This window comes from Tyto alba, unplaced genomic scaffold, assembly GCF_018691265.1.
Source record: "Tyto alba isolate M040663 unplaced genomic scaffold, T.alba_DEE_v4.0 Super-Scaffold_9, whole genome shotgun sequence".
NCBI classification, from domain to species: domain Eukaryota; kingdom Metazoa; phylum Chordata; class Aves; order Strigiformes; family Tytonidae; genus Tyto; species Tyto alba.
The window spans coordinates 24,675,760-24,819,938 of record NW_024881330.1 but is presented as its reverse complement, the minus strand read 5'-3'; the positions used below and the strand labels follow the sequence as shown (position 1 = coordinate 24,819,938).

The 144,179-nt window shown below is 40.6% G+C and overlaps 2 protein-coding genes across 2 annotated transcripts; both read left to right on the top strand.

Annotated features, from left to right (window-relative positions):
• The first annotated feature begins 22,570 nt into the window (after positions 1-22,570).
• MTDH (metadherin) lies at positions 22,571-62,448 on the top strand. The gene is made up of 13 exons (XM_042786042.1): positions 22,571-23,345; positions 29,372-29,476; positions 33,773-33,854; positions 34,256-34,435; positions 35,893-35,961; positions 38,487-38,738; positions 40,842-40,928; positions 42,910-43,008; positions 45,308-45,432; positions 45,992-46,111; positions 48,469-48,588; positions 57,747-57,903; positions 59,549-62,448. Exons 1-13 carry the CDS (start codon positions 22,941-22,943, stop codon positions 59,617-59,619), a joined length of 1,872 nt encoding a protein of 623 aa, XP_042641976.1. The 5' UTR covers positions 22,571-22,940; the 3' UTR covers positions 59,620-62,448.
• A 19,058-nt stretch (positions 62,449-81,506) lies between these two features.
• On the top strand, positions 81,507-143,972 carry LAPTM4B (lysosomal protein transmembrane 4 beta). Its single transcript, XM_042786108.1, has 7 exons — positions 81,507-81,711; positions 98,211-98,322; positions 105,354-105,427; positions 106,036-106,158; positions 114,877-114,975; positions 123,197-123,292; positions 141,913-143,972. The coding sequence occupies exons 1-7, from the start codon at positions 81,616-81,618 to the stop codon at positions 141,985-141,987; spliced, it is 675 nt and encodes a 224-aa protein (XP_042642042.1). The 5' UTR covers positions 81,507-81,615; the 3' UTR covers positions 141,988-143,972.
• The last annotated feature ends 207 nt before the right edge of the window (positions 143,973-144,179 follow it).

The window sequence follows — 144,179 nt, the reverse complement described above, 5'->3', positions numbered from 1 at the left end:
CTATGACCACTATCACAGATCACATCTATTTAGCTGCACAACACCATAGCATTTTCAAAACAAATGGAGCACATGTGCCCTATTCTGAAGCTCTTACATTTTAGGGCTATGATCCTGCAAAAGTTTGCACTTTTCACAGATCATGGGGACCTCTTGCAATACCCAGTGCTAAGTATGTGTGTGTAACATCTCAAAGGACTAGGGCATCTTAAACACAGACCACTCTTACTGTATTTAAGATTATGGGATCCTGTGGAATGTCTTCCATGTGGAAAGCTATGAAAAGTGTAAGTGCTTGCAGATCAAATAAGTGAATTTAGAAACAAGATGAAAGATAAAAAAGTTAGCGATTACAAAATGAAATACAAAGTGGAGTTGCTTTAGACTGTAATGTGGTTTGTGCTAGTCTTGCTGGTGTTGGCTTCTCTTTGTTTACATTATGAATGCTGTGTACCAGAACACACTTCCTCCCCACTACTTATATCCCAGGTTTAACTGGTGGTGGATTCAATGTTAATCACTGAAGTATTTAAGAAGGTTTTACAGTTTACAGTATTAAAGTTTTTCTTGCACTAATGCAATTAATATTATCATCAGATTAGAGTTTACATAAAAACAAATACCTTGATTTTATTACTTTGTTCTCAACAACATAAGAAGAAGCTGAAGTATTGAGATCGAGAAAGTGAAAAGTAGAGAGGGACAAGAAGATGATGACACAGGAGTTGTATCGGAAGGATTTTGGAAACAAATGAGAGAATGAGTATAATCAGTAGGTCAAGAAAGTGAAGCAGTAATAGTATGGATGTATGGATTTGTGGCCATCTGGGCAATTTAATACAGGAATGCTGGATACCAAGTGCAGTTCTGTGTATTCCCTCAGTAATGTAAACAGAGCTGTGGGCACCAAGAGCACAGCATCTGTCTCCAAAGGTGCTGGCAAGCTGCTGTCAGAGACCATGAGAGGGCACCAGATCCAGCACCAGCTCCAGAGACCTGGGACTTTAGAAAGTGCCTCTAGACACGGGTGGCTCAGAAGTGGAGAGGACTCTGGGGCTCCAAGTGGCTCCGTATTCATCATAAAAAGTCCAAGTTGGGGAGCAGCAAATGTGGTTGCAGCAGATTTTGTGTTTATTCAGGTTTCTTCATGTTGTGATTCTTCATGCACAAATTGTCTTATCTCTCCTCAGCTCACTTCAGGGATCCTGTACTTTCTGTCATGGATTTCTTGAAGATGCCTGTTTCCATAATGATTATTGTTTGAAGCCATAATTACTAGTGTTTCAGCCACAAAAGATAGCCGTAACTTCAAGTATTAGCCACTACAACCACCCTATCAGCTACAGCTACTCACATGTCTTTCTCACCTAGAAGGAGAGTTCAAATGCCAGTTTTAGTTGACTCTGGTCCCATGACAAAGACAGACATTATGAGCAAGGGATTCTTAAATCAGATCCACATACAGCAGATGGAAGAGAATGCAGCTTGTTTCCATTTTTGTCAAGATGTGTTTCATCAGAGATAAAAGCTGTGTTGTCTATATGGTACGCACTGAGAGGAAGCATTCATGCTGTGCAGTTTGAGGGGAAGGCTGAGGAGTTAAGATCCCTGTGTACAGGACAAATGGGCTCCCCTGGAGGGTGACATACCTTGCTGTATCTTCTCCACAGGCTCAGTATCTGTGCAGCACATCTGGCCAGCTGATGCCAAACAGGGCAAGAACACCCTGCACTCATACCTCCCAAATAGCTGGAGCTGTGTTTTTCATTCCTTCTCTTGCACTGGCACTGGCACTGCGCTGACACTCTCCGCAGCACCATAACGAACCAGGCTAGGTAGTTAAAGCAACACCCAGCTGTTTCCGTTTTCCAGTGCTGGTTTTCTGCTAAACTGGCTTCCTGGTCCCATTCCCTCTGAGAGGGCAAGGGACATCCCACTGCAGTGGTGCTGAGCCTCTGCATCCCATGGGGTGACCCCAGGTCACCAGGCTACACAGAAACCTGCAGCAGTCTGGGACCCTGCTTCTCCAGCCTCTCACTCTGCATACAGACCAGGGCACCCATCAGCACGTCTCAAGGGCAGGAGGACTAGCTCAAACCTAGAGAAAACTAGACAAAACTGTAAGGTGATTGAGGGTAGCTCATTTTCAGCAGCAATTTCTCCTACACTGGAAGCCCTGGGGTGCCCTCAGTCCACACCAGAAACCCTCAGTGTACGGAGTCACAGATCTTTTGGGTACTGTACAGTTGCTGAGCCCTTCTTCAGGTTTTGTCAGTTCTTGCTTCTAGTCTTTCTTCCTCCTCTATTTGTGCTTTTCAGGCAGCAAAGGGAAGCATTTCAGTTTCCAAGATGCAGAGGGATAAGGAAATAGGAAGAGGCCCTAGTTCTCTCCCAGATATTCTGGCAGAGTCAGGAAAGACTTCCCAGCAGCAGTGCCAGGATTTTCTGGTATGACAGAAATGTGGAGCTTTGATGGGTCACGTGAAGATGAAAGCCACCGTTATGAAGGTTTGGGACAATAAAAAAAAATGGACATTTGGGCTCACTACACAAGTATTTTCACACTATGATAAGCTGAGTTGTACCATAACCTGAGTAATGCTGCTGTTGTGCTTGTGACACAGGATACTTCTGAAGGATCTCTCTCTTCACTGCACAGGGTGCTGAGATGACTCTTTGTTATAAGGTTTTGTAGAGAGAAAGTGTGATGGCAGCAACAGCTCACCAAGGGTAAACGTTTTGGGTCCAGACACTTAAGAAGTCTTGAGTCATGTATACACAGCTATAGAAACTTATGAATCTGGTTGTAGCAGGCCCTGAAGAAACACAGCTAGCTGCTGCCCCTGCCCTAAGAGACTTACAACCCAATTTGGGAGAAGACCAAATGGAAAGGGAGAAATTAAAAATATCAAATAATAAGAGCAAATATTTATATAGCAACTACAAGCAGCTAAAGTCTTTAAGATTCAAACAAGATTAAACATTAAGAAGAAATACTTTATAAAGGTATGGACAGTCTGGGAAAGATTTCTTGGAGAGAAATAATGTTTCATGCAGTTCCATGATTCTGCAGAGTTGTATCAATCCCAGCTGTCCCCCAGATTTCGTATCTGACATACTCCTTCGAAGAGTGTGTAAAAGAGAATAGTAGTTTCTTACAAATCAAGTCAGAAGAGATAAAGGGGCATGTTTAAGGGGCACACAGCAAAGAGGCAGCCACAGCAGAGTGGATGGCTGAAGGAAGAGCAGTGTTACAAGAAACTCAGTTATGAAGTGCTTTCACAGAAAATTTACATGCAGTGAAACTCAACAAGTTTTACAAATCTGTTTTCATGCTCTGCATTTATATGTAGGGCTGATTTAAGCATTTATTTCAATTATAGCAGTTGTAGTACAAATTAATTTGCATAGTTTGGTTCCAACTGTTCTGCTTTTTCACTTATAAAAAAACCCCACCATAATGAATGAGAAGTATCCATATTCTTTAACTAACCTTCTGTACTGTGAACTCCAAGTGTTTCACAGTTATACTCACAGCCCTAATAATTAAGGAAAAGCTGTTATCCTCAATACTGTGAGAAAGCAAGTTACTGGTAGACAGACCTTTAAAGTTTTGAGGTACCTATCTCCCATGGGAGCTCCCAATGAAAGGGAATGTGGGTGTCTGATGATCAAAGTGCTTTGCAGAGTGGCTGAGAAAATTAAGCCTGACTCTTTGCACCCTCAGGTATTTTAACAAGAGTGGCATTCTTCCTATGAGCACTCAGCTGGATTCAAATTGCATCATCCATATTATGTGTTGAGTCAAAAGAGGATTCAGATTTTCCTTTCTCGATCCTTCCTTGCTTCTGTGTACACCCAACCTGGAAAATATTGTATATTAAGTTCAAGCAGTGTGAGGATATAGGAACTTTGTGCTTTGGAGACCCCATGCCTAAATAAACTGCCCAGGACACGACCAAATTCCAACTTAATTTTATATATCAGATAGTATAAACAACTTTATGTAAAGTAACGCTTATTATAATCACAGAGTGAAACTGCCAGCAGTAATAAACCAGATTTAAACCTCAATAGTTCTTCTTATTGCTATTTTCCTGATATATTCCATCATGTTGTGGTCTGTATAGATGCATAGAAGTGTAATGATACGTGTGCTACATACACCACCATTTATGTCACATCTAGCTTATATGTTTTGATTCAAGAAGAAAGAAAAAATACATCTCCTAAGGTTGATATTCTAAGGGGAGGATTGTTGTTTCACTTGATGCATAGAGACATTTCTGTTTCAGCCTCCCGGCACCTATAGCAATGAACAGGGAAGAAGGAAAGGTAAGCAGAAGTGTTTAGTCAGTCAGCCTTTATCTTTTTTCTCATTTTTGTCTTTCTCTCCTTTCAGATACATGAAAGGGAAAGAGCACACAATGGTTAGCTCTTAAAAAAACAGAGGAAAACCCAAGCAAATCTGATCCTTATCAGGGCAATGACACAGCAGCACAGTATGTTTAGAAGAATGAATGATAACATTTTGCAAATAAGTATACATGCTCCTGAGACACCTATTTATGACCAGGCATAACTCGCTTCCTATTCTTGATAAAAACTATCATACAAGAAACTGTATCATCAAGAAGACCTACAGTTCATCCACTGCCTCTTAGGTCCCCCATCTGACTGCACAGATAATTTAGAAATACTAAATTCTAAATTCTAAATACTAAATTCTTCTTATTCATATTTGAACTCTAACAGTCCAATGTTACATACTGATGTAGGTGCTACTAAACACTTCATGTTGTATTTCACACTGGCATGAAAGCTAGGCTTTGCAAAGTGTTACATTTTCTCCTGGACGTGCTTTTCCCTGTTAGTTACAAAGCAGGAGACAACAAGACTTACTAGTGGACAATTTCAATATTTAACCTTCGGCATACACCTCATATGAAATTCCCTTAATTCAGAAACAAATTCTGAAACTCTTATTCATATTAAACTGCCTTCAACAATAAATAGTGGCTGTGTCACTCAAGTTTATGCTGGATACCCACTGGAAAAATGGTTTTACAATCTCTTTGTGATACCTCCTGTTGTATGGAATGGCTTCAACATTAAGTGTGAGTAAAACTCCTACCCACGTAGTAATAGTATCAATAGAAATAACAATAACATTAATAATAGTATCAATAAGGAGTCATCTGGCATTATCTAGTTTTGCCAAGAGACTTGTTATCATAATGAATTAAAGACCTGTTTATTTCCAGGGGTTCATGAAGCATTTAAATTTATATTCACAGAACCATATTAAGCAGATATGTAGTATTTCCTGATAAGAGAGAAGATGCTGTTGGGAATGATCCTTGTTCTGGCACAACCTGATCATTCTCTAAAGAGTGTTTCACTGAAGAAAAGATCAGAAAAAGGACTGAAGAAAATATAAAATAAAATACTGGAAAGAAATGGCCTCCTGGAGTACCATATAATCAAAATAACCCAGACACATAGAAAAAAAAAGAAACCCAATTCCCAAGAAAAAAAAAAAAAAAAAAAAACTACAAAACTCATTAGTTTCCTTTGCATACCAATTTTAGGGTGGCAAGGAGGAACAGTTTTGGTCTTCTCAGCTGAACGGCTAATGAATAAAAGCCTAGATGCTATATCATCTCACACGAGGGAGCTTGGGAGCTTTGACTCAGAGAGTGTGTAAGAAAAATTAGTATGTAAAGGAAACTTGATATAATTCATATAGAAGATGGTCTTTCATACTGCAGCTCAGATCTGGAAAATAATTCAGGGTCTGCAAGAGAGGTCACTGAATTGTGACTGTTTGCAAATATCAAGCTATTTCCTGCTATTTCTTTTGCCTTGTCTTTCACCAGTTGGAACATTTTTCTTAAGCAGTAGACAAATAATAATAGAATGAAGCACACAGCAGCGAAATTAGACCTCTCCATCAGCTAGTGTATTTTATGCTTCTTACACATGAGGTGAACTTTACTTTAACTTCCCTGACTCTGTGGACTTATATGGAGGATACAGGGAATTAATGCAACAGTAGGATGAATGGCATTAAAAATAGAGCCTATTTCAAGATTTACTGTGAAGTATATCAGGGCTTTAAATCCTCAATACATTGGCCAGACTTGTATGAGTTGATTCTGTTACAAAACAACCAACTGACTCCAAGTCTAAAAGAATTCTGACTCATTAATTCACGTTATTGGTGGCAATTTATGTGGTTCAGTAACAGGAAATATTAGTAATCAAACACCATAAACAGATGCCCAATTGAGAACAGTTTCCCTTATTAACAGCTAGATCACATATCATTACCTCACTTAAATATTTTTTCCAAAAATACTTTAGTAAAGAAAGCATAACAAAAGAGAAGCATACATCCAGGAATCCTGTACTAACTAAATACATAAGAAATAAGGCAAACTATAATTATGCTATCCAAGATGCTTTTGAAAAACGTGTATCCTGATGATCAATTATTCAGGTTTTAGCTCCTGCTTTCATTGATGTTCCAAGTCCCACAGTGGCCCTACTGCTCTGAATGACAGGGTTACATTGGATAAGCAATATCTGCCATCTGCTGGAAGAATATTTTTGAGCACTGATGAAGCTGGCATTATATGGTTAGGTGGCCAAATACAGGGAAGCTGAACTAATAGCATTCTAGAAATTGAGAAATCGAAACTTAGTCTGCAATATATAAATACCTTTACATGCTGTTTACCAGTGGAGAAATGAGACATGGAAGAGAAATGACTTACAGAGTGACCTAATGGAAAAGGACTACAGACTTGATCTAAATCCTAATCCACTTTTCTGTATGGTGTCCCACACTGCTCCCATTTTAGCTCGTAAACCCCACTAAGGACATTTCTGTAGTCATAGCTTTTTGACAGAACAATCTTCCTCTATCCACTCTGCAATTATTTGTCAGAAACAAACATAGAATACAGCAATACTGCACATTCAGACAGAAAAGGATCTTGGTCCTCTCTTATTATTTTACATGAGGAGTAAAGCTTTTAAGTTAACCTCAATGATAAAACATTTTAAAAAGGGAATCAAACCTAGTGTTCCTCTGATGGTATTATTGCTACAGATGGCTACTGTTACACACATATACATTGCATACAGATAAACTTTCACATTAAATATCTTTGTGATTTTGACAGAACACCATTATTTGGCTGTGCTTCATAATGCTTTTGAAAGTATTCCATTAGGCTTCAAATTCATATTTCCATGATGTGAATTAATGGAGTGAAGAGTGAAATGTTATAATCATCTCTGAGAGAAAAGAAATTGCATGCTGCCTTTGCTACTCTTTGGTGAGCAGTAGTACACCACCTGATTTGGTTAATACATTGGTGTGTTGTGGTTGAACTGGTAGCATTATTTTGACAATAATCCACCACTTCTAAACCCACAGCCCTGTTATCTGCTGCATATAATTTTGCCACACGTGAATTTCTCAGTCTGGAATTTTCCATGCTGGATATTTTCCTCTGTTCAATTTTCTAGAAAACTTCAGTCAAAAGCTTTCAGCCGTTTCTGAAAACATAGCTAAGAAAAACAAAACAAAACAAAACAAAACAAAACAAACAAACAAACAAACAAACAAACAAAACCACCAACATTGTTTTGACCATGTTAAAAAATTGTGGCAGGCTTTTCATTAAATAGCTTTAGTATATTCACCCTTTGGTACACAGTCTTTGCGAGCTGGGTGGCCCATTTATCAAAGATGAACTTCTTGCTATCCATCCTCATGAAATTTTACCAAAGTTTGGCCATGTTATAGACCCTGGAGCCTATGCAAAATGGATGTTTTCAGTAGAAACTCCAGTTTTGAGTTAAACTCTCCCAGAGTCCATCCACCCAAGCAGGCTCCAACCTCAGGCTGTGCATGACTTTCCCCACATTTCTGGCTCCAAGCTGTTGTCGTTGTTGGATGAAGTCTGAGCTTGTGATCTGAGAGCAAGGATGCACTCTCAACAGTCACAACACAAGGTCTTGGTGATCCAGAATAGAGAAAAGGGAAGCTGGTAAGGACAGGGATGCTGTGTTAAGTGGTGTGGGAGGGGTGGGATGAGGTGGAAGCTGCAGCATGAAAGAAGAAAGCTGGAATGGGCTGCCAAAGTGCTGAGAGTAGTGGGATGGGAATAATCGAGAGGAGAGAATAGGCTGGGGTGGGTATCTTAGGATCCAGTTTGAGATGGGATAGAGATGAAGTTCTTGACAAGTCTGATAGTGAACAAATAGGTTGGTAGGAAGGAGGTATGAAAGGGAGATGGGTTTAATTAGTGATTGGATATGGTAGAAATGGTGGGAGATATCTAGGAAAAGACAGTAGAACAAGAAGCTGAGATCAGATGACAAATATAAAGGAGGAGACTAGAAATCATTGTGAATGGGGAAGCTGAGGAAGAAAGACTACATGATGAGTTAGGAGAGAAGAATCAGTATGGGTAAGGCAAGCATAGAAACGTGAGCTGAGGAAATGCCAAGTGGCCAGTCAAGGAGATAGGGTGGGAGTAGAGCTGGGATTTAGTTGAATCAGAGATTAGTACTGGTTTGAGAAGTCTGTCAGACTGAGTATTCCCAACCATCATTTATTTCAAGACTTCTTGAGCAATACGGGATATATGTCTCAGTGTGTCCAAGGCATGAGCCAGAAGATGTCATTACACACTCTTTTCCTCCCATTTCATTCACTGATCTGTTCTGATGCTGCATTTACTACTGTTGTAGTAAAGGAAACCGTGTTGTTCGCTGGCCAAGATGTGCTGTGAACAGAGGTGACTGAGGTCTTTCCTCTCAGTAAACATACCACCTATCAAAGACAATGTTTTTACTTAGTTTTATCACTTCTCTCAGAAATGTTGTGCATACGTGTGTATGTAGGCATTTCTCTTAGGTTACCTTTTATTCACAGAGTGGGAGGGAGGTATGAAGGAGAAGACATAGTAATGTATCAACCTATTGTAGAGGTGCCTCCCTCATTCTTACATGCTGCTTTAAAAATGAACCTTAGGTATTTACACGTTTCTTCTGGTAGGAAGAGAACTGAAAAGCATAAGCTTGTGTTCACAGAGTCAGCATATCAAGAACCACAGGCTGGAGAGGCCAAGATGCGTGGGCAGAGCTGTGGGCAGCTGGCAGTAAGTACCAACAGTTGCCTGGAAGTTGCTGCATTTCTTGCACTGGGTCATGTGAAGATCCCACTGTGTCCCTGGCCATACAATAATTTTGTTGAGAAACCTAAGCTCAAGAATTCTCATCAGTTTACTTATAATTTTTGAAGACCACACTGGTCTCAGGGGTACACTACTGATAGACAGCTAGTGATCCATTATTTTTGGATTTTCATAATCATGGTTAGAATAAAAGTTATTTTGTGACTTCAGCAATAAACAACATGCTGTTTTCTCATGTGACTGGGAAGCAGGAGAAGGCAGTAACACAGAGACAAGCAGAAGCTTTGCCCCTATCCACTGAAGACTATAGTGAAAATGCCCATTTCCATGAGAGCAAGAGGCAATATAAAATACATGTGAAACTAGAAGAAACTTAGTCAAGTGTATAACATTACGGATGAGTGGATTTAGATCGGGTACTGACTCACTGCTCCCTGAAAAACTGCATTTAAAATCTCTAACATCCTGTAAAACTGTGTGTTTTGCTAACTAGCAAAAAAAAAAAAAAAAAAAGGAGAAAGGATTCAAATATTTAAAATACTTCATGTGTATCTGGAGTAAAATTTTAAGACCATCTTACTAAGGCTTCCACAACTGATCTTTAGTCTCTTTAGTCTAAATTTAGAACAAATATGAAAGAACAACCCGTGTTATTCAGTGACAGACAAGGAAGGCTTTTAAACTAAGTGGGTGATGTGTGTACTTAAAGGCTTCCATTGCTCTCTGGTGGCAAAGGTTCCCAGGCACCAAACCTTTCCTGAGTGGTCAAAACCAGAGTTTTTTCAAGGTTCTCTAAATTCTAAGCTATTTTCTTTCATCTTTCTCAGCCCACCCCTGCTTGTTCCTGTCTTGGGTTCATGTGAGTGCCAAGAGAGTGCGGTGTTGCTGTGCTATTGCTGCCTAGTGCCCAGAAAAAAGCTGCGCTGCGCAACAGCAGCTCTGTCTTATGTGCTGCAGCTAATTAGTGTCAGGAGGAAAAAAAATCAGAAAGAAAAAAAATGACATCTTGAAAATATTCTTTTCTTTTTTTTAGGATCAAAAAATTATTTCACGCTCCTGGGCTGATGTCAGGAAGACAGAATCTAAAGCATGTAAATACACTTCAAATGTGGGGTGATGTATTTTTATTCCCCATGCACAAAACTTCTCCCTCCCCCTCTTAGCTGGCAACACTGAGGCAGAGCTAAAAAAAAGTCTTTTGAGACTCACTTGGAACTTTCTGCTGCCTCTCTGTAGCCCAGTTTCTGGATGTTTGAGCTTCAATTCACAGGCACATGCCAATACAAAGCCCCATATTGAGCTCAGTGGGATCATTTTGTGACACTTTTCTTCCTGACATGATTTCATGGTTTTGGCAAGTTTTACACCTCTCCATTAAGAAGCATATCAACTCCTTGGTCGCTGGGTAGTTCATCTTTGTTTTAAACTCTTCCCACTTCTTATTATAAGGCCAAATTTCCAAAGCTGCAGAAGTGCTAAAGTTGGGAGAGGCACAAAAGTGGCAAGGGCATGGCAAACATTTCTGGAAGAGGGCACTGAGTATCTGTGTAGAGGACCAACTGCATGTGCACAGCATTCAAGCTTTCTGCAGGCTGTGCCTGTGACTGAGAGTACCATGACCAAGGATTATATGTTCAATAAATACTTTTGAACCAGGTAGAAGGGACAGGAGATATGTACCATGATTCATCATTTAAAAAGTTAGTTCTCAGGGGCATGAACTGTATTTATTCTGTTTGTACACCAAATATCTCAGTGGGTTCTTCAAGGGAACTCACTCCACTATAAAAATAATAAGCAGGTAAAGAACTTGGACGATCCAAGGATCACTTAAGCAGTTAAATTATAACCCACTTTTTGTTACTTTTTTAATTCTGCACCTGCAAGGAGTGTTCAGCAACACCTAATGTTCAAAATGTGCAAGTCTAACATGAATTCTATCTAAAGACAAGATGAACCAAAGAGACTGCATGCTTTCAACACTGTCAGAATTGTTAATACTGAGTAAAAGCACAAGCATGACCAACTCCTCAGAAAGCAGAAAGTATTGTGAAGTCCTGCTGTTCGTCTGGGGGGCTTCTGGCCGAGAGGACTAATGCAAGGAAGGGATGGACAACTACGCTTCTCCAACACTTTGATCTTGGCATTTTTCTCCAGATGCTGCTCACCAGTTTTTTCTACTTGACACCACAGTGCAAAGCTTTCTAGGTGATCTGCATTATTTTTCAGCGCTGGATAAAGCTGTTGACAGTCCTACAGCAGACAAAATTCATTAAATGGGTTGAAGTTTGGTAATCCTGTTTTCTAAAGCTATACTGCAGCATCTTAACAACCACATCCAGTGGTCCTAGTCAGTGACTTCTTGTTAAAATGTCACATAACTGATTAGGAATCCTGATAATGCAAGGTAAGAAGCCATTTTTAGTGTAATAATGCAGTTTTCACTTTTCCCTTGCACCCTACTATATTGCAAGCAGTTGCTACCATGGCTGATTAAGGGAGCACAGGGGACCAGATGAAAGGTTTCTTTTTAAGTCATCCAGACAATTTCCTGACACTGTAAGTCTCTGACTACCCTTCACTCTCCTGATCTGCCCTTCTCCAACACCACAGCATTTTCTCCTCTTTCCTGATAATTAAACTACTCTAGTTCTCCCCTTCTTTAGGAGAAGACAGTTCCAAAAGCTGATTTGATTTGTGCTGTAATTTTTTAGAGGCTTGGATACTTATCAGCCTAGACAGACAATTTAACCAGGCTGGAAATGTGCCAGGTGCTCCCTAGCAGCCAAGACAGATACAAGATCTCTAGGGAAGAGCCAAAAATGGAGCGCACTAAGTCAAGTTCTTGTTATATAGGGATGTGTTGTTCTTCTCTAACGCATGTAACAGATGGAGCCTCTTTCATACTTTTCCCAGCCAGACTGATCCATTCAAGTGTTTGAGTCCTTACAGCAGTAGCTAAAAGCAATGTTGCAGACGTGCCCCAAGGCACATTATGAAGGGGACACCAGTGTACCTGACTCCAAAAAAAGATGATAATGATGAATCAAAAAACGTATTTTCTTACCCTGAATAGTTCGCACTGTAACACAGACAGGATAAAAGCAAGATGTAACATACACATGGAATAGCTGAAGTAAAGACTAGCAAACTTTTAAAATATATTTTAGTTCTTGTTTCTTGTTCAGTTATGTTATATATTATAGTGGCGTATGTTTAATGATTAAAAAAAAATCAGAAAATTAGTTACAGGGACTATGGAATTAGGAGAGGGTAGGAGTGCAGGCATAACTCTGGAGTGAAAACCATGGCAGGATACAGGGCAACAGGAATGGCTAGGAGAAAGGTAAGTTGGAGGACAAATAGATGAGGTTGCAGAAATGGCAGTACAAGAAACAGGGCTCAAAGAAGAGTAAAACACCTAACATCCATTCTGGAGCACAAAGTATGTCATTTGTGTCCTGTTGAATAAATAAACCATCTGTTGGCCTTTTTAAAAACCTCTTCTCTTTGCTACTGTTTGAATGCTACTGCAAGAAATGCCGTATTTCATGAGGAAAATAAGGAGGTAATTGGTGACAGCCAACATGGCTTCACTAAGGACAAATTGTGCCTGACAAATTTGGTGGCCTTCTATGACAGGTTACAGAGGTGGTGGATAAGGCAAGAGCAACTGACATCATCTACCTGGACTTGTGCAAAGCATTTGACACTGTCCCGCATGACATCCTTGTCCCTAAACTGGAGACACATGGATTTGACAGATGGACCACTCAGTGGATAAGAAATTGGCTGGATGGGCACACTCAAAGAGTTGTAGCCAATGGCTCAATGCCCAAGTGGAGACCAGTGACAGGCGGTGTTCCTCAGGGGTCGGTATTGGGGCCAGTGCTGTTTAACATCTTTGTTGGTGACATGGACAGTGGGATCAAGAGCACACTCAGCAAGTTTGCCAGTGACACCAAGCTGTGAGGTGAGGTCGACACCCTGGAGGGCAGGGATGCCATCCAGAGGGACCTTGACAGGCTTGAGGGGTGGGCCCGTGCAAACCTCATGAAGTTCGACAAGGCCAAGTGCAAGGTCCTGCACGTGGATCTGGGCAATCCCATTCACAAATCCATGTTGGGCGATGACTGAATTGCAAGCAGCCCTGCAGAGAAGGACTCGGGGGTCTTGGTGGATGAAAAACTATGAGCCATCAATGTGCGCTCACAGCCCATAAAGCCAATCATGTCCTGGGCTGCATCAAGGCAAGTGTGGCCAGCAGGTCAAGGGAGCTGATTCTCTCCCTCTACTCCACTCTTGTGAGACCCCACCTGGAGTGCTGTGTTCAGCTCTGGGGCCTCCAGCATAAGAAGTACACGGACCTACTCAAGTGGGTCCTGAGGAGGCCATGAAGATGCTCGGGGGGCTGGAGCACCTCCCCTATGAGGACAGGCTGAGAGAGTTGGGGGTGTTCAGCCTGGAGAAGAGAAGGCTCTGAGAGACCTTATAGCAGCCTTCCAGTACTTAAAGAGGGCTACAAGAAAGATGGGGAGGGACTCTTTATCAGGGGGTGCAGTGATAGGAAGAGGGGTAACAGGTTTAAACTGAAAGAGGGCAGATTTTTATTAGATATTAGGAAAAAAATTGTCACTGTGAGGTTGGTGGGACAGTGGAACAGGTTGCCCAGAGCAGCTGTGGCTGCCCCCTCCCTGGAAGGGTTCAAGGCCAGGCTGGACGGGGCTTTGAGCAACCTGGGCTGGGGGAAGGTGTCCCTGCCCGTGGCAGGGGGTTGGAACAAGATGATCTTTAAGGTCCCTTCCAACCCAAACCATTCTATGATTCTATGAGTCTATGATTTATCCCAGAGAACTTGGGGAAAAATGTTCACGATAAACAGAAATACTTTAAAAGATTATCCAGACATCAGCATTAGGAATCACATGTAACCATAGGAGGCACTTTGGCATCTGCATAATTGTATCACCTTGAATTTTAGTAGGAGTCCATTCTCTTGTAAAGATTTTTAAGTATCTGTTATTTCTTCCCTAATGCACATGGACTGCTGGTATCCTGAGAATATTTTCTTATTATTGTTCGGTATAATTCCCCAAAGAATATCCCACACTTCATAAGAGGATTTGAGAGTATGATTTTAATCCAGGAAATAGAATGTCTATTTTAGACACAGTAAAAATGGAGCAGCAATTGTTGAACAGTCTCCATAAACGACACGTAATAAACCTAAGTATCAGAAAAGTTAGTTCCTAGGTTAGAGGACTGTTTTTTGGTTGGTTGGTTGTTTTTTGTACTTCAAAGGGACTTTACAAACAAAATGGAAAAAAGAAGACAAGGGGTCGTGCAGAATTTTCTTAAAGTCAAAGGCTATAGGACAGTAAGACATGCTGATAGCACAGAAACAGCACAGCTGCAGGTAGAAACCTGGGATGCTGCTCAGAAATTCTGTGTGCACTCTGCAATGTTTACATCCTATTGGTTCATGATCATGAACATGCTTTGAAAAATATGTGGAATTAAACACCCGTGACTTTTTAGGTCTTCAATTTTTTTATTGAAATACTTAGGCCTGTTCACCTTTTGGAAGCTATTAAATACTTCTTAAAGTTCAACATACAAAAGAATCAATTAGTAATCAATATGGTAAAATGGAATTAAAGGGAAGTGTTCATGAATTTGAGTCAAACTGCTGACTAGTGGTTTTAGCTAGAAGACAGGGTGGAAAATCCATATAAGTTGAAACGGTTCAATGTCTGCAATAAAATATTTCTGTTCAGAAATGCCAAAAGCTTTAAAATACAAATTTTTGTTTCAAAGGAACATTTCCTCATTTTAAAAATAGCCTAAGTTAAAACAAGAAGAAGACTAAGCAAAAGATATAATTCTAAATGAAACAGGAAAAAAAGGCATGTTTCACATTTTGATTGGCCAAAACTGGTTTTGCCTTTTCAGAAATAAATTTTTGCCATTGTCCCCATTGTTCTGATTTAGCTTTTAGCCCAAAATATCTGTTTCCTTCCAAAATTTTTATTTACATACCAATTTTCAGGCTTTACAATGTACTTCCTGAGTGTAAAATTCACTGTTTTCTTAGTATTTGTTTGATACTTAGGCTGAAGCATATGACATAGAAGGAGAGTTGGTTTTGGTTAGTCTGGAGAAGGCTAAGAGGAAATTAATTGCTATCTTCAGCTAACTAAAGAACAGTTAAAGAGCAAACAGGGCCAAACTCTTCTTAGATGTGCACAACAAAAAGACAAGAGGCAATGACTGCAATCCACATCACAGGAAATTCCAGGTGGATATAAAGATAATATTTTTCACAACAGGAGGGTAGCCAAGCACTGAAACTTGAAACTAGGGAACCTGAAAAATCTCCATTCTTTAAACTTTCAAAACCTGACTGGACAAGGCTGAGCACCCTGATCAAACTTCAAAGTTAGCCCTGCTTCATGCAGGGGATGGGAATACATGGGTCACTCCAACATAATTTACTCTCTAATTCTAAATGTGAATGTTTTGCATAGTGGTGCTCTGGTTTAGATGAAAACCATACACAGAATGAGTAAGTAACAACTACATGATTACCAAATAACATTGGTCTGGCAGCTAGTGCACAAGACTTCATATAAATCTAGGTGGTCTTTCATGCTCTTTAGACTTTCAGGTTAAGCTTGGCTAATGTCTAGGAGGAAATTTTCAAAAGCGAACCCTTCTTTTCAGTACCTGTTAGATGTTTTAGATAGGTCTACTTATGTAAGTAAAATGGGAGAAATAGTAAATCTGAATCATTTATTCTGAGCATTCACAGTCCTTAATCATTACTTTGCACCCTGGGCTTGTTTTGGACCACTCCAGCTAACTTTCCAACCAAAATTCAGGCAGTGTGCTTACAGTTTACTGTAAGTACTGTTGACAAGGTTTGGCTTTGTCTGACCTACACAGTCTTAATGTGTTGAAACATTTTCACATATCCTTATGGCTCACAGCAAAGCATACACCCCTCAATTTCATTCTATAAAAAGCTCACTCTGGGAAGCTACAACACAGCCTTCACCTAAAAAAACAAAACAAAACAAAACAAACAAACAAACAAACAAAAAATAATAAAAAAAAATAGCAGTTATCTCTTAGGTTCATAGGAACTTCACATGATACCCAAATGAAACCCAGAGGCACAACCTATTTGGTATGGACACAGCCCACCAGCTGTAGGAGAGTCCGAAGCCGCATGGCTGTATGGATATGAGCCCGAGTGTATCACTCCAGGGCCAGGAACTGAAAAAATCCCTGGGATTATTTTATTGAGTACTATAGTCATACATACTCTAGACAGTGTGATCTTTCAGAGAGTCAGGTTTCAATGAGTTTTAAATGAGGCTGAGGTTTTTACTCTGTATAGGAATAATTTCAGTCTGAAGTAGATTTTAAAATCAGGAACATTTTTTTCCTCTTCAATTTTCTAAAAAGTCTAATTGGTATGTAAATTCTCACATTAAGAATAACTAAGAATGCCAAATCAAATACCCCAAAGTTAGGAAATGCCATCTCCAGCACTGACAGTGCAGACTGAATGCACATATGTTCTATGTATTATTCATAGTTTCATAACTGACTGGTTGGGATTTTTTTCCTCCTCCCATGGGACTATACAGCTTTCTATCTACTAAAAAAGAGACCGAAAACCCATGTTATCCTAGATCAGGCAATGGTTTGAGTTTTCTGGGTTTCCAAGAGTACAGCTGCCTAGAGCAGGTCCTCTGTGTGGTAGACCTCACAGCCAAGGGTGCTCAGGCTTCACAGCATCCTGCTATATGAGCTATAAGGAAAACAGGAGTAGACTTGGCTTCCTGTGGGAGCCCCAGGTGTGCTGTGTTAAAAGCTCACTGAAACAGAGACGTTTCCATCCGTTACTGTCATTTCCCTGTAGTCTTCTGATAACATTTGGTATTTTGGAATAGTCCCACCTACCTTCAGGTCAGAATGACAGAAACCAGTCCAAGTCTATAACAAAATTATTTAGAGTAGAACATATAGGAACAGCTAAAAGAGCTTGAGTACATCTACACTGATGTCCCTGTTGCTTCTGTCACTAGCTAGCTCAGGTACTGACAGCACAGGAGAGTCAGCAACAGAGACTGTAGTGTAAAAGGCTAAATGCATAAATGAGCCTGCACACTTGGATTCTGCAATTGTATTGTTAATAAATGAACCACATGGTTTCAAGTTAACATGGTGCCATCTGTATGGAGAATAACCACCTCTTGATTAAAATGCTGTATTAGGAAAATTATCTTGCCTATAAAATAAAGCTCTGAAAACTCTCCAAAGATAAACATTAGAAGATATATTGCAGGAGTTATTTAATGTACACATGAAAAAGTACAGAAAACAATTTTGCATTACCAGTGATATGAGCTAATAGGCTTATAATTTGGTGTTTGCTTTCCATTAATTCAAAGGGGTTTTTCTCAGCTTGGTAGCAAGTTTTTGCATATTTATTTTTCTCAGTGCTTAGGGCTGATAGAAATTTGAATGTGAACAGTCTGCCAAAATGTTCTTCACCTCCCAAGACACTCATGAGCTCTATCAGTTGTAACGACAATTTAGCTTTGATGACTAAACACTATTTATGTCAAATAAATAGTGTTTAATAGTTTAATGAGAACAGACTGATCCTTCGTACAGGGAAGTAAGTTTATGATATTTGTCAGAATGTTTCTATATTTGAATTATATGTTTATGCACAAGAATGTGAACTATAATGAAAAATAATGTAAAATCAAGAAAGACTTTGAAGAACACAGTACTCCTTAACAGTGAATTTTGATTTAGGATGCTGGGTCAGTTCAAAAAGCTGATCATGTCAACAGGAAAAATAAATCAGGTGAAATTCTAAGGTCAAAGTGGGACACGGATTATTCATCTAACTGAACTGTCCTCTTCCTCTCCCCTCAGCTGGAAAGAAATCCTTCCTGAAGCATTGTATCAGAAAAACTGCAATTGTTCAAAGACTTGCTGAAATCATTCACTGTTCTGAGAACAGTCACTGAGTGTTAGCCCAGATCCTACAGCCACAGCACAGATGAACAAGGTTTTCTTGCAACCTATGCCATCCATCAGCAATCTCCTTCGAGCCTCTCTCCAAATGGGAGCTCTGTGCTTTGTCTCTCTCCCAACCCCAAACCTTTGTGTTGGTGGAGACTTAGTCCCAAATACCCCAGCCGTTATGTTGGATGAGATTTAAAATATCCTAGCCGTGACTAAGATAAATATGTCCTCATGTCACTGAAGCTCGGCACAACATCTCATCCATGGCCCAGGTGGAAATGATCTCAGAATTCTTTTGACACTCTACTCTTCCCTTTGGAAGACTCTTTCCAGACCACTAAACCGGACCTGCCACTCTGTGTCTCTTCTAACCCTTACCCCAAATCTAGGTGTCAGGTGAGCTCTAGCCCAACATCTCCAGCCATAGCCCAGGTGAACATGTCCTCAGGAGACAGTTATTTTTGTCCCCTGTCCCTTCCTTTGGCAATCCCTTTCCAATCCCAGTTCAAATGGAGATTTAGGCTTTTTCTCTTCTGCCAAACTGAACATAACCAGATCCCTAACTGCAGGTTTGGGCTAAGACTTAGACCAAAGCCCCTAACCAACAAGCAGATGAGAAACTTCTCAGAGAATAGTTCTTTTTGCAACCCCTTTCCTATCCCACTGCAATTGGGGATCCAAATTTTGCCCGTTTCCTGTCCCTAAGCCTAACTGTAGCCCCAGTTCTAACGTCCGGTATCAGCAGACACTAGCCGAAGACCACAAGCCATAGGCATGATGATCAAGTTCTCAGAAAATAATTCAGCAGCACTTTCCCAGGTTGACTCAAAGTGGAGCTCTAGGCTCTGCCCTGTTAAAACTCTACCTTAGTTTGAATGCAAAGTATGGGTTGAGCCTAGGCTCACAGACCCTGAGCTACCACCCAGATTTAAAAGTTCTCAGGGAAGAAATATTTTTGCAGCCTACCCCTTACTCTGGCTGCTCCTTTTCTACCCTACACGAGCTGTAGTTCTAGGCTGTATCTCTCTCACAACCATACAGGTAACGATAACACTAACCCTAACTCCAGATATCAGCTGAGCATCCACCAACACGCCCACCCATGGCCTGGATGAAAAATGTCTCAGGGAAGAATCCATGTCCTACCCCTCTTTGGCTGCTCTTGGTAGCTCCACCCTATGTGCATCTCTAGGCACGATCACTTTCCTGCTCTGGATCCAAACCTTAACTCTAAGCCCAGTCCTCAGCCTGGGCTGTGTCTTAGCCCAAGGCACCCAGTCATCACCCAGATGAGCAATTTCTCAAGGAAAACTCTGTCTGCAGACTACTCATCCCTTTTCTGGGTATTTGTTAACATTGCCAAGGATGTTGATTGTTGGATCAGGGATTTTTTGTTGTTGTTCCCTCCTTCAGGATAAATAATGAGTATCTGCCTTAGCATTTTCAATTAATTGTGTACTGAGTTCACCTTAAAGCAATTTGGAGTCATGATCTATGTGAGATAGTATAATTGCCTGTTCTTCAATATTTTTTCAATTCCTGACACAAGATAAATGTTGAATGTGTTTTGTTAGGATTCTGCTTCTTTAAGCGCTGAGAGGCTTAATCGGCTTCTACTCTATCCATCTGACTTCTAGTCTAAAGAATATCTAGAGCTGCAAGACATATGGCTTCAATACTATTTGAGATAATCATAACAAATGCATGGAACAGGTATTTTGAGATCTATGAAGCAATAGTCACTTTTTCCTCATGCCATGCCAAATGGCTGGTGCCAAGTTTCAAATATGGTTGTGGAAAGGTATTATATAGAGTATGTCTAAGAGCAGTTGTGGTAAAACAAGGAATGTTTGCAGGGACAAGAGAGATGACATTAAAAAAAATAATAAATTAAGCTTTGTCTTCATTGTTTTTGGTTTTGTCATTATTTTCTCTTTTGTAATATGTCATTCAACTTGCTGCTGTGATCCTTGGGAGAACAACACAAGAAAGATGTTTTATGTTCAACACTGCCAGAAAGAGTCCTTGGGGTAGATTTGATCAAATATATTAAGGCATTTGAAGCTTAATACCAGAATAATATCAGTATCAAAATTAGTATGAAGTAGAATGTTTGCTTTATTTGGTAAGTACTGTCAGAGTAGCATGTTTGTTCCCACCATTTTTAATGTCACAGAAACTTTCTTCAAAATATTTAAATTGCTACAAATTGTATGCCTATTATGTCTATATCTCATTAGTTCAGAATAAAAATATATTTATTACTTTCAGATTAACTTGTTTCACCAGCTGAAACAAACGGAAAGCGGCTGTTTTCAAGCGAGGATATTACTTCCCCCCCGCCCATAAATCTGTTTCCTACGGCTGCTCGGATATTCACGATGCTGCCACTCGGTGGTGCCACGGTGCTGCATTTAGAAAGATTTAGCGGATCTTAAACTCAATCACTTGTATTGTGGAATTAAGCCCCACCAGGTTCTTGCACCGTCTTCTTTAAAATGAACAGTACCCACTGTTCTATGGCCTCGGTTTAAAACAAAACAAAACAAAACCCTTCCACTGTAGCTGAATCATGCTTTCTAATTTCTTAGGCATATTTTTTCAGCTAATGTATTTAGAACTGAAAGTGTCCCATCTGATCAGTGTTCTGTCACCTTTATCTATACAGGGCAATATCTTAAACAAAGAAACTACTTACAGAATAATTGCTTTGGCATGTTGGGGTGGCTGAATTGTGCAGCAACCAGTACAATGATACTTAATAGTTTCCAATAAATGTATGCAGTCTATGCTAAAGCATAAAAGGCTTATTAAAAAAGGAAGTATTAGGATTTTGAATAAAAATTTTAAAATCTCCTGAAAGAATATAAATGTCTACCAGTAAAATGCTCTGCCTGAGATTGTTGCTACCACTACTTACAGCAATATCCTTTGTTCCATCTGAAGTCAATTAGAAAAGCAGGACTTGACTGCCGGGTGGTATCATAGGGAAAAAAAAAAAAAAATAAAAAAAAAATTAGTACTTAGAAGCAGTTTGTGAGTACTTTACTAAAAAACTTTGAAAGCAGTAAAAATGTAAAAATACTTGTATGTGAAAATTATATTGACTTTACAGAATAAGTTACGAGTATATGAAAGCTGTGTAAGCTATCTCCATGCTGTTTAAACAAATGAATTTTATTTTACTACAATTTAGATTTCAAGTTTCCCATGCAGATTTCAATGCACTAAACCCAGATACTTTTCTAGAAGGCTACGAGAGAGGAACATTTTTTGTAAGTAGAATTGCAAATGGAAAGAATGGGACGGAACATTACTTTCCAGCAACACACCACTGCAGAAGGCTACAGTCACTGCAAAGCCATTCAATGACACCAGCTCTGAGGTTCTGACAGCTCAAATTCTGCAGGAACTCTGGATGCTGTGAGACTGACCTCTGAAAACTCAAAAGACATGCATTTGGGGCCAAATTTTTTAGGGCTCATTGTGGGGAAACACAGCTTTTGGCGTTCTAAGGACAAAACAGCTCCCACCATGATACACATAGCTGTATTTTTCATAAAGCTAATCCGATGTATTAAGCCAGTTTGTGGGAGTTAAGATGTTAGAAAACATGGCTCGTAAATAATACCTATGTTGTAATACCTTGCCTAGTATATTTAGAAATAACTAAAAGCACACTTTTTTGGTGGTGGTGGTGGTTGTTTTTTGTTGAAACACTTTCGAAGACCTTCAGTGCAGAACAGATGGCCTCTGAGGGGCCCTGAAGCCTGAGAGGAAGGAGCACCCCCCCGCCAGTCCGGGAGCCCCCCGACACGGCCCCGGGGCAGCTCCCGGCGCCACACGGCCGGTAACAGCACCCACGGAGCGGCAGCGACTGTGCCCGAGCTGCGCCGCCTCCCCGCGGCAACCCCACGCTAAAATAGAGCCGGTCAGCGGCCGTCACCGTGGAAATGCACCCACGGCGCCGCGGGACCGGGGGGGCCCGGCTGGGGCAGGGACACGAGAGGGCGGCGCGGCGCGGCACGGCACGGCGCGGCGCGGCGCGGCGTGTTTCTGTGAGGAGGAGCGGGTGACCACCGGGGGGAAGGACCACGGCCCGCCGGGGCGGCGGGAGAGGCCGGGCGAGCGGCCGCACCTCAGGCTGCCGCCCGCCCCGCGCAGCCCCCCTCGGCACCCTCTGCTCCCCGGCTGCCACGTCGAGTTTGTTTCTCCGCACCGCCCTTCTCCGGCCCCGCCCCGGGCAGGGCGGGAGGAGGAGGAGGAGGAGGAAGAAGAGGAAGGCGCCGGGCAGCCGCTGAGGGGGGCGGGCGGTGGGGGAACCTCTGTGCCCGCCCTTCAGGCGTTCCTCCTCCGCCCCGCTGCGCGGCGGTGATGGCGGCGGCGCGCTGCGGCAGCGGCGGGCGCTCGGCCGGTCGGTGACGTTGTTGCGGAGGGCGGGGAGGAAGAGGAGGAGACCCGGCCGCCTCCGGGGCTGAGGCAGCTGCGTCCCGCCGAGGCTCCGCTCGTACCCCCCCCCCCCACCACCACCACCACACCGCCACCCCAACCCCACCCCGGCGGCAGCGGCTCGGACGGGCGAGCGCGGCTCTCCCCCGCGGCCGCGATGCGCTCGGCCTGAGCGCTCTCTCGCCGCCCCGCCCGGTCCGGGCCTCTGCGGGGCTGGGGGCCGCAATGGCTGCGGCGAGCTGGCAGGAGGCGGCGGCCCAGCAGGCCGAGGAGGTGGCGGCCCGGGTGCGGGACGTCCTGTCCGGCGGGCTGGGGCTGCTGCGCGCCGAGCTGGGCCTGGAACTGGGCCTCGACCCACAGGACCTGCCCACCTGGCTCGCCTTGGTGGTCCCGGCCGCGCTGGGGCTGGGGCTGCTGGGGCTGCTCCTGACCGTGGCCTGCGGCGGCGGCCTCCGCAAGAAGCCAGCGCGGAGCGCGGCGGAGAGGAAAGGGGACGAGGCGGCCGGCGCGGGCCTGACAGCTGGCGGCGGCCAGGGTAAGGCAACGGGCCCGGGCTCCGGGCAGCTGCACCTGAAAGGCGACGAGCAGAAGAAGAGGAACAAGAAGAAACTGGCGGAGAAAACGGCGCGGGTGAGGAGGGCCGCGGGGCTCGGGAGGGAAGGGGCTCGGGAGGGAAGGCGGCGGGGTTTGCAGAGCACGCAGCCGAGCGCGGCGGGTCCCCGGCCGCCGGTCGGATCGGCGCCGGTGAGGAGCGGCGGGACAGACCGCAGGGTCTGCAGGCCACAGAGCTTCCCCCCCCCCTTCCCGAACCGTCCTGCGGTTGACCTGGGTGGTGTTTGGCTGTGGAAGGGGCGGGGGGGGCCTGGCCGGCTGCTCTGGGGCTGCCTCATGCCGCCTGGGTTCCTCGGTTGCTTTGAAAACCTGAAGGAGCGGCGTGCACGCACGGAAATTACACGTTAATAGTCCTGGGTGATGAGGAGAACGCTCGTTTCTTTTTAGAAGCTTTTTTTATGAAAGCAGGAATTACAGGAAAGCATTATTTTTTTACTATTACTCATCAGATGTTTGCAGGGTTAGGAACCAGTAGTTGAGACCTTAGGATGGCTCAGAACTGCAAGCCAGGAGCTGCAGTCCAGGCAGGTATAGGCTATTGGAAGCAACATTGTAAGCCCCATAAATGCTGTTATGATTCAAACTTGAGTAAGGCTTTGTGTGCTGTCTTTTCCACAGAACGTGTTAACATCAGTCTTGTGGTGAGCTTGCCTCACTAAGAGTAAGCCAGATTTATTTGTTACAGTAAGGGTCATCTCCTTTAATAACGAAATCTGTGTCTTAGAAGCCCCTTAAAAACAGATTATTCCTGTCTTTTTTCTTTTAAAATCCTCACTATGTGGTGTGGGAACCTTCAGTCTTCAGCAGTATGCGTGCGCTTCATGAGAAAATCAGTGGAATGTAGAAATTATCAACTGTCCTTTTAAAGATTTCACTTATCATAGTTTTGGGGCTTGAAGGGATTGCTTCTAGAGCTTTTATGTTGTTAGTATGTTTGTAATCCTATTTATGTCCAAATGGATTACAGGAATGAAAGTGCAGCAGATGTCCCCTGCCTGTTACAACTGAGCCTTTTAATTATATCATGCTCCATAAAATCTGAATTATTCACCAAACAACCAGAAAAGGATAAAAAAATGGGTTTGTACTGTCATTTGAGTCTGTGGCAGTACTAAGACCTGAGAAGTTTGGGTTTTTTTTTTCTTTTAACGAGAAGGCTAGAATATCTTAAAACAAAAAAAGCCTGCATATGCCACCAAACCTGTGTTTGAGCAGTGAACTACTGAAGTTGATTCTGGAAGTTGCAAGAGGCTGAACGCTGAGCACCAAGAAGAGGAACCATTGTGATTCATAATCTTTCCAGTGTAGTTAGGTCTCCATTTTGGAGAAGGCACGTTAAAGGTGCAGGATTTTTGCAATCTTGAACAGCAAATCCTTCAAGATTTAGTAGATGTGTTATGCCCTCTTGAAAACAAAGACTAATCCTAGAAATAATTTAGATGTTGCTTGGTTTATTTTCTTTAAACTCCAGTATAAAAGCAAAACATGAACTCTTGCAAGTCATCCTTGAATGAAGACGTTAAAAAAATGCCTCAACAGAGATGTAGTGAAGAGGTTAGATACATTGTTAATTTGACAAGGATCTGTATGCGGGGCTTCACAAAAGCAACTTTGTATTCATTTTATATAAAGCTTAACTGATATTTTTGGTAAATATGCATATTTGTACTGTTTCAAGCTTGGTTTACTCAGGCACAAAATAAGGTTAAGGCTGTGTAAGAGCAAATATTTTCATAATCAAAAGAGTAAAATAGTTTTTCAGCTGTCAAGCTGTCATTCTGTATTGTTAAGATTTTTGAAGTTATTTTTATAGTACTTTGTATTCATTATTTCCATGCAGAGGTGAAAAAAAAAAATCCACCTTTTCCAAAAAGAAAATGCACAAACTGAATCATTAACTGCAGTGCAAATAAGTTTATACCAGTGGCAAAGTTTAATAGTCCTGCTTCATGCTCATTTTTCAAGATAAGTTCATAGAGACCTGTATTAGCATGTCCCAGTGTTTTCTGACTTTCACATGAAGAATATTCAAAATAACATTGGAAATCTAAAGATGCAACAAAAATGCTTACTGATTGCTGCCTAGTCATTTTCGTCTTGTGTTTTTGTACTCTGTGATGCTAATACAGAGGTCTGTGAAGGGAAAAGAGTAAGCCTATTATCAGTAGATTTACTACAGGGTTCCCTGTGCCAGGGTCTAGATTTCCGCTGAGGGCATTTCAGAAAGCTTAGAGCAACTGGTCTATAGCTTTAAAGAGCACACTACAGATGTCTAATTAAAAGCTGCAGTGTTACTTTAATACAGAATTACTGACCTCATCGTATGGCGGGTGATGCGTAACTCTCATCAGTTGGGATCAGAAATGTTCTTCACTGTACCCTTTCTGAGGAAGAACATGTGTTTCTTGCACATGGCTTTATTCAGTTCCTGTGCAGGTAGGGTGCAACTTACCTGATACTTTTAGTAAAATAAATTTAGCTGAATGGCATTGTGTTGACTGGGTATAGCAGGAACTGGGGGTTTCTGTTTATTTACTTGCCGTGAGCAGACTGAGAAAAAAAGCTGAAACGGTGCAGCGTTCGATAACACGATAGTTTACAGAGCCAGTTCTGGCCTTCTCCAGCTGCTTGGAGCAAGGTATTATCATGGTGTCCTTACTTTAGATTCTGTGCAGTAAACCTGAAGCCCCTTTCTCTCTTTTCTTTTTTTCAGCTCCTGGCAGGGGCAGAGCTCTTTCTCTCCTGTCACAGATTTCTTTGGCCCTTGTTAAGAATTTTTCTTTCCAAAAATCTTTTGATCTTTAATTCTTTTCCCTTATGAATAATTGCTGTGCTCTCTTCTACTTTTTAAGCCTTCAGCAGAAAAAGGTGAAACTGTTCTTATATGCTTTCTGTACAGTCTGCAAAACACCATAAAAACTTGAGAGTAATCATCTTCTGTACTGTGCTACAGCTTTAGAAAGCAATTCATACCATCTATTTGTAGATGCAGAAAATACCGAATTGACTATGGACTTCCTATTGTTTGAAGTACACCTGGACAGTAAATGCTACACATTTTAGTAAGAGCATTTGCATTCATTTGAGAGTTTCCTACTTGGTCTGCTTGAAAGAACTTTTCAGGCTATGGCTGCTTTATGCTTGTTGCACTTAAGTCTTTATGCAGTCTATTTTTAATACTTTCAACAGATACGTGTTGGTTTTGAGTTTAATTGTCAAATCGCTGGAGAAGGAGGGCCATAAGATTATCCTGTGCTCAAAGAGAAAATTGCTTAGTTTCTGTCTTGAGAAGCTTACAGAAAATAACATTGGTAAACAGATTCCTTCATTGGTGAAAGATATTTTAAGTAGGCATATATTTATAATGTATAACTAAGGACTTTGGCTAATACAGCCTTGTAAGACTCAAATGATAGCAATTTCATTACTGTCATTTGAAGTGTGAAACTGAGTTATCTGTTACACTGTACCATATTTAAAGAACAATGTTTTTAACTTTAACGGTTTCAGCAAAACCTTTATTCTACTTCTGGATTATCTGAATGCCCTCGAATGTGTGTGAAAAAGGTTTATTTAAATATTGGGATTTTAAGGTCATCAGGCAGGAAATGCATTCAGAAATCAGTAGTGTTATTGGAAGCACTATTTCTGTGTTGTTGCATCTTTCCTGTAGCTTTTAGGATGTGGAAAAAAAGATAACAAATAATAAATTGTACAATTCGAATGAATTAATATTGTCGGTGGACATTTAATATGTTACCATAAAGTTTAAACTTAGTCTTCTTGGCTGTAGTTGTCTTTTAAAAGAAACATTTCTGAATACTATAGAAAAGCTTTTTTCTTTCCCGCGTCTGTTACTATCTTTGGTATATCCAAAAATGGTCACATGAATTTTGGTTAAAATTCTATGATTCATATGTGGGCAGAAAATAAATGTGGAAAGCTTCCACTGAAAAGGAGACTATTACAATTCAGTGACATTCTCAGGGAGAAATGTATCAAAGTACAAGTTTTTAAATCTCTTTCTAATGGTTGTTGTTTACATGATCAGATGACCAGACAGCATTTTAAACAGTCATGTGGATTAATTTTTCCAGAGGGTTCTTGATGGATATGAATTAGTTTATTTGGAGAAACAGCTTGGGGTTTTTTGCAGTTAAAGATTAAAACTTATCTATTGAATTTTTTGAGGGTTTAAGAGAGTGGTTTTCAATTTAAGGTATATATGTCATAGCAAAAACACAAAGCAAGGTACAGAATTTTAAAAGTTACTTGGCTGTAAACATTTTTGTCAAGTCCAATACTAGATGCAGCAATTCTGTGATCTAACTACTGCTAAATAACTTAGAAATAGTGATTCTTTTTCCAGCTTAAGATCTTAAATGTCATGGGTACCAACGTGAATTGAAAGACATCACACCACTAATAACATGGCTGTGTGGAGTCTGGAGAAAATAGAGGGGTTCAGGAACTGATTTTTGGTAATGGGTTATTATCAGGATTGAGTATCAGGTCTTTGATATCCCCGTGGAATCAAGTATTGGGAGCTTTGTTGAGAGGAACTTCTAGGGAGAGTTTTGAAACAGAGGTCTGTAAAATACACTTCATTTTCAGAATGCTGAGGGGAATGTACTGCATCTTAGATATGAAAAGTCTAGTTTAAAGCTCTTTGTTACAGAAGAAGGGTTAGGTGATCCGATCTTTCATTTTCTATTAATAGCTACAAAATAAGAAATTGGCATGCTGGCTAACTACAGTAAGCAATACTATGTTATGCACTGGTGAAATCATGCCAAGGGTGATTTGTAAGTATAATATAACATGGCAAGACTTAAATACCTGAATCAGTTAAATTGAAGCTCAGATTTGATATTTGAAGGGATAGGTCACACTAAGTTGTGTTATGGCTTTTGTTTTACCTTAAAGCAATCGAGTTTACGTGATACAGAGTTAAAATACATTTCTTTGATTTAATAACAAAAATAACTAAAGATAATATAGTTTTAACTTTATTTAAAAAGAAATTGCTGAAATTAAAGCAACTATGAAGTACTTATTTATGCTTAATGTCTTATTTAATTTTCAGTCTTTAATTATGAATGTGAATCAGTATGAAATTTGTATGGACTCAGTATCGATTACTACTCTTGACAATTATTTTTCACTCAATGAAGTTAATGGCTAACAGTAATATAATGCTTTGCTTATTTTCATCTTTTCTGTGGTTAAGCATAGTAACTTCAGTCATAGCTTTTTGTTAACAATAAACATGATTTTAAAAATTACTATATTTTTGCACAGGGGGAAGGTTTATAAGGTTTATTTGGTCTAAAGTGTATGCCCTTGCTGTCAAAGGTGATGATAAAGACTAATGACTATACAGAGTTTTAACTTTATATCTTAAATAATACATGCTCATTTTCTTTCCTTTATTATGTGAGAGGAAAATGGTAGACTAATGTAACAACTATAATCAAGTCTGTCTGAAAAGAACAATGGGATGTCATGCTTAGTCATGCTTTGTGTTTGACTTATAATTTCTGTTCTACTATGAAATTTACCGTGTGAAGGAAATGAGCTGTAAGGGATATGCATAGGTAGAAATTCAAGAAATTTGGTCAAGGTAGAAATTATTTTATAAACTCAGCCCATTGCTGAACTGCTACAGAGTGGTAGATGCATTCATTGAACTAGTTAATTTATAGCACATACAACTGTGTGTTCTGAATCAGTTTTCAGAGCAGCAACAGAGAACTGTAGCTGGTTACTTTCAGAAATGTACCTTTTGATAAAGCAGTTCCTGTGTTGAGTAGGATTGAGATGAAATGGAGACCTGTTTTTTTTCCTTTCTCATTTCTACATTCGGTAAATATAGAATTGCAGTAAATAATTTGGGCACCAGTCCACGGTTCTGTCTGCTTTACTTAATCTTGCAAGAATTTTTTAGTCAACAAATAGCAGCATTTCTATAATAATATAATTTGAGTTTTGCTTCATCTGCTTTCTCTCGAGTTTTTTATTATTCACCCTTATTGTTTACACAGCCTAATGGACGGTCTTTCGTTGATGTATCTGAGGATGAAGTAATACAAACTGTTCGTAAAGAAAACATCAAGCAGCCAATGGACACAGAAAAGAAGAATGAAAAGGTCAGTTGTGGATATGAAATGACAGTGTCAAAGTTTATTGCACATTATTTCAATATCTAATAACTCTTTTTGTGATTTGAAATCCTCTTACTTATGTGAGTGAAGAGGCATATTTCTTACTATGAAGAGTATTAATCTAATTTGGTGTTGGAGAGAACTAAAGTAGTATTTTCTTAACTTCTGAGATGATGCCTTATGGAATGTTTGCATCAAGCAAATCCTCCTCCTTGCCACACACACACACCCCCCCGCTAAACACTGAAGTTTATGTTCACCATGTGAAAATGTGCCTACAGAAATTAAGTTTGTGTTTCATCTTTGCTGGCTTCTTTGGAGATGCAGCATAATTATAGTATTGTTAAGTGGCTTGTAAGTGTTCTATAAACTGGGGGGACTACTTTTCAGAGGAATAAGACCCTTTGCCTGCTTATTTCTTTTGTCAGATGTATCCATTAGTGATTAGAGTTCTTAATTTCTGATGACAAATATGGGCTTTGAAGTCAGGTGTGAGATTTTGTTATGTAAATTGAACAGCTACATTAAAACGCATTTTTAAAGCTTGGTATGTAGCTATATCTAAAAAGTAACCATATTAATGGCAATGTTATTGCTTTGCACTGTGAGGACTACTATCTTCTCGCCTTACCATAAATACTATCATTTGTAGGCAAAATGGATATATTTGATACGCCTTTGACAACAAATTCTAGCTTGATTCTTTTGCTAACATTGTGCATGGAACTTTTCTCCTGTCATGGATTTCTGATTTATTTTCTTCAACAAAATGCATTTGTTCTAACTATACTGAGTAGTACTGGAAAAATAAATGATTATGCATAAACAGTCAGAAACTGGTTTGATTATTGTAATTTGTTGAGCTCATTCAAGCTTTAATTAACTTGGCTATCTTATAACTACTGCTTTTGCAGTTAGTATGTTGGCTAAAATAATGTATGCTGTTAATTTGCTATAGGGCTTTAAATGTTTTTAGCACTGGCAAATAGAAAAACTTTTCTGGGAAATGAGTTTGCCTTAAAATTCCATGCTGCATACTTCTTCTCCACGTGTCACATATTAGATTGACTTTGTGGGATTTTTTAAAGAACATAATAAAATTTTATTCTGAAGGAATAACTGTTTTTCTCCTCAGCTTTCACTATCTCAAGCAGGTTTCCAAGTAGGTAAGGTGTTTAAATGCTAAACTCAAGCTTTACCTTAAAATTGCAAATGTAGTAATCTGAATTTTGAAATGTTTAGTCGAAGCTGCAGCTCCAGGAAATCAGTACCACTATGTGGTATGAATGCTTATTCAACTAATTGTGTTTTCATATCACTTTGGGGAATCCTGGACAAAGCATGATTGCCTAAAGAGTTGTTGTTACCCTTCAATTAAAAACATACCCAACAACTTTATTTAAACTACAGGTAACTTTACAGGCATCTGTTACATTTGTAACATTATAAACCTGCTAAGAAGGCTTCAGGGGTCCTGTGTATGTATCTTTGTATAGCTTCAGATGGGTTATATAAGTCAATGGGTGGGATTTAAGTAGTGTTTGCATGTGTGTAGATATATGAAATAAATACATAAACTGTGACCTGAAGGGTATGATATTTTTTTTTGTGCCTGAATATATGCTTTCAGTTAAAATCACACTCCCTTTGTGTTTCTGTATTTCTTAGCTGCTTCAGGGTTGTGAATTTAATGAGTATTTTTTCAGGATATTCATTTAAGTTGTATCCTCTTGTTCTGCCTTGGGTAATGTCTGGATTGTGGCTGTTCATTGGGTTTACAATTCTCAATACTTTGAATAGTCGCTTCCATTTTTTCTATTTTAGCAACTTGTACAGTACAGTTGGTTTTTTAGTTTTTAGAATAAGGGACTGCATCTAAGAAGTGACTCTGTGGATGAGACTGTGGGATGTTAAAACTTCATTGCCCATTCTGTTTGCAATATTGTCATGAATATTAGAAATAAACAGACCATTAGGGATGAAGAAAAAAGGCGCTTTTTTCTATTATTCTTGCATGAGGAATATTGCATCCTAAAGACTTAAAATTTTGGCAGGCCTGCTGAGATCCTTGTGTTCTTTAGCTGATGGCAGAGCCAACACTGACAGTTTTCGATGGTGCAGAAGGTGACACTTTGAATGAATAGGCTTCTGCAAAATGACCAGCTAGCTTGCTCAATAACCTTTAATGCCTCTTACTGTTTCAGTCAATTTGTTACTGAGATCATGACTGTTACAGCACTAAGTTTAGCAGGTGGTGAGTAAATTGCATAACTAATTATGGTTCTGGTTTCTCAGGTCAGGTTCTAGTAACTCAGGTTAGGAAAGTAATTATATTTTCAATATTTGAATTCTTGATCTTTTTAAAAACAGTGTTTGTTAGTAACAAACATATTTTTAAAAGTGTTAGGCTTTGGTGTTTTCATGATAAGTGTAAAATTTGATATTGATACCTCTGTAGGAGCTAGTTATTTAAGGAACTGGAGTTTTAACTTGGAGGAGCAGTCAACTTAAACTGCTGTCTGGGAGACTTCTGAAGTCATTTCAGGTGTTCTCATAGTGCCAGAGGACAGTTGGTTAGTTATAGCTTCGTGGGTGGGAGATTCTAAGACCTCATCTTCTATTCTCAATGTAGCTGAAAATAGGAGATGTAGGTACAAACATAATAATCTTTCATTTGCTTGAGCTCCAAAAAGCAATTTGTAGCTGCTTTTCATGCTGTTGTGGTTTTGTTTTGTTTGTTTGTTTGTTTGGGTTTTTTTCCTTTTTAATTTTTTCCTTAGAGAGTGCTTTGGCAAATAATTTGCCTTGTTCATATTCTTAGACCCATTTCTTCTCAGGTAGCTTTTGAAACTGGCCCTTCTCTTTTGGAGACTTTTCAGAAGTTAGGTAGCTGGTATGTGGTTAAAGGCAGTCTACTGAGCAAATAAGATAATTCAGTTTGGGTGCATCTGTATTGTGGGTCCCCTAATGCAGTAAACCATGAGTTAACTGTTCGGGTCAGTTCCCTAAGTGCTGTAGATGTGTTGATGCAGCATTGCTTATAAGCAGTGGAATTTTTATTCTCTCTGGTGCTGCACTAACAAGCTATATTGCTTTCAGTACCTATGAGGCTACATTATACTTCTGGGGCATGTTAACTCAAAAGCATGTGAACTGCATGCTATTGTGGGCCCACAGGATATCAGCTGCGACTGGTGATAATTTAGGTGTTACCAATTCTGAATTCTAGAGAGTTTGTCATACCCTTCTTGGACATCTAAGACTAGAAAATCATATAGTTTGAACTTGGGTATAAAGCTGGCAATTACTGGTCTTACTCTGGGAGAAGCATGCATTCCAGAAAGACATCCAGCAGTCTTAGAATATCCTTATTCAAATATTACAGAGTCTGTGAGTCAGTGAATAGCTCTTCTTACAGCATTTGAGTGGATAACCATCTTTCTTTAAAAAGTATATGTTTTTCATTCAGGCTTATCTGGTAGTTCTTACACCTTGCCTCACTAGATTGAAAAGCTTTTCAGTACTGTATTTTCTTTCTAAGAAGGTAGTCAAGTCATCACTTGCCATCACTTTAGCTTATCAAAAGATTAAACTCCAAGGCTTTCTGCAATATACTCTCTCCCAATATCTTGGGTCATTTTTCATCTTTTTTCCTCAATATTACCTTTTTAACACTTTGTTGCTACCTGTTGCACCAAAACTGCTTGCAGTAGTAGTCATCTTTGTTCTTCTTTGTCTCTGCTTTTATAGTTAAGAAGTCATAACTGTTGAAACCTTGGGGGGAAAAAAAAAAGTGTACGGCTATTGTATGGACTCTAATCACAGTTCCTGTTTTGAAATCATTTGCCAAGCTGGAACTCTCTTACACACTTTCTTTAAAGGAGTCAGTGGCATTGTTTGTGTCTTCACGTACAACTTTATACTTGCTTCTGCAAGAAACAAATTCTTCCAGAGTGACATCTGCGTGTCAAACAGCTCATTACTCCTCTGACTGCGATGCCATCAGCATAGCTTCTTCCACCAGGCTTTGAGCTCTGTAGCATAAGTGATTGTTCCCCGCACCTGTCATTTGTCCTGCATAAGACTATTTAAGTAACATGAAGGACTTGCGTTTAGCAATTAATATTGTTTAGTACTCCTTTCAAGGGACTGGCCATACAGAGGGTTGTTCAGGAAAATCTGTTTCAAATTTACTCCTGTATTTCGGTGAGGGGGAATTCTAAATCACTGTAACAAGTGATCACTAAGTAATCATTAAGATAATGTTTTATTTTTTTCCAGTCAAAGAAAAAAAAGAAATCAAAGGGAGATGCTAAAATGGTTCAGGATGTGTCACGTCTAGATGGAAAGGAAGCTGATGAAGGTACTGAACACAAACACACAAAAAATGGAATTAGACATATTTTATCTGGAATTAGACATATTATATCTGGAAATCTGCTCTTTGGAACAATGGTATTTAATAACTTCAACTGATCTTTTTGAAGTTAAACTTACAAAAATTGAGAAAAGTCATCACTAATAAAGCCCTCATGTTGTTCATGTTTTGCTCTGCGAAGCTATGTATTATCGTGTTGCATCCAGAAAAACGTACCTTTGGCCAGTTGTTCATGTTTTTAAACTAACGTTGAAGTCGACTGCCCTGTCTGTGATTTTTAAACTGAACCTGTATTGTGACTTAATATTGATATGAAACAAGCTAAAACTCTTTCATTTTTGCTTTCTGACTTATTTAATGATGTTTTCATTTGGGGGATGTTTTAGGAACCTGGGAAACAAAAATCAGTAACAGAGAGAAGAGACAGCAGCGTAAGCGAGACAAGGTGCTAACTGATGGTGGTTCAGGAGAATCAAATCTCCAAGGGGTGGAAAATACAGTTACTGTATCCATTGAACAACTGATGCCTACACCATCACTTCCAGTTGGTCTCAGAAAAAATAAAGGTATGGTGGTCAATAGGTCTGTGAACGTGTTCTAGAAACACAGCTTGAATGCTTAAATAGTAACTCTGTTTTGGATGTATGATAGGTATATTTGGAGGTGTAACTTGAGGAAGTTATTTCAAGCTCCATAAAGGTACTTTTCATTGTGTAGAACTCCCCCTTTTTTTGAGACATGCTTTTGGGGAAGCTCAGGACAGAGTTAGTGGCTGAGACACTGGCCTCCACACTGGTGTTCTATCAGTAGCTGCGCAGGTGTATGTCCCCATTCCTTCACTTGTGTTCTGCTGACTCTGCCCTTTATGTTTCTGGAAACTTCAAAGACACCCTCAGTGCTGCTGCAGGCAGCACCAGCTCCGTAACTTGAACGCTTCCTTGTGGGAAGGTTATGCCCATGAGTTCTCTTTACAGATCATTCACTGCTTAACATGCAGACATTTGTTTTTCAACATAGATTTAGTAGTACCTGTACAAAAGTTGTTCATAATGGTGGGGCACATATGGCTGAGGCTTAGTAATTAAATATTATAGCTAAGGATTCAATAAAGAAATGCAGGCTTTAGCTTCTATGCCTGCTGCTGTTTCAGAAAAAAGTTGCATGGGCTGGTTTAAACTGTGTGTAGGCACAGGAATTCATATTTGGCTGCAACTGAGAAATTATTTAAGCTAAAAGAATCTGAAGGCACAAACAGTTTAGCTTTCTAACATACTTCTAAGGTACTGATAGGTGCTTTAATTAGATAAAACTTGATGTTCTAGCAAAGTGACAAAAAGACTGAGCCTAGCAACCATAGGGTACCTTGTAACAATTTGTTGAAAATTACTTGCCTTACTTGGTGTTTTTATTGACACTTGTTTGCATCTTGACCGAGCGCATGATTCTTGTCCATGAGGATTAGATCACTTGTATCCTGTTTTATTTTTCTGTCCATTTACACACAAACAGCTTCAAAAATTTGTAATTCCAGATGTCCACATACTCTGTGGTTAGCCATGACACTTCTAGCCAGAGTCTTTTATGCATATTATGTTCTTATGTATCATCCTGTACCAGACTAATCTGAAGAGAATTCAGCTGTATCTAGTGTTTTCATGATAAGGTAGAAGTTAGAAATAGCTATATATTTCTGAAATTCTTAGAGCTGCCCTTTGCTTGAAAATAACAGCCTCTGGTTTAGATTTCTGCTTTCCATTCTTGGGGAAACTAGATAGAATTATTTGAAACCTACGGTTACTTGGTTTGTAGGCCCTAAATCAGTTTTGGATTCTACTCTGCCTGCAAAATAAACACAAAAAATAAAAAACAGAGCATTCCTAAGTTTTATGAAAATGTCTTAATTTACTTTTATTATTTTTTTCCCTTAGAATATCAGTAATGGATACTCTTTTAGAAGATTTTTACAGGTATTGCTATTTGAAAAAACTTACTCTAGCTCTGTTTCCTCTTGCTTCTTAATCAGGTGATGCACTTCTGAATGCACAAGTTAGCAGCTCTAAACCTGCAAAGGGGGAGTCATCAATTCCACAAGGTAAAAGGCTTTCATTATTTGACATCCTAAGTAACTAGAAAAGTGTTTTACGGAAGTGAAAACAAATTGTCAATGCAGGATTTTGTGCAGTTACTGTTCTGTAACTTTATTATGCAGCTGGCTTTTTCATCTATGCAAACGTTATACTTCTGAGTTGCAGTTGCTTCTGAACAGGTTGCAAAGAGTCTCTATTAGTTGTAGAAAGAATTCAGTATTTAGAGTTTTCAGAGAGATTACCTGTTATACAAATTGTGAAATACAGAACTGTAAAGCTTATTCTCAAGCTCCACTTAATTCTTTATGCTAGCTTTTCAAACTTGCTCACTTTTTTTTTTGTTAATGAATTGACTATATGCTCAAAGAAAAACTTAATATAGATAACTGCAAAGAGTTCAAAGATACCAGTTCTGATTATTGAAAACTTTCAGATTGTATACTCATGAGTTACTCGGTTCTTTACATACTCCTTAGAGGCATACTTTAAATACATTCATTTTGAGAGTACTTAAATATAAAATGTATGTTTATAAATAAATATACATGACATTGTCATACATGTAGTTGTTAAAATACTTGGTTATTTTTAGACTGATCAACTAGTGAATCTTAACAATTTTCTAATAAGAGCGAATGCTGTAGTAATACTTGAAGTGAATTAATTTTGCATAATGAAATCAAGATGGTTGGGTTTTACTCATAGCCAACATTAGTGGTGTTGCTTTAATGAAAAGTAGTTAGTGAAATTCAGCAAGTTGACAAATGAGTAATTAAAAGCACCCAGATCTAGAAAGTGAATCACTTCCTGTGGGTTTTTGAGAGCTTTGCTTTACATGCAAACTTCCAGGACTATAGCACAGAAGGAAGGAGCTATATTCTTCAGAAATGCATAATGAGAGAACAGGAGGCAATAATCAAGTTTCAGTAAGGGAAATTTTGACTGGCCATGAGGAAAAAAGCTCTTTGTAAGATTGCCGAGATGCTCTGAAATATCAGCCTTTATGATTTCCAGAACTTTAATAATGTGCTCTAATTTTGAAGTTAGCTGTGCTTTGAGCAGAAGATGGAACTAGGTGACTTCAGAGATCCCTTCCAATCTTAAGTTTTCTGTGTTTCTCTGAAAACTTGCTGGTCATATACAGGGTAAATGTTTGTGACAGGAGAGTATTATGATAGACAGAATAATCAAACTCCTTCTTCAGGACTTCAGATGTCTTTTTTGCAAAGTTGCAAAAGAGTTTTTCTACCAACTACAGTTATTTTCTGCTTCTTTACTATTTTTGTTGTTGCCTTCCCCTAAGATATGTTGTATTACCCTTAGAGGATGTTGACTGATGGGAACAATGTTAGTGCTGTGGAGAAAGGGCAGTGTTTTCAGGTGTGCCAATGGTGGCATTACAGATGTGTGTGTTTGGCAGTGATTTGTATGAGAAAATCTAGGCATATCTTACATAATCAATTATTTGCCAGTGAGGTCACCTTGAATGTGTCATGTTCATGCTGCCTGAGCTGTGAGTTTGAGGAATAAAATACTTGGTTTGTAGGTTTTTTTGGCATATGATATTGACTGACTTCTGCATCAGGTTTTGGCTGACTATTTAAGTGTCACTCTTGCAATATACAGATATTTCATAATTGTTTGTAAAGCAGCAGTTTTTCTGTTGTTTACACTGCATATAGAAAAAAAGAGAAAGGATTTGATATACAGAGCCCTTTGAGAAGGTTTTGTGATATATAGGAGGTAAGGCTGGGTGCACCAGGTGACCATTAGGCTTTGTTTTATAGAGACAGAAATGAAAAAAAAAAAAATAAAAGTTTTATAATGATCATTATGTCAGTGTACTACTGACTTCTCTCAAAGTATACATTAAGCTCTCTATAGCTAATAATTTCTCATCAGGATATGCAGTCTTGTGGTCTTTTACCTTAGTGTAACGTAAAATATATTGCTTGTAAATTATTTTGAGAGTGTTACCATGATTTTTTTTCTCTAACCTTGATGGACACGAAGGTCAATACAATATTTATGCTCTTTGTAAATCCTGTGTAGTGTTTGGGAAGCATTTTCTAGTCCTTGTTCATTTCTTCTACTTCCTGCTTAGAGAACTGTTGTATGCAGTTATGAAAGGGAAATTATTCTCCATTTAGTGAACAGGGTTTTCCACAACTCCACCATACTCTGTGAGAGAAATTACCTGGCAGTGTTGAAGCACCCTCGCCCCCTTTTTTCTTAATCTAGAGGCACTAGTTCACCAAGGTAGCAGCTCTATAAACAAAGGGATGCAGGAAGGAGAGTGCTGTTTGGTGCTGTCTTTTCCTCACTCAAGTTAGTAGACAGATGGTGCACATCCTCTGGACTGGAAAATCAGCTGAGACAGAGGAGTAGCCCTTCTGTATGACACCGGTGTGGCAAAGCTGCTGTTCATTTATACTTTCTTTTTTTATTGTTAAGTGTAAGTGCACATCAGTAATATTTTAATTCTTCATCCAGTTCTTACTTTAATGTTTTCATTATGCTTGTATTTAAGTTTCTCCAGGATTGAGTGAAAGCCATACAGTAAATGGAGGAAGCTGGAATGAGAAGTCTGTAAAAATCTCCTCACAGATTGGTGTAGGGGAGGAGAAATGGACGTCTGTTCCTTCAGCTGCAGCTGGGAAAAGGAAGACTGAAACATCGGCTTGGGGCCAGGACACTGGAGATGCTAATGGAAATGGAAAGGACTGGGGTGTAACCCTGGTGGGAAGACCCTGGAAAGAGCGTTCTTTATTCACTCCTATTGGTAAGCTATTCCAAAGAAAACTTGTTTCACTTAAGCATTTTTACATAAGTATATTTTTCAGTAGTGAATCTCTTAAATAGCCTTATGTTTATATATATAAAAAAAAATCTTGGAGTGGTTTAGTGAAATTTGAACTAAGCAGTTTGTTTACTGTAAGTTCTGATAGCTTAGCATATATGTTTCTGTTTACAGTTTAACTGTGTTTTTTTTGAGTTTATCTGCAATAAAATTATTTCTGTAAAGGAATCAAATTTTTTATATCACTTTCCTAAAATTCTGAAAGTGAAGTTTAACTTATTTTTTTAATGAATGTCTTAAAACCCAGGTCACAAGTCTATTGTTTAGCTCACCTAACACTTAGTGTTGCACTGTTTTTCTCACTAGAAATTGGTTTTAGTCTTCTCAGGTACAATTTTGTACCTTCATCACTTGTACTGTCCATGATAATAATGGAGAAGAGAATTCTTCATTTCTCTCTGGTCAACAGTCTTCAGTTTGTTAGTAGATGCTGTAATATGGTCCTTCCCACTGTTCAGTCTGCGAGCCTAGTTTCTTCTGGGAAGCAGTGATCCTTCATAGTCAACAGCAACCTTGCTTTCATCTAGACCTATTCTATTTGTCTTGCGTATCTAGAAATGTGGTTCCTGAGGCTGGACCTGCTATACCACTGGAAGCTTTACTATTGCCAAGTAGAGGCAAAGAACTTTTTTCATATTCCAGTTAGCTGTATTCTGCTGTGCATTCTAATAAGGTAGTTCTTAGTGACTGTGACCAGCTTGTTGTTTTTGTTACCAAGAATACATCATGCCTGACCAGGCTGATTCGCTTCTGCTAAAATGGCTAGTTTTGTGGGTGAGGTGAGAGCAGTGGATGTGTTTTATGATGACTTCAGTAACGCTTTCAACACTGTCTTTCACAGCATTATTAGATCCAAGTTAGGATGGTTGGAAAAACTGGTCAGACACAAAGGTAGTGGTTAGTGATTCATACTCTACCTGGAGGCTGGTAACAAGGAGGATATCACAGGGCTCTGTACTTAGAGCTGCCCTGTTTATCATATTTATAAATGACCTAGAGGAGGCAACAGTGTGTTGTTCACATCGTATTCCCAGATTACACCAAACTTCAGTGGGGAGGTGGGAACTAGTTGATACAGTCCAGATCAGGGGTACCATCCAGAGGGACCTAAACCAACTGGAAGAATGGGTCAACAGAAACCTAAGGAAGTTCAGCAAGGACAAATTTGAAGTACTGTGTGTGGGTAGGAAGCATCCCTGGCTGGGGACTGACTGGAGAGCCGTTCTGTGGATGTGGGGTCCTGGTGGACACCAAGCTGGACAGGAACCATCCATAGGCACCGGCAGCAAAAGACACCAACAGTATTCTGGGCTGGATTAACAGGTGTCAGTAGATTGGAGATAATGATTATCTACTACTTGGACCACATCTGGAATACTCTGTCCAGTTTTGAGTGTCTCCACTCCCCCTACAATTAAATAAATGTAATTATAAATAAAAGCTACTAGTAGTTTTTATTTAGAATCACATTCTAACCAGATGTTTTTTTGACACATTAGTGCCACTGATTATTTCTTCTTATTTTCTACCTTAAACTTAATAGTCAAGTATATCTTAATTTTTAAGCAATAGCTCCTATTTGTCAGAAACTGTTCTGAACTCAGTTCTGTTTTTTAACACATATACAATTTGCTCCAAGCTAGGTTTTATTGACAGACTTAATAAATATGCTTTTCAATAACTTAGATGATTGCAGTAATGGGAAGAATAATAGTATGGGGCTCAAAACACACTTTACTCTTCCTCTGTGAGCGTATAGTTACAAAAGGCTGTAGATGGAAGATCTTAGAAAATTTTAAAATTGTTTCAAGCTGAGTATTCATACAGTCCACATCTCTATCAGCACTGATTGTCTGATGTAATAAGCAAAATAATGCTTTCAGTTGTGTGAAATGTTGACATGGCTGGAATGCCCACTGTTTTTCTGACCCTATTCATAATTCAATAGCTAACTTTTTCAACATTGCCAGCAGTGTGAAGTTCGTTTTGTTTTTTTTCCCCTTTTTTCCCCTCCTTCCCCCACAGCTGCTTGGAATGTGGATGCAAGGATTAATACCTCTGAACAGAATTCTACTTCTTTTTCTTCATTTGGATTAACTCCTGGAGTTTCTGGTATGTATGCCCTTCCAAAGATTTTTTCCACTCTGTTCTACCAGATGGAAATAGAATTTTCCAAGTGTTATTAATATGCATCTTTCTCATTGTTCTTTGAAAATAGTACTGGTAACTGGAAACAGGTAAAATATACGTTTTATGAAAGCCTTAGGAAACTTTTTGTTATGTTGAAATTATACAATAAAATAACTTTTAAACTGATAATCAAAAGCTAGATCAATAAGAAGGTGGTATTTTTTACTTAGCTTTACTTTTTGTGTGTGGAGTCTAAATAATGGGCATAAGAGATTGCCCACTGTTGCTGTGTCTTAAGTTGGAGATCTGAATGAATGTTGCTTTCTAGGAAAGTCTGTTTACCCTGATCTTCTGCGAGATTTGTTATTTGATGGTTGGGTTTTTCCCCTCCAAGGAACTGAAGCACTACTTTCGAAATATGTTCACAGGCAGGATTTGAAGTCTTGAGTCTTTTCTCCGTATGATGGGTGTGAAAGCTGAGCTCTTGGATTTTCTTGTTTTGAAAGGTGAAATTGCTATAGAGTACAAACCGGGCTTCATAACAAATCTTGTGTGATAAACTACTGACATAAGTGCTGTTGTGGTTTATTATACAGTAAAGGGATCATGTCAAGTTTTCTGCTCTTGTTTGCTTACTCCAGTTATCTAATGAGCTTGGCATGGCTATTTTCTTTTAGGAAATAGCTGGCCAAGCACTTATGCACTTAGGCTGTGTTTACTTGAATTTTAGTTTACAGTGTTTTAACTGTGGAACTCAAGCTTGGCGTCCTACAGCTCAGAAGTGCTTCGTTCTCTGTGCACGTCTGAGCCAGGATAACAAGGAAGTTATAAGTGCCAAGGTCTAATTTACCAGACTTTCCAAAGAACAGTCACTTAATAAAAACTTACTGAAACCTTGTCTTGAAGAAGCAGCAGCAATGTCTTAAATGTACAGAGAGTTTTAATAACATTTTAACATTTCCCAGGGAGCCAAGTTCAGTCTCTAGGCTAAAACTTCAGAAAGTTCAGTTAATAAAGTGAGATGACAGACTGATCTGAGATTCATCTGCAATACCACCATTCTAACTTTAATTGAAAGAGAAGTGTGAAGACAGTGAAATATATTCATCTTCTTTGATGCATCTTAGCCAACAATGTTGTAATGCAAAGCAACTGCTTGAATAAATATTTGCTTCTTACTTGTGACTGGCTAGCAAAAAATTAGAAGGTGTCAAGGTTCCTGTCCTCTGAGGTATTGTTTGCAGAGGTGTTTATAAAATAGAGACACTCAGGTAGCTATGATCCTATTTAAACTTAATTTCAAAAGTAAGTCTCATCATAAAGTAACATATTTATTTCTTTCAGACTCACAATTAAGGTTTTTTTGTTTTATTTTTTTATAAAATGGTTTCTGTTTGCTGATGCCTTATTTTTCTTAAAATAATTGTTAGATGTTTGACACTTTGTTATCATGTCTGGTATTGCCCTTAATGTTGTTTGTCATGCTGCTTTTATGTTCCTGAAATCTTTTACTTGAAATGAGAATTGGATTCTTAGTAGTCAATAATTTGATTTCTATATCTGCAATGTAATTGATGAGGTTTCATTCTAGTACTCTTTTCTTTTAAGCTTCTCCCTGTAAGAGTTCTTACTAATATGGGATAATAATTTTACCTACCCATAAAATTTCATTGTATTTCTTAGTTTGAAGAGACTGCTGTAAGCCTTATAGGCTGCTGTTAATCACCCTTCTTACCTCTTTTTCTCCATATTCTTTCCCTGACTTAATTTTGTCTGCCTTCTTCAGTTGCCTTGTTTTCTGAATATATCTAATTTTCAAGAGCCTTGTAGTTTTCCTGTCCTGTCCAGCCTTTTTTATTTGAGCCTTCAGTCTTCCTTTCTTACTCCAATTGGAATTTCTTTACCCAAGAAAACTCAGAAAGCTGGTTAACTTACAAGTACAATTTTATTTATTCCATTTCAGGATCCAACAGTGAGACAGTTTCTCAGGCTGGTACTTCTGATTTTCAGTGGGATTTAAGTCATGCTCAACCCCCTGTTGATGACGAGTGGTCTGGGTTAAGTATGTTCCTCTAAAATGTTAATTAACAAAATTTTGTTAATTACTGTTAATCTAAAGTGTAATTACTTATATTAGCTACTTGTATTAGCCAGTTGTGAGCATCTGAAGAGAAACCTGGAATGTTTCACTTCTGTAAAGCAAATTGACAGTTTGAAGAAAGCAGGAAGTAGCATTTTGACAAATGATAATAAAATGGTTAATTTTTAAGAAAATATTTGGCTATTGAAACTCAGAAGTGAAAGAGAGCTCATGCATTTTAAGGTAGTTCTGGCTTATTACAAATGATGAGAAAAGTATATTGCAAGTCTGTGAAAGACATATTTAGCAGATTGTATTTGAGTCAGTTTGCTTTTACATATTTGTACCTTAGTGAAGACTTAATGTGACATAAGACTCTTGTATTTAGTCTGTCCTGCTTTCTCATTTAGCAAACATTAGGAAGTTCTCGTGTATAGGAAGCATATGCGGATAGAAATCACTGAAATTAACTTGAGAGTTGTAGTAAAATTGGTGTTTACTCTCCCCTTTCCCCTCCCTGCCAATTTTAAAATATTGGTATAGTTCTTACCCCAGTCTCTCCCTAAGCAGGGCTGTAGTATGATAAAGTTACAGCCATTCTTAAATACTTACTAGTGAAACTGTACCTGTGAAAAAAGCTTTCAGCCTTAAATTCCCTTTTTGAACTGCCTTGAAATTGATAGCTTTATTCAGTCAGATCCAAGAATGCTTTAAGAAAAACAGTTCAGAGCCTCTCATTAAGTCATTGACCTGAAAAATTGGTCAAAACGTTGATCAGAAAAGCTGCCTTGTTTATTAATCTTTTCCCTAAGAACAACTTCTTGTTTAATGATTGCAAAAGTAGAATGGATTGGTGCAGTCCTTGATTCTACCAGTTTTGGCATGACTGCTCTGATACCAGATCATTTTGAAACTTATCCTTAAACCAGATAAAAAGATACGGGAAGCACATTTCAATTAATCATTTGAAAGTACTCAGTCTTACATATTATCAAAAGCGTAATTTATTCACGCTTCTGAGCATAGAGTGTGCTTATGGCTGTAGGTTCTGTTAATAGAGTAATTCGGTCATAGATATCAACTAATTGAAGCGTACACTACTAGAAGTGGGGAAATAATGGAAGTTTAGGTCAGTGTGATACACAGATGCATCTTACTGCTTTATCAGGTTCAGGACGAGAAAATTTAACTATATACAAATACTGCTAATTTTTATTAATAAAAATGAATGGATTTTTTCTTTAAACAACTAGTGAGAGGGCAGTAGATAAATTGTTATGTTGGGCAGTAATTGTTTTTTCAAATCAGTAAATAATAGTGTCCATAGTAAGTGTAATTGAGGTAATATTTTTATATGAAAGCAAGAGGTGGAAAAGTGTTATAAGTAATTTTAAAATCTCTTAGTGTATTTTTGGTTTCATAATGTTTGCCAGTATATTTAATTGGGTTTATTACTGCTTTTCATTTTGACTTAATCTTCAAATGTTTAAACTGAATACCACTGTAGTTGATAGATCAAGTTTGCCACTTCTTCAATTTGGCATAGACTGAGGGTAGGAAATATTTGTGATGTTAATATAAATGTGAAATGAAAGATGATCTTTTACAAGGTGTTCTGTTTTAAAATTAGTTTGCTGTAACTTTCTACTAAACAGTCAGTCTAAGGCTTAGTTCTTCCTTTCAGATATTTTTAATTTTTATATAACTGACCCTTTAAATGTGTCATTTCTGTGTGACAACATAAATATGTGCCATCATAAATGAACAATAGCAAAATGGAGTAGGGTCTTAAAGTCTTAGAAAAGATAAGGTTATTCAAAAATGTTGGTGTTGCAAGATGACTTTTGGCTGAGTAAGATTTACACTTTCAGATATATCACTTGTAAAGGACTCTTCCTAAGATAAGATTGATCATGTTACAGCTCATCTTAATTTTTTCACAAACTAGGAAGAAGGTTTAAAATAGAGAGCAACTCTTAAATTTGTTCCTCTTCACATAGTTTAGAAAAGTATCTCAAAACAATTGGATCTAGCTAGCTACTGCTGTGACTAGTTTACAATCTGATTGCTCTGTAAAATAACCAAATCCTACGCATTACTTACAGAACCCTTCCACCTATTATTAAAATCTTTACATTTTTTTTCAGAAATACAGGAAATTAATATTTGTATCTTGATATCAAGAAGTGCTTCTATGCATAGATGTTACATTTTTTTTTCAAACTGTCAAAGAGCACCTGTGGAGTAGAGAAATTCCTGAAAATCTTTTTAATCTTTGTAGATGGACTTTCTTCAGCTGATCCCAGCTCTGATTGGAATGCACCAGCAGAGGAGTGGGGAAACTGGGTAGATGAAGAAAAAGTTACTTCTGTTCCTCAACCTGAAGAGATATCTGATGTTCAGAAGGTAAAAGGTGATATTTCCTCCTTAGCTCCAAGACTTTGCCCTTAACAGTGCCATTTCTTAAAGTAACTTAAGGGTGATGATAAAGGTAATCTCTCATCTCTTTTACACTGATAAGAGTAGCACAATTGTGTTTAATGTGTACACAGAGAAGGAAAATGCTGATTGTTGTTATTGAGAAAGAAGCCACTTAGCTCCATGTTAAATCTTACTGTCTCATCATAATACAAGGATTACCTTATCATTGTAGACTTAGAGGATTTAGATCTGTTTTCATAAATAACTTCTTAACAATGTTTAATTATCTATACAAAAAACAGCATCTTCATGCCACTAGTACATGGTTCTCTGTTGCCCTTTTAATTCCAAACTCCCATACCTATATTACCAGATAGCCTGTAAAAAATGTGGTTTTGTAAAATGAATGGAACAGATAAGATGATGTTTATTTATACTTTTATATGCAATTAAATTCCTTATAGCTATTAACTTGTGTTTAGTCTGTAGAAGGCATGTTTCCTTGTAATTTTAAATGCTAAATATCTTTTACTCCTGTATGAAGGCTTCAGATAATGAAAGAGAGAAAGCAGAGCCAGTTCTTCAGAGTTCTACAAGTGGCAAATCCAAGAAAAAGAAGAAGAAAAAGAAGAAGCAGGGTGAAGAAGCTAACTCTCCTGCACAGGTAAGTGGAACAAAATCTGGATAGCTTGAAAAGCAATTGTGAGGAATTCACAAAATCGCCTCTATTTTTGTATATTAGTGTCTTAAGCAAAAATTATTTTGAGGAAATCAATTTCCTTATGGTATTGGGTTGTCTACCATTGGTTTTCAGCTGTTAAAGTAATCCTTCTTTTACTAGTATTTTCTTTAATTTGAATTATTCCATGTTTGACTTCTGAATACAATGTAGTTTTGCTGGATTCATGGAAAGCATGAAATGTGTAAAGTATTTGTCCTGAGTTATTTATTTTCTATCAAATCAGGGTTCTGTACTGTAGGGCTGCTTCCAGGAGGAAATTTCCTCTGCATAGGAAGCCTTCTCCTGTCCACTGAAAGACAGCTGCCTTGGTGGACATAGCTAGGAGAAGGAGAGAAACTGAAGTTTTCTCTTAGCCTGTCTTAAAGTACAATTCTATGAGAATATAATGGTTTTCTGTCACAGCTCCATTTTTGTGAAGTGGTAAGTATCTATGCCTCGATCTCAGTAGGTGGAGCTACTCTGAGAGTCAGATTTGAATTAAATAGATAGTATTTGCAAACTAGGGATGGTTGGAGTTACTCAAATAGCTTTAGAAGAATTACAACGAAACAGATTTGTTGTAAAAATAGCTAAAGCAGATTGCACTTCACTTGGCAATTGAATCATGTTTGAATAGATGAAAACAAGTAATTTCCTAATAGGAAAAAGCTTTTAATAGCTCATGCTCAGAATACATCCTGCTTCTGCTTGTAGTGACAGCCATTCATAATTTACATTCTTTACAAAATGTTAAATGCTCAGTTGAATCGGACTAGGTGAATTGAAGAGAGGGGGAAAGCATTGCTTCAGTCAATCTTGCTTTGGATTTGCTTTTTATGATTATCATGTTTTCAGTCTGAGATTTTATTAAACAATTTTAAAAGATTCAATTCCTATTACATAGAATTCTTTCAGAGTTGTCTGTGTGGAGGTGGAAGCTTTTATCAATTTGCAGTGTTTCTTTTAAGGCAAATTCAAACCGGGTACTAGGACTGCAGCTTTTTTTTAACTGAGATCTGTCATGTTCTGGTATCTGCAATGACCAAGTGTAAGTCAAGGTTCACAAGTTATGGTTAACAGATATTTGAGCATGTCTTGCAGGGATCTTAACATTGGCCCGTGAGTGTGTTCTGAAATTATTTTTTTCCTGTTGCCTCTGAGCTGCCTTTTAGGTTGTATATGTCAAATGGAATCCTACTGTCCATGTTAACATAGATTCATTTACACATTGGTTGCAAACCATTCTGATTTTTGTTACTTTTTCTTTCAACCCCTCAGTCTATTAAATCATCAGTTTAAAGATGAGAATTTCTCTGTATTAAATTTCTGTGGAAAATTGGGAGGTGTTGCTTGATAGGAGCAGACAGAACTGCTAATACATCACAGATAAGTTATCCTTGTTATAGCAATTTAGTAATTTAACTTGCCGGTCCTACTTCACTCACATCAAATTTGTAAATTTATCCTCTGAAAATGGAACACTTTAATTTGAACAACATGACCTTTCTCATTGATTATACTTAAGTATTAACACTCACATTCATTGACTTCGGTGTTTGTCAAGGCAGTGGAAGCTACCCTCAGAGCTAGATGTCAGGCAATATATATTCTTTCCTGTCAAGAATCAACAGACCTAGACTGCGACTGCATTTTCACAAGTTTCCAGGGGAGATAAGTGAAGGAACAATGTTCCAAGTGGTACTTCCAGCTTAAAACTGGAAACCTGTGTTCTATTTACAGTTCCCTGCCATCGGATTCTTCTATTTAACATCTGTGTTATACTTCTGCTATAAACAAATGTAACTATTCTAATTCCTCAAGTAAAATGAAAACTTTCCACCATTATAGTGTTTAAGGAGTAAAGGTTGAGATTCTTGGATACTTTGGATATATTTTCAGTTTCTGTACTGAGAAGTTTGTTTTACCGGCATCATGGCAGACTAAACTGGGTTGCAAAAATATTATTAAAACTTAATATATGATAGAAAACTGTACAGGTTCATATGCAGAGCTTGCATTTAAAAACATCTTACTTGTAACAAGAAACAGAACTGAGAGCAGCCAAGTCAGAGATTGGGGTTTTTGTTAGTAAATTACATGAAGAGTACTGCTTTCTGGGCTTTATTGGGTTCTAAATCTTGAGTGTTAGCATAGCATAATATTAGCCCACTGCTTTAATTTTTTAGATTTTTATTACTTAATAGAAGCTGATTATGGCAACAAAACTGATGTGCGGGGAAGAGGAGTCAGAACTTTTCTGCAAACAGGCTCTTTTTTTTTCCCTCCCACCTGTTTTGTAGGACACTGAAGAACTGGATAGAGAAGCTGGAGAGGAATTTCAGGAGGATACCTCAAAAGTTCAACCACAGCAAGAAATAGCTTTTTCTCTGAAGACCATAAGTACTAGTGAACCAGCTAAGGTAGGGATACAAAACTGGGTTTGTTACATTTCTTCATTTGGAAGTGCTAGAAGTCCAATGAAACATGAATTTGTGTAGGGAAGGTTGCAGTAAGAATACTGCTTCAAGCTGTATATTTATGAATATGATTGAGAGTTTGAATTTTAGATATAGGTCAGTTACGAGTTTTAAAATGGATATCTACTCTGAAAAGCAGTATCTTCTAAATAAGTAGTCACTTTTATGAATGTTATGTTAATTTCTAGTTTGAATATTAAAGCAATAGTTTAGAACTTTGAAATCTGGAAACGTTAGAACTAGTAGGTCTGAATGCAAATCTAATAGCATATTTTACTGTTTCATTGCAACAGAATGAAATGTTACTATCTTACTATATTCTGCCTTAAATGGAATCTAAATTTGTCTTTAATGGCGGTGCTGAGCTTAATGACTGAATAAAAAAAGTTTTTATTTGAAACAATTCACAAATTGACTGTTCGCTTCAGCTCACAGTTGAAGCAAATACTCTAGAGAGTACAAGTTCTCTTTTATCTTTCTCCAACTAGCAGCTTTTTTAGATACTGTTATCCTACGAGCATTACATTGTAAGAAGTATTTAATATTTCCAGTCGTACTAGTTTTGTGTTCCATGAAGAATGCACAATACCAGTGAGACAGCAATTTGGTATCTCAGCATACTGAGTTTTAATTTTTAATTGCTAAGCATTTGTTTTGTAAAGATAACAAGGTCTTAAGATTCAAATGAAAATATTAGAATGTAATCTTTTACGAGAGGCTGAAGGTCACAAAAGAAAAAATACAGAAAGTGTTTATAAAGAACATGTGCCTTGAAAAGCACATTCAGACATACTTTCAGCTAATTCTAAATATCCTACATCTAAGTAGAACTTTTATTGTAATTACTTGGCTTAGGATCAGTTCAACCTTTAATCAAGATTAGCGACAGCTGCCTTGAATAATCTGACTAGTGCAAAGTTGGGTTTCGTGGGTTTTTTTGAAGCTGTATCTGAAAAAAACATCTGCCTATTTGTGCATATGGCTTTATTCCTGGCAGGGTGTGTGTTTTAAAAAACTTAAGCCAATACATTGTTTTGTGTTGGAGGCCATAGTTGAAAATGTGTATACAGAAAACTCCTATTTGTATTGTGACATCAAGGTAGGGTTTTTTACATGTAGGAAGATGTGTACTGGTGCATCCCAAAAGGCTAGCTTTTGCTGTTTAGAAATCTAAATTGATTTGAAAAGTACTTTTCAGCTACGTGTAATGACTCGTGATCCACAGCCCGAATTTTTTTTTTCCTTACGAGATGTCAGCACTGCCAAAATATTAGCCCTGTTTCAAGAGACTTTGCTCAGTTGTTCAGTGTTTAAAACCATACCCAGCTTCCTAGGTGATTTGATGTCATTAACTCTGCAGACCTACACCATGCACTATTTTTAGGGGGGCTTGAGTTGCTCCTGTTACTCAAAACTTGTAAAACAAGACAGTGTATTAAACTTGCTGTGGTGGCAAACGACAAACAAAGCTATTACTAACAACTTTGTCTGGAAGTTAGTTGGACATCATAGAATGGTTTAGGTTGGAAGGAACCTGAAAAGATCATCTAGTTCCAGTCGCCCTGCCATGGGCAGGGACACCTTCCACATCAGGTTGTGAGTGTAAATTTCTGGCTCATAGTCATTTTTCCATTCACCAAGACCCCCGAGTCCTCCTCTGCAGGGCTGTTCTCAATCCACTCATCACCTAACATGGATATGTGCATGAGATTGCCCTGACACGTGTGCAGGACCTTGCACTTGGCCTTGTTGAACTCCATGAGGTTCACACAGGCCCATGTCTCAAGCGTGTCAAGGTCCCTCTGGATGGCATCCCTTCTCTCCAGCATGTCAACCGCACCACACAGCTTCTTGGTGTCCTCAGCAAACTTGCTTAGGGTGCACTTGATCCCACTGTCCATGTCACCAACAAAGATGTTAAACAACATTGGTCCTAATACTAACCCCCGAGGAATGCCAGTTGTCATTGGTCTCCACTTGGGCATTGAGCCGTTGACTGCAACTCTTTGAATGTGACCATCAAGCCAATTTCTTGTCCACCAAGTGGTCCATCCATCAAATCCACATGTCTTGAGTTTAGGGACAAGGATGTCATGCGGGACAGTGTCAAATGCTTTGCACAAGTCCAGGTGGATGATGTCAGTTGCTCTTGCCTTATCCACCACCTCTGTAACCCTGTCGTAGGAGGCCACCAAATTTGTAAGGCACAATTTGTCCTTAGTTGAAGCCATGTTGGTTGTCACCAATAATCCCCTCTTTTCCCATGTGCCCTAGCATAGTTTCTAGGAGGATCTGTTCCATGAGCTGGCTGAGCACAGAGGTGAGACTGGCCTGTAGTTCCTCAGGTCTTCCTTTTTTCCCTTTTTAAAAATGGGGATTATGTTTGCCCTTTTCCAGTCAGTGGGAACTTGACCGGACTGCCATGACTTCTCAAATATGGTGGATAGTGGCTTAGCCACTTCATCTGCCAGTTCCCTCAAGACCTGTGGCCTCGTGTTGTGGTTTAAACCAGGATGGCAGCCAAATACCATTCAACTGCTTGCTCACCCTCCCTTGCCCAGGGGATGGGAGAGAGAATTAGAGGAGTAAAGGTAAGAAGACTCGTAGGGTGAGATAAAAGCAATTTAATAATTGAAGTAAAATAAATATAATAATAATAATAATAGTAATAATAGGAAATACAAATGAGTAATGCACAGTGCAGTTGCTCACCACCCACCAACCAATGCCCAGCCCATTCCCAGCTAGCAATCCCAGAGAAGAGAAGATCCCAAAAGCTCAATCCCAGAAGTGAGAGTGTGAGCTTCCTGGCCAGTCTTCATCTATATACTGAATATAACATTGTATGATACGAAATATTCCACTGGCCAGTTTGGGTACATTGCTCTGGCTGTACTCCCTCCCAGCTTATTCTGCACCTGCACACTAGTAGGACATGGGAAGCTGAAAAGTCCAAAAGTCCTTGATTTCTTGGCAGCAACTAAAAACATCAATCAGCGTATTAACATTCTTCTCATACCAAATCCGATACTGAATCCAAAACACAGCACTATTCTAGCTACTAAGAGGAAAAATTATCTCTATCCCAGCTGAAACCAGGACAGTATCCACCCCTTATTTCATACCATTTACATTATGCTTAGGTTTCATGTTTTCCAATACATTTTAATTAATCACGGTTCCTTTTCCTGTTTTTTTGCTGTATGTACACAGATATCATTCCCTTAGTCTATGGGCCATCCCTCTAAAACGTGTAGTGAGTTCACTTAGTCCGTAATTTGGGGTTCCATCTGTCATGACAGTCTTTCAAAGCAGGAGGGATGCTATGGAGTTGGCTCAGTCAGTGGAGTGGGTGACACTGGATGCAGCAGGAAAATGGTGTGTAATCTCTGCTACATCTGGAGCTTGTAGCTGATGTATCTGGAATGGTGTCTGTAGGCTGAAGATGTTGCTCTCAAGGAAGTTGCTGGGCACCAGTTGTTGAAAGTAGTCCTGACTTCATCAAAGTAAATTTTTCATTAACCTGGGTAATTATTAATGTGATGCTGTTAATATAATACATATCAACCATAGTGATGATGATATGCAATGACAGGGTTACTTAGCAATTAACATCCTACAATTTAATTCATTGGTTATTTTCACCCAGAATCAGATCCCCTTGTGGTACACATTGGACTTCCCCATTCTTCTGCATTACCCACCAGGTGCACCCAGGTTACTGGGCAAAAGTCATCCCACAAATGGGTTTACCAGAGGCAGGAATAACCCAAACTGGCTTCCCCAGCATATTTTTTAATGTGCAGTACAGGGAGTGTATCCCCATCTACAGTATGTAGAAGGTTTGATTGGGCAGAGCTGGCTCGATTGGCAGATCTTCTAGTGTTGACTAACCAGGTGGCTTTTGCTAAATATGTATCCCAGTGTTTGAAAGTTCCACCAGCCATTGCTCTCAATGTAGTTTTAGCAACCCATTGTACTGCTCAATTTTACCAGAGGCAGGTGTGTGGTAGGGGCTGTGATATACCCACTCAATGCCATGTTGTTTGGCCCAGCTGTCTCTGAGATTATTTTTGAAATGAGTCCTGTTATCCAACTCAATTCTTTCTGGGGTGCCATGCTTCCACAAGACTTGCTTTTCAAGGCCCAAAATAGTGTTCTGGGGGTATGGCATATGTTTCCAGCCATCTACTGGTTGCTTCCACCATTGTGAGCACATAAGTGTTTGCCATGCTGGGTTTGTGGGAGTGTAATTTAATCAATCTGCCAGGCCTCCCCTTACCTATATTTCAGCCATTATCCTCCGTATCAGAGGTTTTAACTGTTCGGCTTGCTTGACTGCAGTGCATCAAGGGCCTTTAACCACACAGCTGCTCACTTACTCCCCACCCCCGGTGAGATGGTGTGTGAGCCAGCACAAGCAGGACACGTGGACAACCACAAAACCACAGATGAAATGCAAAGAGTAAATTTGTTCTCATTACTCATGACCATGGGGATCTCAGCAGTGCACCCATGCAGAGGCACGCAAGCAGGGACAGAGGCACCATGGAGTTCAGTCCTTGCTAGCCAGAAAGAGGAGAAGAAAAAAAAGATCTTGAACCTGCTGCTTTCACCTGTATATATCAGGGATGTTTGCAGGTGTAGTTTTTCCACTCTGCTTTAATCTTTCCCACGGCAGCGCAGGAATCTCAAGGATGTTCGAGAAGGTGCCTCTGAGTCTATCATAGGCCTATGTTATCTACACGCAGTCAAGCGCACAAAGCTAAAGAACAATTAGTATGATATATGTGTTTTTTCAACACCCCAGCTGCAAGTCACTTTGTGTGCTTACAGTCCTCCTCACCAATCTTCCGTTGTATTCCCACAGATGGGGAAGATAATCAGAAGGGTAAAAGTGAGAGCTAGTGGGTTGAGATAAAGACAGTTTAATAGGTAAAGCTAAAGCTGTGTGTGCAAGCAAAGCAAAGTAAGGAATTAATTCACTGCTGCTCATCAGCAGACAGGTGTTCAGACATCTCCAGGAAAGCAGGGTTCCATCATGTGTAACACTTGAGAGGACAAACGCCATCACTCCAAATATCCCCCCTTTCCTCCTTCTTGCCCCAGCTTTATACACTGAGCATGATGTCATATGGTATGGAATATCCCTTTTGTCAGTTGGGGTCAGCTGTCCCAGCTGTGTCCCCTCATAATTTCTTGTGCACCCCCAGCCTCCTCGCTGGTGGGGGTATGGTGAGAAGCAGGAAAGGCCTTGACTGGGTGTAAGCACAGCTCAGCAATAATGAAAACATCCCTGTATTATCAACACTGTTTCCAACACAAATCCAAAACATAGCTCCATACTAGCTACTGTGAAGAAAATTAACTCTATCCCAGCCAAAACCATCACAGTGTGTTTCACATTCATGGATAGTTTGTGCAGTAGTGTCCATGGTTAAGTCTACCCCTTGATCACGATCCCATCTATATGTTGCATCCCTTCCTTGATGGCTTGAGGAATCATGGGCCCAGTGAGCCATAAATTTTTCACCCTTAAGTTGCCAGTCCAGATCATCTTGAGCCACGTTAATCACAGCAGCCTGACCCACCTGTTGGTTGTTTTGATGGGCCGACTCATGGGTACGTGAGTATGTGACATATTTTCACAACCAGGTTCTCTACCCGAGCAGCAATATCATGCTATGATTCAGCAGCCCACATGGATTTACCTCTGTGCTGCCAGTTGCTCAGTTTTCCTTGCTGTAACTACCCCCCACAGGGCATTTGCCAACATCCCTGAGACAGTGTAGAGAGTAAGCACTGGCCACCTTTCTCACTCAGCAATATTTAAAGCCAGCTGAATGGGTTTCACCTCTGCAAACTGACCTGATTCACCTTTTTCAGCAGCTTCTGTGACCAGTTATGTGGGACTCCACACAAAAGCCTTCCACCTTCAGTGCTTTCCTACAGTATGACAGGACCCATCAGTAAACAGGGCATATTGTTTCTCATTATCTGGTAGCTTATTATATAATGGGGCCTCTTCAGCACACTTCTTCCTCTAGTCCCATTCCACAGTCTTTGCTTTCTGGCCAATTTGTGATCACTTCCAGTATTCCTGGGTGGCTGGGGCTCCCTGTTTGAGCCTGTTGTGTGATTGGAGCGATCCACTTATTCCACATGGCATCAGTTGCATGGGGGGGGCGGGGGGGAGACCCTGCCTTTGCACACCCAGCCCAGCACTGGCAGTTGGGGAGCTAAGAGGAGCTGTGCTTCAGTACCAACCACTTCTGAAGCAGCTTGAACTCCTTCATATGCTGCCAATATCTCTTCTTTGGTTGCAATACAGCAGGCTTCAGATCCTCTACATCCCTGACTCCAAAACCCTAGGGGTGGGCCTCGGGTCTCCCCTGGTGTTCTCTGCCACACTCCGGGTAGGGCCATTCTCCCCAGCTATGGTGTAGAGCACATTTTTAACTTGGGCCCAGAGTGGCCCAGGGGCTACTGCATGAACTATTTCCTGTTTAATTTATTCAAAGACTTGTCATTGCTCAGGGCTGCATGTAAAGTCATTCTTTTTCTGGGTCACTTGATAAAGAGGGCTTACAATCTGACTGTAATTTGGAATATGCATTCTTTAGAGACCCCCAATGCCTAAGAAAGCTTGTGTTTCCTTTTTGCTAGTTAGTGAGGACAGAGCCATTATTTTATTAATCATATCCATTGGAATCTGATGACATCCATCTTGCCATTTGATTCCTAAAAACTGAATCTCCTGTTCAGGGCCCTTGCCCTTACTTTGCTTTATGGTGAAACCACCTCTCAGAAGGATTTGTATTTTTCAATAAATGACAATTTATGAATTGTTGTATCTGACAATGCAGATGGTCTTATCAGTCTTTCTCAAATCTTCTTGCCATCAGATTTGGCTTCACTGTGATTTCACACATGCAAAGATACCTTCTGATGTTGTTTGACTTGGCTGTTCCAGAAAGTTTTAGAAACAGTCTGTGACTGATGTATGAAATGGATCTCTTAAGTTTCCAACATAGGTAATCTAATCTTGAGCAAGTGCTCCGAAATATGAGAACCAAATATGAGAAAAATAAACTGAGTGCAAATAAGTTATTGTCCAGGATATCCTCATAAAGACCAGAAACAGCTGAATGTTGAACACTTCTGGTATTTTTCTGATGATGATATTTTTCCCATATTATACATTGGGCTGCATGGCAAACTTTGGCATTTTATTAGCAAGCACAGGTTTTAAATTGAGATATTTTTGAAAACCCTTCATTTGTAACAGTTTCACAAGTCACTACACTAATAAATTGTAGAATTATGCATATATCTATTTATATTATCAAATAGGCTTTATTGTTTCATGTTTCCTTTTGGTGGAACTGATTTGTTAACACAGAATATCTTAGCAAAGAGTACTACCCAATTCTTAATGTTTGGTATCACTGTCTATTTCCCCTCATCCAAAACTCAGACAGACATATGGTATTTGCAAAGATGTCCAGATAATACTGTATGTACCTGTATCGTTCCATTTGCAGTAATACTGCATGCTGTAACATTGAAATTGCAACATGTTTGTTAGCCTGTGACATCTGTATGCCATTTAAGTCTTAATTGAGTCACTTTACCTGCACGCAGAGAGTGACTCAGTCCTAACAAAACTATACCAGTGGCCTGAATCAATCACCTTGCACAACTAGGAGCTTTAAGGCCTCCTCCTGTTTTAGAGGCCACATCCATTTTATTAGCATTCACATGTTTATGTAGCTGATGATTCCTAACCATTAGACAACATTTGAATTGGCTAAGCTTGGAAATCCTGTGGGATGGAAGTTCATTTTATCAGCATGGTTGATATTAAAAAATTCAAGGTCACTATATTTTCAGTAGATTAGGAAAAATACTTCAATCATAGTTATTAAAAAACTTGTTTCAGTTGATGTGTAAGGTCATAGCAAACTTCTCTATTCATAAAAAGTTAGAGAACTACAACCCTCTAAATTTGTGTATGTTTTTTTTTTAACTAAAGCTGTTTAATTTCTTTTTCAGTATGATATGATTTAAAAAGTGTATCTTTTTGCTCTTTTGTATCTTCTGACTATATTTTTGAGATGCGTATATTACAGTGATGGAAACAATACAAACTGGTGACTATCATGTAGGATCTGTGTATATCTACATCAAGGTCTGGATGTAGACTTCAGTGTTTTGTTGTGATAGTTCCAGGTTCTGGCTGTTGTGGCACATCTAGGGCCACAATTTCTTAATAACATCCTGAAGTCTGGGGTTTCTTGCTTGACTGAGTCACTGTTTTCTAATACACTCTTGTTTGAAGCCTTTTGTCAGTAGGTCACCTGCTGTGGGATCATATCTTTTTTATGTTCTGATTTTCTTTTTGAAATATCAAAATGTTTTTGCATTTTGACTTCTGCTTTACTGTACTTTAATTCCAGCAGGTGCTACACAGTAAGCTAGAGTTACATCTTGTCTCTGTAGCATGAACCTTCAAAATTGGCTGGATAATTGGAAAATACTGGGAGTATCTTTTACTTTGCAGTTATTCCTACAGTAGTTTCCACTGAAATACTTTCTATTTGTTCTCACAAATATCTGTTATTCTAATATAAGCATACAGAGTGTTTTAAGCAGTTGATAGGAATGACTACAAATGCTTTCTAAATATTATAAAAGTTTGATTTATTTTGGTATTTGAGTTGCGTATTTGGACCTATACAGCTTGCCTGTTTGCCTTGCAACCAAATGCATACATGTCACTGTCTTGCATCTCTTCTTAATATGTATTCTAGAATATTTTCAGGATCTTAGTGATTTTTAGATTGTTGTCCACTTCTTTGCATGTCATATTTTAATTCATTTGTGTGGTTTGTCTTTGCTTGTGTGCAACTAAAAGTTTTGGCACTAGATGGCAGTCATAGTCTTGCAGCCTTGATTTACAGTTTTGAAGGATTTTAATATTGACTTAATTTTTCAATGCCATCTTTCCAGCAGCTGCTAAGTATGCAGCCAAAATAAGAGTGCTTTACTGTTGTCTGACTTAATAAACTTACGGAAACTTTTTTCTGTTTTTCAAATAGCCTGAGGAGGCTCCTTCGCTTGCTGTTTCTACTGAGCCATCTGTAATTGTATCAGAGAGCGATTCTGACAAGGTCGCTTCCCAAGTGCCACAGATGCTGCAAGAGACAGATGTTTCTAGTCCCAATATTAAGCAAAACAGTGTGCCTCCTCCACAGAGTAAGTGCATCTCAGTACAATTCATTTGTCTGAATTCAGGATGTATTTTTTTCCAGTAGAGCATATATAGTCTGAATGCTTTGCCCTGAAGTTTGGCTTTAGAGTTGCCCTGCCAGGTACTTATGCATTTCATTTATATATCGTGCCATATTCTAGCTTTCACTGAAGTACTTTGACAAATGTGCTTTCACTGTGTGAGGAAAAACTGGCTTCATGTGCTTAAATGACTGAAAATGTCTGTTGGCCTTGTCCAGTCCTTAACAGACATTTGGACGTACTCTTCACCATCAGCACGGGAGCTTCATGCTGTGACTAAGTAGTTCTGCCAACACTGTTTCAAATGCCTGTTTGCGAGTCTTCAGTGGAACAGATGGGTAGTAACATAGCAGTTGACAGGATGTTTAGCTACCAGAAATTTGGAAAAAAATACAAGCAATTCAATTTTCAACCTACTGAGGTTTTTTTGACTTCTGAACTTAGCTCATTAACATCTTTTTCCATATGCTTCCATGAAATGTAGTAATTATGGAGGAAAACAATTGCTAATACGGGAGTAGAAAGGTGTTGAGTGATGCACTTATTTTTGTTGTAGCCTCACAGTACGTACATCAGGCTGAATTACTGCAGGTGCATTGCTTAAAATTATGCTGTGCCCAGAGATGTCAAACGTCTCCTCTGTTGTACTCAGAAAAAGTGCTTGTACTGAAGTACTCTCCCAGTAAGACAGAAAAATTAGAAGGGAAGTCAGGATGTGAAAGGCATTGGGGGATTTTTTTGGTTTTTGGTTTTTGGTTTGTGTTTGTTTTTTTTTTTTTTTAAAGTTGCTTCGATTAGACTTTTTAATGAGATTAATAAATACTGACACTTCATAAGAAGTTCCTGGCTAAGTGTTGAAGTACTAAACCAGTTTTTAATGACTGCAGAAGAAACTAGATTATTTCATAATATTAGTCTCATTTAGCTGCACTAATTGGCTTCTTGGTTTTGAATATATTAAACAACAGAATCTTTCAAGTCAATATGTCAACTTACAACTTTTTGTTCTGGTTCTAAAATATGAAGGCTTTTGTGGCTGATTCATGCCTCAGCAATTGAAAGAACATCTCTTATGTTCAGCATGTAAAACATTTTATCTGGTTTACCACTTTTGGCAGCCAGCATGTTTTAAGACAATCTGTTTTAATAAAATAACATAGTGCTTCTTTATTTGATTATGGATTCCATATAACCATATCTTTATGTAGTTCGTTGTTATTAAAAATACTCTTCTTACTTGTCACTTATATTTAGAGGTTAAAAACTGTAGTCCAATAGAAATGAACATTCAGTGTCAATTGTGAACATGTACATTATTTCTAGTTACCCAAAAAGCAATGACTCTACTGTAAATAATGCATTTACAAAATGTATTATCTCCATTGCATATCACTCCATGTATTTGTGGTGTAAAAATGTAGGTTGAAAATAGCAACTATTGGTTTAGATGTGCTTCAAATTAGACTGCTTGTGAGAAAATCAGAAGTCATGCTAGTTGATTGTTCTGAATTACTTCATGATAATACGGAGTGTACTATCCACATTTTTAAAAGTAAATTCTGCGTAAAATTTCTCAGTCCTAACACTGTAGTTATGTTTTGTTTTTTAGCAAAGTCTGAAGAAAGCTGGGAATCCCCCAAACAAGTTAAAAAGAAGAAAAAAGCAAGAAGGGAAACGTGAACTTCCTGAGATGGACATGCATTGCTGAATATTGTCATGAAGATTATGCTGTTTATGCAATAATTTGTGAACATGTACAGAATTTTATATGAATTTCAAACAATTTTTAAAAACAGAACTGCTGTGAACACAAACATCTTTAAAAAGGAATCAAAGAAAGTAACTTTATGATATAGCAAACAGAACATGCTACATTTGAAAGACATTCTGAAGAGTCTGTTTTTCCAACTTTTGGAGAGAGATCTTAATTTAAAAAAAAAAAAATACCAACTGGTTTTACAACACAGTGCCCTGTTTACAACAGATTATGCTCTCATCTACAGCTGCGGATAAAAGATTAATTTCAAGGAAGGGTTTTCTGTAAAAATAATTGTCTGTACAATAGTGGGTGTTTCTTGCCTCTCTTATGAGTGATGCATTAGAAGCACAGAATGTCAACCATTTGAATTTGTTTCATGCCTAAATCAAAGTGCTTTGATTAAATACATAATCTGCCATATCTCTACAGTAAGTTGGTTAGCAAGTCTGCTAGCTATTACAGGAATCACAAGTGCAAATCATTAACCATTTGTACAGTCAGACCTTCAAGGTTTATTATATGAAGTTAACAGAATAAAACTGCTTTGGGTTAAAAGTTTGAGAATGTGATTTGAAACTTGAGTATGGTTCATGAAGTTATTTTTGATAATGTCTATTACCTTACTTGAATTACTGAAGATAACAGTATATTTTTAAGAATGCAGTAATGTGCATAAAATTGGTTTTCTCCTTCATTCCCTACAGTTCTTGGTTGATTTAGACTCCCATCTAAAACTGTATTCTTTCAACTTTTAAACTCATGGAATGAATTGAAATCAAATCTTCCCTTCCCTTAACCCTTTTTAACTTACCATACCCCATTCTGTTCTGTTCTCTGTTACTAAAACTCTGAAGAAAGCAAAGCGAATGTTTTTTTCACTCACAAATTATTTGGGTTTTTAAAGATCTGTTGGAGAACTGGAGTGGCTTCAGACAGCTTTAATTGACATTGTCAAGACCAGTTATCAGGAACACATTTTTTTACTGCCTTAACCTGTAGTATGTAGAATGTGTCTAGACTTCTGGACAGGAGTTAGTGTTTTTATATAAAAAAATAAAAATTCATGCAAGTATAGCAGTTGTAAAATAAAGGCCATTTCCCGCTTGAAACTGTTGATTAAAATGGTGTTTAAGATGTGTTGTCATTTTCAGGCACTGTGTAATTACATGGTATCAAACTGGCAGATGTGTTTGTGTCTGTAAGGTGCATGCTCAGCCATGTACACTGTAAATAGCCTTTACAAAAATTTGTTTGATAAGGTTGGTAATTAACATCACCTGGTAACTTGAGTTTAAAGAAGAGCCAAGATTTTTTAAAAGATTGACTTCTGGTTTTGTGGCACAAACAGAATTGTTAACAGCTGTAACACATGGTACTGATCAACAACCCTGTACTCTTACTGTACTTGACTGCAGTTCAGCAGTATTGCAAGCCGAGAATAATTAATGCAGCAAGCTGGTTTTAATTGTACTGAAAGTGCACCTTGCTAATGAAGAGCTTTCCTAATAAATGGATACTAACTTGCACAGGTATTAACCCCTGTATATCAGGAACATGTGACACTCTAAATCGATTTGTTAAAATAAATTAAGCATATTGACAGTATTGATTTATTTACTGGGAGGGAGTAATGCCTGAGACTGATACCTGTCAAGATTAATGTAAAATAAATTTAGAACTGAAGTACCGCTTTTCAAGGAGTATCTTAAGGCAAACACAAAAATAGGATATTACACAACCATGCAGTCCTTTGCATGTAAATAATGTTATAATTTTACTTGTCTTCATCATAGTAAAGGTTAAAAAGAATACCCTTTGAATTCAGGTTTATAATGTATGTCTGAAATGTCTGTTTCCAATCTGTATGTTGTGCTACAAGCCTCTTTTGTAGAAAATACAAAGATTTTATGTAATGAAAGAGACTGCCCCCAAGGGCTTTCACTGCATAAATTCTTTTTTTTCCTCCTGAAGATAAAATCGTTGATACTTCTGGGTTAGTAAACTCTAGCTCTTGAATAGCTTGTCATTCTGAAAAAAAGAAACAAACTAGCTAACAGCATAGTTAATGCTAATCAACTGTTGCTACTCAGCAGGATCATATAAATACATACCCTTCCTTTTGAAATGTTGTTACCTATTTAGCAACACCTCTTACTGTTTTCTTAACGTGCAGTTTCAATGTCTTAGAAAGCAAAACTTGCTTTATTTGACATTCATTAAAGAGGTAGTAACTGTATAGCATATTGTCTATAAATAGAAACTTGGTTATCTATGTACTGTCATGTTTCTATGACTCAAGCAGTGGTTAGTCTTAATGATACACTGAATCCAGACTTTGGTACTTGGATAGAAAGAGAAAATACCATTTAAAGAAACTTAATCATTTTTCCTTTTTTCTTTTTTCTTTTTTTTTTTTGTTGAATGCATGGAATGGTTTCATAAATCCAATATGTTGGGTTTTTTTAAATACTCTGGAATTATTTGTATACGTAATTTAAACTTGTGATGATGTGTAATTGGATAGTCATGGCATATTTTTATTTCTTTTGTGGGGAGGGAAAGGTGTATAGAAATCATATATATGCTTGTTACGAAGGTAACAACTGTGCATTGGTTTGGAGAGGGGTGAAAACTGTGTTTCTGATGCCCTTTTAGAAGTCTAAAGAAAAAAGTGCAAGAGAAAAGCACTACTTTAATATTTACTAAGAAAGAATGTACATATTAAAAACATTTCAAACTTTATAGAAATACTTCTAGTACTGTTGTGTTGTAACTTAATTGTATCTCATTAGAAACTGCCTTATTAATAGTTGGGATTGTCCTGTGAATAAGGCTTTTGGCAAGTGCAGACATCAGAATACATGGTTTAAGCATACTTTCAGCTATTATTAATCATAGTTGTTTTGCCTTTAAATGACTTGAGTTGGTCACCAGCCAAGATTTCAGTTGTTAAAAAAAAAATGTAAGTTTCCTGCAGCCACTTGTACTTGTACAATTTCATTCTAGTGATCACTGAGTACCTGCAAAGGACAAAGTTTAAATTTTCCAGGCCAGTACTGAGAGATTTCTTCCTTGTTCTGCGGTAAATAAATAGGAGCCATCAATGTGCGCTCACAGCCCAGAAAGCCAACCCAATCCCGGGCTGTATCAAGAGCAGCGTGGCCAGCAGGTCGAGGGAGCTGATCCCCCCCCTCTGCTCCGCGCTCGTGAGACCCCCCTGCAGTGCTGGGCCCAGCTCGGGGCCCCCAGCACAGGCAAGACGTGGGCCTGTTGGAGCGAGTCCAGAGGAGGCCACGAAGATGCTCGGGGGGCTGGAGCAGCTCCCGTATGAGGCCGGGCTGAGAGAGTTGGGGGGGTTCAGCCTGGAGGAGAGAAGGCTCCGGGGAGAGCTTAGAGCGGCCTCCCAGGGCTTAAAGGGGGGACAGGGAAGGTGGGGAGGGACTCTTCAGCAGGGGGTGTAGGGATAGGATGAGGGGTCACAGTCTTCAACTGAAAGAGGGCAGATTTAGATAAGGAAGAAACTCTTCCCTGTGAGGGTGGTGAGGCGCTGGCCCAGGGTGCCCAGAGCAGCTGTGGCTGCCCCCTCCCTGGAAGGGCTCAAGGCCAGGCTGGACGGGGCTTTGAGCAATCTGGGCTGGTGGAAGGGCAGAGAGTTTGGAGCTAGATGATCTTTAAAGTTCCTTCCAACTCAAATCATTCTATCATTCCATGAAATGGAAGAAAAAAAAAATAATTACTTCTTAAAAGATAATGCTAAAAATATTTTGCTATTAAAATTCCAAGTGGATTTCTTCATTTAAGAACTAAGAGCATCAGCTGAGTCAGTTTGGGTGGGGGGAAGGGCCAGGAAGGGCTGTGTGGCCGGTAGTTCTTAACCTGTAAGTAGTGTGGTTATTCCCTGCAGGACAAACAGCTGCTGTTAGTTGGGGTGGATGTTGAGAGCAAAGTGGGAGAACTCATATTTTGTCAGATGGGCAGGGAGGAGGGGTGGTCAAATTATTGTATCCTGTACTCTATAGTATGTTGCTATTAATGGTTCACAGACTGTTCTTATTGAAGCTTTGTTGAATTGCTAAAATTGTCTAGTCTCCATACTGGGTCCCTTCAGTTTATGAAACTATTGAACTTCTGTTCTTTTAAATATCTGGTTAGTTGTACCAAGCTTGAAGGTTTATGGTTCACTGAAAATCAGTTTCTTTACTGAAACTATTATGTCTTTAATTTTGGTGTATTCTGGAAAGAAAAACTGCATTTAAAAACTCTTAACGTGAAACTACTGGTTTCAGAGTTTCATGTAATGCTTTTGAAAAGCCATGCTCAGGACCATCTGCAGCTCAAAGCAAGTACATTTTCTATCCTAATTGTAGCATCAAGTGACCTCTTAACTTGGCTCAGTATTTTTAATTCAGTCCATGGCAGAGGGTAAGTCACGGACCACTCAGAACCAGATTACCACAATGAACTCATAAAACTGACTAGTTCAAGACGGTTCCCTGTTTTCTCGCGGGTAGCAAGTCATTCACACACATAATGTTTCCACTTAGCTGCTCAATAGGCTCTGACTTGGAGTTAAGTGATTCCTCATTTCAAATATCTGATGAAGTATAAACCAAATACTTCGTTACTGAGAGCTTTATTTTCAGAGGCTGTTCTGACTAATGCTGCAGCAGCTTGGTTTTCATGACTGTACTATTTCCTTGACCATCCTTACCTATGTAGCCAGCAAGCAAAGCCGTGCCTTGAGCTACGTCTGCAAGCGAAGCTCTGGATGAGAGATAACTCCTCTCTGATGTGATACAGTGACTTGGACTCCCTCACTCTTGGACAGCCAGGCTTTAATGTGTCTTTTGAAGAGGCATGCTGGACTGGAGATCAGTGTCCTTCTGAGCCTTAGCCACTTAGCTAAGAGAACAGGATCTGTGTCAACTGATGGTCCCTCTGCTGTTGAGGGGCTGTGTGCATACCCAAGGAGACGTGCAAGGCTTGTAAAAGTCTCCAAAGGCATTATGAAAGATCAGTAACCTTGTGTTTTCACCCGTATGTACAGGCAGCTATTGTAAGTGGAATATATCTGCAGCCATGTCTGAAATTACTACTGAATGAGTTTTCTCAAGAAGTTACTATCAGTGGAAGTTCAGATCAGACCCAAATCCAATCCGTACATGAGCAGAGTGCAATTGTATGTGAAATCCAATTGATGGCCCTTTCTGGTTTATAATGTCTGGTTACAAAAAACAAGGCAACATCTTTCTGAAGGGGAAAGAGACAATCCTGAAACTGCCATTACAATTTATGAAGAACTACCATCTGGATTCTAGATTGACTGCAAAAGTTAAATCATCCTGATTTAAAGTTATTTATAGTTCAAGTCGATTAATTTTCCACTTATAGTTAGCTAGTTTGCTAGTGAACAGCTGTGTTGGATTTCTTTTTTGTATATGCTGTGATTAGGTATTTCCTTAAACTATTCTTCATTGCCTTGAAAAACAAAAGAATTGCTTTACAAAAGACTGAGAGGAGCTCAGGCTGTTGAGTTTGCTCTCCCTTCCTCTGAGTCCTCTCAATTTTTGTCATTTGATCTGCTCACATACAACTTCTGAAAGGCTCCGAAATGTGGTTGTACCAATGTCAACCACTGTCACTTTGTGCTTGCCTAGGAAGAGAAGGGCTGCTTGAAATAGGTTATACTCCATGTATCCATAATAACCCATGCCTTGGGCACTGAGGTTGATCAAGGATCTAGCATATGCTGGAACTCTTATTTTCTTCATTCTTGGTTCATCTTTTAGTTCCTCATCTTGATGATTCAAACCTGACTAGCAAGGTAATCTCTTCCTTGACTGTAAACTTGAAGTATCCCAACATCAAAACGTAATTGGCAAAACCATTTTTGTGACCAGAATGTTTTCCCTAAAGCTTCCTTTCCAGGTCTTTATCCAGCTGTGGGAGCAGGGGCAGGGGGGGAGGCAAACAAAACAAAAAAAACCTTTTTAAGATAACTTTGTGGACCTCTCATGCAGAAGAGTTTCTCTTCTTACTGTTCCTCTTACAGGCACCTGTTTTGCCAGGCAACCCAGTGATGAGTCCTCTGTGCCCAGTGACTTTGTAGCCGTATATTGTGCCTTAACTGAGGGACTGTGAAATCTATAGAAAATATCTCAGACTAAACATTTTAAAATTACTTACATTTGAATGATAAGGGATTTCCTTATTAAAAAAAAAAAAAAAAAAAAAAAGCTGTAGTTAAGCTGGCTGGTTATGCTGCTTCATTGTTTGAATGTAATAAATTTGTGAACAAAAAACTCAGATTATTAAAACTACTATAAAATTCCACAGAGCTGCTACCAGGCTTTCCATGTGTGTTTGGGGTTTTTTCTGTGGTATGCATAAAACACATCTCAATAGTTTTATTTTCAAGGTGTTTTTTTTCTCCAGAGGTTTGGTTGAGAGTTTGCGAGGTCCATGTGTTCTCTTTCAAAGACTGTACTACTTTAGCTTAATGCAGTGTTAAACAGTGTCCTTTTCATAACCACCACAGAGTTTAAATGCTTCTGAGTTACAAAAGAATGTAATCCATCAACATTTACTTTTCTGACAGTGTGGGGGGAAAACCCCTCACCCTTTAAATTCAGTGAAACATAGGCTGTAGTCTTGGCCCAGCTGAGTTTTGCCAGGGACAGTTTAGAACAGGGCAGCTACCTCAGGTGCCTATTTCAAGTGACCTGTTACAAGTAACCCTGCCGTGCCAGCATCATCTTTCATTTGACTCTTAAACTATTTTGTTCCAGTTTTGTGCCTTAGTTACACTGGCCTTTAACTTGGCTGGAAAGCTAGAGTCTTTCAAGGTCTTTGAAACTGTTTTAAGATAAATCTCTTCTTCCGTGCTTGCCAGCACACTCTGAGTAGCCACTTCAAGAACCAAATTTGAGATCTTACAGTGGCTTGTGAATGATTGCAGACCAACCTGCCAGCACCCTCCAGCAGCAGTGCCAGCTCTCCCAGACCCGCACCCACCCTGCCTGTTGGACTCCCCTCCAGGAGGTGCAAGAGGAGCTGTTAAATAAGGCTGCAGGGGTACTCAAGTCTAGCTGGCTCTCCAGTATTTCTGCTGTAAATTGTGTCTGTGGGCTGTGTAGAGTGACTATTGGTGTTACTTTTCAGTATGAGACTTCCACAGTTGATTTTTAACATGGGTTTTTCCCCCACTCATAATTAACTTCTTCCCTTTCTATTTTTTTTTTTTCTGTCACAGTCATGCTTGGTTGATTATTTTTAAAATGTTGAAAAGTCTTAATCATAATAGAGATTTGAAATATTTTCTTCCTTTTTGGTGGAATTATTTTCTGCAGGTTCCAGAGACAGAGGTTCAAACAGCTCTCTGCTCCAAACTAATGGCCTGATTTAATTAAAAAAAAAAAAAAAAAAAAAAAGAAAACTTGTCTTTTTAATAAGCAAAAATAATGTTACTCAGATTTGACATAGGGATTGAACACTTTTGAACAGTAGTAGTAGTAAAATGTATTTAAGTGCTTTTTTGGAGCGGACTCAGGATGCTCAGCGTTTGGTCGAACTGAGCTGGAAAATCAATACTGTGCTATTTTATATTCATACACTCCAGAGATGCAGTTCAAAGTCATTCAAGTCATGCAGCCTGCTGTTAACCTTGGAACTTCTTTATGGCATTTTCAGAGTGTGTCTCTTACTGCAAGTCCTTAGTAGGCATGCAGAACAGCAAATTTAGTGATTGGTTTTGTAATGATTAAAACACTTTAGGTTTTACTGTCTTGAGTGTAAAAAATACTTTGTAGACTGTGACAGAGACATGTAATTGAAGGTTTTCAGGGTCTGGCATGCTGGTGACTGAGAGGGGCAGGTTTTACATACCCAAGGATTGCCGTGTGTTTTGGACTTCTGTAGTCACATCATCCAAATCCTAGACTATTGGAAACCTGAAGTCAGAAGTCGTGTGTGTCACATCAGAAAATAGCTTTTTGCCTGCTCACTTCCAGGCAGAATGTCTATCATACAGCACAAGGTGAACATGTGGAAGCAGGATTGCAAGTGCTTCACTTTGCAATAATAATTCCATCATTAAAAAATCTTGACTTCGTGCTAGTATGCCACTGGGATTCATCACTGTGCTGCCAGAGAACACCATGCTGAAATACATTGTCTTATGTAAAGACTTAATGCAATGCTAACATCTCTTGAGAGCACCACACGTTGTCTTTCAAAGTATTTTATTTCTGCTTTGTATTGCTACTGTATGGAGGACATGATACAGTTTGAGGCTTTAAACTCTTTAGACTTAATAATTCCAAATGTTTCTTGAGCAGCCCACCTTGAAGAAAGTATTTTGGCAGGTTAACTGGGGGAAGAATTCCTAACTGAAAACTGTTCTTCATGTATGGCAAATGACTGGCTCAGCCCTGCTTCAAAGGATGTGAGCTATCAGTGGTTGTTTTGCCAGGGCTCTATGGACGTCTCCCTCAGCATCATAAAAACTCTCAGCAAGGGGTGCTGACTAGCTTGCAAATATTAAGGTGCCCTGTGTGGCAGTTAAGAGATTTAAGGGCTCATATACGCTACACATCAAAAGGGAAGGGGGAAAATGTGCAGGTTTGCATTTTCAAAGTAAGCTTGGATTTGGAGAATGTCATGTTGGTGATCAGGTTTTATGTCAGAGCTGAAAAGAATGTTGGATGCTGAGAAGCTGAGCAAACAGTGTTAGGCACTTCAGTACAAGAGTGTGCAACAAGGAGGCTGCAGGATATGTAGTAATGGCACTGTACTGTTACATACCTACCAACCCGCCCCAAATTTGACTTAATGTCAGAGCACTTCCAGATTCAGAATCAGTTTAAACATTGTCCAAATGTTCATCAGGTCACAAATTGGGAGTGTACTCATGTACAAGCATATAAACCTCAGGCTGAGTTTAGCACTTGAAATCCCAAGTCAGTGCATGTTATCTGAGCTCTAGCAGGAACACAGCACAAATCACGACTGAATGAGATGCTGAGTTAGTACAAAATAAGAGGTGCTGCTCTTCCAGAGTGACAAATGTGTATCGTTCTGATCTGCAGAGATGAGGTTTCCATATGCCATGTCCAGGCCACATGTATTGCAAAGATTTGTACATAGATGTTTGACACTAAATATTTTGCAACAGAAATGATGAGTTAGAATTGCGTGTTATTGCTGTATCCCCTCCTAACTTCCTGTACACCCCCAGCCTACTCGCTGGTGGGGTGATATGAGAAGCAGAAAAGGCCTTGGCTCTGTGTACACGCTGCTTAGCTATAACAAAACATCTCTGTATTATCAGCACTGTCTTCAGCACAAATCCAAAACATAGCCCGTGCTAGTTACTGCAAAGAAAATTAACTCTATCCAAGCCAAAACCAGCATACCAGTCCATTATTGAATAACAGTGTGAGCTGGGAGATCTCTGCCATGTTGACTCAATCAGAATTTCCCAAAGTTGCTTCAGACTATAATCAAACATGTTCAGATATGCGTGCCTATAAAATGTTTTACGGTCACAATACAGTAATATACTTTATACTGATAACCTACATAGAGACACACGGCAGAAAGCAGTGTGAGTGCAAGACATGCTTTTTGAAGTGATGTTTACATTGCACTTGGGGATCAGTTGCCAAATAATGCCATTTCAGTAGAATTACACTGGTATTTGTGATATTGCTTGCTATGAAGTGGAGGATTAAAGATTAGGCTTATTATTTAAACTATCAGTCTTACTTCTGGCATGAGGGATCCTAAGAGGACATTTTGGATATTTGGAGAGGCCTGTGATGAAGAGAAGCCAAGAGTATCTGTGGTTTCTACAATTAGAAGAACATTACCAGTCTTGATCTGTCTCTTTAGAAGAGACAATAAAAAATATACAGTACTAGAGATCTTCAGTCCCCCACACACATGTACCCTGGTACTGGTGGCTCCATCTCATATAGCTTTTAATGTAATTTTCCTAGCTGCCTTTCCTAATACATACAAAAAATTTATAAACTGAGACCAACTTCATCCAATTAAGCTTTATGTGCTACCAGCACCCAAAATAAGCGTTTTCTTTGCTTAACAAATCCATCTGTGCTGTATCTCTGTAGTTCATGAAGGACATACCATGGACCTGTAATATATACAGTGTATATGAAAGGTGTTACATTGCATGTACAGTACTTGCAGTTTGCTTCTGCTTGGGTTGCAGAAAAGGCAAATATTGGCTAACTGTGTTTGAATCCCTATCATATGCTCAGCAAGTCAACCATCAAGTGGATTCAGGCCAGACAGCTGAAGGGGGCAAACCCAGCTGGCATTTTCACCATATAAAGCCACAAGCTACTGTGGCATGTTCTTCAGGCTTGGATGGCAAGCAAGTAATCTCCATTGATGACTCCATATGAAGCAGTGGATAAGTAAATTGGCAGAAGATGTGACACTAGGAGAAGGTCAAGCACTTTTCTTAGTGTAGAAAAAAAGAATATGGGTAAGACTGGAGGTTTCTGTAAAGCTCGGTGGAAAACCTCTGCTTGTGGTGAACACCAATGATACGAACTGGATAGCATGACCTGAAGTTTTCTCAAGAGTCCAGCAAACCTGGAAGAGAGCAGGAAAAGAGGAATAACTCCACAGACACTCAAAGTAATGATGGTGATGCTATTCAGCTGCTTTAAAGTTGGTGATAACTCAAAGCTCAGGTTTTTGGTGCTTAATGTGCTAAAGAACAAAGCACACCAGGGGAAAATCTAAGCAGGCTCCCAAGTAAAGTGGTGAGTTACTGCTTGAAACCTGACTAGCATCTAAAAAGACAAAGCTGGGAAGTGTTTGCTGTGTAACTTACAGGCAGTAATAAATTACAATTATAGAAGATGTGTTGTTTTAATTCCTCTTGACTGCACTTAAAAATCAGTGTTGGTTCTCAATAGGATGGAGGAAAATGATTTATCACTAGACTAAGGTTGTTAATAAAAGACAAAATGATCATGACTTCTACTAGATATAAGTTTTTTTAAAAATTCCAATAAAATTTGTAAACAGAACATGCTTGGTGAGCAAAACTGGGGGAATAGCTACATTTTTTCTACATTAAAAAACAAAAAGCAAAACAAACCAAAAAACAGTGAACTTTTTTTAAAAAGTGGAAAAACCCATAATTGCATAATGAAAAAGGGAATAAAATCTGGAAACATTCCCAGTGTTGAGCCATACTCAAATGAATCCATAAATTAAACATTAACTGATCTAACTAATGGAACTAAAAGGAAGTAAATAGTATTTGATGTATATTAGCTTTTCTTAGAAGGTCTGCCTCTCCTATCAGTCAGATCTGTGACCTCTCTGACCACAAATTCAACACAGCATTAAAAACTGTCACTGAGATTTCCTTTGCTCAAGTAATCTGGCAAGCAGGAGGACACTGCTGGCAACACAACCACTTCTTTATCCAACAGCTCCATCTCATCCTCGTACGCTGTATTTCATGTTCTATATAAAATGTACCCATCTGTACCAGTTGGTTTAACACTGTGTCCAGCATAAGCATTCAAGCCAAAAGGCAAAAAATGGTCCAAGCACAACCTTCCACTAGGCTGCTGTAGTAAAAAGTCAATTGTAAATTCTGGGATATTTGAATCTGAGTAGTGCAGATGAATGGAGGATACAATCCCAATGCTGCATTAATTGGATAAATAAATACTGTCATGTCTGATGCCTGCACTTTTAAATGCTTTTACAAAGCTGTCTAGATCCCCACACTAGTGAGGGATGCAATAAACATACTTAAAGAACTGGAAGCAATGCCTGATGAGTACAGAATTAATTTATCAAAAAGACTTGGAGAAAGACAGTTGTAAAGCAGAAGTTCCTAGGATATGAGGTGCTAAAGGGCTCGTTAGACTGATGGAGGAAACGATGAGTTTGAGTTGGATACAAGACACCTGCATTTACCAATTTGGTTGATCAGGGTTGGAACCAAGCCACCAAGACTAGTGGTGGTGTCTCTGCTTCCCAGTGACTTCAGGCACACCGAGCCAGTGGAGGGGAAAAGCCAAAGAAAGCTCTTCCACCCCGCTGGGCATAAGTTGGAGCACAAGGTTCACTAGCTCTGTTTAGCTGGGAGAACTAAAGTTATTACAGAAATTCACAGACTTTCCAAGGCAGAAGGAGAGAGAATTGATGTACTTTATTTATTACTAAGGTATAGGTTAGTGGCTTAGAAACTCTGTAGGGTAGAAAGTTTCAAAGGATAAACATGTTTTTAACACATCATACTCCATCTTTAGATGTGCTTTTCAGACTCTGATTGACTTTACATTCTTTACTTTGATGTATTAATCTCATAAGCATTTTTACTAACATCAGTTATTTTCAGTCAAACTTGCATTAGCGCTTTTAAAATTTCCACTGAACTTGAAAATTATTACTAATCAAAAATTATGCCAGTGAGTAATCTAAATGCTCAAAATTAATAAACTTATTGTGTCTTTATTCTTCCTTTAATTAATACCTAGATCAGTCCAACCCGGGTTTGTAACAAAATAGTTCTTGTGTACCACCATGATAAGGTTCACTGTTACTGTATGAATTTCTTTGGTAGATACTTTCTGTGTTTGGATGTTTAAGAAGGAACATATGTGTGTCTCCATGATGAAGACCAGAGCCAGACAGCTATGAGACACTTGAAATTTTCAGATCCACCATGTCTTCTGGTTTAGTAATGTCACTAAGCAGCAGCTGAGACTTGTGATAGTTCCTTTCTAACCCTGGGGTGGTTTGAACCCAGAGGGCAACTGAGAACCACACAGCTGCCTGCTCATCCCCCTTAGGAATGGGAAGGAAAAAATAAAGCAAAAGGCTTGGGAACAGAGATAGAGATAAAGACAGGGAGGGATGACTCACCCTTTATGGTCATGGGCAAAAGACAGACTCATTAGGGGAATAAATAGAACATCAATTTAATTCAAACACTATCAACAACACTTAATAAACAGAGTAGGACAGTGAGAAGCATAACCACATCTTAACACCACCTTCCTCCCATCCCTCCTTTCTTCCCAGGCTCAGCTTTGTTCCCCATTTCTCTACCTCCTCCCCCCCAGCAGCACAGGGAGGCAGATGATGGGGGTTGTGGTCAGTTCATCACCCATTGTTTCTGCTGCTCCTCAGGACTCCTCACACTCTTCCCCTGCTCCAGTGTGGGTTCCCTCTCACAGGACACAGTCCTCCATAAAGGTTCTCCGATGTGAGTTCCTCCCACAGGCTGCAGCTCTTTCTGAGCTTCTCCAGTATGAGTTCCTCCTGTGTGTTGCAGGCCTCCCATTGCCGAACTACAGCAGTGAGGGCTTCTTCCCACAAAGTCCTGGCCTTCTTTGAGTGCAGACACCTGCTCTGGCATGGGGTCCTCCACAGGCTGCAAGTCGGCATCTGCTCCACTGTTAACCTTCATGGGTGGCAGGGGGACAGTCTGCTCTCTCACCATGGGCTTCAGGGGAATATCTGTTCCAGAACACCTCTCTCTCCTTCCTCCTCCTCTTTTCCACTGACCTTGGTGTTTGTATAAGTGTCCTCCTCACAACTCCAACTCCTTCTCCCAGGTTCCCTTTCTTAAATACTTTGTCGCAGATGCACAGCCACTGCTCAACCCTGGACTGAGGCAGGTCCAACTTGGAGCTGGGGGAGCTTTGAGAAGCTTCTCACAGGGGCCACTGCTGTAGCCCCTTCCCCTGCTACCACAAAACCCCACCACTCACTCAAGCCCAACACAAACCCCAAGGGAGAAAACATCCATTATGAGCCACAGCCAGGGTTTCTGGTGGTTAGTGACTGCAGGACCTGTTGTCTACAGACATTCTAGGGTGGTGGCTGGCAGGGTAATTAGTAGCCCTTGGTTTTGTTTTAAATAGCTGCTTCAAGGGAAGCCCTTGTGTAGCTTTCCCTGGCACCCCTGTGTGCTTTTATTAGAAACTACCGAGTAAGTTGAGCAGGTGACCTATACAGGACTGAGGAACATGCATAAAAAGAAAAGAGCGGCCAAAGGAGGCAGTTACACACCAACCCCAAACCTCCAGTGCTGTTGTGAAACCCCAGATCAGTGTGCTGTGCTACCATGGCAGGCACAGGGCTTGACGTGTGCTCCTGGTGTGGTTATGGAGGGACCAAGAACCCTTGGGAGTTGGGCTGATGCCAGCTAATGGGTGGCAACTTGAAAGAGAAGGGTTCGGTGGAGTCTGAGGCCTACGCCACTTCTAAATACTGCCTTGTACAATGGAGGAGGGCTTTGGGGTCTGCTGATGGAGGGAAATGTGGAGCAATGGTCCAACTCTGCCAATCCCACAAATGAGATATCCCAGTGAAGGAGCAGGGAAGGAGTTGCAGTTGTTTTGACTGCTGGAGGGCCCCTAACAGGTGAAGGACCTTCAAACAGTGGTGAGCACTGATGGCACAGCCCAGAATCCCCGACAGCTAGACATGGTTACAAATGCCCCTGGGCTATCACCCGATGAGCTGGTGGGGCATCTTGTTGGTCAAGGTGGGATCCATACATATCAGACTGGGGGAGCACGCAGGAGGAACACCATTAGCAGCATGGCCAAGAATAATACAGAAAATCTCATAGTGTGGTTGACCTTGAAACAAGTGTCAAGAAAGGCTGAAAACTATCCATGCTCTCATCCTACAGGCTGGAACTTACAGATCTTCCAGAAAGACAAGGGAAAGGCCATGGCAGAGTGGGGTGGAAGGTCCTTTATAGATCTGGCACCATGAGCTGAAGACTTGCACAGGGGGAAGATCAGAACTCAGCTAATGCTGTTGGAGGAATTGAAGCAAGAGATCCAATCCGTCTGATGCATTTTACTCCCCAAAGAATGAAATGCCCATACTGCATGAAGTGAGCGCTGTTTACTGCTCTCTTCGGGTCTGGATGAAGCCCTACAGCTATAGGATTCAGGAACCTATTGGTACCTTCAGCAGTGGTTTTAATTGTTGCTCATACCATATGAATCATTTGCTTGTTTTCTGAATATAGTAAATTACTTAAACAGCCATTATATTCTTGGGCTTGTGTTTTGCAGGGGCAAGAGGTGAAGTTTGTAATACTACTTGCTCAGTCTGTTAGGGTGTTAACCCCTGTAGCCTGATCAGCATGGAGGGCTGGCCTCCATGGTAAGTGTACATTCAATTTGTAATAGTGCTGACCCCTTCATCTAGTTCTAGGGGTAGAATGTATTGGGTATACATTGCAGGTTTTTGGTAGCTGGGGCCTGCGCGGGTGCCCTGTGTGGGAGGACACCATGCCCTGTGCTGGTCACAGCCAATGCTAGGTGGCTCTAACTCAAGCGTGACCATCATGTGCACACCAAAACTTCAGTGAGGGAAGACTGTGGCAACCATGTACAAACGTGCTTAAGAAAGACCAGCAGCAGCAAGGGAGAGGAGAAAAGGAGGGAACACAAAAGAGCTGCCTGAGGAGAAATGGAAGAGATACATGGAAGGAGACATTGTTGGGGACAGGGTGGGGCGTGTACTTTTGGAAGAAGGCACTCCATGTTGGAGCAGGTACACACCTCTGAGGGGACTGCAGCTGATGGACAGCATATGGTATCTGACACTGAAGAAAGACTTCCAGTGCATGTTACCAAATTGGAAATCTGTTGCTATGCAAATAATCAGCTAACTGCCTAACCTATTTTTGAGGTTTCTAGTGAATGTAGCACAGATAATTTCTTTTCATCCAAAATTTTAAAATTAAACTGTGAGGCTAGCATCAATGGGAAGGACAGAACAAAAAAGAAACAGCCAGATCTCAGTGTACTCCAGAGCTCACCAGCCTTCTTGTGAGTTCTATGACTGACAGCAAAACTGAGAGGCCTTGAAGTCAGAAAAGGGGAAAAGGAAGGAGGCAGTAAAGTGAGCTTTTTCTTGGACAACATTTGAGCTCTTGGCTTTTCTGATTTATGAGGGCAACGTATCAAAATATTTTAATGATACATTTTATTTTTAAAATCAGCAACTTTAAAACAGAATTATGAAGCTGTGGCCCAAGGGAGCTAGAGTTACAAATGCAGTTTACCATAATGAAAGAAAATGTGTAAGTCTATCAGGTGTCAGAGAGATTAGAATCAATATCTTCTATAAGACAAATCATGATAAAATATCTCAGAAGTGAACTAAAAAGGTCCAGGCATTCACCTCAACAAGATCAAAAGAGAAAAAGAAAGAAAGAAAAGAAAGAAAGAAAGAAAGAAAGAAAGAAAGAAAGAAAGAAAGAAAGAAAGAAAGAAAGAAAGAAAGAAAGAAAGAAAGAAAGAAAGAAAGAAAGAAAGAAAGAAAGAAAGAAAGAAAGAAAGAAAGAAAGAAAGAAAGAAAGAAGAAAGAAAGAAAGAAAGAAAGAAAGAAAGAAAGAAAGAAAGAAAGAAAGAAAGAAAGAAAGAAAGAAAGAAAGAAAGAAAGAAAGAAAGAAAGAAAGAAAGAAAGAAAGAAAGAAAGAAAGAAAGAAAGAAAGAAAGAAAGAAAGAAAGAAAGAAAGAAAGAAAAGAAAGAAAGAAAGAAAGAAAGAAAGAAAGAAAGAAAGAAAGAAAGAAAGAAAGAAAGAAAGAAAGAAAGAAAGAAAGAAACAAACAAACAAACAAACAAACAAACAAACAAACAAACAAACAAACAAACAAACAAACAAACAAACAAACAACTTGTTATCCACTGTTTGGTACTGAAACATGAGAATTTGACTAACTCTCTGCAAGAGGTTGGACACCAAGCCGTGTCATTGCAATGGCTCTCTTATAGACTTTTAAGATGTACTCTTAGTTTTAACATGCTGGAGAAAAATAATGTTTTGACTCTCATCTTTTTTACACAAAGCAAGAGAATGAATAACCTCTTGAACCCATTTTGAATTGTGGCAGCAGTCCTCCATTATTGCATAGTGTCAGACACTTATTGGAGGGTTACTTTTTTTTTGAAAGCATGGGTGTTTTTTAAACATTGTTGCATTAAATATTTCCGTAGCCCTGAGTACTTGAATCATTTGCAGCTCTGAAGCAAGCCAAACAACAACTTGGACTTTTAAAATGGCTCTTTACTACAATCACAGTCAATTTCCCAATGTTGTCACCGCCCTGTGCTCTAGGACAATACCGAGACCTTGGTTTCTGGACAATGTTTAACCCTTTTCTTATCTTGTCTTAACCTGGCCAAATACAAAACAATTAACTTCTTTGCTCACTCTGGAGCAGGTGGCTAATCCTACCAGCAGAAGATGTGGTTCCCTTGAGCTGCCCTTTTGTGTATGTGCTGTGGGCAATGCTGGGCAACAGTGTAATTGAATTATTCAAGGCCAATTGAACTATGCTCCACTATCTCTGTGGACTGTGAGTACAGACAGAACGTGGGAATGATAGGCAGCTCCCAAGCCACCCGTCCTCTTCAAGCAATCTTGTTCAGATAGTATTTAAAAGGTTGGAGAGGGGAGTAGCAGTAAGCAATTTTAGTGAGCGCTAGAAAGCATGAGAAAATGCCAAATGGATCCGAGCATCCTCCGGCAGGAAGGAGGAGTTGTCCCCTGGAGTGAGAAGAGCACGAGGGACACATGGTGGGGAGTACAGAGCAGAAGCAGGACACAGAATATACTGGAATTTTTTGACAGCTAGAAGCACGGAGAATTGACAATGAACAGAAGCTGGGCTGGGTCCTTCTGCAGCTGGCTAGCGTAGCTCTCAGCATGTGCTGTGGGGAATGAGGGGCTGTACAGAATGACTTCAGCAATTTACAGCTCCACTGTGGTAAGGAGGGGCAGGTGGGAGACATGAATTGGAATTTCTCTTCTGGGTATGTCCTACAGCCTACACAATGACCTGTGGCTGAGCAAAGGAGTGTGTGAGGGTTTCATATTCTGCTGTGTTTAATTTCAGAATCAAATGTTCACTTGGAAAAATTTCTTACGACATCATGGATCCCACTAGAAAGATTATCTATTTTTTCAGCACAACTGAAACAAGTTCTTCTGAGTAGGTTGTTTATTTACTTGAGTTTCTAACACTTTCTGAGCAAGGCAGTGATATTTGTCCTCTTCAAGTTTGATGTATAAAGATGATAATCCAGATTGTCTCTCGTGCCTCTAGGAGCCTTGACAAAACTCAGGTCTCATCCAGTTTAGAAGTTGTCACTGGTGCAGCTTAAATATCTTCCACCATTCTGGCTGTAAGATCAGATATGATGGATTCACAGCCGGCACTGTAACACGTTTGTCGTTTCTTGCATTATAAGGCAAAGTGAATGGCATCGAGGCTTGAACTGTGGAGACTGCGATTATGGGTCTGCAACTGCGGCAATATTCGGGCTCTGAAACAAATTAGTAAACACTGAGTTTTGTCTGTTTGTGACCACTTCGTTTCTGTTGAATTTCTCGCTTGATACACACTTGACAGCATACTTCTAAGGCTTTTAAAGGTTTGTGTAACCATTCCCACTAAGTGGATTTCCTTCTGCTAAGCGGTGGCTGCTGAAGGCCATTCGGTGTCACTGCTAGCAGGTGGGGCTCACGGAAGCAGGGGACTCTGCATGTTGGGGGTCAGGCCTGGGAGAAGGAGAGCAGCGTAGTGCCAGCGACTGTCTCCGACAGAAACTGCTGCCTGGTGCCGATGTCCCGCCTGTCCATCCTCCTTCCAAAGAGCTTGCTTAGAGCTGAGGCAAGAAAGCAAATTCTCTTCTGGGAGAGGTTTTGCAGAGAAAGCTGCATGGTTGACTTGCAGAAACCAAAATGTCTTATCACAATCCATTTGCCTGCAAGAAAAATGGACCAATGTTCATTGGAGTTCAGTGACCCTTATCTTGTAATAGCTGTTGTGACACCACCCTCCCCCCCCCTTCACTGTCTCTTGCATCTTTTTTGTTTAATTCAATTTGCAGATATGTCTTTGACTCCACAAGTGGTATCAAGAGGAGTGAGCTGGCATCAGTGGGGAGGGGGGGAGTATCCCCAGAACTGGTGGCCTGTATGCAAGTCCACAGCAGTGCTTGTGTCTATGCAGTCAGTTGCTGATGAGAGCTAAAGGCTATAACTGCTGCAAGGCAGGGACTAGGCCTTGCATCTGCAAAGTATGTAGTATGGCACAGAAATAAAAATAGAAAGAAGCAGATTGTACTTCATTGTTTCTCTAACTCTGCCTTTACACTTCTCTAGACTTCTGGAACTGGTTATAAATCAGGAGCGTGATGTGAAGGCTGATGTTTCCCGATCTTTCCCATAAGACTTTTTGAATGGAAATTAATAATTATACAGGAAACTGCTCTGAAGTAATTAGTGTTCACATTCTCATTCTTCCTTCCTTTTTCTTCTGCGGATATCTAGGTTAAAGCCATTGATGGGAAACCATAAGCAAAAGAAGACATGCAGTTCATTTCTCCTTACAGAGATGAGCACTGCACTGGGGGGATGTTACAAGCAGCTACTGCCTCCAGCAGCTCCAGGGCCCGGGGTTCCTCCTGCCCAGCTGCTGGAGCCCAGCCCTGCTTGTCGTGCCCAGCCCAGGCTGGGGGATGCGGCTGCTGCTTTCCTGTTTGCAGGCACAGGACTCCGAGGGGGACGGCTACGCAGATGGCCACAGTCAAGGTGCTGCCTTCATCTGTGCCTCCTACATGTAGCACTCACAGAAGACCCAAGTGCAGACCTGCAGCTCCAGCTTGATGTTTGCAAGTGAATAACACCCCCCCCCCCCCCGCCCTGGGTCTGGGGCAGCCACCCCCTGGCACACGGGCCGGGACCCAAGGTCCCACTGCAGCTGCCGGCGCTGAGCCCCTCGCTCGCCTCACCCACACCGACCCCTCCAGTAGCTGGCACTGCCCCCTTGCAGCCCCCACAAGCGCTGTGGGGAGACTGAGACCACGCAGAGAGACAGTTAAGAAAGTTTTTATAAGAAGAGAGGGTGATCAGGCACAGGTCAGACAAATGTGCTTTATAGACCATTGACCCCTTTCTGTCTGATCCCCCTCTTTGCTCCTTCCCGATCCCCTTCTTCTAATCATTCCTTCCAAGTTGTGCAGAGTCCCCGTCAAATATCCCAAATCCTCGTGTTCCTCGTTTGCCCCATCTTATCAGTCACAAGGTCCAGGTGACACCCCCCCACCCCCTCCACAAAGCTGCACCTGGAGCTCCTCAATGGCTCATCAATCAGTAACTGGAGACTTTTAGTCTCTGCCATTGTCTCTGTTGCCCCTTGTCCATCAGGTTTTCATCTGTGTGTCCTTGTTTATCGCATCCCCCTTCACTTATTATCCCCTTTGCTTTGAAAAGGTTGGGTCCTTGGTCAGATAACCTTCATGAGGCAGATGCTCTTACCTTCCATATACACTTACAAGGTGTAGATACAAGGCTTTAGGCTCTAACTTGGTTACTTTCTGGTATTTAAGGACAAGGTCTCTCAAGGTTACCAGTGAGATACTCCAGATCACATTGTTTAGGATTTCCCTTTGGTCTCTTGAATATTTGTTTTGTCAATATAGATGTTTCATTTTAATATAATTTTAATGTCATTTTTGAATATGAATCTTGAAAATACAATATTTGGCTTATGTATATAGTCTATTCAAAATGATAAATTCAGTGCCAAGTGGTTTTTCTTTTCATGCACACCTCTTCCCCTTCCTCCCTCCCCCCAGTTATAAAACTGAAAGTTTTATAAGTACAAGCTAAGAACAGAGGTTACGTGAAGTTCCTAATTAAAGTGTTTTTAATTTATTTTACTATGGTGGCTTTACAAGTAGGGATAAGGCATAGTTAAAAATGTTCCTCCGTGCCAAGTTAGCTTTTATCTTGGAGTTCCTGTTCTGTGCAGATGTATTTATGAAATAAAGAAGAGCCCCAAAGCAACCATATGTGGAAACATTTGAGTACTTTTCAATGTTATATTTTGATGATAAATTGTGGGATTTGGTAGGAAGCCAATATAGATAGCAGTAAATAAATTATTCTTAGGGTCAGGATAGGCGTACAGGACTCCTGGTAGAATTTTCTTCATTATTTTCTCTAGAGAACGATACAAGTCTCAAATAATAAAATATGAAGAAGTCAGCTGTTCGGTAGGAAGTTTGGCTTCTACCTGCATCAGTGCTTGAATATACAGCATTGGGTGCTTCCTCCTAACGCTGCTTCTCTCACCACCATCAGGGAATTAACTACAGGTAGTGACAATGAGGTTAATGTTAACTTGTGTATTAATTATTAGCGTTAACTTGCATAAAGAGGCAACTCCAGGCTCCTTAACAGCAGCGACTTTGGGAGTAGATTAGGAGAAAGAAAAGAAGTGCTCGTGGCTTTAGAACTTGGGGCAAATCTAAAGTGTTCCATGATCCCCTCCGATATTATCTTTCTTTCTAGTGAAATGGAGTTTTATTTCTGCTGGTTTGCCAGCCAAGGGTTGCGGGGCGCCCTCCAGGCTGGGCTAAGGCAGCTCCCCCCCGGCCTCGCTCCCACCACACCAGTCCCACGGCCAGCCGTGCCTGGGAAGGGCTGCGTGGGGCCACCGGGACCACAGCACCTTCCCACCACCCACGACACGCCGCGGCCACGCGGGCCAGGCTGCCAACTCGCTGAATTCCCTCAACTTTGTGTTATTAAAACCCTTCCGCGCTCTGGGGTTTTCCCGGTGCTTGGCCGCTGTCAGCGCCCGGGCGGGCGCGGAGGGGGCTGAGGGCGGCAGCGCGGCCTGCGCAGGAGCCGGCGGAGCCTTCAACCCCACCTCCTCCTCTTCCTCCTCCTCTTCCACCTCCCGCCGCCTGGGCTGGGTCCCTCCGCTCCCCGTCCCGCCCGCCGGGAGGGGCGGCCCCAGCCCCGGTCCCGCCTCCGCGGAGCGGCGCGGCGAGAAGCGCGGAGCGGCGCGGAGCCCGGAGGAGCCGCGGAGATGCTGAGCTCGCCCTGGGCGCGCTTCTACTCCAACAGCTGCTGCCTCTGCTGCCATGTCCGCACCGGCACCATCATCCTCGGCGTCTGGTACCTGGTAAGCGCCCCCCGGGGCTGTCCCCCGGCCCCCCCCGGGGCCGTCCCCCGGCCCCCCGCGGGGCTGTCCCCCGGCCCCCCCCGGGGCTGTCCCCCGGCCCCCCCCGGGGCTGTCCCCCGGCCCCCCCCGGGGCTGTCCCCCGGCCCCCCCCGGGGCTGTCCCCCGGCCCCCCCCGGGGCTGTCCCCCGGCCCCCCCCGGGGCTGTCCCCCGGCCCCCCCCGGGGCTGTCCCCCGGCCCCCCCGGGGCTGTCCCCCGGCCGCCGTAGCTGCTGCCCGGCGGAGGGGGGTGCCCAATGCAGCAGCCAAGGCTGCCCCTCTCAGCCCAGGCGTATTTTTGGAGATAACCCTCTGAGGAGTCACGTTAGCATTAGCAGGGTAACGAGCTCCAGCGCTTCCCCTCTGCTAACCCACGGGTTATCCCGCGGCGTGGCAGAGGCTGGCATTTAGACTCTGTCTAAATTGGAAAATTAAGCATGTGCATGTTTAAGTGTCAGGGGGGTGGGGGCGGGAGATACAGAACACGGTGAGGCTCACCAGGGTCTCAAGCAAAAGGCTCTTTGGGGGGATGAAAATGTGATGAGCGATGATCGGCTGGAGCGAGGGGTTTTCCTGGCTCCCCCCGAACTTTTAGATCGGTGTTGCTCGTGTCGGGGCTGACTTCAGCACTGAGGCCCCGCTGGTGCATTAGCTCCAGCAAGGCTGCCCTGATTCTGACCACACTGCACTGAAAAATCTTATTTTGTCATCTCTGGTCACTGCTTTGTGAGGAAGGCAGGTGTTGTCATTGCTGTTCCTCGTTTGTCAGATAATTGTTTGTCAGTAGTATCTCGGGCTGCCTGGCTGAATCCTTTCAGGCAGCTGCTATCAGGTACCAGACAGACTTCATTCCTCCATCGGGGTGATAGGATGTGAGTGAGGAATTGACCCTCGAGGCAAGCTTTAATGAGTTATCATCAGTCCCAGAGGTTGTTCCACACTCAGCCAGGGGAAAGACTCAGTGAGGAGGAGGCCCATTAAGCCTTCTGTTCTTCTTCTGTCTGTGACAATCTTTTCTCAATCCCTTGGGTAGCAATGCAGGAAAAGCGGATTTCCCAGAGCCGGCCCTGCCATAGTCTCAGGATTTGCAAACATGCCACAAGAATAAAAAGAGCTGGTTCATTCCTTTGGGTTATGTAGATGCACTTGGCCTGATCAGTCTTCCCCATCCCTTGCTGTGAGAAATCACTCTCTGCCTGATGCCAAGGCCATGCAGAGCTGTTTGCCAAGCTTAATTTTTCAAGTGCTTGCAGACGGAAGCAGATTAGACCTGGGTTTATTTGCTAACTGCTGAAATTCCCTTCAGAAGCAAGTGAAAAATGTAGGGCTGGCCTCCATTGTAGGACAGCTCATTAAATAAATTCAGTCAGCATAATGAAAAGGCTAGGTTGACATTTATGTCCTAGAAATCATATAAAATGCTCTATGTCCTATAAAATACATATTTTACCACTGAGAAAATGGTGCATTATTTGAACTATTTCTTGCCCCTGGTTTAATAAAATACAGTTAAATGCAATATCCACAGCCTGTGGTATCTGGAATACTGACAGTATTGAAAAAATGCCCCTCTTTGCCTGGCTGCAATGAGGTTTCAATAAGTTTTAATATGACCTGAAAGCTTTTGAGCGTTTCTTCCAGGATGCTTGTTATTTCTTTCTGCCTTCAGCTGAATGAAGCCTTCTCACATTGGCTCCATGAAGACAGGGATACAGATATTTTAGCTGTTCAGTGGATCTAAATATATTTGAGGAAGAGGGAAGTGCGTGCCCCAGCTGACCTTACATACGAAGAAAAGACTTTATTACCGATTGTGTTACTAACTTTTAAATACCAGTGCCCTAATTTCACATGGTATTTTTCTTCAAAATCTGTTTTTAAATTTTCTTTTCTAACTAGGAAGTATATCTTGATTTACACTTCTCCCTAATTTTCTTCTTTTTCTTTCATAAACTTTTCAGGGCAGATTTCTGAATGACTTCAAACTGACAATAACTCCTAACATGTCAAGGCACACATTTCTTTCTGTGCTTTCTCCACTATTGCAAATATTAAAATTTTTAAGGTTAACTATTAAGAATAGAAATTTAGATGCATGTTGATAATAAGCACTAAACTTTTTTTGCTAGCTGGCAAATTTAGGAAGCAATAAGTAAAGAGGGGGTAGATCCTGGAGTAAATAGCTACCCTGGCTGAAAGGTCTGGTTTACAGTGTCGTATACAAAAATATTGTTCTGTCTCAGAAGAACAATTATGATTTCATACCATGTGCTGTTGAGGGTTTAATAAAAATAGATACTGTCTTGGTGGCATTTTTTTTTTCTCTGCATGTATTTTGGGTGGTTACATTACTCCAAACCACATATGAGCTATGAGCATTACCTCAAATAAAGTTCAAACAAAAGCCCCTTTGATTTTTTGCCACGCCAACATGTATTCTGTATACTGTTTGCCATTATGCTTTACAGGAAATTACTTGAGGATAAAACATCTCCCTAGAGAATGAATAGTTTTCTTATTGTTTTTCATATCTTGCTACCTGTGAAGTGTAAGTTTTATTAATTCTATGACTATGAATACAATGATTCAGTAGTAGAGGCTTCTGAAGGAGTAAAAAATAGTAGCTTAGAAGTTTGGGCAGGCCTTTAAAATAACACTTTCACATGTTGAACCAGTTTTGAGTTAGTATCATTTCAGAAGACGGAATTTCATGTCTGCATAAATGTGGAAAATGTAGTTTATTTCTCTGAGATGATGTTTTAGCTCTTCAATTTTAATGTTTTAATTGGGTGTTTGGGATCCTACAAATAGCAGAGAGAGTGGGGAGCTGAGTGCAGGTGGAGTCATCAGGGCTGTGTGACAAGAGCACTTGCCCACGTAGGTAAGGGGGAGGAACGCTGTGTGCATTTCCAACACATGCCCAGCAGCCATGGACACTTACAGTAGTCGCATAAAGTATCAATAGCCGGGAAATAAATATTTAACTTTGCTCTATTTTAGAACATAATGGACCTCAGAATGCTAATGTTGCTGTAGCTATTGTGTTTCAGTAGTTTCTTCCTGGTAAAGCCATAGGTACTGCATCTAGAATTATATAATATAATACAGCATTGCATGATACTGCAATAAATATAGTATACACAATACAATATATGTGCCATCACCGAGCACTGACGTACTTCGGTGTAAAAAGCAACTTGTAAAGGGTGGAGCAGCCAGCGGAAATTTCCTGAAAAGAATATTTAATTGTGTTGGAGAACAGGCTGTACTTCAGGAATGAGTATGCTGCCATGGGGAGAAAAGCTTAAGAGGGGGTGCTGCAATGTTGAATACAAACATCATGCTGAAGATTAAAATGGCAATAATATGGTTGGCTGGGGACTAATACTCATTTCAAAACCTAAGGACCAGTTTGGTTCAGCTGATTATTAATCTTTCGGTTTTATCTCATTGGCATGGACTTTACACTTCTCTGTATTATAACATGAATTTGGAGGTCATGAGTAATAATGCAGAAACATGTTGGGGCACAGAAGTCTTACAGGTGTCATATTTTGAAAAAAGAAAGAAACAAAAACCAAAGGGAAATGAGAAAGTCACTTCCAGCAGCTTAGTTTTGTTGCAGGCCGCTGTATCAGCGTGCTGTTCAAGGCAGTGACACTGCTGAAATGAGCCAACATCACATTTTATCTTCCCCGGGTGCCGGGGTCCCAGGTAAAGGCGGCGTTTTTGACAGTCCTGAGGGACCCAGTCAGTACTGGTGAGTCAGAATAACATCCCTGTCAATAACAGCTTTTATAAAGACAGTATGTCTTCTTCCCAAGTAAAGGGACTCCCTTTTCTTTACCTAAAACACAAAGAAGGAACAACGTCAGATGTGCTGACAGTGTCACAGAAGGATTTCCCACTCTCCTGACACAGCGGTGGGGTTTATGCATACCCTGAGGCTCCACCCGCTCCGTCTGGGCCAACAGGAATTAATTCCCATTGCCTTGGGAGGGAGCAAGATGAAACTTGAAGTTTCATCAGTTCAGAGGAAAAAAAAAAAAAAAAAAGAGTTACAAGAAGGATCTTTAATTTTTGAGCTCTGTGTGCCCAGTGCCGCCTGCTACCTGCCTCGCTGCAGCAGTGCCCTGGGCACAGGCTACTCTTCCCCTCAGTCCCCCCCCGGGTACTCCCTGATCCTCCAGTCCCCTCTGGTCCCCCCCCCCCCCGCTCCCTTCCAGTCCCTCTGGTCCCACACTGGTCCTCCCCAGCCCTCCGATCCCCCCATTCCCCCCAGTCTCTCCTGGTGCCCCGTGGCCCCCCCAGTGCTTCCCGGTACCCTGGGGTCCCCCCGGTACCCTGGGGTCCCCCCCAGTCCCCCCAGCAGCGCGGCGGGAGCTGTCCAGCCCGGCCGGAGCTGTCCGTGGCTCAGCGCCGCTGTCCTCCACGCTCCCCCCGGGGCCCGGGCAGAGAGGGGCTAAAAATAAAAACTAATGGAAGGCTGAGAACCTTTTATAACTGCGAGTTATCGAGTTGGGTGGTGAGAGCAGAAATAGAGTGAGCCGAAGTTTTTAACCGGGGTAGCTTCAACGTTTGAGCTGCTATTTGAGGAAGGCACAGCATGAACTGCCAGTCGCGACATTTCAGTTCTGGATTTTTCTGAATATACAGTTGAAAGTGTGCATAATTTCTGTCGGCATCCCAGCCATTTTTTAATAAAAGGATTGCATCCTAATGAATGAAAAAATATACCGGTAGTGGCCTCTCTCTATTGTAAAGCAAAAGAAAAGCACTGTTTGCTATGTCCTCATTGGTTGAGCACCCTGCTGGGATCAGTAGAGTGCACTTGACTTGAGGTCAAAAAGGCAATCAAAGTACATATTTTGCGACTGGGTCACACTTATTTCCATGTCTTTTTCAAGCTCTGTGCAAAACAGCATGCACAGCAATGTGCTTAAATACCAGTTAGAAGACTACTGAAATATTGGCTTTCTTGGCAGGGAGTAGAGATCAGCACTGACTGCTCATATAACCAAAACATACCTACACTGGAGTCCTTCCAAGCTGCTCTGTCCCCACTCCTGCAACCTTTACACTGTCTGAGACTGCTCACTTCAGCAAGGAGTTGTAAGCGGGGGGGTCCCTTGAATAGGGTAGAAATGCCCTGTCAGGAAAAATAAAGAAATTCTAAGGATTAAGTTATTAATTTTTCTCGAACCTGTGAGGATTGTGAAATTTTGAAAACTAAAAAAAGAACTGAAATTGTGAAAAGGGGGAAATTACACCGTTAGCCTGATGTTACAGGGAATTGTAAATTTTGTTATCCCAGTGCCAAGTTGTGGGTATTTGCATGAAAACAAGTTTGAGGCCTCATGTTTTACTTAGAAAAATAGCTTTCTTTGCTTTTATGTGGGATTAAATGGACTAAGAATTTAGGATCCCCACCTTTATCTCTGCATGAATGGTCATAGTACATCAGCCAGCTCACTGAAGGCTCTGTTCCTTCATATCATCCAGGGATGTCACTTCCCCTGTCATGCCAGTGTGATATAGCTGGGGTGTTGGGTCAGGTTATCCTGCAGGTAGTGCCACCTTTGCCACCTCCACTAACAATCCAATCCTGGTGGCACTGAGGGAAGAAGTCTTGCAGAATGGGGCTCTCTGTGGGTTCACCAGGTGATTGCCTTTCCATGGCCCAGACCTGGGCAGTATATTCGGGGGAAGGGCTGGGTGGTGCCAATGACATGGCTGCTTCCCATCCCTTGGTACGAGATGTGTCAGCAGCAGGTGAGATTTCTCCTCTGGCAGGTGAAGGGGTCATGATGTAATCTGAAATGACTTGAGATTTTTAATTCTTGTAGTGAAGATGGCTGCACTGGTTAAATATTTAGGTACCGAGTGTCATGTCTATAAAATTATCATTATTTTTTCTGTTGTCTGTACTTTCTTTAATAAAACAGAAGTTGAAATCTTGGAAGAAAAACAGTGACATTTCCAAGTAACTCATTGAAGGCTTCCTGTGCACATGCTTGCTCTTGAGGAGAGTGGAGAGAAAACTTGGAATTAATTATGAATAAAGAAAAATATTAGTCCTATTTTCAGAGGCTTCCCTGTATGATCGATGTATATGTTGAATACCCAACTGAGACAGGAATCAGAGGAGGTTCAGGGCATTTACTCTTGGAGTGGATCTCATCCATTTTATTATCTTTTTCAAGACCAGCAGGAAATAAACGACTGATCCTACACACAAATGTCTGCTCAGGGCCCACGTAGTATTTTCTTAAGAAACAGAAAACATATATATGCATTTTAGACATGGTAGATGAAAGAATAAAGGCCAGCACTGATTATTAGCATGAGCAAAATGTTATCTTGTCTGAAGGACCTTCTCAATAACTACATTCTGATTGTAACTTATCTAGAGAGACAGTATTAAATAACATAACAGTTAATTGCTTCAAGAATGGCTTCTGGAGAGCCCCTGAAAGAATTCTTCCCCACCATGCACAAACTGAGGCTGGTTTCTGCAATGCAGGACCTTATTCCACCTCCTTTCTTCAATTCATGCTTCAGGACCTCTGCAGTTAAATTACAAAATAAATTACCATATGAGAGGAATTTAAACTGCACAATCAATAAGACATCTTGCAAAGACCCTCATCACTCACCCCTGGGTGACAGAATCAATCCAGGAACAGGCCAGAAAAATTATTGGAAAAAAGGATGGATTCATCAGTACACCATATCCCAAGCTACCTGTGCTTTCTGTTCTGAGTGAAAATAGCCAGGCTTGCGTGTTTGCTGCGTTGCAGGGATGAGCAGAAACAGCATTTTGTCAATCCTCCTCCGACTCTACCATACATCAGTGTGTCTATTAATGCCTTTATTTTTAAATCTTTTTAAGTCATTGGAGGGATAAAATTTCTTGTGAGCATCTTTTGGACAGTCCATGCATTTACTGAACTGATTATTAGTAACACAACACAAGGATTTCTGAAAAATGTCTTTAAGCTCTAATTCCCTTACATATTCAATATTTCTTATATCCCCAAATACCACAGTAGGAGTTTTCACTGAGTATATGAGCTGTTGCAATGTTAGCTGATAATCTGCATCAGTTGTCCAGGATAATGACACAGTTGTCTTCTAATCAACACAGTTATTAGTTCAGAAAATTCAAACCTTTGTATAATACCCTTTTATTCTTAGTAAGGGCCTCGACTGGAAAATAAATTCACTGGTACTACAAGGAACAGTTGTCTCCCTCCAGTGAGAAAACAGATGGTTGGTTGTAAGCAGAGCAAAGTTTACATAAATGCTTGTTAAAGGAAAGAAACCCATTAAGAGTCCAGTATTCTATGATTACATTTGTATTTTATACAAAAATCATGAATGTATTTATAGAAGGGAGAGGAGGTATTGCATTAATCAAGTAAAATGTGTTTAGAAGTTCTGTTGAAGGTTAATATGTATCTCCTAGTGAGCCAGAGCAGGACACGTTAAGCTTCGTAAACTGATCGTTGATTAGACTGACGTCAGTGAAAATACAATTAGTCTTATATATTCCTGGACATATGGAACGGATGTTGCAAAATAGCCAGGAATTAATTTCCTTGATTGCTTTCTTTTTCTCTGGTTTTATTGTGAGGCTCATGCTTTGACTGTAAAGCTCTGGAAGTTTAAGGTGGCCAAGGCTTGAGAATGTGCATGGGAGTTGCTGTGCTGTTCTGCAGCTGAGATGGAGGTTTAAAGAGCAGAATAGGAAGAGAAAAACCATGCTTATTGCTGAAGGTGCGAGAGAGTGCTTGCAGTCAATCTGAGGTAGTCAATTTGCCAGGAAGGCATCACTGAAGAACTAATCTGGACTTGAGCCTAGTGCACTGTTCCTGGACCTCTCGTGGGTCTGCTCTCTTTCAGATGTCCACAGTGAGCTCTGACTCCCGTCATCCTAGTCCTCTGCCTTAGAAGAGCTTTTTAAAGTGCGTGGCTGTTTTTCATTTCATTCCTGGCTTGTGCTGAGCAAGGTCTTGTTCTGTCAGGAGATATATTAAGCTACTTAAAATAGACAGGACAAATGCTTTTGGCAGAAACACAGGTTTGTGGGAGATTTTTGCCTTGCGGAGGTGCATTTCCCAACTGTGAAGCAGCTGTGCCCAGAGAGATCAGATACAGGTGATCATGTTGTTTACTATTTCAGTAATTACCTGTACCATACCACCCTTTGTGGTGTGCCCGCTTCTTTCTCACATATCTAAATCCCTGCCTTGGGTTGCAGGGTGATGCAAGGATTCAGTTTACTACTGACAGCCCTGGTCCCTTGCATAGCTTTTGTGGATATTGCCTGTAGTGACTACATAAGGATAATTGATCGACGGTTTAGTGTGTTTTGATGAGGGTTTTTAAATTAAGTGGGCATATGTGGCTTGCTGTCAAAAGTTGGGGCACGCTCCTCTGACTAGTGCAGTAACTCATGTCCAAAGAGGCTAGAGGTGAGTCTGAGCACGGGCAGCATCGTGGGCTGGTGTGGGTAAGACACACCGTCAGCTGGCCAGGGCCAGCCCAGCTACACAATTACAGGTGCCTTGACTGGCCCATCCTCTTTCACGAGTCCGCACTAAGGTTCAGACCCGCGGGAGCTGCCACAACTCACATCAAGAGCGACGCTTTAGCATGTCTGCCCTCAACCTTTCACAGTCACCTGCAAGACTCAACAATCCATTTTTGGAAATCAAGGACAAATGCAGACACCAAACAAATCCCCACTGACCTGTTGAAGAACTCTTTTTCTAATAAGGTTATAATCCATACCAATTCTTTGCTAGCTCTCCACAGCATCCTGAATCAGGATTTGCGTTAGTAGAAATTGTAAGTTGTTCTGGCAACGTTATAACTTGAACACAGATATACGATTATATTCAGGGCTGGGCAGAAGAGCACAACAATAATTTTCAGGAATTTGCTTAGATACAGGTTCAGCTATCTTTAAATACAATGTAAAAGTAACTAAAGAATCCACTGATAAATTTGCATACAAATATCCTATTTCTTTAAGCCATGAAAGGACTAAGATTAAGTATGTAACAAATTAAACTCTACCTCTAGGGAGGCAGAAACCTCTAGTGTGCATCCTGTGTAGTCTGTCCATCTAATATTTTTTTTTATAAATGTATTCATTACCATATTTCATTAACAACAGACCTCTCATAGTTTGGGTTTTAGGACTGTTAAAAGGCTGGCAGTAGGCATTAGTTGAGTCATTTGTGTAGAAGAGTGCTAATAAATTATGCTGGGCTTCCTATATCAATTTAAACAACATAGCCTTTAAGGTTCAATGCTTAGTGTCATAATAATCAAAGTTGAAATTATATATAAAGTCTGATTAAAATATTTTACACGGCTTTCTATTATATGATCTCTATAATATGCAGTCTGTAATATGCTAGGCTGAGCCTGCCTGGATCATTCTTTGACTTCTCATGTGTAATATGGAAAAATAAGCAACAAGAATTGCAGACTCTACCTTGCCTTCTGAAGATTAAAGAACATAAAAACTTAATTGCTGCTTCTGATCTGACTAATGCTCTCTCTAATCCATTGCTGTGTTTCAGGTAGCAGCCAGAAACATACGCTATGAGAACCTACACAGGGAAATAAGAAAGAACAACTTGTGCAGGGACAACATTTTCTTTTATTCTCCTATTATGTTAAGGTTGGACAATAACCTGAAGCAGGAAGGCTTATGTTTTGTTTTTGAGATGCTTTGTAGTACAGCTAAGCACTGGCATTTCCTGAATAAACAGCTCATCCTTTTCTGTATTCCTCCAGCCTTTTGGCTTGAGCAGTATAATGTCTGATAGTGAGTTTCACTGGTGAAAGGGGTAGAGGATTCCCTTTTAATCCAGCTTTAATATTTCCCTTCAGACTGTTATGATTCACTGGGTGAGAAGATAGTTAAGTGTGGCTGGGTTTCCTTCCTTGGACCACACATTAATTTTTGCATCACTAACACATCTGCAGCTTGTCCCCCAGCATTGGAGAGCTGAAACATTTTCATTAGCATGAGGCAGAAGGCTTACACAGCAGGAAAAAAAAAAAAAAAAAGAGGAGATATGTACCCTGACAGCCAGGGTTCTCCTGCTCCTCCTTTCCTAGGAGCTCAAGAGGCTGACTGAGGTGTGCTCTGCTGCAGCTCCTGGGCCCTTTGTGCCCTGAGGGGGGAAGGTGACCGAACCATTGCCATGAGATCTGTAAAGAAACTTGGGCACGTAGGGGGGACACCACGTTCCTTCTCATGTTTGCCTGCTCTCTGCAGCAGACGGGCAGCTGTAAAACCTTTATTGCTAAAATTGCCTTCTTGTTTCCTCTTTAATCAGACCTCAGAAAAAAAAAATATAATTTGCCTAACGGAGAAAGAAAGAACAGATAGAGAAATCTGCCTATATGGGGTAATAGAGCATAAACCTTAACTCATCATCAATGTTAACAGAGAAATTTGGGAAAGGTGCCCCAGACAGTGCAAATCTACCCCAAACTATTGAGTCAAACCATGCACTTGGTATTTTTTTTTTTCCTTTTGTAGGGCTCTTGTGTCGTCTTGATGATCAAAAGTACTCTGGCTTTTATTAATATCTTCTATGCTAAAAGAAAAAAGCAAGAGAAATGCAGAGAACATGCCAAGTGGGAAAGCAAAGGTAGATGAGGAAAATGAAGGATGTTGATTTATCTTAACTATACATTTCCCATTCATTCTTACTTTTTCTCATAGTAATACTGAATTCAAATACCCAAGTGCTTTAAAATATTCTGTTGTTAGCTTAATTTCAAGGAGCAAAAATAGTTTAAGTCTGGGGGCTTATTTCTATAGTTTCTGTAGAGAACAATCACATAGAGTCATAAACCTACCTTGAGATTTTTGAAGGGAGATGGGGCATATTGGGGGCTTTGCTTGAGACTTTCTTCAGTTTTATTAAAAACATTTAGGATTTCTTACTAGTAAAATTAATGTCTTTGGTGATTTGCTTCAATAATATCTTTGTAGAGGACAACAAACTAAACCCTGCCAGTTTTGTGGGATATTAAAATTATGCTAGAATAGAGTGTATGAGTTCAAAACTTGGATGAGGTTTAGGAGCCTTGGTCAGCAACATTCCGACATGGCTCACCATTCAAAGTCCTCAGAGAAATCTGCTGTTATTCACTGCTCAGTCACAACAATTTTTGTTTAGAAACATCATCTCCTCTTTCATCTGGTAGTTCATACTGTGTCGGGTACAGGACTATAGAGTAAACTATGGTGATGTTTTGGTAACTAGCTGCCCACATCAATCCCAGTATTATAATTCACTAATATGGATTACAGAAAATTGGGGGATTTTCATTAAATCTATTTTTTCAGTATTTTCTAGATCATAGAAACAAAGTTTATCTTTGTATTTTACCATTTTTCTCCCCTTATATAAAAGTATTGGGTTTTTATACCTACATATTAGTGGGGTGTTGACTGTCATTAAACCAGCTCTCTGGAACTGTAGAGTCCCTGACAGGGAGCACAGGTGGTGAATTAGTTCTCCACCAACACAGAGGTTTAAGGACTGTGCTTCAGTGGATTTCTCTTGACTTCAGTGAGGCTGAAAACAGACCCAGAATTAAAAGTGTACATACATCTTTCACTGCATAGACAGCATCCAGACTGTTATACGCATGGATTCGGTTATAAATTGAACCTTCAATATAAATAAAGCTAGGGGGTTTTCCTTACTTCTTCCTATAAATGTAAGGATCTCTCTTCACTGCATTAGGAAGTCTTGGGAGAACTGGAATAGAATATTTGTAGAGGAGACCATGTGGACTTCAATAGAAACATCCATGTATCTTTATTGTAGTCTATTGAGTTAAAATAAGTTTAGGATTTCCTTTTCTGACTCCTTTATCAGAGCAACTTTATTTCAACCCTTAATTGTAAACTGGAGGAAGGCTGGGAAGAATCAAGCCATTTTAACTTCTGACAATTCTTTTAGTATTTAAGGACAACCGTGTAAGTTAATGGCTTGATCATTTCTCTGTCTGCTTGAGTTAGGAATCAGCAAATGATTTGTGTTAATGGCATGCTCTTATGAGCTACTGGAACTAAGTTAATTTTAGATAAACTGGGATATATACCATGCAGCTGCACTTCTGTGAAGGATCTGAAATTATAGTGGTACTCATTTTCTCATCACCTGTTGATGCAGTAGTTCCTGACACCTTCCCTCCCCTGCATTTTGTCTCTGTGGGTCTCCACATTTCACTGCTGATCTCTGGAACGAATGACATGGAAAAGAAGACAACTCACTCATCAGTGGCAGAGATCTGAATTTTGAGTGCATTATATAGTTTATAAACGTTGGATGCTGTCTGTGGAAGATATGAGGTTGCTTCCTTGCATCCTTAATGCTGCATATTCCCTCCAGCAGAGCTGCCTCACATCATACATAAACTGCTGGGATTTTATCACAGCATAGATGGAAGCAGCAGCAGTGTCTGGTGGTGCTGGTCCCAGCCTCAGCATGTGCTGCCTTTCACCCTCGTGCCTGCACGCACCTTCTCTCACACAATTGTTGCTGTACAGACTATCTTCTACTCAAATCTGAAATTGTGTTTTTTAAGCCCAGAGCAGGAAATCCAAGTAATGCTCCAATATGTGCACAAGCTGTCTCCTCCATAATATTTCCTGTTTTCCCCTTTTCATTATACGTTCTGGGGTCTCTACAAAGCAGAGTTATTTTCCTCCTCTACATTGATGAGGAGGCGGTTGTATTCCATCTGGTTGCCAGAGAAGCAAGATTTGGGGATTTTAAAAATTATTATTATTTTATTTCTGTATCAGGATAACAGGACAGTTGGGAATTTCTAGGACTTTCTGTGGACTTATTTGTCCGGCCTCTTGTTAGGGTCCTCTGGGCAACACCCTGTAGGGGCTGAGCCCAGGTGCAGGACTGGGGGCTGATAATGGGGCCCATCAACAGCCCCCAACATGGCAGGTGATGAACCAGGGCCAGGGGCCATCTAGGATCAAAAGGGGATGAGACCAGGGACACAACTGGTAACTAGCAACAACGTGGGTCCAGGAAGCATGGCTGGAGACCGGCACTCCCGTGGTGCCACTGGGGCAGGGACCGATGATCCCAGACTGAGCTGAAATGGGGTCCTGGGCCAAGGCGAGGGGTGTGAGAAGGCTCAAGGTGGGGCTGAGCAGGGCCAGGAAGGCCAATTAATGCCCCCAGGGCTCCTCTCCTGTAACTTTGGCTAGCACTATGGCCGCAACCAACAGCAGGACCCAGTGGCCACAGTTCTGACTTGACAGTGCAAAATCTTGTATTTTATTCTTACTGCTGAACACCATCGTGCTGCACGTTCCTCAACTTGTTTCTGTTTCTACATCCATAAAAGGGGATGACATGTCTCATTGGGAAGGTATAGGGCTTAGTTGCTTACTGAAACTCTGCATAATGAAAATGCTTTCTAAGCATTGTTAATTAGTTATTACATATTTGTTGCTGAAGGAATGTAAAACATCTTGAAGGAAATCTTGGCCCTGTCAAGAGAGCATAAAAATCTACTTTGCTTTTCCTAGAGCAGAGATTTCCACTCTCATACCAACTGCATATATCAACAGGGAATCACTTTATGCTCTTGTCCTTGATTATGTGTCCTTGGAAGATGCTACATCAGTAAGTTTTTAAGCACATTAAATTTATGCATTAAAGCATTTTTCAAAATTCAATGGTCACATCACTTTCAAAGCAAAAGAAAAACCCTAACAAATACAGTACACCCAACTGTGCACATATTTCTTCTCAGAGAAAGAGGGTGAGCAAATAAACACATGGTGTATTTCACTTGCACTGCTGACAGCATAGTTGGAAGGTGCTCAGAGGTCATTATGAGGATCATAAGAGAAAAACCTGATAGAACAGAAAAGTGATGCACTAAAGAGCATTAGAGAGATTCCTACTGACTACAGAGAGATCAGGCAAACACAATCTGTGTCTTATACAGAGACTTAAAGGCAATGCTGACAAACACGTAATCTGAATCTGGACGTATCTGTATGGAGAAAGTAGAGTGCCTAGGTCAGTATTTTATGAATCTTCCTGACTATATCTGTACAAAAGATTAAACTTGTATGCCTTTAAAATAGCAATACTGTATACATTTATAGTTTCTGATTGCTTGGTTATTTTGAGTACTCTTCTTAAGTAACATATTTATTACTGGCATATGTCCCCTAATTATCCAAAAAGGAGTATAAAGCAAGAACTTGATTGAAATATAAAGTTATACGTAATGTTAAAAATTAGTAGGGTTTCTAGAATGTAACTTTGAATCTTGACAGTCATTTGGTCTGTCTTCAAAGCCAAGACAAGACCATCTATGGCTACAGCATTCCCAACACAAAGCTGTATTGCTGTACTATGAAAAAATACAGTAATGAAGATCTCTAACCCCCTCCAGACAATCTCTTCTGCTGTATGATTGTTCATATTGTTCAGCAAGCTGCCTAACCTAAATTTCCGTTTGCTGTAATTTGAATCTGTTACTTTACTCATCTCCCAACGGATCTGGCGAAAAGTCTATTGCCTTCTTCTTTTTCTCGCCTTTCTGAGTCATGTTCCGTTTATTCACTGTCATACCCGGACTCCTTTCTGAGGAACAGTTACCTACTCAGTTAATTCTTCTCTTGTTCTTCTGCAGGGTGTCACAAATGTGATGTTCTATGCTTGTTGGTACTGAATTGTGCTCTATTGTCTGAATTCTGCTGTAGTTGATCCAAATTTTTATAATCTTATCTCCTAAAGTGCTTACAGCTTGTCATTGTCTGCAACTTAAAGAAAGGTACAAGTCACAGGTGACTTGAACTACCAAGTCTTTCAACAATACCGGAAAACCCTAATCATACCTCCTGTGTTGGCTGTGAATCCTTGATGATTATTCTTTCATTACAACTACCCAGCTGGCTATGCGATCACCTTCCTGCATTTTCAGCCAAACTGGGTTTTCCTAGCTCATTTATGAGAATCTCATAATGTCAAAAGGCTTGCTGGTATTCAAAGAGATGATATCTACTCGTTCACAAGGCCTCTTAGCCTGTCAGAGAAGGAAAGTAAGATGAATTAATTAAGGTTTGTCCTTGACAAACCCATGGTGATTGTTGGTTATGACCATATAAGTTTGAAGTCCTAATGGAGAGACTGCTTGATTGTCTGTTCTTGGGTTTACTTTATTCTTAAATCTCACAATCTAGCTAGAAATTCTTTACATGGCCTTCCTGCTTTGAAAAGGCATAAACTGTGCTTGTTCTTTTCCCATGTTGTGAACTCAATCTATTCTCAACAGTTTTTCATAAATTACTGCTAACAGATCTGGTATCAGTTAAACTTGATGGAATTTGCCTATCAAAACTAGTTTATCTTAACCAAGAAATTGTCTAACCTGTTATGTTTCATAATAGCCTGTGTTCCTACACCTTTTTGTTGCTGTTAGTAACATGTGATCAGATTAGGATGACTTTGAAATGAGAACCAAAGCATCTTTTCCAGCGTACTCAATTATCAGCTTTCTTCTCTCCATTTTCCTGTTCATCAGTTATCTTCCTAGTTCTGTAGAATAATCTTTTAGCCAGGCTGCATTTTTTCATGCTGAACAATCTCCTTTGCTGCAATTAGCCCTCTTCACTTCAAAGTGATATTAGCATTTTGATCAGATTTGTTTTAAAATATAGCTCTTGGCTACCTCTGTGTTCCTCTCATAGCTGATACTTGACAATCCGCTCCTACTGAATCACTTGATACTATGTTCTTAATTCACTTATTGCATTTCATAGCCAAGGCCTCAGTGTATGTGAATGTCCCTCTGTGTCATATGACACAGGAACATGTACATCAAACATTGGGTTCGCACTGCCACCTACTTCAGTCCCCCCAAGGCCTCTGATTTAACAGTTTATGTGAATCAGCTCTTAAAATTCAGCCTCTTCCAGCATATCAGTTCCTATTTGATCACCTAGCAATTTCACAGGGCCTGTCTCTAATTCCAGCTCTGCCATGCTAATAATCCTTGACTCATGTAATAATCTCAAAATTATTGTTTTTAATTGATTTTAGTTTTTGTAACATAACAAACGGAAGTGGATGTGCTAGCATATTTTATAATCTGAAAGAGCAGTGGTAACTTCTCTGATTGTGGGGGAGAGAGTCAAAATGAAAAGGGATAATCCAGGTTTTGTTTCATTTTCCTGCCACCACCTGGGGAAGAAATAGGTCCTGTTTACACAAACCTAGAGAAACTAACTGCAGTGTTAGTTAAATACTACAGTTGTGCAGCTGGAAAACAGCCTCTGCTGTAGTTGGCATGGACTGTGGTGGGTGTATGCTGCCCAGAGGTTTTTCACAGATTACTTTCACAGCCTAACCGTTTTCCCTTTTTCCTCTCTGTAGATTATCAATTCAGTGGTATTGCTGATTCTGCTGAGCGCCCTGACTGATCCTGACCAGTACCACCTAACCAGTGCTGAATTAGGGGGTGAATTTGAATTTATGGATGATGCCAGTAAGTACAAACTGCCTGAATACTATCACTCATTGCTCCAGTATTTGTGTAACTGTCCTATCATTTCAGTAATTACTGTCCTTTAATTATTTCTTCACCTTGGTATCTTAATGATGCATTTTTATTGTGAAAGGTGTATTCATGGCACAGTTCAAACTGGTTACCCAGTAGTAACCTTATCTGCTACTTATTAGTAGTCCATCTGCTCTGCTGTGTCCTGGCTTGGCAGAGACAGAGACAACCCTTGACATGGAGATGTTATCTCTGAGCATGATGCTGAAAGCCTGAGGGGGATTTTTGCAAGACAATGGGAGATACAGAGTCTATGCACCTCCCAGCACCAGTCCCATAGCGCCTACACATGCATAAGAACCCATACTGCTATTTATGTAACTGGTTGAAGGTGTTCATTCATGTTGTACATATTTACGCAACCCCCATGTACACGTGGCATGACTTGCACAAACCTGTTGTAATAGATGCAAGTATAAATATTGACTGTATATTCATAGGCGTATTAACAATAACCCAGGGCTGCTTCCTTCTCTCGCCAAAGGGCATCACAGAAAATCTTCAGTACAGTTTCAGGGTGAACTAGGCCATTAATGTCTCCTGTAAAAAACCTTCTGTCCTTTGCAAATATTTCTTTCTTCCATGACTGTTTCAGATCATTTGGTGATATTTGGTTTGTTGATTTGCTTTAACCATTTAATTTGTATCTAGAAAAGTTTCCCTCCAATGTGATTTTGATAAAAATGTCTCTTTATTTTAATTTCTGCTTGCAAGATTGCTATGTGTAACACTTATCACAGTAATCTGAAACAAGGTCACTTGCTAGTTACACTGGTGTCATGCTGCTCCATCCACAGCAAAAGACTCTAGGTCATTTCCTCATTCCTGATGAAGTCAATAAAAATATCAGTAGGAAAAGGAATAGCTCCACACGTGAGAAAAATAATTGCACCCATGGTGTGTCAAAGCTGCTAGGTACCGGTTAAGAGATACTTATTTTCACAAAGTCTTCAGTGCAGATATGCCTTGAGGGTTTACATTTAATTAATAATAAGGGAAAAGTCCTACTTTATTGTGTCTTCATTGAAAAACCATCTACAACTTCCAACTTAAAATCTTTTTATATAACTGGATTAAAGAAAGTAAGGACCGTAGTACATACAGATGGGCTCCTAGCTGATTCTGACATATTAAAACTGACTGCCTTGTCCTAATTCTCAGAGATTAACCTTGGTAATGACTGACTGTCAGTGTGGTTTTATATAGCCGACATCAGAGGCCTGACAGTGCCCAAGGCTTTAAAATAGTAATTCTGTTTTGTAATGCAATAGCTGTCAGATCAAGTACATTTGGGATTTCCATCTCCACTTGAAAATTGTATTTTCTATACTTTTTTTATTGAGGCTTCTGAAGTGAACCCTGCAAGACTGTAAAAGGATGGCTTGTGGGCCAAGCAAACTCATTTCCATTCAGTAAAGGGAACATTTCACAGGCAGTTAAATTACGAATGAACATTTGAATTAATGTCTCCTTTTATGCTTTGACTCCCTCCAGTTTAATGCCTTACTGAGTAAAGGCAGCTGAATCAAGCTACTAGCTTTTATAGTTACTGGAAATAGCTGGCAGGAGATTTTTTTTTTTCTTTTTTCATTTAAGTATGACTATATTTGTTCAAATCTGAGGAAATGTTTTCTTATGACATAAAACATCGGACATATGTACCATGTGTATGAAATACAGGAAGATACATCAGTTTTTATGCTAATGAAGGTCTCAAAGTTGTTATCTATATGTACTTGCATTGACAAAGAATAATGATGGAAATCCTAGTAGCCGTTATTCTCGTTACTATTTTTGATGTTCCTATCAATAGCAAACAAACAAAAAAAAAATGCAGACACAAAGTTTGCATGTAAAGTTGTCACTCCCTTTCCCTTCCTCCTCAGACAGGCTTCTTCATAAAAGATCTGAAAATATCAGCAGGATATAAACTTTTCAGCTGAGTCACAGTAGTGGCATTATGGCTACTCTGAAGTTAGTGACAGATTTACCTTAACTTCCAAGAAACCAGGATTCCCCCAGTATTTGTATTTATATTATTTCTGGTTGTGCTCAGGTCTCATTTGTGGAGAATTCTCAATTTTCTGTTCCAGCACTGGGAAAATTCCTGCCCCGTGCAGAGCCAGAGCCAGTCTAGTGCAAATTGCTTGAAAATGCCAGTGCAGCACCAGTTCTTCTGTGAATGGCTGCTCAGCTATAATTTCAGGATTTAGTGTGGTTCCCAGGGTGTTATCAGAGGCTCCAAAATGCCTGTTTGATTAAGCAGAGAAAGGATTTACCTGAGCACTTAGCAAAAACTGTAGGTTATAGCTTTTCCCTTCTATTCTACAAAAGGAAACAAGGGGGAAAAAGTCTGCCAAGACTTGCCATGTGGCAGATGGAGGTATTGGAAGACACCAGTGTGTGTGGTTTGGCTGGCTCTCTGAGACGTACATCTGGGAGCCGGGGAAAATGATGGGCTTCCTCCTGTGCTGGATATTCAGCTGATCCCATTTAGTCTCATCTTTCCTTTTATTATTTCCTTAGGGCCTGAGGGAGTTTATGAACTAGAAGCTGGACTAGGGAAAATTAGAAGTGCGAGCTGCCCAATGTAATAGTGATGCTGTTAAAAGACTAATAATCTCTGGCCAGGAGATGGGAAAGCCCTATAAATCATTTTGACTTCCCAGAGGGTTTCATCTGAACCTCTTGCTCAGCTTTTCCAGATACACAGATCATGATCCTGACATGTCAACAGCCCAAACAAGCAGTGGATGTTGCTCAGTTTTATTCACTGCCTTTACAGTGTCACAGATGTGTATGACACTTCATCAGCGATATGACAACAAGGACTGAAATCCTATGTGTAACCTATAGAAACTGAGGGGAACTTTGACACTGACGTCAGCAACTCAGGCCAAAATCTGTGTGTCCCTGCACTGGGATGGGCAGATGAGAGAGGTCTCTGGGCAGGGCAGGAGAATGTGATGGCCTCTCTGCTGAACATGACAAGCATCCAGGGCTTAAAAAGAATAATTAAAATATATTAAAAAAAAAAAAAAAAAAAGAAAAAAAAAAAAAAAAGAAGAAGAAACCTACAGACAGCAGGCTTGGATTTCTGTTGGGAGGTAAATGGAAGTTCTGGAGTAGGTACCCTTCCTGCCCCAATCCATCAACACCACTCATGTAGCATGAGCCCCGTGTCACAGGGAGGGAGGAAGAAACTAGATTCCTGCCCCAGCATAGCATATTCAGGGCTGCATCTACCCCTCTAGCCCTATCCTCTGGAGTAAATGAGTTGGGCTCAAAGGTGCAGAAAACTCTTTCCTTTTTACTGGTCTCCTCCCTTTGCCAGAGAGAAAATGCCAACACCGCATGGGTTGTGACCTAGGAGGCTGCATGGCAGCTGGCAGCAGCGGCATCGAGCTTGCACAAAGAACCTGGAGGAGAGAGTGAGGCAGTAATCCTTAGCTGGCAGTAAGGAGACCAGGTTGCTGGGTAAATGAGGTTAGGAGGGTGGGCAAAACTGCCTGAGGATTGCAGGCTGCTGATCCAGCAGCTTTCTGGCCCCTGCTGTCAGAGCTGTGAGCCAGCAATTAACTCCAGGGCTGGGGCAGGTGATGAGCTGGAGGATTTGAGGTGTCCTCCACTCCATGCAGGTTCTGGCTCAGGGACTGGCCTTACTGGATCCTCCTCCCTGTCCCTGCAGCACCCGCCACCAGCCTCCTCTGCAAGAGGAGAGGGGAAGGCAAGGAAATGCTTGTGAGATGGGTCTGAGGGAGCTCCAGCTGCAGAGCTTGCCATGCATGCCAGCACCCCATGGCAGGAGCTCTGCCCTGCCCCAGCAGCATCTTCTCCCCAACATATCAGGAAGGTATGATCTCACCGCAAGGTATAAGAGACAAAAAAAAAAAACAAAAAAAAAAAAAATTGGTTTCTTTAAAACCAAGCAGAATACTCAAAAATCTGTCTAGGACAATAAGTGTATAATCACTGCAGTGGTCCAAGTACATCCCTTCTAGCAATGAATGCCACAGAAAGTATATCGTGGCTGGAAAAAAAAATCACACAGCCCTCTTAGCTTCTCATTTAATGTGCTACGTATCTAGTTTCATTCTGATTAATTGAAGCCGACACAGCTCAAAAAACCCAATGAGGCCTTAAATGAGAAAGAACCAGCTTGAGCCAACTAGGACTTGGCACAGCTAGAGTGATAGCGGAGACGGGGAGCATCAGTGTGTCAGACCGAGCTTCAATGTCAAGTTTACTGCAGTTTGTTAGGCTCTGGCTCTGAACCGGTACAGCCTTGGTCATGAGCAAAGCGAGGCCCTGTGACTGCTGCATCTGCTGCAAATGATAATGACAGCAGCTTTTCCTTGGATACAGTGAGTAGGTGACTGGGATTAGGAACGGGCAGAATAAATACATGAACAGTGCCTTCAAACTGATAGTTAAAAGAAAAATATTGATCCAAGAGCCTCTTTTACAAGAGGTTTCAACTGAGGTTAGTGGCTACAGGCAGCCATTTCTACTTCTCCCTTTTTCTTTCTTTACCTCGATTGTACCTGGTCTATTCAAAACCATTTTGATTTCACAGGATGTATGTGAGCAGCCAGAGTAAATGACCACACAGTTAAGAGCGTCTGAAGAGGTTGCATTACCTTTTATTAGTACCGGTTTGTTTTGTGGGTGCTTCTTCCTCTTGAGGGCAGAATTCAGATCACCTCTAGCAGGCAGAGCACAGCCTTACAGCTCCTGAAAACCTGGAGACTGGTCATGGTAATGCATCTCAGATGCCTGTGCTGGCTGTCTGGATTCCCTACCTAGTCAAAGTGGAGAACGAGGTGCCTCTGAAGAGCAATTTGGGATGCACTGAGATGTCATCCCCTCCTGAATTATGATCAGGGATCCCAGCTGCCTCCTGATGGTATTTCCAAGCACCCACAAGCCGATCTCCAAAAAACCACCAGGTAGGAAGCGGTGAGTCCAGGGTTGCAGCTAACCTTAGCACTGAGTGCTGATGCCACTCCTGTGTGGGATTTACTTATTTTGATAAGACAAAGATTCAAGCATTTGCACAGTGAGTAAGGACATCTGGACTCCAGGACCTCATCAGATTACAGTGGTTTAAATGTGCTCCTCCAATGGTTTAAATGTGCCCGGGAAAGGGGCCCCATACATTAAATTATGAAGTAGCCTGAAACAGGGCTTCTTCTGCTGCATTTGAGGCCCTATGCAATCACAATGACAAAATTTGGGGGCAAGAGAGAGAGCAAGAGTCCTGAAACCCAGGACACAGGCAGTATCCTGGAAAAGAGGAGGCCTGAGTTCCTAAATTCTTAATCCTGCCATTGATAGGCATGGTACCCAAGGAATCTGTAGCCCAAGGTACATAAGCACCCTCTGGAGATACCCTCACCAGCCAGCGACAGTGTCCTCTTGCTCCTTTTTCCACCAGCTTCACAAGCCTCAGGTTCCTCTCTGAATCGAAGACCTGCAGAAATAGGGATGAGTGCCAAGCAGGAGCTCTGTGCTAGTGCAAGGTTTGTGTTCCCTCAGGTGGAGGAGGATCAAGGACTGGGTTCTTTGTCTTCTACATGTGTGATTGTACTGGTAGGCTGGAAAAAATGACAAACAAGACTTAGTGTCTGTCCTTCCTCTTCAGCCGTAACCTGGGTGAACCTGCACTGCTGCCTGGTGGTGGTAGGTGAGACCTGTCCACGTTTACCTACCACAGTTTTCAGGGACTTCGCTGCAGGCCCCAGGGCATCTACCCAGAACCTCATTTTGATGCAGCCAGGGAGGTGAAGGGAGGGACTGTCCCATGCTGTGGGATGCTCCTCATCATGTGCTGGAGATAGATGTTGTGTCATCTCTGTGATCAAATGGAGGCACCTTCACAATTTGAATGCCTCCAAAGTCAAGCGGTGATGGGTAGGGAACAGCCTGAACACATCACATATTTGGATGTCTCAAGTCCACCAAATGTCTCATTAAGACAGGTAATTTAAATGCACCTGTTAACAGCAATGTGAACAACAGGTACCGACAGAGGTGGGATCTCTAAAGTCATATCCTATATACCTCATATCCTTTCTCCTCTTTGTGCACTAGCTTAGCCTTGGAAAAGTAGTTGCAATGTTCAGTTGTACTCCTAAACTCACTATAGAATCAGATTCAGAAATACCCTGACTACAGCCTGTAATGATATCAAAGGAGGTATATACAAAAAGACCAAACATGTTATTTTTTTCCCCCAGGAGCTTCTTCCAGCTGTTCCTGGCTTAGGAACTTCTTAAATCTAATGAAAAGTTAATTGAAAGCTGAGTAGCAATAGAAGAAAAAGATAGGAGTCCTGTAATTACTCCAATCAAAACCTTAAAGAATATTTCCCGTCCTTTGCTACTTCACCTTTCATGACATTTATACATTTTCATTAATGAACTGTATATCTCTGTAGTATTCTTGGTTGAAATGAAAATTTCCAAGATGCTATTTCTGCTTTAAGTTGCCTCTACTTGCCAGTTTTGCTTTTAAAAATTCATTTCTCCTTTTCCAGAGCTTTTAGAGATATGCGAGCAATGGTATGCAGCAGCTATTAGTGCAAAACCAATATGTAGTGCAGAAAAGCAGACACTTTCTGACTACAGACGTCATCATCACTGGCAAAATAGTTTTCTTGTCAAGACTGCTCCTGATTTTTTTAAATCCTCAGAAAAATTAAACCGTTCACTGCATCTCCACAGCCTCATAGAGGCTGCAGAGGCTTGCACAGTGTAATCACTGTTTGTGCTTCGCATATTTAGGAAGTTTCCCACAAGAGCCAGAGATTTCCTTCAGCAATAGCTGAATCATGCACCTGACCCCATCTCCACCCATTTCCCACCCTGCCCTTTGAGATGCTCTGCACATGGTAGATGGCGAAATAATTGAAGCAAGCTCTGAATTTATCTGCAAATATTTTGATGTTTCTCTTCCAGATATGTGCATTGCCACAGCGATTTCTCTTCTCATGATTCTGATCTGTGCAATGGCTACATATGGCGCATATAAGGTAATTCATTCTATTCAATGATGACATGAATAAAGTGAGCTATGTAAGTCTGCACAAACAAAATTAAGAAAATTACTTTGCAACAACTCTTTGTTTAGTTGTTTAGCTGAAAACTGAGGCGGGGCAGGGAGATGGGGGGAGTCAAGAGGCAGCAGAACTGATTGCTTAAATCAGTGGCATCCCAGGGCCCTGTGCTGCTGACAGGAAGACTGCTCAGCTGTGTTGACTGCAGTTTCAAACATGAGTAAGCTCTGGGCAAACTGAATTCAGAGAACTGAATCTTGTACCTACCAATGTTATGGAATTTTTTCCCGTTCACCTCCCAAGCCTGTAGTTTGTCCTAATATTAATCCTATTAATTAAGGGGGAAAAGTATCATGTGGTTTCTAAATGTCCTAGTATAATGAATTGTAGGACTTAGACCACACCTATTACTGCAGTTCAGCAGCCAGACAGATTTGGCCAACCCTTTTGGCTTATTGTCATGTTTCTTTTAGCTGATTGAACACGGCATTGTGTCAAATATTCCATAGATTTTAGTGCAGAAAGACATATATCCATCTATTTTAACTTGTGGCCGATTAATTTTTATTTTACTTCCTTTTTAGCAACATGCAGCTTGGATCATCCCTTTCTTCTGTTACCAGATCTTTGACTTTGCTCTCAACACACTGGTTGCCATCAGTGTACTCGTCTATCCCAGCACAATTCAGGACTACCTCCGCCAGCTGGTAAATCATTTGATGTTCACAAGCTTTTGGGGGCTTTGGGGGGAAAAAAAAAAAAATGAAAGGTGCACTGTTTGTCCGTTTCCCATTGTCTTCCTATGCAGTCCTTGAAAAGTCCTCTCAGTCCTTGCTAGTCTGTATTCAGCATTTCAAGGTTGCATTGCTAACTTAGTGTAATATTGTGCAGAGCTCTGGAGTTTTGCAGTGTCATGGAAGCTCTCAGCACCCCTTCATTTAGAATGAGACTCATATTGCAAGGCATAGATAATAAGTAATTGCTTTTGTATTCAGATTTATTGTGCTCATATCCAGTGGCTTATTTTTGGTGCTATTTCAAGGATGTTTTGATGTTCCTTTTAATTTATTTGGTGGCTTTAACACAGAGTTCATTAGGCAGAAATTTGATTCAATGTAGGTTTGGTTTTGCTAGAAAATATTTTTGGATTCTGTCTTAAGAACAATTAGAAGATCCTTTTTTGCCATGATCTACTTTGGCCAAATATCTATAGCCAGGATTGTGTAAGCTTACAAGATATGATTGCAACCACCAAAAGTAAAGAAAAGAGTCCACCAGCCTCTGTCTCATCACAGGACCACGTGCCATGTCTGTGAGAGTTTGGGTGGAGTTGCAGAGCTCTGGAGAAGCCAACACTGCAGCTGTCTGAAAATCTGACTTGAGAACCTGAATACAGATTAGTTTGGCTGTGAACTTTGTTATGTGGATGGAAAACTAGCTAGGGCAGTATAAATAACAGGTAATGAGAAACAGCAGGCAGATAAGCAGCCACACAAATCTGCAGGAAGAGGCAATGTGTCAAGACAGCAGGAGCTGGGATGCATCAGGGGCCTGTTATCCTTCACTTTATTTAACACCTGCCTGCATTCACAGCTGATGGTACGCTGGAAGAGAAGCAGAGGAATAATTCAAAAGGTTCTCAGAGATATGAATGGAAAAGAACAAATTACAGCCATAGCTTGGCAAGTGCTTGAAGCTGGCACTGCCACTGGCTGGAGCCCTCCTGCCCATCCTTCGCCTGCAGTCCCTCGCTCCTGCACCAGTGACAGTTCTGCTTTTGCAGCAGCACAAGCGTCTGTGTGGCTGCAGGAACCCCCCCACCCCTTCCCAGAGCATGACTCGTAACCAGGTTTTACTCAGTCTTGGACACTGCGTGAGAACACAAAGGGGACAGGAGCAGGCTGGAATCTGCATATCAAAAAGCCTCTGCTCTTCTGCTGAAGACCTGGTGCCACACTGGGAGCTGACTCACTAGAAGGGCAAAGAGCAGCTGATTCTCTCAAAATGTCTGCTAAAACATGTTGTGGTTTGAGCCTGATCGGCAGCCAACCACCCCACAGCAGATCACGTACCCTTCCCGCTACCCCCTCCCCCCCAACCTAGGAATGGGGGAGGGAATTGGAGGGGTAAAGGGAGACTCGCAGGTTGAGATAGGAACAGTTTAATAATGGTAATAAAACGAGAACAATGACAGTAATAGAAAATATAAACAGGCAATGCACAGTGTAATTGCTCACCACCCACTGACCAACACCCAGCCCGTTCCCGGCTGGCGATCCCAAAATACCAAGATCCCACAATCGCAATCCCAGAAGCAAGAGAGAGCGAGAGCCCCTTCCCGACCACCCCTCCTCTATATAGTGAGCATGACGTTCCATGAAATGGAATATTTCATTGGCCAGTTTGGGTCTGGTGCTGTGGCCGTGCTCCCTCCCTGCTTCTTGCGCATGGGCAGGACATGGGGAGTTGGAGAGTCCTTGGAGTCTCAGTAGCAGCTGAAAACGTCAGTGTGCTATCAGCATTCTCCTCATACCAAACCCAATGCAAAATCCAAAGCACAGCACTATTCTAGTTCCCAAAAAGGAATATTAACTCTATTTCAGCCCAAACCAGGACAAACATCATTGTCATTCCTGAAGATAAAAAAATAGTAGGCCCTTCCATAGCAGAATTACAAGGAGCAGGCCTTGGAAGGTACTGGAAATGGTGCAGCAGAGCACTTTGTGAGCCATGTTGCTGTTCTGGAGTGTTAAAATCTCTGGTTGCACATATCTTTGTCTTGCTGTTGTAAATCATTTTCCAGACTGGTAATGAAATGCCACAAGACTTCATGAGTGCTAAACTGTCAGTGCTCAAAAGGGCAAGGGGGATTTCCAAGATAATTATAGGCTGATTAGCCTGACATTGCTACCAAGCAGAATAATAACAGGAGGGCTGAAAGGAGAGTCAATTGATAAAAGATTAGACCAGAGGAGTATGATTAACGACTGCCCACAGTTTCACGGAAAATCAGTCCTGCAGGCAAACTCATTTTCTTTCACTGACAAGATTACTGGCTTTGTCAATAAAGATGGGCAGAGGCATAATAGACTTTCATGAGATGTTTGACTTCCCAGCATGATGCTTGGAGCAACAATAAAGCACTAGATCAATAAAGGATGCATCAAATGGATTAGGAGAGGTTAGCTGGCAGACTGCAAAGGGTCATGGTCAAGCCAACCATCTGCCAATGAGTTTCTATTTTGGGTAGAGGAAGGTCTCCAGGAATCAGCTGTAGATTCACTCTCTTCCTTACTTCCATTAATAACCCTGGTACCCAAGATGCCATTCACAAAGGCTAACGTCAGCCTTAGGAGAGCTTTCCCAGGCTCACTGTCTAGAGGGATCTAGCGGGAGGTTGTGAGCAGGAGCGTAATCTAGCTGTTCAGTGTCATCCTTTGAAAGTCCCTATCCCTGCATTGCCCAAAGTGAGCACATCTCTGCATTGCCCAGAGGCAGTACTTGTGACTTTTTCCAGCAAAATCACCTCTAATAAAATCCATGGCTGACACAGAGATTAATGAAGAAGTACATAACACTAAGAATGGAGCCATTAATCAGAGTGAGCTAGACTGACAGAACCTGAGTTCAGTCATTAATGTGAGCTACATTGCTAAATGCAAATAAATGTAAAAACATGAGGAATACCGATGAGCATACAGTATGGCAACTGTACCTGGGATGCAGTGACCCTGTAAGCGGTTTAGGGAACCAAGTGCCAAAACAAGAGTTTTTTGCTGTTTGCAAAAACTGCTCATGGGATTTGTGGTCAGAAAAATCCATCAATGAATAGTAATGGAGAAGAGCCTTCCCTTCTCAGTTGGTGACACAGGTTTCATCTGTCTATTTACGGTGACTGGTTGTAAAGAACAATGCTTAGAAGTCAGAGAACATGCAGAAAAGTTCCTCCAAAAACTATATAAAATCTGGATACGTTGTAGTATGATGAGAGACAATCAGCTTTTCTTGCTTCATTTACTGAGAAAGGAGACCAAGAGGTGATATCGTTAGAGTTTTCCTGTGCAGAATACTGAGGTATTAACAGGCTGTTTAAATTAGATGTGAGACATAATGATAATGAGTAGCTAAAAGCTAGTCCAAATTAAGTTCATTTAGAAACAGAATCATTTCTATTTTATTATTCACAGTGGAGATTAGTGATTGGCAAAAACTACCAAGAGCTGTGATGAATTTTGTACAGTTAATGTCAACAGCTCAGCAAAGTTTTGAAGCTGGTTTGAAGCTGGTCTGCACCTGCTTTGAAGCTGTTTATGCCTTCTGTGTCTTAGCTGTGGTCCCAAGCACAAGTGGCTCAGCAGGAACCCCTCATACCCTCACCTGGAAGGGCCACATCAGTTAGTGAAAGGTTGCTGCATTTGGTTCAGCGCAAATGCACTCTGTCTGAGGGGGCAAAAGCAAAAGGGAGAGGTGAAGATCACATCCACTAGTATCAGGTACTCAAACACACAATGAGATGAAATAAAAAACAATCTTTTCAAATTTTTAGCAATAATGCCATCAATGAAGTGTCGGCACTCAAATATTGTTAAACAGGCTTGTAACCATGGACTTGTTTCCCTACCTTTTAATATTACTCATGGTAGATAGGTTTGTGATCTCAAACACCACATTTAGAACAAGACAGCGGTTAATACCCTTGTCCCTGTAGTTGAGACCTGAGTCATGCCAGTTGGGTGTGATCCCTCCTGATGATTTATAAATCAGCCCTAGAATCATCTTGTCCTCACCCCTTTTCCAGAGGTCTGCCAAGGCAGGCAGAAAGCAAGGGTTGTGTTTCTTCCTGGCATTCTTACAGTTTTTGTTCCTCCAAAACTGCTTTGAGTTTGTGGAGTGATATTTTAGGAAGCAGAGCTCCATAAGGGAAATGAAAAATCCCAATCGTTCTTCAAATCCATTACTGACTATCTGGAAGAAGGTGTGCATTAGGCAATGGAATATATTTGAAAGCCTCAGAAGAGTGTTTTTTTTCTTGCTCTAAGGTAAAACCCCCATGTTTTTAACCATTTCTGCTTCTGTATGCTAATATCTGGAATAGATTTCAGTCTATCAGTGATGAGTTCAAAGCTACTGTGAAACTTTACATGTACTTTTAGCAAGATAATAAATGCATATCTAGGCAGAGCCCTAGCTGAAAATGTTGCGATTGTAAAATACAGAACATTGTGTTCACAGGGTGTTTGGTAATGTCAGCCTATACTGGCTGCTTCTTTCGGAGGCACAAGTTTCTTTGGAAAGTTTTTGTTGCTCTTTAATACCCTGTTGCACTCAGGTGCGCCACTTAATTCCCAAAAATTGCAAGAGCATCTCAGCATGAAGGGTCATGTGAAATAAGTAGATACTACAAATCTAGCATCTGAAGTGTTGTATGGGGATTGCATGTAATAACACTTTCTAAGGGTTATGTTGAACATCTTGGTCATTATCACTGTCACTAGAAAAACAAAAACCTTCACATACAGTAAATCCAGCATGTGTAAAATAAAAATCATTTTGGTTCTTGGAGCAGTAGTGCTCTAAAGCAGTTTGACCTAAAGCACATTTATTTTCGTTAGCCCCACTAAATCTTTGATATACGGGCTTTCTAAAGCCTTCAAATTAAACACTTCATCTTCTGTCACCTGGTAACATTAAATGAATTGAAGCAGAGGTGCAGAACAGGCTAGTCTGCAACTGAGTTATGCAGACTTGTTTTTTATTAAAGTACACGACTATTACAGTTCATCTAAGGAAAATTTCGAAGTATATTAAATAGCTTTACTATGGGACTACCTGCAATGCTGTTGTCTAACAATTCAGGTGTTATCAGTCATGCTTTTAAATCCCAGGGGAAACATCTAGAGAATATGAAAGAGATTAAACCTAAAGAAATTTTTCCTATAAACTAAAGCTTAAAAAAATTAATATCCCTTCTGACATTTTTAGTGTCATTTTATAATTCCAAAGAAGAATTACTACTAGCTTCATAACAGAGCTTTAAAAATTCTACAGACACATTGCTGTTTTCTTTCAATTTTGTAAGATTCTGATACTCAGAGGATTGTAACTGTGAAATGAGAACCCACACCATCTTTTAAAGTGGATTTTTTGTGGTCCAAGGGGAAGGAAAACATGAAATCTTATGCAAGCAGGCTGAAGGAATGAGAAAGGGCTTCAGCCTTGGACTTTTTATTCTTCTGGTGCATATGTACAATATTGATGCAGTAGAAATACACTTCACATGCAAGTTTTGTATTCTTTTTAAGTGTCTAATAGATCTTTGCTATGTATAAGCAGTAATCTTTTAAAATTTGAAAGTTTACCTTATGCATTACTATGCATAGAGCCCTCTCCATGTCCATGACAAGGTTATAAATGACACGTTAATTATGACTTTAGCATGCCAGTGCTACACCACTACAACTACCTCTTGTTTGTATAGAAAATTTCATCATGTCCTGCTGCAAAATCACTCCTGTATTTCCAGTGACAGGCTTGATTTTTCCCACCCAGCCGTATTTCAGTCTCAGGTTCATCAAACCTTGCACAACATTTGACACTGAGCTTTTCCCAGAAGTTGCAGCACTGAGACTGGTGGCCGGGGCTTTCCCAGCCGCAGGATTTCAACTACTGGTCTCCCCAGAGGAGAGCAAACTCCCAGAACAGAAGCAGAATTTCTCTTCCTACCTCATACACCCTCATCTGTGTTTAAGCTTATCACTGCAGTTGGTGGAGGGCAATGGGTCTTTGATTCATCTGAACAGCTGTTAGTACTCATTTTCTGTGGGAGTAAACGAGATTCTGGGGGAGGCTACTGCCATGGGAGGATTCCAAGGGCCTCCTGATGGCACCACCTCAATGATGGTGCCTACCCCAGGTGAGCCTGGAGCCAGACAAGAAGCTTCCCACCATCTTTCCTGCTTCTTTGCCAAAAGCTGCAGGTTTTATAAATTGCTTTTCCTACTGCACTGAAGGGGTCTGTAGTTGTGAGTCAAAACAGACTTCTTATAGGCCAGCCTGGGCAAGTCAGTGTTAAACATCTTCTGGTCACCAGGTGCCACCAGCCAGATTAACAAAGGGAGTTTCTTCAGAGCTGACACAATGCCCCTGGGCTGTTCATCACAGCCCTGAAAGCTTTATCTCGGACACAGCAAGCTGGGAAGCTTCAGGACTGGCCGGCTTCAGTTTTCACACCATGCACCAAAATCCCTCGGGCACCTGTGTGTAGAGGTGACCACCACATGGGCGCAGCACCCACCACCTCACTGGAGCTTGCTTGTACCTCACGTCTCTTCAGGACAGAGACCCAGAAAGCTGAGCCTGAAGCGGACAAACTGCAGCATTTGCTCCTCACTTGCTCTTCTGTTTTGCTGCCTTTGGTGCTAAATTATTCTCCTTTCACCTGAAACACTGCTGATGTAAGGGAGGGCCTGGCGCTGCTCAGAGCACATGCTATTCCCAGACTTGACCAGGGCTCATGGCTCCAGCAGATTTTCCTCCTCTTCAAGGTAGCAGGAACTTTCTTGGTTATTTCCCTGCCCTCCTCTTGCCCTCATGCAAATCCCAGTGGAGTTGATGTCTTGAAACAGGTCATTAGGTTATGGCCATGACCCCAGCATGCAGTCATCCAAGCTTTGACTGGTGACTGGCTCCCAAAAAACAGAGTGTAGGAGGATCAAAGCCTCACTAGGAGTTTTTTGTTACGTTCACAAATTAGTTTGACTATTGCCTATTTTTTTAATGCTAAGTCAGTACTAAAAAAATGGGTTTGGAGCAGTTTTACTGTAACTGTCTTTTAACTGACTGGACTTTCTAACCACATGCATGGCCTCCCTTCTACAGGCAGGAGGGCAGGCTGTGACATTAATACTTAAATTTTCTGCATATAAGGTTTGTGTTTATTTTTTAGTGCAACTTTGCTTGGCATATACTCTTTCTTTCTTGGTCTCTGTGTGACTGCATCCACTATATTTAGCAATAACCTTCTGCAGAAAAAAAAATTAAAAAGCAGCAACTTACTGAATTATAGCAAGCTCGTTTCCTACAAAAGCTGTACCTTGAAAAAGAAGATAGCATGATAAAAACTTCAGCCATGAAATTCAGTAAGGGAACAGAAACATTGCTGTCAAGAAGCGGAAAATGTGCTTATGTAACGTTTATCTGCAAACGGTTACAGCTGCTGTTGATGTTAACTGCTCTGAACAGTTCATGGAAGAGCTAAATAAAGAGCTATTCTCACTAGCAGCTGTCCAAAAAAAAAAAGATAATTTCCTAATGCATTGGGCTGAGTGCTGGTATAAGGGGTATTAAGAGGTTACTCTGGATTTACACCATCATCACCAAGAATACAGTTATAGCTTGGTCTAGTTAATTGTCCTGACAAGGATGTAGAGCTGGCCTGGTTAATTAATTAGACCTGTAAGGGAAAAGGGGGTTGTGTGTGGAAGGAGCTAATGCATTCAGTTATAATGAGCTACTGTTGCAGCAGAGCTATCTTTTGTAGAGAACAGCTCTATCTGTGAACAATGGCTTATTCTAACTGAAACAGGAACTTGTGCCTTGCAATATTTCAAAACGATTTGGAACATTCATTTTAAAGGGTGTGTTTTCTTTAAGCAGTAACAAATACAGTAAAACATTTTTAGAGGTTGTTTTTCAGCCAGTGATCCTAAAGTGTTTCACAATTGTAAATCACTAGAGCCTGTGCTAAGTAGGAAGATTCATTTTGTAACCTCCATTTCATTTATGAGATAATAGAAGGAGGACCTGGATCACATTTTGATTTGAAATCATGACATTGCTCCTCTGTAGGACCCATGCCTCCATGGGGCATGCACTCAGACAGCAGCACTAACAAGTGCTCCTGGAAAAGTAGTCTGAATTTAACCAAAATAAGATAGAGCAGAATAGATCCAATGTCTTTTGATCAAATATTTAGGTGAAAGGATCATGGTGTCCAGCTTGTCCTGCTTTGAATTTCTGGAAGGAGCTGCCACTGGTCTTCGGCAACCAGTGCCAGTATAACGATTAGTTAATAAGCACAGGACTTGCCTACCAATGCTCAAGATGTCAGGCTCCCAGAGAGATGTCCTTTTGCTAGTTTGTGTCAGATACAAACCTGATGTGTACAGAAGAAAAAACAGCCCACACCACATACAAAGCTAAAAGCAAATCCCCCTGCCCTCTGGTGAATGTTTGGCAGCTGAGTCTTTGCAATGCCTATTCCAGCCGAACTTACTGCAACTGGTTATTGATGCAGAGAGTTCCTGATTTAATAGATCACAGAAAGTTTTGTAAGCTGTTTATTATAGAGTGCACTTATTATTGAATGGTTCTTAAATGACTCGTGAGATTAATTTACAGTTTTTTGCTTTTTTTTTCTTATGCAGCCTGCTAATTTTCCATACAAGGAAGAGATTATGTCTGTGAACCCTACGTGTCTGGTTGTGATTATTCTCCTTTTCATAAGTATCATTTTGGCTTTTAAGGTAAGTGCACTACTGTGTATAAAGTCTACTTCTGGTCATGGGTGGAAAGTTCCTTGCTGGGAGGCCTGGCTTTAGAAGAGATTCAGGGAACTTCAGACCAGGAAGCCTGACAGCTATACAAAGCAAAGTGATAGACATTGTGGAAAAAAAAAAGCAGAATATCTCACAGACAAACAAATAAACATATAGGCCACAATGGTTAAGTATGATGCCTGTAGGAGGAACTCAGAGCACATAAGTCCTTTGAAGGAGGAGGTCACCCCGTGGCCAAGGGAAACCCTGTTGATACAGACTTCTTGTTTTTTTCAAAAGGTGTTTGCCAGAGTCTCTCATCGAAGGCTTTAAAAAACACTCTAAGATGTGTAGGGACATGAGAAAATGTCATCCCACAGGCTGTAGCTAGGAAGTAGCGAATAAGGATAAATTATCAGTCTCCACAACAGTGAGACCCATGCTGTTCAGTACATTCATAAAAGATCAGGGAAGGGGAAGGAAATCTAACAACCTGACATTTTTTGCAATGTCATTCAAAATAAGGAAAACATTCAGCCAAGAAAGTTTTGCAGAAGGATCTCACGGCACTCAGTGGCTGAGCAATGAAATCGCAGAGAAACTCAGTGGTGATAAATTCTAAGTGGTGGGCACAGGGGAAGCACAATCTTGTTTCACAGACACTGCAGTGGACTCTGAACTAAGTGTGATCACCTGAAAAAGGGATCTTATAGCTGTGATAGGTAGACCTGTGAAAATATTAGCTTACTCCTCAGTTTTGATCAAACAAGTAAATCAAATGCCAATAACATTAAGCAACGAATAGAAAAAAAACAGAATTCTAAAGATTTATTTGCCAGTTTGCATACCTACCGGAATCATGCATTCACTTTTAGTGCTCTATCTCAAAAAGGATGTTGTAGAGCAGGTAAATAGATCCAAACAATTGGGAGGAACAGCAACACAAAGGACTGTCACACCAGGCAGCAAAAGGGCACAGGGAGTGATGATTTATTTGCTGTTATGCATACCTCACAGATGGGAGAGCTGGAGGTGACAGGTACCAGACGAAGGGGAGATGTAGCATCACCCAGTGCATCCAGAAATGGTTCATGTGAAACCAACACCCCCAGGTTTGTGGTCCAGAGATGTCAGCCCCCACCTCCTGTGCAGGGCAGAAGTCCAAAAGGAACTCAGAATAAGATCAGACAAATCAATGTATGAAAAGCAACCACCTGTGGCTCAGCTAGTCCCCTGAGCCTTGGACCTCTTGGAAAGTATGCTGGCATGTTTGCCCCCTTCTTGCAGCCTTCTGCAAGTTTCTCATAGCGCAGTGCTGACGTTCTTACATTTCTCATGTTGGGTTTTATTTCAGAATAGTTCTTGCTCTTTCTGTGCAGAGCAATTATGCATTAGATTAGAGAGGTCCCTAAGAGGCACAGTGACACCAGGGATGTTGCTCCCAGACAATACATTTGACAACATGAACAGGGAAAATTATTGTGACAAAAGAGGTAGATTAGATTATTTAAGCTACTTCAAAATTGAAAAAACCAAAACAAAACAGACAGGGTACTTTAAGGTGCTGTGGAAAATTATATTCTCTTTTCTTCTGTGATTTAGAATGCAATTTAGCCTTCTGGCTTTATATGTTCACAGTTATACAGTTGGTTTTGTTTGCACCTTTAAGAAATATATATGAATGTAATAAATATGTAGATCCATCAAGTGCCACAAGGGATGTGCTCTTTAAATTTCTCAGAAGCAAGCATTAGCTCATTTTTACACCAGGTGGGTCTGGTATTTCATTGACTAAGTATGGCAAGGAAGTCTCAAGCCTATAAAAAAAAACACAACTAAAATTGGAATGGCAAAAATACTGCAGAAAAAAGAAACCTGTGAAATTATTAGTGCAAAAGACTAATTTAGTTTTAAAGTGGCTAACACATGTTTTTTCCAAGAGTATATGTTGCTCATATAATGCTCATTCTAGCAACATATTATGCAAATGAGTCACAAAAAATATGACTCATACAGAAACACATGCTAAATTCCAGTTAGCATTTTCATTTGAATTTCTTGTGTTCCAGAAGAGCCGCTATGCAGATTTATGAAATCTGCTCCATGAAAAGAAAGCTGGACATTATCAGATGCATCACACTTTATCACTGATAGACTTAACAGATGGTACCACATTTATATACTGAAACTGAAAAGGTATTGTGCATAAAAATATGCCTGAGCTCCCTCTCCCTCTGGAGTTTGACTAGAAACAGAGAGAGGAACCTAAACATTGCAACCTAGGAGAAGCTACAGTAGAAAAAGCTGCATTCAGCTGGTGGGAAATATCAAACAATCACATGATTCCTCAGAAACATTTTGCATCATAACGCTTTTGTTTTGGGAGAAGCTACACGCAAAGGAAAACACTGCTGAGCAGAAATCAAGATATAGCAGTGTTAGATGGCGGGTTTGTGCTTTGCAGACGTGGGATTGTGAAAAGGGAAGGGGGACAAGAGAGGGTAGTAAGAAAGCAAGCCAGCTAACCACACACAAACACTTGTCTGTTTAGTCCTTAGGATTTACTTGGATCCAAAGCAGCTAATGGATATTTCAGGTGGTTTCATGCAGAATCTTTTTCAGAGTAGACCAAAATGTGTTATTCCATTTACTGTGTTTGTCTAGAAACTGAACCAGAGTTACATACCATGAAACATAGGTGTTTCCTATCTGGTTGAGGAAAGACATCAAGCAGCACAAGTATATTTATATACATGTACACAGGACTTCAAATGGCATATAGCCAACACCAGTGTCTTTCAAAATGCACCCTCCTCTGCAGCTGGTTTGGGGAACAGGGCTTTGGTTTTCTCTGGCCAGTCCCAGATGCTGAAACAGAACGGTTGAGGCCTCAACCTCCCCCTCCCCACCCTGGGTGAGGGCCCTCAGGCCCAAATGAGCTAGGCTCAGGTGAGCACAAACACAAACAGAATAAACCTTTCCCCTAGGCTGCCCTGAGCGCTCTGCAGCTGCAGAGTGCAGCCTCTTTTTCTTTTCCTTTTTTTGGCCTTTCTTTTTCTGGAAAGGAGGTAGGAAGAGGTGGTTGCCAGTGGGGCAGCCGAAAGGTATTCCAGTTCAGTGAGATGAGCTGCTCTTCAGCAAACTGAATATTAACCCTAGTCTCCATAATATGCCTATAACCTGAGTGTACAAGGCGTCGAGCCTGGAGATGAGTACACACTGCATGTCCTGGTGTCCTCAGCAGATGCGAAAGGGTAATGCAGAATGAAGCTCTGTGCTCACCCTAAGAGATTTCATGTCTCAGCCCAGAGGGATGCCTCCTGGCAGGGGGAACCCTGACCTGCAGCACATCGCCCTGCTGTCTGCTACATTCCCACCGGGGTGATGGAGCAGCAGTCAGGACCATGAACACAGCCCCAACAGCCAAGCTCTGATCCCCACTTCCAGGAATGTCCAACACAGAGACATGAGGTTGCCATGAAATCCTGGTTCAGGTCCCAGCACTGGGCTTGCTGGTGGCAGGGTCCTTATAGGAGAAGCATCTCTAAAGCTGTGGTCATTTGCTTTAAACTACATACCCCACTGTGTGACTGGGACCCAACAGATGATGTCCTGGCCCATACCAGGTGCCATTTAAAGTGTTGCGGGCCAGTGGTTTGGTTTGACATCATTAATTATTTTCAATCACAGCATTTCTTTACAGGTATAAGGAGTGGTTCTTGTACAGTGATATACTCACAAGATATACCTTCTAGTGTGCTGAGAAGATGGATTTAATTGCAGATTTCATCAGCACAGCAAATCATTGTTTCTTCTTCTGCAGCACCATGTGGAATACACGTGGCCAACTGGTCTGACATTAGCATCTCTCTGAAATCTTCATATAAATTTCAGTTTGTGTAGAAATCTTTATCTCATTTTCACCAATTACTGAAGACCAGCCCAGCTCTGTAAACAGAAAAAAAAAAATTAAAAGCAGCTGGAGAATAAAATGGGACTCGGCGCAGATGGCTCCTAACCCGAGGGGGCTGTGCTGAGTCTGTGGTGTTAGCCCTGCGATTGCTGACAGGGAGGGAGCTGCCCAGAGGGCTGCTGTGACCCAGATTGGCACAGAATTTTCCTTGCTGTGTTACAAGAAACAGCAGGATGTGGCAACCTCTAATTTCCACAAAGATGCTGGTCAGTCAGCTGGTCAGGCACGTGTCTGATGGGCAGAAGTCGTGCAGTACATTACTGTTGTTAATGCTGTTTAACAAGTGCATAGGCAGTAACAATGGCAAGAGGCAGGGTTATAAAGTTTTGTGGGTTTCATTTCCTTAGGGACTCAAGTTGTTTGCCACCATTCAAAGGGGAAGACTGAAAGCTGGTAGAAGTAGTCATGGTCCCTGCTACCACATTCAGCCCTTCCCGCGCACCCGTCCTTTCACGTGGTGGCTCCTTGGGGCTGGCCCCCCCCCCCCCCCCCCCAAGGTGTCTGTCAGCAGCCTGTGCTGTGGTATGTGGGAATACCACTTAGGGCGGATTAGGCTGAAGTAACTTAATGCCTTTTACGTAGGGCCTATTTCAAATGTGAACATTGGTCTCCAGAGAGAAAAACTGATGTATTTATAAGCTGTGTGTCCAGCCACACATTTTAAAGCAGTATTTGAAACCTCAGCCAAGTTTTTCAGGAAAAAAAAATGGTAACTGAATCAGCAATCCCATTTAATGGTGTAGCAGCACCAGTAGAAAATAATTATTAGGTACAAATTTAAAGAAGAAGTTACAGGTTGAGGAAAATGAGTCTCCATGACTCACAAGTCGCAGGCCAGCAGCACATGTCCAAGGCACTTGGACAAGGACATGCTCTGAGCTGCCGCCACTCCCAGCCATATGTGGGTCAGTGTCTCGGGGCCAATTACTTGGTGTGTGCTGGCTGATGACCTCTTTAATTCAAGGGCTAGGACAGACCTCACCCACTGAGAAACAGCCCATGCATGCAGGAGCAGGGCTGATTACAGCTAGGGCTCAGATCTGCAAGAGCTGTAGGCGTTCATTGTGGGGTTAAATGTGTTTTATTCACCACATGTAATGGAATGGGACTGTCTGAAAATAAATCTCCAGGCTGTATTATCTGAAATGGGGCTTCCCTCTGTTTGGATTTTGACAGGAGTATAGAAATTGATTTGTAAACAGGTAGGCTTAATGTAAAGGGTTTCTTATAAAGACGGGCTAGCTCGCCACAGAAATGTACTGTATTTGGTCTCTGTTCTGTACTAGCTCTTATGCTTTTCTTCATGCATAGTATCTGAGCACTGAAAGTTACTGAACTACTTATTACTATTTATAATTAACAATGGCATTTTATTTAATTCTGGAAGTGATGCAGTTCTCCATATATGTGCCTTTACTCCACTTGTTTCAGTAGCCTGGAGCAAGTTTGCATAGCCCACACCTTGGGCTGTAGAGACAGTCTAACCTTCCCTTGAGACCCAGCTCACTCCAGAAGACTTTTTCTCTCTCTATTTGATGGTCAAAAGTATTGTCAAAGTCTGCAACACTTCCAAGTCACTTAGGGTCTGTAAGCTGCTGTAAAGAAGAGGAAGCAAATTTAGTGGATTTCAGCCAGCTCAGCCCTGGTGAAAAAAATGCTTCCTGATCTGCAAATGAGCTATCAGTGAGTCATGTGGCATCCTGAAAAACACAGCTCGTGTGTGACAGCTCTGGCAAGGGAGGAAGCACAGGGCAGCTCAAAAGGATTAGAGGCTTCTGGAAGGTCATCAGTGCAAGTGAGTCACAAAAATATGACTCACTCTGAGACACACATGCAAATCCAATCAGCGCTGGCAGTTGAATTTGCACACGCGAGGTTTGTGGAAGAATTGCTCTGCAGAACCTACTAAGTAAAAATATAAGTTGGGAACTATCAAAATACATTGTTTTCCTCATTACTGTCATGTGTGAGTATGTGGGAAGCAGAAAGCTCCAGAGGGAACTGCTTAGTCCCACCAGACTTGTGCCTGGCATGCTGAGAATCTGACTCTGGCTCTTCCACATGTGTTACTGCCTCCTGCCTTCCTTCCAGTCACTTTGCTCATCTCTGTTGGCCAGACTGGGATCTCTTCTGATGGTGAAGGAGATGATGAATGTGAGCACTTCACGCAAACAGTTAAAAAAAGTGGAGACAACTAGTTGTTTGTCAAGCAGCAGCCCTACCCAGAGCCAAATGAGCTCCAAGAACAGAAACAGTGAAGTTTATGATCTTGCAGTAGGTTGTAATAATAATAATTTCAGATTTCAATAGGAGATTTTACACTGGCAGTTTTTGCTAGTCAGTCAGGAATAGGAAGACCCCATACCATTCCAGTTGTATGGAATACACTGATTTTGTGTCAGATTAAGTGAAACAGACTATAGAAACAATGCAGGTGATACATAAGATTACCACATAGTCATTGGCCAGGCTTCCACACACAAGATTAAGAGGGTTTCCTGTGATTTGCTTAATGATTCTTCAGTCCCCAGTGTGCTTGTACTCTTTTTACTGGGGTTTGCTTCCACTTTCTGATACTGCTAACCCTCATTTGATGATATTTAAACATCCTTACCATAAAAGAATCCAAAACTTGATTCTGTTTACTTTTTGCTGCAGTTCCTGAGACATTCTGCATCTGCAGTACCTTCTCTTTTTTTGTCACAGTCTAACTTGTACCTTAATTTTATGTTGTAAAATTCACCCCTGCTGGTAGACATTATCCCATGCGCAGTAACAAGGTGTCTGACTGCACACTTATCTGTCTCTATTTCTAGAGAGGTCTAAGAAAGCAAGCCAGCATATATGACCTGCTCATTTAAGTAAAATGGAAGTTATATATACAAAATGATGTTACTTTAGCTATATTCAGGCCCAGAGAAACTGCTCCTTTTCAAAACAATTAGCCTACATTAAGTATGCTGTAATATTAAATATCTGGAATAGTAAAATTCATTCAGACAGGTCTAGATTGCAGTACCTCTGCCTAGATGGAGTGGCTCGTAGTGCAACACGAGTACCCATAATCACAAAATGGTTTGGGTTGGAAGAGACCTTTAAAGATCATCTAGTTCCAACCGTGCTGCCATGGTCAGGGACACCTTCCACTAGACCAGGTTGCCCAAAGTCCCGTCCAGCCTGGCCTTGAACCCTTCCAGGGAGGGGGCAGCCACAGCTGCTCTGGGCACCCTGTGCCAGGACCTCACCACCCTCATCGTAAAAAGTTTCTTTCTCATGTTGTCTTGGTTTGGGCTGAAATAGAGTTAATATTCCTTTTCAGGGACTAGATGAGTGCTGTGTTCTGGATTTAGCTTTGGGTTTGGTATGAGGAGAATGCTGATAGCACACTGATGTTTTCAGCTGCTACTGAGACTTCCAGGACTCTCCGACTCCCCGTGTCCTGCCTGTGCGCAAGGGCACAGGGAGCAGGGAGGGAGCACGGCCACAGCACCTGACCCAAATTGGCCAATGAAATATTCCATATCATGGAACATCATGCTCACTATATAAAGGAGGGGTGGTTGGGGAGGTTCTCTCTTGCTTCTGGGATTGCGATTGCGGGATCTTGGTATCTCGGGGTCGCTGGCCGGGAACGGGCTGGGCGTTGGTCAGCGGGTGGTGAGCAATTACGCTGTACTTTGCCTGTTTATATATTTCTTTTTTTTCCCCATCATCGTCATTGTTCTCTTTTTATTGCCATTATTAAACTGTTCTTATCTCAGCCTGCGAGTCACCCTTCACCCCTCTAATTCCCCCCTCCATTCCCAGGTGGGGAGGGGGAAGGGAGGGTGACCAGCTGCGGTGGTTGCTTGCCGACCAGGCTCAAACCACAACACGTCCAATGTAAATCTATCCTCTTTCAGTTTAAAACCATGGCTCCTTGTCCTGTCACACAGGCCTTGGTAAAAAGTCTCTCTTCATCTTTCTTAGAATCCCCCTTCATACACTGAAAGGCCACAGTAAGGTGTCCTTGGAGCCTTCTCTTCTCAAGACTGAAGAAACCCAGCTCTAACAGTATGAGGAACAGTGCTGGGTTACTCACAGAGCCCCTACACATAGTCACTGCAACCAGAAAAGTGACTGTCCCATGATTCTATCGAGCCCACAACCTTATTTATATAAGAATAGAAATGTTTTAACATAAAATCATATGTGGTTTGTCTTCTGCATAGAATAATAAACACCTTTTCTTTGCAGGGTTACTTGATAAGCTGCGTGTGGAACTGTTACCGATATATTAATGGCAGAAACAATTCGGACGTGTTGGTGTACATTACTACTAATGACACTGCGGTAAGGATGTTAGACCACAAACATTTGTCTAATATTATGCATTTAATAGCTTTATTTTATATTAATATCTGACTCCTTAGTTAATCATCTTAATTCCTTTGAGAATCCTTATCTGTTGGTTATATTTAGACTTGAGATTCAACAGACTGGTGTGTTATGGTTACAAAGCACATCTATTACTAAAAAAATGGTTTTATTTTATGCATATAGTCTGTTGAAGAGTATGTGTTGAGCATAAACTACAGTTTACCACGTGGCCCCAGGAATGACCCCCAGTTCTGAGCTCTCCAGCTGTGTGATGATCTGGATGGTGGGGGGACTGACTAGGACCCAGGGATGCTGTGGTCTACACCTGCTGTGAAATGTGGATTTAGCTGTAGAAACTGTGATTTAAAACATTCAACATCTGGTGTAGTGCTTTACACACTCACAGAGAGGAGCTAAAAGGCAACAGAAGTTCTGTGATTCATGTCCCAGCACATGATGGGGTTTGTATAGTAAGGAGACAGAATGAAATGAAGATCAACATGGAGGAAATTAATAAACAGATTTTAACCTCAAAGAATGGAAGGTGTTAGTTCACTTTATAGTAGTTTCGTGCCAACATGCATGTGTGCAGGGCATGACTGCTAAGCAATGTCTTGCTTGTTGCAGAAGGCACTGAAGGAGTACAAGAAGAAAGAGTTCCTGGAAAGAGCTAGTTCTGTTTGCAGCGGTATCTCCATGGAGCTGCTTGGTTCCACCCAAGCTACACGCTGAGGGCACTGTGCCAAACCATTCCCCGGGGTGACTCCACAGCTTATGTCACGAGGGTCTTTACATCATTTATGTAACAGACTGAGAGCAGCATGAACTTGGTCCTTTGGGTCATCTGGGTAAAATTTCAGGATTGCCTTCCTCAGGTTTTCTTAATCATGTGTGGTCTCCACAAGCTGAGGTATTAGACCATCAGCTTTAAACCATTGGAATGAGTGATTCCTGCGCAGCCACTAGAGTTTAGGAAACTATTATTACTTTTACATGAAAGTTGTAACTCTTGGATAGTTACTTGTCTTCAATACCTGGAGCTTTAAGAAAAGCCTAAGAAGTTTTATGGCAACCAAAACATTTAAGTATAAAAATATGGGTTTATTGAGAGCTAAGAAGTATTACTACTTTCTTTACTGGAGTCTACTTTGAATAAAACCAGGAGTTTTAATGTGAAATAATTTTGATAGCTCTTTTGTTGGGCCTGAGGGTAGTTGTAACTCAGCTTCAAACACTGCTAACCCTACAACCCACAGAACTGGCATGCTCGGTGGTGGGAGAGTGTTAGCTGGATTATCTGGGAAACTAAACTTACCATGGCTTTTTAAAAGCTACATTAAAACCACCTGCTCCACTGCTTCCTTTACAAAGTAAAAGACTTTGGTCTTCAGTGATGACTAGTTACCAAAACTCTCAGAGGTTTGCATTTATTAATTAGTAAAGTGCTCTGAGCTGCGTCCTCATCTTTAAAGCACTTGTGTTTCTGTGAGAAAAGGAAGCCCTTTTATCCCATTTACAGATGACATATTTGTGCTCTGAGAGTTTAATTTGACTTTACTTATCTTAATCTTTCAATACAGCAGAGGCAGGTTTTGAGAAAAGCTCTGCATTCCTAGCTAGCGCCCTAACCACTGGACTCTTTATTTCCTTGTTAGATCAGGTCCTATAGAAAGAGCTGTTTGGGAATTTATCATCTAACTTAAAAATTCACCAAAAATTCTTGTTCAGGAGTACAGAAAAGCTCAGGATCAGTGCTGATGGGGAAGAGTTTCTCAGGCCCAGCCAGAGAGGCAGGAGGAAAGTCACTAACAGCCCAGGGTTTGAATTATTTATTTGGGGTGCAGGCAAGCTTCATTCAAATGAACTCATGTCTGACTGCTTCTCTCCAGTCAGGATGAGCTCCTTCATCCCTAGGTGACACAGTCCATCTCAATCTCTTGCACAACCTTCCCTGACAAGCTCCATGGACACCCATCAGCACAGTGCACTCAGGAATGCGATGGAGGAGCTGATGTGCTCCTGAGCAGCCTCTCTCTTTCTTTCTTCTGCTCATTGCTGAGCTTCAGCAAGGAACAACAGATTGTAGGGTTGTGATCATTTTCCACTGTGAATCAGGAGATTGTTCTCCCCGCCCTTCACCAACACAGATCACAGACTCAGATTTTTTTTCTATGTCTACACTGAGAGACATCAGCAAAAAACCCTCTTCACATGACTGTAAAAAAGTAAGCTCAACACACAATTGGATAAAAATGGTTTAAAATGAAGTGTGGAATAACAGGGCTTTGAAAGTTGAGTGTTGAGGATCTCTGAGAGTTTAGAACTCTTGAAGAAACCTCATGAAATTTTGAAATGCTGTGATAGGAAACTGCTGTCTATTGAATTACATAATATTTCCCCAACATTCAAGTGTACTTTTATATTAAAATGGTGGTTTTTCATTTTCCTGATGCTGGGAAACTTCTGTCGTCAGGGCTCCTTCACACCAACATGCCCTTAAATTATAAACTACAAGTTTCTTAAAAAAATGTGGGTCAATCTCTGCCTTCTGCTTTGAAATAAATCTGTCATTTTTAGAATCAAACCTGCTACCTGAATTCCAACAGAGCTGCAGGTCACATCCGCAGGGCATATACTTGTCTTCAGGGATGTTTTTTTGATATATACTTATCATCAGCATTACCTGAAAGAATATCAATCTGTATAAATGGAAGTGAAAATCTAAGCTTAAATATGGGACTGGGCATAATAGCTACAATTTAGAGTAACAAGTTTTAAATATACCCCAACACTTCCAAAATCTAGAGATCAGATCCCAGCTGCTATCTGCTAATATCCCTTGTACTGTATAGTAATTACTGCATCTCATCTACACCCTACATACAAGATTTTTTTTTAAAGTTATTAGAGTTGCAAGTGCTAGACACTGTATTACAAAAAAACATTTAGAATGAAGTTTAGATATGCGCTAGAGTATGGGTTAGTTTACTGCCAGACTTAAAAGATCTGGTTTATGTATTGGGATGATAAGAAATTCAAAAACTTTCTGCAGTTACATAAGTATTTTCAATGAAGCTAAGAAATTTATTACCAGAAACATTTTATTACTGTATCTCACAATTTTTTGGGAGAGCTGTCTTCAAAAAATATCTTAAAAATTAAATGTATACCTTATTTCTATTATAATTTGCACTTGAGGGAAAAAAGAAATTTCTGCCTTCAATAACAAATCATCAACAAATTCACCCATGAATTCAAAATTCTATATCCTTGCAGGATTTATATTGAAAATGGAAAAGGAATGAGTAAAACCCTGCTCTCTAATAATTCTAATTACAGACAATTAAATAGCCATAAACAATTGCATTCATGTTATGATGATTGTTGGGTGCCATTTTTTGAAGGGAGACCCATGTCTGTTGTAAGAAAAGGCATGTCAGCTACAATAGTTATTCTTATCTGTGGTCTGTTAACATCTTGGCAAAATGAAACTCTTGGATATTCCATTTCTAGATAAATACAAATTTACTTATACCTTCATAAAGACCATTATTTTCCCTCTAACTTTTGAACTAGTAGTTGTCTGTTTTACCTTCTCAGAACCCTTGAAAAATATACCTAAGAGTTTCAATTTAAATGGAAATGTGACATTAATGACTGAGATTTTCTCAATAAGAACAATCAAATCCTTAATAGCTGGGATGCTACAGCAGGAGAGATAGGAAGGGTCCACAGTTATTTTCTGGATGCAGCAGCTGTGAACCCTTCCGACATGTTTGGATTACAGGTCACTTTCTTACTAAAGAGGGAAACTTTAATATAGAGTGCTAGGAATTGGTTCAAAAGAGTAAGAAGCTGTGATTGTATATATTTGTTTCTCCAGTCCAGAAAGTTGTTCTGAAAATAATAACCAGATTATATTTTGTTTTACTGCATTTCTTCATTTATCACTGGTAGGGTATGTAAGCATGCTTACACATCACAACCAGATTTGATCAGAATGGGTAACTCCTTAAGCATAGCCATGTGGGCCTGCTTCTTGTTCCTTGTTCCTTGCCTCTCTGTGTCCAGGTAGCCCTTGGTGGGTCTCAGAATAAGTTTCTCCAGTTTCTATCTAAAGCAAGTCCATCATGACTCTACAAATGCATGTTGAGAGTTTACAGCTCTCAACAGCAGTATTCATCTGTCTTTTTCTTGGCTGGTCATGTGGTGGAAATCTACTGATATGTCCTTCCAGGAGATGAGCTTTTGTGTTTTCTGTCCTTATACAGAACTGCTCTGTCAATGCTGGTCACTGGCACTCTCCTGCGTCTGTCACACCTTCTCTCACACTCCTTGTGAGATCCTCTCTACAGACCCTTCTCTGTTACCAGCCCCCAGTTCAGTAATACTTTATTTTAAAAAATATTCACCTGTCTCTTTGCCTTTCTACTATCTATCTAATTTTCATACCACTAAAAGCCATAAGAATAACTTAAGTGTGGACTGACCTGGGTGTGAAATTCCCAGCATAGAAATTTCTAGTTCCCCCTATCAAACTGGTTCTTAGAAACAGTGCTCATAGATCTGAACTGTAACTAACCTGACAGCTACAGTTATTGGCTAACAGATAATCTGATTTTTGTCACTCAGTGTAAGTGGTTTAAACCATCCTTTTTGTAGTTGTGCCATCTGGAACAAACGGACATCCTTCCCGCAGCAAGTTGTGAATGGGATATTCCTGCTGCCCCTGTAAGGCGAGAGGTCCTCCTTCTGTGGCCCTTGATCAAAGTTTGACACCACGTGAACATACCCAACTTGGGTCCACAAACCGACTGCATTATGGGGTGGGGGGACCAACTGGTGTCAGGCAGGGGAATGGACTGGACCCCAGCCGGTGGGAAGACATGACCCTCCTATGGTCCTGGGGCTGATAACGCTAGGACCTGGGGAACCAGCTGTGTACCTTTGGCACAGCAGAGTCACTTGGGAATATGGTATCATCTTCCTCCTCTAAGTGTTTCTCCAATACTTCTCTCCCCATAGTTTCTAGCAGTAAGGTGGCTCCCCTGCAGTGAACCACAGTAACCTGAAAATTATTTTTTCCACTTTCCCAATCTGGGATTGCCTTTTCCTGCCAACTGCTCACGAACACCATGGATGAAGATTATTTTTCTACACTAGTTTAAACTGTGGCAGCAATATCATAGAAAAATTCATCCAATTTGGAAAAAATAGGCAGTGTATGAATGTAGACGATAACTCAAAGTATTTTGTTCTCTGGGGCAGGAAGAGCTCCTTTGTGCTCTTGGACAGCCAGGGGATTTCATTTTGTTTATTTTTAACTCTCACTGAAGCTAATCAATGGAAGTTTCATCTCCAGTCATGATGCTAGTAGGGATAAAATGTAAAGCAGTAAATCTCTCTTTAAAGTAGTATTTAGATTCTTACATACTTTATCAAATCTCTCCAATGGATCCTATCTGACATACATTTACTTAAGTTACTTATTTTTTCAACGCATGCATTCCTTCTGTGGACATGACATCAACTAAGTAGACTGTAATTAATCTGTCAACACTTTTGTTTGCCCTCCCTTTCTCAAAGCAATAGAAGACCTATTTTAGAAGTGCAGAGTTAGGTCTTTTATTCCTGTGGGATGATTCCTCTGAGAAGAGGAAGAATATTCTTTGGTAGTGTTGGAAGATCCATTCTTTGTGTTACTGTGCTTTTCTACATGTGTGGAAGGTGATTGGTTTGGCTATGGTTGGAGAGAAGTACCCTTAGACTCATGCCACTTAAACAGACTGAAGCCTGAGATGGAGCCCAGAGGCAGAGAACCATGGGCAGCAGCTCTTGTTTCAGATAGGTGCTTTGGGACCTGTGATTTCTACCTACTGAGCCATTTTGGGGATGGTAAATGTCAGAGTATAAGACACCTTGGAGGAAAGTCCTGCTTTAAAGATATTTTCCATAATGTGGCATGAAAATCCTACAAACTTGGCAGTGTTCACCAGATAGCTGGTCTTGTGTGGCAGTTTGTATGCACAGCGTTATTACTGGGCCACTAGATCAGAGGGATCTTTTTCCAGTGAGCAGTAACCATGAACATACTTTAAAGTGAGCGAACACCACAAATGAATACCCCTGTCATGACTCATGCTCTGAGCCCTTTTCAGGGCCTCCAACAGAGTCCAGGCGGAGGAGCTCTGACCTTCCCTAGAAGAAACTGTCTGATAAAACAAGAGGGAAAGTAGGTAAAATGGGAGGGAGAGAAGAGGAAGAAGAATCGGAGGCAAGGGAAAAAACATATAAGCAGAACTACCCAGTGCTTGAAGTAAAGGGGCTGATTAGTTGGTAAACACATGCAATAGTCTACATGAGACCTCGGAGTGTGGTTTAAATGCTGGATCTGATTTTCTGCAGAATTATCCTTATAAACATTTCCAGAGCAATGTCTTTAATCAGAGAATCTTCAAAGGCCTCAGGCTCCACGTGGATGCCAGAATTCACATCTTGCTAGTGTGCATGTGCAACATGCGCACTTCCTCCTCTTCTGTTTGATTTTGAGTTGCAGAAAAGTATCAGGACAGTCTGCGTCCGCCAACAAACAACTATTCAGATAGTTCAGCATTTCATAATCTACCTGCAGTGAAGTCCCATCCCTTGTCAGCTGTCCTTTAATCTTAGCGAAGATACTGGGTTTTCTTCTTCTTTTTTTTTTAACTTTTCCATATTATCATCTATACTCGGCTCTTTTTTCCACTGCTTCTGTGCTTATGGAAGGTTTTTACCTTAAAATCCAGCATTTTTTGTAGTCTGAATTGCTTCATGCTGCCTGTTTGTTCAGTTGCTTAGTGCTATTTGCTAATCACACTTGTTGTTATAGGTCTCAGCCATTACTAGGTAGCTGCTGTCAGAAGCCACCTGTGCTGTTTGGAGCAGGTTATTAATGGTGTCAATTTGGGGCAAATATCCTCTTAAATTTAAAAATAAGATTTCCAAAACATTTTTGCTTGTCATCACAGTCATTAAATTTGCTTACAAATTAAATTACAATAAAAATAAAGTAAAATATACAAGTGTATCTATTTTTCCTAGTGGATTTTTATTTTAAACACAAAAACTGTATATATGTTTTCAGCTCAAATATTGGAATTAGAAATTCTAATACATGACATTTTGTAAGAGGTTCACAATAGAATAGATAATAATTAGATTAGAAAGAAGACATGAAATGGGGATGTGTAATCTAAATCTTCCAAATCTTTTTGGAGTCACTAATTGGGAGTGTTGCAGTGTAGGAAGAAACAGAGTTCTTACAAATTCGCAGTGGTTCTTTACAGACCCTTTTTTTTTTCAAACAGGGTTGATACATTACCATCTGGCAGCTGCTGTTTTGTGGCCTTCAAAAAACGACTCAGTCTTCAGTGTAACTCCAAGGATATGTATCAATGTGGCAAAAGCTGATGACAGCTTAAATCCCTGTTGCCAAGGATATATGGGTGTATAAACTGAGCCGTGTGTGAATTTTCCAGGTCAGGCTCGAGCTGTAGTTACACTGTGCAACAAAGGACGGGGAAGGCCAGGATTCACTCAGGCGGGTATTGCTCAAGCAGGGAAACGCAGGAGGGTGCAAGAGGCAAAGTCCCGGCAGCAGTTAGCCCCGCTGTGGCTTTATAGCCACCCCGTTGGCCCACGCTAGAAGCTTTGCGGCTCTGCAGAGCTGCTCTTCCCGGAGGCGGCCCTGCCTTCAGCTCCAGCACTAGCTCATCTGGTATCTCCGCGTCGCCTCCCCTCGCACCGTGCAGGCCTGGCCTTTGCCAAGCGGAGGAGGAACTCCTCGCACATCCCAGTCCCTCCAGCCCCCAGCCTCTTTGCCAAAACTTGCCCAACACCACAAACCCTGCAGATGCAGAAGGAAAATCGGCCGTCAGTTGGGTGCGAGGGGGCGGCTGCAGCTGGTGGTTCAGCTGGTGGCATTGGTCTCTCACAGGTTACGTGAGGGGAATGCTCGGCTCCCCGCCAGGGAGCAGCACCCGGCTGTGGTGGTTTTGCTGAGGCAGTGACAATAACACAGAGGTCTGGCTTCCTGGGGTTATTAATGGCTTCTGGTGATTTCTGGGCCGTCCTTGCAATCTGATTTCAATGCACTTTAATGGCGCCCATAGAGGAACTGCGCTCTTCCCAAGCGTCCTTCAGGACTTTTTATAGACACAGGATTGCCCGCTGCAGTCTATCCCAAACTGCACAGCAATTGTGGTTTTGGTGCTCTGTCTTATGAGCAGTGAGGAAAGCAAGGTCTGCTTTGAATGAACTCTGTGAGAAACACTCAACTTCAGAAAGAACAAGGCTGAGTGGGCATTCATGTACCAAATTTAGACGATCTACAAAGTTTGTGGGTGTTTCTGATGGACAGGTGCTTTACAGATGTGATTTACTAACATTAATGGATTTTTATATATATGTAAGACTTTCCCCTCAAGCCGTCAGTTCATCACCTTTCATGACACTAGTCCTTTGCAGTTTTAACACAGTATTATAATACTTTGGTTATAAACAAAGGCTTCCCTTCAACGTTTCCTAGGAAATGCCTAAATACACTGCACAAGAAAAGTTGTATTTTATACGGCAGTATTACACCTTACTTTTTAATAGTGTTACCAAAAGAATGTGTTGTATAAAAATAAAAATCAATGAAAATTACATATGGAAGACAGAACTAGGGATTGGTCATCTCAAAATCACAGATCTTACTGCTTCTGAATGTTACAATGAGACTTCAAAATCTACCTCCAAACTTTACAACAGGCCCATCTCTCTGTTGTGGTGTCCAAAGACTGACACTGGGTCATCCCATACCCCTAAGCCTACAGCTAGGGGAAAGCGGTCCATCTGGTGAGATGAAGATAAGACAGAAGCCTTTCCAGCAATATTTGTCATGCAAGCATGGCTGTGATAATCACACTCTCAGGAGATGACCAGTCCTGTTAAACAATTTAGATGCCCCACATAAGCTATTCCTAGGTTCTTGTCTTGTTAATTCTTGAGTGGGATATATGATGTAATCCTAAGAGGAGATAAGGTTAGAATGAGATGCAGGTTAGTATTTTAAAAGTCCATTGAAAGATTCGTGCTCTGTCACAGTCTCTGCACTCAGGACAACACATCAACCATTTGTTACACACAGTCAAAGTATACTTCAGGTCTTCAGTACTGATAACATGAAGGCAAGTACCCCCCAGGAAAGCATGTGCTCATCCAGGAAATGCTCATTTTGAAGAAAAGTGAAGGAAAATTTGAAAAAAAAAATGTTCTGTCTGCACAAAATCATGATGATCAACTAGAGATGCAGCAGTACAGGGCTGGCCAAGATGTAGGAAAGACTTCTGTGGCCTGAGGTGGACTATCCCTCCATGCCTTTGGATGGAGAGGGTAATTACACCATTATTCTGGATGACTTTTATGAACTTGTACATGATGGAAAAAGACAATAGCTTCCTGAATCCAATTTTCTTCCCACGCAAGGGTAATCACAATCTATCCCTAATATTGTTGTGTCCTAGTAATACATACATTAATTCCTCTATCTGGAGTGCTGAAACATTGTGCTGCTTCATTACAGAAATCCATAAACTCATGTAAAGTTTCTTGAATAGTGTCTTGGAGAGCTGGTGGCTTGAAATAAACAGTTTTGTCAAAAGAAAACAAAACATATCAACTCTAACCTTGCACAGATGATTTTGCAGCATTGAGTACTTCTTTGCTGAATGGGGTTATAAATTATCTCTGAGCTATTCTGTTTCCAGTTATTCCATCTGTAATCATTCTAGTGTGGTTTCTAAAGGAAATGCATACATATAAACATGAAAATACTTCCTGTCCACATTAAGAGGAAGGTTTCTTGGGATTTATTTGACAGACAACATATCATGAAGCCCTTAAATAGTAATTAACGAGCACATTTTGGGCAAACTTTTCAAGCAAAAGCATCTGTGCATAAAGCAAAGTTAAACATTTCTCATTTGATATTAAGTATGATTTGGCTTGGATGTGAAGCTTTGGCCCTATACTCAGGGCTTTTTTATCTGGGAACAGGGAAAGGGGAGAAAGAAAGATGGAAAAGGTTTTTTTGTAAACATTTCTCTCTGACTTCCTCAGAAACAGTTGCTTTGACTGGACTCATTTGATCAGAGCAGCCATTTACATTTTAAACAGCCACCTCTGAAGCAGATACTTATAAGCATTTTTTATAAGAATTGCTTCTAAAGGGCAGTTGATCTCATCTGGAAGAACACCTAACATAGGTCAGCTGGGTGAAAGTGCCTGCTGCTCTCCTGGGCATGAAGGAATCTTCATCCAGATGGAGGTCAGCTGCCTCCCCAGCACTCTTCTGACTGTAATGCTTCTCCCCGTGCCTGGTCTTGGAGCTCTCTCTTCAGCCTGGACCCAAAACTATCGAGTTTCTTAGTATGGAGAAATTAACTTCAGACTGCACTGCAGGGAAGCAATGAGCCTTAGTGGGATGAAAGAGGGACATAAGAAGAGAGAACATGACAGAGGTCTTTAAAATCATGAGTGGCAGAGGAGGTAAAGGAGGAAAAACTGCTCACTGTCTTATCAAAAGAACCAGGGGACATTAAGTGAAATAGCTAGTGGCAGGTTTCATAGCAAACCAAAAAAAGGTATTTCTACATGTAACACCTAGATTAGCTGTGGGACTCCTTGCCACAGGACATTGTGGGTGCTAAAAGACAACATGGGTTCAATTGCAGGCTAGAAAAATCAGTGGAGGAAAAATTCTTATAAGGCATGACCAGTAATTCAGCAAGTCCTTGACATTCAAATTTCTGATAGTTTGGAGAATATTCTGAACAAGTTGTGACTATGTATGCTTGCACTGCTCTTTCTTAATTTCTTTTATTGTCCTGTCTTGCACTTTTCTTTCTTCATCATCCATCACTAGTTGCTGTGATCTGGACGGACATTTCACCTGATGCACTAGATCTGTCCCTACATGCATGTGCTTAGCTACAGCATGAGAAAAGCCAATCCCTACTTCTTTCTTCAGTGCTTGTCTTGTATGCAACATTTGACTGCTTGTCACCGCATAATTATTATTATTCCTGTTTCTTTACTACTAGGAAAAAACTCCCTCTTCTGAAGGCTGTTGGTCTTTTCATACAGTCAGTGTAGAGTGTGTCTTCATGTTAAGGGGTTAAAGAGAAAACTGAATTCTCAATGGATTTAGTTATTATACTTCCTAACTGGTTCAGTCAATCTCTCTCCCTTGATAATCTGGGTGTTCATGATGTACAGTTCTTTAGGGCCAAATATTACCTGCTTTTCTGAAGTTATCTCAGATATGACCAGATCAGATGACCCAAAGGTGCAGTTTGCACCTGCAGTTTATAAACTGAATTTTTAAAAGTAGCAGAAGACCTTGGGTGACTCACTTCTGAGACATCGGAAAAGCTTGGGACTTAAAAACTGTTGGGCACCCATTGTAGAAAAAACACTTTTCTTCAGAAACTCTTGATAAATGCTACTTCTTCACACCCTATGTACAGAAACATTAGAAACTTTTGAAGAGTCTGCCTCAGTAAAATCAGTATATATAGTAACTTCCAGTAAATTTTGCACAGGAAATAAAACATGTGCTACATTAATAGGTTTATTTCTTTTCATATAAAATACACAATTAATTATATAATCAGTGATACTTATATATAGTCCAGTGCTCATTGTCATACATAGTACTAAAGGAAATATCTGCCACCTGGTGCCTTGAGTCTCCAAAACAGAGCTTTACTGAGAAGATCTGGGTTTCTGAAAACTTTAAACAAGAAATACATCTTAATTTTACATTTTCCTCTGTAATCTCAGGCTTCTCAGAAGAAAACCACACTGACAAACTTGACAGGAAAATGTAGCAAAGAGAGAATTATCCTCAGCCTTTCTGGCATGCAGAGTGAAGCAACCAGTCAGCTATAGCTGTTTATACACACAGAAATCTGTTTTCCTCAGGTGATCTTCATAATATTTGCGTAGTCAAGAACCCAACAGCACATGAGGGCTGTTGGGACTATCTTGAACTGGACAGGTGGTCACGTCGGCAGCCTTCCCTCTAGAGCTGTTTGTAGGCTTGCTTGCTTCATTGCAGCTGAGCATGGTTTAGGTTGCAGTTAATGGCTCCTTAAAGCACCGCAGCTGTGGGAGGAAATTCCGCTCCTCTTGGCTGGGTGAATGACAGGAGAGCAGGGAAGTAAACATGAAATTAGTAAATGTTGATTGCATACCATTAAACCCTCTCCAAACCGCATGACGGTATCAGATCAGTACAAGTCGGTGGTTGGTCTCAGGCTGGAATCACTGGGATGAAATGAACCTGGAGTAGAGGACTGGTGCAAGTAGGCATGTGCTGCTTAAAACCTCATCTTTCAATTCAGTTGCCTCTGAACTTGATGCATCAGCCCTGTGCTACATAGAGGAGAGAATTTATCCTGAATTAGGAAAGGAAAGGCATGCGGTGACTGTATTTCAGCCTGCAGCTGTGTCAGTGTTTGTCCCATCACCAGGCCAGGGGCTGCACATCAGACACAGGCTCCTAGATGAGGAAATTACTGTGGTTCAGCACTTTTACCTGTGAAACAGTGCAGCACTGGCTCTGACATACTCTCACCATTACTCTCCCTCCCTTTTTAAGCAAACAGAGAATAAGGGCTGAACCCACTGACACTTTGTATGTGAGCTGTGTGAAAAAAAAAGGCTCCTTTTGCCCTCCCTCCCTCTCCTCCCCCAGTATTTCCATGGGCCTCTCATAAGGTTTCTTGGTAGTGGTTTGAGTGGCTGAAATGTAAAGGTCACTTCTGCAGACAAATGATATGTAATGCATACATAACTGTGGTGAAGAGGTTGGGGTAAACATTTCCAGGCATAGGCTGAAATTTCTGCAAATACATATTTAGTTTGTCAGTATTTCCACAATTTAGTCCTTGTCTCATACAGTCATATGCCAGTTTCATTCAAGAGAGTTTTAAATCTGCCTTAAGCCTTACAGCACCTTTTAAGATGTTTCAAATAATATGACTGTTTTACAAATGGGAGCTCTTCCTAAGACACAGTCAAATGATTTGTCAAAACTTAAAAGGTCAGTGACAGGACTGGGATTAAATTGCTGTAGTGATGGCCCTAATTCCACTCAGCTACTCAATGTCACCTGTACCTGTCTATACACTGTGTATTGCTGCCATGTAAAGTCCTTCAGCATAAAGGACTGGAGCTTTTATTGGGAAGCTAAAGTTTGAGGAAACATCCTGAATGCTCACTACAACCATCAGCACTTACCATAGACATTTTCAGTCTACAGCTTTTTTGGCCTTATCAAGATCATTTGTGATCTAGAAGGTAATAGAGAAAAGTATGTTAGAGCTGACTCTTAACAATGTTTGTTTCTAACAAGACTTCAACAAGGTATTTTGCTGTGGCAACTCAAAAGTTTCGTATAGCTGCCAGCCAAAATGCTGTTCAAACTCAGAGCTGTTATGTGACAACTGTACCATTCCATCCAGTGAAGAATACAAATGGCTGTGGGAAAAGTGATCCAAAGCTTTCTGGAGACACAAAGATTTCTATTGAGTTTAGTGAGTTTTGGGTGAGACACTTAGGAATGCAGAAATAATCAATTAATCAAATATTTAAGTTTACTCATACAGGACTAAGCACATTTTCTCCTCTAGAAATGTACTAGACACTAAACAGATCTAAGAACTTGAGTTCAAACAGGAATAAATGCAGCAATATGAGAAAATTTGTACACATGCTGAAGAAAGAAAATTTTCTACTGGAAGTTTGGGTAAATGTGGAATCAGCTGCAAAAATATGGAGTGATTACTGAAACTATGCAATTCCCTCCCCAAAAGAATCACCTTTGGGCCAAGACTAATTCTAAACTGTTTGAATATACAAATATTTACCCATGTTTCTTCTTAGGTATATTTCTGAGCAATGTATTAAAATGTTATTTTCCAAAACCAGATTAACCAGGATGTAAAAAATAAGAAATGACATATGTTTATATTAACTGAATATGTTATAGCCATTGGCAAGCTTGTATGGTAATTATTTCTTCCAGAGAAGGTCATCCTGTATCATGTGCTTTATAATAGAGAGATGCTTATGTAATACAATTATCCAGACCACTTGGATGACACCAGCTAAGTCAAGACCAGGATTTCTTATGGGTCAGTTCTGGATTATTTCTGAGTATTATACAGCAAGACTGCTTATCACAAAATGCTTAAATGGTATTGGGAGCAAAGCCCAGCACCCGGGACTCCCTGTCCCACTTAAGCACCCTAACCATGGGGCTACATAGCCACACTTTCTCCTATTTTCTTTCTTTCTTTCCCCATGGATTCTTGCATACTTGGCTTCACTGTGACAACAGGAGGGTGGAAAGTGGTCCTTCCAACCTAGCTGAAAACCTTGTGTCTGGAGCATTCATATGGCAGATAGAAGCTGTGGGTTTGAACCCTCTTGATTTGGGACCCCTTAGAGCTCTGATCTCAGAGTCTCTGTGCAATACTTTTATCCCCAGACAACTATACAAGCAGTGAGTAATGTCACCTTCTCCTCTGGCTGCATATTAAAGGATGATGTTAAAATGTTACATGTCTCTTAAATACAGTTATAGGGGTTGTGAAAGAAGTTAGGAGCTTCTGTCCTTTGGATTTTAGGCATCCTATAGGACTGAACCCTGCAACCATCTAATCTTCCAAACTTGGTAGTTGGTTTACTGATAAAAACCCAGAACTTCTTTTCACAAGTTTTTATAGTAACTTGTGAGTGACAATCTCAAACACTATGTAAATATTAGTCCCAGACCATCCAGGGGAACTAACATACATTTTTCTCAATTCGCAACAAACAAGGAATGAAATGATCAACTCTAGTGCCTAGGAAAGAAAATGCATCAGTTGTCCTAGTGGATAGTCTGCATTGGGGATACCATGGACCTGAAATATGCATATATTTTTCTCCTTCATGAATTATTTTAGATTGCATCCATTCTAACTAGGTTTTTAAATAAGACTGAATAGTGAGTTTCTGTCTTTTTCCAGTTTCTGAATTCACCCTTTGGCTCAGTGACTGTCTTCCATTTTATGTCTCTTGAGAGCATAGCATACCACCTGAACAACTATACTGTTTTATGTCCAAGGCACTTATCTTCTTCCATTAAGTCACACTGAGATTTAAAATTAACACAAGAGAAGGGAAAAATACTCTGATCCAGATTTCCATCCCATCTACTTAGGCATAAATTCAATTATTAAAATTCTAATGGAATTCTTGTTTCCTTGATATTTTTTGTAAACTGTTAACCATTTCAACAGTAAACAGTTAAAAGCTGAGATAATTCCGGTTTTATCATATTTCTCCCTTTTGCCAAAATAGACTTAATTGAGAAAAGATGAAAAAAATGTTAAGGGAAAGTAATGGCCTGAAACTCTGTTCCTGTCACAAATAATTAAAAAGTAGTCTTACAGAGGCAGAACTGCAAGATTCATAATTATAGAGTGGTTGAAGAGGTATTCAAACTGTCGTGGAAGTGGAAGAATTATTATTTAGACTTACAGCTGACAGATGATTAAGTAACAGTAACAAAACCACATTGACTGAAAGACAAACAGTTGAATTAGGTTAAAGGTCTTTTACTATATTAATTACGTAAGATACTTGAGGTCCCAGCCGATGCCATGTGTTCCACAAACTCCAAGTGCTTTCTTCCATGTGTTGTTCATCACATTTATTCATCTAACCTTTCTTTAATATCCTGTCCATATTTTCTGTGTCTAACTCAAAGACTGCTAGGCAAAGGTAGTAATTTTGAATTCTGCTCATTTTACAGTCATTATTTTTTATCACTATTTTGTTCATGTCAGGGAATGCAAGATCAGGATATTCAATATTTAAATATTTAAAAGAAAATCCTGTAAAGTCATCACTGATAGAACTGTTCAGCCAAATTGCCAGCAATAAAGTGACCCTAAACCTTACAGACACCTGGCAAATAGTCTTTAGCCTTCCCCTGTAGATATTTTCTTGTGAAACTTCTGAACCTTTTTAGTGGTCTTCCCAGTTCATATCCCTCATACCTTGAATACTCCTATAGAAATCTGTATGCCTTAGGATTTAGCCAGTGTCTACTCCAAAATGTCTCCTGTAGGTATCCCTATCTGCCCTCACTTCTTGTTGAACTGTTCATAAGTTGATTTGAGATATGCTTTCCGAGGGTCCTTGGGGCCACTGACCCACATATGAGTTTTGGGTCCAGAGAGCAAAGCAGAGTGCTCACCTCCCAAGAGGTAAAAGCCTCACCAGGAGGCTATTTTCCTATCAGACAGATTTTGCTTCATACAGGAGTGAAGGCAATGAAGAAGCTCACTCAAATCAGTAGATCCTCCAGGAGACCTACTTCAAATGACAGCAACCTCAATGCTGAAGTCATAATATTGATGTAACTACAGTAGTCTTAGGACACATTGATCTAAAGGAGGATCAGAGCACAAGAAGAGGTATTGTCCTTTATTAATCAGCTCGTAGACCTGGAAGATGGACAGCTTTGTGGATTGCATCTGCTGTCATTTCTCATCATGCCTGATGAAACAGGCTCTGAACCTGAAAGGGACGGACCACAGTTTGGGGCTTAGCATTACAAGAGTGCAATAAGACAACTAAATCTTCGCAAAGTGAACTTGATTAATTGTCAGAGTGATCTGCAGATCAGATTTAATTACTAATTATATTGTTTTGTAATCAACTAATTAACATGTTTCAGTACATTTGAGAAACTAGTGCCTGTTTTAGTAACACCAACTAGAAACCCTGTTATTAAACTAATGATTAGCACTAGGGAGAGGATCTCAGATGTAGTGTTTTTCACAGTTTTTACATGCTTTAGCGGTGTGATTTACTGCGGTTACATTGCAAAGTATTCTTTTTATCACAGTATTTACTTGAAGTTCTATATGTTGTCCTAATTTCACTAGCTTAGTAGTATGCCATAAGCTGATTTCAGTGTTTAAAGTTGACATAATTTATTAAATGCTTTTCAGTACAGACTTTTTAGATTATGTAGTGGATGTGCGCATAGTATATTGTGTTTACAAGCCCAAATATATGGTATTAATAAAGAGTGATGGCTCTGACAATTTCCTTTTCTAAATAATGAACATTTTCTGATTAAGGGCTGAAGATGCCAAGTTAGATCTGTAATCTAACAAACATGTGCACAGATGTACTTGAACACATACATGGTCATCAACGCATGTCTGTAAACTCACACAAGTATAATGTGAATCACCCTTGGAACCATCCCACAAAAGACTGATCCAAAATTTATTTAAATCTATAGAAAGATTCCCACTGATTTTGTTATGTTCTGGATGAGGTCCAAAGGGATGATTATGGATCTTTCTCTGCAGAAGGCAGGTTATTGGCTTCTTCAAGAACTGGTGAAATCCTCTCATGGCACAACTTCCATTGACTTTCTTGAGATTAGGATTTTCCCTATGTATGTTTAGACAATCAACTTTATGTGCCATTTAATGACCAAGAATCAATGCTGATAAATCTGGAAATTCCATTGTGAATAATTGATCTTCAGCTGCAGAAAGTATCTCTGCCAGTGTACTATAACTGATATACTTACACGATATTTAGATATTTTAGGGACTGTACACTCATTCTTCATTCAGACATCTGTTTTTTCCTCAGTCCCTGCTGGGATTCACAGACCAAGTGCTCCTTTGCCTTTTCACATGCAAGCTAATTAGTGTCAGTGCTGGTGCCATTAAAAATCGCATGATAGCTAGCGTGCTTGCCTAAAGAAGTAGAAATCCTGGTTCAAATTCCTCCTGTGCCCTGTGTGACCTGAACTTGTATCTCCCATGTCCTAGGAAGCTGCCTGGACTCCTGTGAATGGGGATGATACAGGATTAAAGCTGTCCTAATTTTTATCAGATGTTTATGTATTCACTGAAGAACTTATGGGAATGTAGGTCTTCCTTCTCATGGCTGAATGCCCTAGAAGCACGAAACTGGAGATTTATTTAGACATTGGGTAATTTGTTCTCCATTTGATTTCTTTCTCCCCACCCCAAAATAATTATTAGCTATTCCAGGGAGATCTCAGAAAGAGAGGTTTTCAGGACCTTCCTCACTCCGGCTTAGCAGTTTGAGCACTCCTCGGGAGATACGGTTTAAGCACTCTTGGCAGAGGAGAGCTGCAGAACAAGCAGCTACTGCCACTGTCAGATTGAACAAATTCAGGTACCAGCAATGAATGATCTTTGGCTGAAATCAAGTTGTCACTGGAGTCAATAACAAATGAGAAGAAATCACATTTTCCTTCATAAGGAATACAAGCACGCAAATTGAAAAGGAGGAGCTTCAAACTAATACTGTTTCATTTTCTAACTATTCTGCTCCTGCTTACTAATTTACTCATTTTTCTTATTTCTTAGGACAAGGCCTTAAAGGTTTTCTTTTCTATAATTTTTCTCAACTGTCTCCTTTTTAAAAAATATAATCTTTTTTTTCTTTTCCTGCAGGTCCTTTTGCCACCATACGATGATCCTATGAATGGAGCTGCTAAAGATCCACCACCACCTTATGTGTCAGCATAAGTGAGAGTGCCGTGTACCTAGGGAGGATAGCTTTACTTTTCAGACATTGGAGCAATAGTTTGATAATTTCACTTCCAGGATATAACCTTTATGGGTTATACATTGCTGTTTTGCTGACATATTGAAACCGAAATTGTATTATTAAAATTCTGTAGATAGTTTTAATAATTTGTTGCAACTACAGTAGTGTTTCAGAAACTAGTGAACTAGTTTCAGAACAATTCTGGGTAGCGCTAAGGTTATTGTAGTCACAGAATAGCTTTGTCCACCATCTTTGACATGCAGTGCTAGAGAACATAGAACTTTGCATTCTCAATCAGGTTCAGAGTGTAACCTTCTTTTTTTTTAATATATTTTAAAAACTTCCAAAGCATTACAAGTGTGTTTCTCAGATGCCCACTTTTACCTTCAGAACACAGACCAAGTCCAAAAAAGTGACATTCCACTTCATTCCTGTTCTGCAAGAATTTACTAAGATATTATGCTATGAACAATGATGATTGCAAGAAGAAGAATGATTCTTATGCACTATTCTCATCAACCTGGCTAATGGGAAAAAAAATTTAATTGGGAAGAATAAGTACGGGAAATGAGAGTAGACAAAGCACTCTGTGATGTGTAACAATCCAGAACCTGTGGTCTACACGGACTCACTTTGTCCCAGCCTGCAACCATTCTAACATTCAAACAAAAGAGTTCTCACTAACTTCTGGTAATTTTCTTTTCCTGCCTACACACCTTTTTCCTCCCCACCAACTTGACAAATAGTATTTTGAGGTCACAAAATCCCTGCTTTTAAAGTCCCATGTTTAGGTGACAAAGATGCACCTTTCGCACGCAATATGCAAATGTTTTCCCATTGGCATGTGCCTGTAAATATCGCAATGTTCTGCTGAGTGTGAACTAAATTATGCAGATTCTAAGATATATGTTCCCGACCTATGGGAAACTTATGCATGTAACTTCCCCGAGCATTAGCAGATATGTTTTGCGTGTTTCTGATATACATCAGCGTGGGGATTTTAGATTCCTCTTATGACTGAACTGGTTGTGCTAAGAATCCTTCTCATGGGACTCATCCATCCATGAATGCTTGTGTGAGGTATTTATTTCTTCCCAAAAGAAGTGCCTCCTGCACATGTAACTTTTTGTTGTTGATGAAGATTCTACTTTTAATCAAAAAGGAACAGGAAAAGGGAATATAATGTGTGTATCTACCTCTCATCGTTTCCCCCTGTGTTGTCTCCTCTGCATTTGGGGTGATTGAACAGGCTGAAACTAGGCTGATGCCATTGCACACCACCCCAGGTAAAGGGAAGTGCAGAGCCGAGCCACAGTTGGAAGGGGCACCAGAAGAAACCAAGGTGCCGTCTCTCCTGTGACTGGGCTGGCATGTGAGTCTACACCCTTCCTAAGGAGGACACCCGTTCTCACCCTCAGTGCATTGACTCCATTCTGCAGATTGAAGAAGAGTGGAGCTTTTCCTGCCTTTTTCTGGAAAAGAGTTTTCCAGGGGAACACAGGACCAACAGCTTCTTCTCATGGAGGTTGCTACTGTGACCTGTCCTTGCAGAAGACAGGGAAGGAAGGGCCAGACTCTTTCTGCCTATCTCTTCCACACCCCTGGGAAAAGGCAGGTCCCCATCTGCTTGTTGGAATTTTACTTCAGGGTTCATCTACTTTGAGATCAAACTAAGCAATGCTTTTGACTGAACCAATCCTGAAGTCCATCCATCCATCACTGTCACAGTCCTATTGCTTCCTTCAGAATAACTCCGTGTATTATTATCTCATTGCAGTTATCTTCGGGAATTAATCTGAATTTGGGGTTTGGGCTGGCTGGCTGGGCTTCTGAGCTTCATTTTCTTTCATTCTTGACAGATTTATGAAGGATTTTAAACAGTCATCTGTTTGAGAAAAGCTGGTTGTAAATACATCACATCTGTGTATACAAACTTCTCTACAATAAAAGGGTGTTTCCTCAAGACTATGGGAATAGTTTTTGCTGGTCTTCCAAGCACAAACACACAAATTCTCGTCCAATTAATCTGACATGGCAGGATTTTCTCTGTAAATGACCTAAACAACAGTTTTTCAGTTCACTCACCAGTCCATTCACCACCTTTCCCTCCATAGTGTATAACTGGAGAATAGAACAGTAAGTTCTATAATTTATTGTACAATAAAGCCAA

Coding starts and splice junctions, on each gene's coding strand:
- MTDH (XM_042786042.1), top strand. CDS start 22,941: ATGGCTGCGGCGAGCTGGCAGGAGGCGGCGGCCCAGCAGGCCGAGGAG. Junction 35,962..38,486: donor GGAGTCATCAATTCCACAAG/GTAAAAGGCTTT, acceptor CTTGTATTTAAG/TTTCTCCAGGATTGAGTGAA. Junction 43,009..45,307: donor TGACGAGTGGTCTGGGTTAA/GTATGTTCCTCT, acceptor TAATCTTTGTAG/ATGGACTTTCTTCAGCTGAT.
- LAPTM4B (XM_042786108.1), top strand. CDS start 81,616: ATGCTGAGCTCGCCCTGGGCGCGCTTCTACTCCAACAGCTGCTGCCTC. Junction 81,712..98,210: donor TCCTCGGCGTCTGGTACCTG/GTAAGCGCCCCC, acceptor TCCTCTCTGTAG/ATTATCAATTCAGTGGTATT. Junction 105,428..106,035: donor CTACATATGGCGCATATAAG/GTAATTCATTCT, acceptor CTTCCTTTTTAG/CAACATGCAGCTTGGATCAT.